Source organism: Microtus oregoni, unplaced genomic scaffold, assembly GCF_018167655.1.
Source record: "Microtus oregoni isolate MIOR12 unplaced genomic scaffold, Mior012 000022F_ref0000154, whole genome shotgun sequence".
NCBI lineage: Eukaryota > Metazoa > Chordata > Mammalia > Rodentia > Cricetidae > Microtus > Microtus oregoni.
In genome coordinates, this window is record NW_024543081.1 from 8,333,724 (window position 1) to 8,441,042 (window position 107,319).

At 50.2% G+C, this 107,319-nt stretch overlaps 1 protein-coding gene across 2 annotated transcripts; it reads right to left on the reverse strand.

The window, feature by feature from the left end:
* Positions 1-2,225: 2,225 nt before the first annotated feature.
* Fbln1 (fibulin 1) lies at positions 2,226-75,359 on the reverse strand. 2 transcript variants are annotated; one of them, XM_041672243.1, is made up of 17 exons: positions 75,040-75,304; positions 61,509-61,617; positions 59,079-59,214; positions 57,016-57,187; positions 55,060-55,116; positions 53,789-53,890; positions 53,097-53,234; positions 51,954-52,091; positions 47,577-47,720; positions 46,506-46,634; positions 45,657-45,782; positions 44,301-44,420; positions 42,787-42,918; positions 40,583-40,706; positions 25,912-26,054; positions 23,676-23,807; positions 2,226-2,858 (listed from the first exon to the last, which is right to left on the reverse strand). In XM_041672243.1, exons 1-17 carry the CDS (start codon positions 75,101-75,103, stop codon positions 2,719-2,721), a joined length of 2,106 nt encoding a protein of 701 aa, XP_041528177.1. In that variant the 5' UTR covers positions 75,104-75,304; the 3' UTR covers positions 2,226-2,718. The 2 variants fall into 2 exon arrangements, with proteins under 2 accessions (XP_041528177.1, XP_041528178.1); XM_041672244.1 differs by lacking the exons at positions 2,226-2,858; positions 23,676-23,807; positions 25,912-26,054 and adding an exon at positions 33,483-33,912 and having other exon boundaries at positions 75,040-75,359.
* Positions 75,360-107,319: the final 31,960 nt, after the last annotated feature.

Genomic DNA, 107,319 nt, shown 5'->3' on the forward strand with positions numbered 1-107,319 from the left:
TGTTCTTCTGCCCCAGGGACTGAGATTAACATCTTGGGTCATATGCTTATCTGCAAACCACTCAACATCAGGAGGCTTGGCTGGTCCCCCAATAGCAGCTCCCACACTAATGGCTACATACTGAGCGAAAGTGGGGTAGGGAGATAGCTGGGGGAAGAGTGCTTGCCATGAAAGCATAAGGAACTGGGTTCAAACCCCAGATGCTAGGTAAACATAAAGGAGGTGTTCGTAATCCTAACACTGGAGGGCACAGGCAGATCTCTGAGGTTTTCTGGCCAGCCAGTTGAGCCCACGTGGTGAGTCCCAGACAGGTGAGAGAGCCTGTCTCAAAAAACAAGGTGGGCGGTGCCTGAGGATCGAGACCCAAGTTTGTCCCTTGGCCTCAGGTACACATACACATTTGTGCACACACATATGTATACACACACAATCACACATACATACCAAGTGCTCAAAGAGACAGACAGACAGACAGAGAAATGGATGAAAGAAACAGAGACAAGTTCCCTTCTCTGAAAGAGCCAATGATTCAGTCCTCCCAGTCCACCATTCAACCACTGGGAAGAAAGGAGAGGGCTCCAAGGAATCTCCTTTGCTGAGCTTGGAAGGGCAGAGTTGGTCCTCAGACTACAGGTAACCTACAGGGACTCACACACCTCCTGTGTCTTGCCCTTCCTCCTTGAGATTCCATTTTGAGAGAAAGAAAGGAAGGAAGGAAGGAAGGAAGGAAGGAGAAAGTTTATTATTTAATCTATGAGTGTGTGTGTATGTTGTGGGATATTTGTATACTGTGTGGAGATTTATTGCTGAGATTGGTATAATAAAAAGCCGAACGGTCAATAGTTAGGCAAGAGATATAGGCAGGATTTCCAGGCAGAGAGAACTCTGGGAAGAAGAAAGGTGGGATTCCATTGAGGCATGGAGAGGAAACAGGATAGGAAAAAGGTAACACCACGTAGTAGAACACAGATTAATATAAATGGATTCATTTAAGTCACAAGAGCTAGTGGGACAAGCCTAAGCTAAGGTCAAGCTTTCATAATAATAATAATAATTCTCCGTGTCATTTTTTGTGAGCTGTTAGCACAAAGAAAAATCTGCCTCCATGCGTGTGTGTGTGTTTATACATACATATACAAATGCCTACAGAAGCTAGAAGAGAGTATCAAATCCCCTGGGGCTGGAGTTACAGGCAGTGTGAGCCACCTCATGTGGGTGCTGGCTACTGTACTCAGTTCTCCCGGTGCTCTTAACCGCTGAGCGCCAATCTCCCTTTCCCACTGAGACTCCAAATGTCCTTTGTGCATCCCGCCCCTGACATGATGCTCCCTGGACTGTCTAGTCCCACCAGGGTCAGGGTGGTCAGGCATGGTTTGGACAGAGCAGTGACCCCAGCAAAAGACCCCAGGAACACTGAGGGTTCCCAGAGGCTGGGTCCATGTTCCTGGGAGCTGCAATACCAAGTGCAGTTGCCCAGACCTTTTGCACTGACACCTCCAAGGAAGACAAACGCGGAGGTTGGCCAAGGTCTCAAGTGAGGGTCAGGGCCCAGGACAAGAAGCACTGAATGTGAGACAAGATCAGGAAGTACAAAGGAGGAGCCTGGTTCCAAAGCCCTTCCCAGCCCGTCACTGATGCTGAGAGGTGTTTATTCACCGGTACATTCATCTGGCCTGGATCTGGTCTCATGTGGAGCTTTGGCAGCAGGAAAGGCTTTGAAATGGCCTTGGGGGATATTTGCAGTCCTCTAGCTCTTGGAAGACCCCTGAGCTAGCAGAAGCCCCATCTGGGGAGTCTGTATCAGGCTGTCAGGAAGATCCAAAAGCTTATTTTCCCCCTGTGAGGAATGGTGGCTGCAGGGTACAAAATGCAGCCATCCCCATAGACACAATGGGACACATCAGCCACCCCCATAGATACATTGGGATACATTGGCCACCCCTCTGATACACTGGAACACACCAGCCAGCCCTGTGGATACACTGGTACACACTAGCCATGCCCATGGATATATGGGGCCATACCAACCATCCCACAGACACACTGGAACACACCAGCACCCCCATGGATGCACCAAGCCACACCAGCCACCCCCACAAACATGCGGGGACACACCAGCCACCCCGAAGGACACACCAGGCCACACACAAACCTTGCAGCTCACATCTTTACCAAAGAATCCTCCTTCTCTGAACAAAACTCCTAAGTGCCCCGAGGCATGCTGTCAACTGCTCCTGGGGAGAATTTATTGTATATTTATTTTATGAGACACTCTACAACAGACATCAACTTGAAACACACTGAGCCTGATTTCTTTTCTTTTTCTTTTTTTTAAAAAAAGTACCAAAATGTCAATCCTCATGCAGTCTCGGAGAGTACTGGCCACCTTTTAACTTTCAGATGGACTGATGCTTTCAGATTCTCCTTGGTCCTTCGCAAGGCCTAGCCCACAGGCAGGGAAAGGGAACAAGATTCAGCCTTTGCATTTAAAAAGCAAGGATTCAACCACACAGCCGAGCAACTGGACTTGATGCTTAAACACCACAGTACATCAGTTGGACTTACTGATGCGGCTCAGCTCAATGCATGCGGTCCTACAAACCCACATGAAACATTAAAGGGTGCCCGAGGGGTATAGACAGGCACCTGGGAGTCCCTGGCAGCGAGGACCTGGCCAGGGGGAGGGGTGCACCCCTGGCTGTGCTGCAAACCAGTCCTTCAGAACCAGTACTCAGAGACAAAGATGTGCACATTGACGACATTCCGGTGGGAGACCACGCCCCCTACCACGTAGTTCATCTCCAGCCTCAGGACGGCATAAAATGGGCCCACGATGGGCCGCACTTGGCGCACGACACCTAGAGAGAGAGCAGAAGGCATGGTGTTGGATGTCAGCAGGCACAGAGCAACATGAGTATCTGGGAAGGGGGTTCCCTAAGGAATTTCCAGACTAGAGGGGTAGCCAAGGCAGATGCTTAAATCGCCAGGGTAACCATCCCCTTCCATCTGGTTACTCCGGGTTATTTCCCATCACAGGGACAGGTGACAGTGAACTCACTACCTCCTTTCTGTCACACACAGCTTGGAACAGGAAGGAAGCAGTGAGTCTGGGCTTTGAGGATCAGCAGGTCTGGAGCAGGACCTGCTCGCTTGTCCTAGTGGAGCCTGGCTTTCCTGCTCTACCGCCATTTGTCTGACAGGGTTTCAAAGGCCCTAGAAAAGGCTTGGCATGGAGTCGAGGCCCAACATACCCTTCTCTCCTTACTGTGAGATCTTAAGAGGGACCACTGGGAAGAAAAGAAAAGTAGTAATTCACCCCTGGACACCTGAAGGTTAAAGTGGGGAGGGTCCTCCATCCGCTACTCCCGGAAGAGCAATTCCAAGTTCCTACACGACAGGTCCTTGGACTTCATGCCGCACATAGTCCAGATACCGCAGCATATCATCTGCCAACACTGGTTCTCCCTCCAGATTGATTTACACACACACACACACACACACACACACACACACACACACACAATTTAAAAGTTCCAAAGTGAACATAAAGTGTGTAGCATCACAATCATGGATGGAGAAATGGCCACCAGCTAATTTCAGGCCGGTCTCTGTAAATGAGACTGCTGTGGGCTTGAGCACTGGGCAAGAGGCAACCTGCCTCAAGCCATCCATGTCCGGTGGGCAGCAGAGGCCTGGGGAGAACTGAGGGTCATGATGACTTCTGTCACTATGGCTAGTTCCTGATTGGGACCCTCAAGTTTATGCCCAGAAGGAGACACTTGACACAGCACCCTCCCTTTGGCATTCAGGGCTTCTGCTGCAGTGGCCTCGGTGGAATTATAGACTTCTCCCTAAGCAAACCTGGCTTTAGCTTGGCAAGGGGGCAGCACAGACCTCCAGGCAGTCAGCACCCTGTTCTCATCCCCACCATGGCCATAGCATTGCACTCTTCCTCCTCTGAAGGCCTATACACAAATATGGCTCCTTTCAAAAGCTGACCGTTATCCTTTGCCTGCCAGTGGGCACCAATTGCCAGAGCACTCCTGTCCCCACTCCCTGGGCTGGGTCTGCCTGCCAGCTGGATGGGATCACAGTGGAGAGACTACAATATTCGCAACATGAATCCATGCATGATACTGTTCCTTTCCCTAGGTCCCAGGCCAACGGGATGTCTCCCAGCCACTGTGACTTTAGCCATCGGAGAGTAAGGAGCTAAGAAGCTGCTGCTCAAAGAATAGTGTGACAAGCAGATGAGCCTTGCTCAAAGAGTAACCTGATAGGCCTGTGAGCCGGTGACCCATTACAGGACATAAATATCCACAAGCTCAGATCAGACCCTGCTTTGTCACTATTAAGCAGTATTTAAATACATTTTTATAGGGACTAAAGAGATGGCTCAATGGTTAAGAGTGCGTACTGATCTTACAGAGGACCCAAGTTCAATTCCCAGCACCCACTCTGGGTGGCTCATGACAGCCTACAACTCCAGCTTCAGAGGAACCAAAGCTTCTTCTGAACTTCTGTACACATACCTACATGCAGACTTATTCATATACACAGTTTTTTTTAATTAAAAAGTATATATCTTACATATCTTACTGATATTTTATGTAATTTATATATCTTGTTAAAATATAATTTAGATGCAGATACATTGTTTATTGCCTATAAATATATATGAGATTTTACCATATAACATGAACACCATAAAATCTTATCTTTTTGTGGGAGTGGAGTTTACCCCAGGATGGCCTCAAACAAACTATGCAGTAGAGGATAACCCAAAACTCTTGATCCTCTGGACCCCATTTTTGGGGATTATAGGCATTTACCACCATGCCCAACTTAAATAAAATCTTTAATGATAAGGATCATGGTATAGTTACATGTTGGCAATAATATTTACACGTTGACCATGTCGTTAATCTACATGTTACATGCATGTCAATCTATCTTATTTGAGTGAGCGTTCCTGGATACTCATGTGACTCTTCACGGAGTCCACAATTCAGACACATAGTCACGTCTGGGCACGTGACTGGTGCCTGACATCAGACAACATAAGAATGTGGAGAGGGTGGGTCGGATGGCAAGGTGGGTAGAGTGCTTGCCATGCAAGCTTGATGACCTGAGTTTGATACCTGGAACCCCTGGTAAAAGGGGTGAACGGACTCCTGAAAGCTGTCTTCTGGGCATCCACATGTGTGTGGGCACACACATGCACTAAATAAAATACGATTTTTAAAAAGAATGTAGAGAATGCAACGGTGGTTGTGGAGGGTGGGTCTGGGCCAGAGAAGGTAAGAGAGGACTCACATACGGGGGCACAGGGATTGAGTGTGGCCAACCTGGATGAGAGGAGCTGCTTAACTGCTCTGAGCCTCAGTTTCCTTTTCTGTGAACAGAGATAAAACCAGCAATCTTCAAAGTCAGAAACCAACCGAACTGGGGACACGGGCCTACAATCTCAGTTACTTGGGAAGAGAAAGCAGGAGACTCCAATGTTCAAGGCCTCCTTGAGCTTCAGTGTGAGTTCAAGGCCAGCTTGGGAACTTAGGAAGATCCTGCCTCAGAATAAAATTTGCAGAAAATGTAGCTCGGTTTTAGAGTACTTCCCAGCAAGTGTGAAGGTTAGTCACCAGCACCACACACACACACACACACACACACTCACCAAAGCACATTCTGCCTCAGGGAAAGGCAGATTAGAGGCCTTCCCGGTGCCAGGTCTCATCATTGACATGAGTCACTTTCAGAGCCTGCAGTGGCTCAGGATCTTTGCATGTAACAAGAAAGATGACTAAGGGCAGCCAGAGATGCTGCCTGGGTTAAGAAAGAGCTTGTGTGGGTGCAGGCACAAGGAATGTGTCCCTTCCTGCTCGTCCAGAATCTTCTGTTTTCTGCACCTTTGACCTGAAGTCTGTGGCACCTCCAGCTAGCCACAGTCTCACTCAGACAAGAGCTATCTTTCCCACTAGACCCCTCAGAGGGCCCAGCCACACATTCCTGCACCACTGTTTTCAGAGAACACGTTTCCTCCATCTCACCAGTTCAGGTATGACCTTTGCCCTCTTGCTCTCACCTTGACTGAAACCAGGCCACAGAGTGCTTCATGAGAGATGACATAAATAACCCAGTTGGTCGCCAGTGCCTGGCACTCAACACATGCCAAATAAACGGCTGGTTCTTGTGCCAATTTTTTATTCATAGCTTCCTATCACCTGCCATTTTCTCACTCACCCATCATCCATCTATACTCTAATTATCCAGTAGTCAGGTGATCCATCCAGTGACCTACCCATCCATCCATCATCCATTCACCCATCATCCACCCATCCATCTATCCATCCATCCATCCATCTATCCACCCATCCACCCATCCATCTATCCATCCATACATCTATGCATCCATCCATCCACTCATCCATCTAACCATCCATCATCCATCCACCCATCATCTATCCATTTATCCACACATTCATCTATGCATCTATCCATCCACTCATCCATCTACCCATCCATCCATCATCCATCCACCCATCATCCATTCATTTATCCACACATTCATCTGTGCATCTATCCATTCATCCACCCATCCATCTACGCATCTATCCACCATCCACCTATCTATCCATCATCCATCCACCCATCATCCATCCATCCGCCCATCCATCTACGCATCCACCAGACTCCTATCCATCCATCCATCCTTCTATCCATCCACTCATCTATCCATCATCCACCTACCCATCCATCATCCATCCACCCATCATTTATCTATCCCACTGACCCACTCATCCATTGATCTAACCCATCTATCTCATTCGCTCTTCCAGTCCTTCCATCTACCCATCTACCCAATAGCAGTCAATCTATGCAGGGAGACTTGAGGAAGTTTCTACAGAGGTGCTGATATTTAAATTGGGTTGTGACAAGTAAGTAGGGGCCCAGAGAGCGGGAAGGACACATGTTCTCAACTGTCATGCTCCACCTTCCCAGTTCAGGGGACGTTCCAGCTAGCCTCCCATTCAGGGCAGTGATTGCACAGTGCTCATGCCTACTCTACCATCCCCAGGGCTTGGGCAGGTACCTGGCAGGAGTTCATCCATAATCACTGAGGGAGATGAAGGAGAGTGGGAGGAAAGGAAATCAGTTCTCGAGGCTACACTGTCTAAGAGTGCATCACTGTATGACCTCATGGGTAGAACTTCATTTGTTTGTTTGTTTTGGAGACAGGGTTTCTCTGTGTAACTCCTGGAACTCTCTAGACCAGGCTGGCCTTAAACTTAGAGATCCCCCCTGCCTCTGCCTCCCAAGGGATTGTGCTGGGATTAAGGTGTGTACCACCACCCAGCTAGCATTTCATTCTGTATGCTCTGCCTAAAATTCCTGTAAATACTTTTCGAGAGAAAATAGTCCCTCCTTTTGTGGGGCCCATGGGTTATTGTGGGATATGCCACAAACTGAGAGTCATGAGGCCCATCCTGGGAGTCAGAAACTGACTTGTAAATTCTGGAGGGAGCCTAGAGTTTCTTCCTCTTATTCTGCTGGGTTCAGTTCCTTTCTGTCCCACAGTTTTATTGAGTTCAGTTCCTTTCCTATCACCATCCCATGAGGTTCACTATCACTACCTTCTTCTGTGCTTCTTGTTTCTCATGATTCTAGTCTGTATTTGCCCACAGCATTTGTATCCATAGTATTAGCACTCTAAGAAGGAGCCAGGCTCTCCCAGTGAAATACTTCCCTGTAATGCACAGTGAGAGACCTTGGAGCCGCTAGCTCTAAATGGAATGTCTTTATCAACTCCCTCCCCTCAAGACTCAGGGATCTATGCAAAAGAGGAGGCACAAAGATTGTGAGTCAGAGGCGGTGGATGACTCCAAGGAAACGGCGTCCTGCAGACACAACAGCCCGACGCACACACGAATTCACAGAGACTGTGACAGTGCACACAAAACCTGTACAGAGGCAAACCAGAAAAACTCCCAGCACTGAGAGGGGGAGTGGCTGTGAAGTCCCAACCCTACTCAAGAACCTATTTGCAATGGATACCTGCTGGGAAAGGGAAAATCAGTTTTCTCCAACAGAAAATCAACTACATTCCAGGGCAGGCCTCACGCTCAGGAGTAGTTGGACAACACAAAACAGACTCGATGTTTGTTGTGATTTTTGTTGTTGTTGTTATAGTTTGACTTCTTTTTTGAAAGAACAAGAAGCTGGGTAGGTAGGGAGTTGTGGGGAGAGAATCTGGGAGGAGTTGGGGAACAGGACAATAGATGATCAAAATATATTGTACAAAAATGTTTTAAATGAAAAACCTAAACACAAATATTTGCCTGCAAGCATCTGGGAGCTATGGAAGGCTTTGGCAAAGGGCGTATTTATCTGACTGACCAGAGTAGCAGCAAGTGGCCCACTTCCATCTAGCCTGACACGTCCATCCCATTTGGTGGGGTATTCACCTCCTTTTCAAAGGTTCTGGAAAAAAATCAAAGAGGTGCTGGGTAGGTGGTTCACTTCATAAAGTGCTTGTCTTGCAATCAGGAGGACCTGGTTTAGGATCCCCAGCACCCATGTAAACAGCCAGGCGTGGCAACATACATCTGTAACCTAGTAAAGGCAAGATGGGGAGGGGGGCAGACAGGTGGATCCCTGGAGCTCGATGGCCAGCCAGTCTAGCTTACTGCACAGAGAACCAGGCCAAAGTTTTTCTCTCTCAAACAAAAGACACAAGGTGCCTAAAGACCAACATGAAAGACTGTCCTCTGATCTCCACATGTGTACTGTCATGCACACGCTTGTACATCATGCATGCATGCATCTGTATTCACATGTGTACCCTCACACACACGAACATGTACACACGCACGCGCATGCACACACACACACACACACACACACACACACACACACGGGGAAAGGGGTGTGTGGCACTGAGTTCAACAGCTTTAACCATCCAAATCCTCATCTTAGGCATTTCTGCTCCAGGTCCCAGGCGCTGCTGGTATTCCTCCTCAGTGTGTCTGCACCTCTTAGAGATATAATTAAGTCTGTCTTTTCCCATTGAAAAAAATGTAGCCCCCTGGGGCAGCTCACCTTCATGTCTCGACTCTGCTATGTAACCTGAAGCTGACGTTCTGGGATCCTTGCTCCTGAACACAAAGTACATAGGTCCAGTAGGGGAAGTCTGTCTCTTGGGGCTGGTAGTCCCAGAGCCGATCTGAGCTCCTTCCATGTAATCTATCCAGTTGCCTATCAACTGTTTGAAATGACATAAGCTCATCTGGGCTCTCTGGCTTTCCGACATTTTGTCCCAATATCTGGAGTCAAACCCTCTGCTTCCCGGGCTGGCTATGTGCTAGTCTGTTGCGTGACCTCATGCAAAGGCCTCACGTGGTCTAAGTTCAGCTTCTGACCTGAGAAGTGCTGTGACTCGAACTGACAGAGTGTAATGGAGTGGACAGGGCTGTCGGAGAATCTCAGCGAACAAGATGAGTTCAGACACCATGTGCAAGGCTATAGCGATGGAACAGACAGTGGCTTGACTGGGGAAAGGGACAGGTGACAGTTACATGTCATCACCATCCCCACGCAGAGCTTAAGAAACTATCCCGACCTGAAGCCATACTAGGGATAGGGTACGTTTTCCTCCTCAATGATCAGTCTCCTACTGCAGTGCAGAGCCCAGGCCAAAGGCAGCTGGTCTCAGCTAGTCCTGCATCCTGGGGCTTCTCTGTGCCTGATTTGCTCAGTCAACAGCTGTGGAACGCAGGAGCCACATAGTCAAGCACTAAGTATAACTTACAAAGTTGGAAATCCTTACGCACAAGCGGAAGTATTGGGAAACACTGACCAACAGTCTAAAGCACTGACATTTCAGTTGGGGACCACCTGGGAGGGAGAGGGCAACATCAAAGGGCTGGGCTCGCTGTCTGGCCTCAGTGGCCACCCCTCACCCCTCACCCACCCCATACGCGTGTCAGACACCTGAAAAGAAGCAGTCACCAGGTCTCAGCAAACCTCCCAGCATCAGGACCACAGACTGGGACAGGCAGCCTGAGCCAAAGCATGGAGGAAAAGGAAGGAAGGAGAGCTGTGGGCTTAGGTTGAGCACTCCCTCCTGGTACACCGGGACCAGAAGCAATGGGAACTTTGGGATGTTTGCAATACACATGTCCACACCTGAACATAAAGTTCATCTGGTTCATATTCACCTTCTACACACACTCAACCAGGCAATACCCTTCAGAATGCTGCAGGTGAAACCAAGTCTCGCGGTGTGGGGTATTCTTCCTATAGCTTTAGACACTCACCAAGTTTCAGGCTTTGAAGCATTTTGGATTTGGGGGATTAAAGAATCCTTGACTTGAAACTACACAACTAGGGTGCAGATGGGTTGGAAAAGAGGCCACAGGGCGGGGGCGGAAAGATCCCATGAGGCCATGCTGAATTTGGTTCCCACCACTGAGCTGTGAGGATGATCATGTATTCATGAGGAGGGAGGAGCCAAGGATGAAGATTTGAGAGTAAGATGTCCCAAATTCCAGCTAGCAGGGCCATGGATGCCAGTCCATGGTAGGACTGATCTCAAAGCTCAGCTGTTTGTCACCTCACTGTGTGACACAACACATGGACGCTTCCTGTGTGTACCACCTTGACCTGACTCAAAAAACACTCTAGCAAAGGGTTGGAGAGATGGCTCAGTAGTTAAGGACACTTGCTGCTCTTACGGGATTTGGTTCCTAGAACCCATATGGTGGCTCAAACCATCAAAACCTCCAGTACCTAACACCCTCTTTTGACCCTTGCAAATACCAGGTATGAACACATTGCACATATATATAAGTAGGCAAAACACTCAAACACATAAAATAAATTAAAAAAAAATCATTCAGCAAACTCGGCAGAAGTTTCTAGAATTCTAGAGCCATCACACCAGGAATTAAGGCTGCGTCTGAACTCCTCACACCCTGCCTTTCCTGCCTGCCCGAGAAACCCCATAATGGCCGGAAAGGAAGGAGGACAGGTGTCTAGGCTGCATATTTAAAATACCAACTGTCACTCAGCATGTTTCAGCAAAACTCATCAGCCGTATTTTGGGATTATTATAAATGTACCCTGCCCCGAGTCTCCAGTGAGCAAAAGCAGATGCATCAAGCAGACACCTGCAGGCAGCCAAGTGGAGGAGGACAGCTCAGGGTGCAGCTGCCCCGGGGAAAATGAGGAGAGATGTGAAGGGGTCCAGCTTGGGTCTACACCTCCCCGACCCATGTCTGGGACAGGGAACAAGCATTTTCTGCAGCACTGCCCCCCTCCCCAGGACAGTTCACACACCAAGCGCTGCTGACTGTGGCTGGGACCAGTACCATCATTTTCTGTGGTCTGTCGGGGGGCAGGGGAGGAACTAAAGCTCAGCATGGCAGAGTGAGTCACTGAAGATCACACAGCCAGGAAGAGGCAAACCGAGACTCCAGCCAGAACCTAGGCCGCTGCGCCTTCCCCCACACCATGTGGCTTCAACAAAAGAAAGGGAAGGAAGGTTTTGGCCACTTTCTAGAAAGATGTGCCGTCTGAAGCTCCTACTTTATATTTATATAAAAAAGTGTAATTGCGATAAGATGGGCAAGGCATTGTCTCCTCTTTTCCTGTGTCCCTGCCTTGACCCTAGTCTCTCCCACTGACCTATCTGCAATGCCCTTTAGCCTCAGACCCATACTCAACCACGCACAGACAGCCCCAAGTGCACAATCTGAACCCTAACCTACCCCTCCTAAACTTCCCTCCTTCCTCTCCGTGATGATCAGTCTTCACACTCGATGTCACTAATTTAGAATCACCTAGGGACTTGAGGAGCACATCTCTAGGTTCCCCAGAGGACTGACTGGGATGGGGTGGGGCCATCCATGGGAGAGGGACCCAGACAGTATAAAGGGAGAAAGGTCGCTGAGTACTGGCATTCCCTGCCCACCCCTGCTTCCTCGCAGCCATGATTTCAGCTAATCCACCATGCCTTCTCTGCCATGATGACCCATGCCCTTGAGAACTTTGGACTGAAAGGAACCCTCTCTTGTTTCTCTCAGGTGTTTTGTTAGAACGACAAGAAAATCCTATTCCCAAACCCTGCCCAGCCTCCCAGAGTGAGGGACTTGGAGCCGTGCTCAGCTGACACTGAGCGCCTTCGCCTGGGTCACTCATCACAAAGTTCTCTTATTACCAGAGATTTATCCTCCACACAGGACCGTGGACGAGGGCCCATCGTTTCCACCTGGGCTTGCATCCCCTTCATCCTCACCTTCTAGAAGGTAAGTCTGATAAGGTCCTCCAGGGTTCTGGACACCTGATGGGTGTGAGGGCCTGGTACCTCCTAGGAGGTAGGTGTGTGTGTGTGTGTGTGTGTTCAAAAACAGAGCGGAGGCAAAAGGTGCGCTGCACCAATCACCCCCTTGTCAGCGAGGAGAAAGTCACACAAACCCTCACCTGCTACAACTTGTTCCCGGACCCTCCCATCCCTGCTGTCACTTTCTGGCTGTGGCCCAACTTTCCAAAAAGCACTTCCAGGACCATGGATCCAGGAACTAGTGGTCCCTCCAGTGTGTCTGTCCTGACTCCATGGAAACTGACTTATGCAGGTCAGTAAGGCCTCAGTATTGCCAATGATTGTGAATCCTTGGTCCTCACCTAGCCTGGTTCTCAGCGGTACAGCCTAGCAGCCTTGCCTGGGTTCCAGGCTCTTCCCCTGCCACTGTTGCCAGCCATTCCTCATCTCTGAGACCTCTGGCTACCTTGGCTTGTATCCAGTCCGGGCCTTTCTTTGTTATTCCTCTTCCCATGCATGAGCTCACCCACTCTTTTGTTGTTGTTTGTAATTTTTTTGTTTTGTTTTTGAGACAGGGTTTCTCTGTGGAGCCCTGCCTATCCTGGAACTAGCAATGTAGACCAGGCTGGCCCCAGACACATAGAGATCCACCTGCCTTTTTCTTCTGTATGCTGGAATTAAAGGCATGCGCCACCACTGCCTGGAAAGCTCATCCACTCTTGAGGCCCTAACTAGTATAGCTCCTAGAATGATCCATCCCATGATCCCAGCCACATCTGTTTTTTTGTTTTTCCAACTCCACTTCCTTCTTCCCCTCTCCTTCTATCTGGGGGGTGTCTGACAAGCCCCTTAAACTCAAGGACTGAATGAAAGGTTTATAACCATACACTCCCCTGTCACCATGCCACCACTCTGGCTACGTATCTTACAGCTGTTCAGAGCCAAATACCCGGCATCAAACCCAAGTCCCCTTCTGGCCCGTCAGCAAATATGACCTGCCTTTCCAGTCATATCCCTATCTGTCCACACCCTATGCTTCCTACTGGACCCCCATGGTTAGATCCACCATCACCTTGACCTGGAGGATGGTGGCAGCCACCCCAGGAGGCACCTAGAGAAACCTCTCTACCAGTCAGCTTCCTGCATTGCTTAGTGGAAATCCATGGCAAGACCTCCCTGTGGCTTTAAGATCCCATCTCCACTCCTCCTCTGCTCTAGCTGCCGCTCAGCACAGCGAGCGCACCTCCCTCGGGGCTTTGTGCAGGCCCTTCCCTCAGTCCTCCTCCTACAGCTTGCCCGAAGCTCATTTCCTCTGGCCGTTGCCAGTGTCCCCAGTATCCAGATTTGGAGCGGTATATCCTCCCTGCCCCCATGCCACCGGAGTGCTGGTCACCACCGAACTGTGTATATCACACTGCTCGTTGCTTGCCACTGGGATAAAAAGTGCACAACGCAGGGGGCACATCTGTCCCTCCGTCTGCGTTGTTTCCAAATGTGTCCCAGAGAACGGCCTGAGGTGTGTCATAAAGACAAATAGTTTATTAAGACGAAAAGGAGGTGAATGCTGTGCTTGAAGTCCAAGAGAGGAGAGAGGATGTTTTGGGGTGTGGGCATGGCTGGCGTGAGCACAACAGGCTGGAGGTGCGGGGAGGGGGGGGCAGATCTGGGTGCATCCCGGCAGCCTGGAGCCTGGCTTCCCGCTAGGTGCTGCTTAACTTAACTCCGCAGTGATAAAGGCAGACAGACTGTCCCGCCTGTTCTGCTGTGAGGAGAGGAGCAGGAGGGAGCAGAGCTGGGCTGCAGATATCTCTCCAGCCAGGCAGCAGGGAGAGACAAAGTTGATGCCGCTGTTGGCAGGGAGGGAGCCACCCAGTGGGTCTCTGGTTCTACCGCGAGGAGGGGAGGAGGGGAGGCTGAGAACTCTTTGACCACAGCAGGCAAGTATACTCCTCGAAAGGATGCTTCCGCTGGGCGATGGTGGCGCACGCCTTTAATCCCAGCACTCGGGAGGCAGAGGCAGGCGGATCTCTGTGAGTTCGAGACCAGCCTGGTCTACAGAGCTAGTTCCAGGGTAGGCACCAAAGCCACAGAGAAACCCTGTCTCGAAAAAGCAAAAAAAAAAAAAAGAAAGGATGCTTCCTGCGCTCTGCAGTGCAGCCAGGCCAGGGTATGACAAGGCAATGGGGACTTGCTGTCTGGGAAGCAGCTGCAGGGCAGGAGGTCTGGTCAACAGCAGCCCTGAGTGCAGGACGGGTCAGGTGAGCAGAGCAGTATCTCACACCTCAGGGTTCCCAGGGCTCACATCTGACATTGACTGGAGACTATACAAGAGTTCTGTCTCTAAACTGTGCTCACAAAGCCCATCTGTGTCCCACCTGTTTCACTCACCTGTGGGCATCATGGGGTGTCCCCCTGGGATGCGTAAGAGGATCATATATAGCTCTTCTGCCACCTCTGGTCCTTTCTATGCTCTCAGATACTTGCTCAAGACCTGAGCCTTTCATCTTTTCAGAAGGACAGGCCTGCAGTTCACAGTCCCCGGGTCCTTAGGCACACGTCCACAGGGACCAAGTGAACACAAAGGATGAACTCTCCAGACATTATCCAGGCCAGTCTGCAGGTCTAATCTTAGTGATCACCATTGCCCAGGAGTGAGGAAGGTATCATGCTGGTCAGTCTCTCTTAGAAACCTGGACAGTTCCACCCACACAGTTTCAACTGCCTGGCTCTTGTGACTCGGTAACGGCATATGTGGTGCTTAGCTTGGGGGGGACATCCCATCACATCTGCTCCTCTTTTGGGGTGGTGGCTGCAAGGTCTGCTGGCCACCAGCTAGGTTAGGCTATGGGCCTAAGGTTGAGTCCCAGAGCTGTCCTGACAGGGAAGGCAACACTGTCACAACTGGGTGAACGTTCAGGCTGCAGCAGGATTCCAGGGGTCACCTGGAGCTCCCTGGACTAGGTCAGGGACTTGGGCTGTTGCTTATGGCCTTTTAGCATCATTTCAGTAGGCCCCCAGCAGAGGTCATGGCCCCATTGAGATCCCCCAATTCCCTCATGCCTGTGGGTTGGGGTGTGTGTGTGTCATGGGGGAGACCTTCGAGCTTCTGCATCTGTGATAGTGGAGACCTTGAGCTTCTGCGTTTGTGATGGTGGGGGTGGGCCATCTCCTATGGTGCTCTGAGAGTCCTTAGGCCGTCAGGAACATCTCATCTTTGCTCCATGGGGCCTCAACACAGGGAGCACAGAAAGTGTCTGTCCTTTCCTTACCCTTCTGTCTGGTCCCCTTTGCGAGATACACTCCCCCCCACCCCCCGCCCTACCTGCACCTCCTGCCAGCCTCGTGGCAGAGTCAAGCCCTGGCCCATCCCAGACTGAGGAGAAGGCTGGGCCTCTCACCCGAAAAGCAAGTTGGCTGCTGGCCAGGGTGTGGCCCCGGGTGACAGGGCTGTGCCTCCCGGAGAAGAGAAGGCGCCTAATCCTTGGGATTTGCCGTGAAAGCCAGGACAGGGTCAATCACTCGTCACTGGGCAGGGATGGCTGTGCTGTTGTTTTAGTTGGAGCTTCTGAATGTCGTTTGCAGTGCCCACTGATCCCAGGCCAAACCTGCCAAATTGGATTTCAGGGCAGGGTCAGTCTCTCATATTTAACCCCTTAGGAGGGAATGGTTTAAAGAGGCAGTTCAGATCCTGCTAGCTGGACCAGGGATGACAACTGGACGCTAAAGAGCCAAGGCAAGCAAGACTTTAAGTCTTGACTCGGATCTTCTGGCTAAGGCAAGAAGGGTGAACTAGGTCAGTGTCTTCATTCACAAGTCCCTATTCTGGGGCCACTGTGTGCAGCTGTACAGGTGTGTATCGTCTATAGATTAAGCTAGAAATGACATCCCTAGGGTTTTGTAAGCGCGCAACCCGTTTGACTGCCCATGGCTGTCTTGTCACATACTACTCTCACCCTCTTGAGATACGCAGCCAACTCCTGAAGAACAGGTACTTTCAGCTATGGCAACGCGATGGAAGCATGCTAGGGAAGCTGCCAGGCAGCATTCTGAAGGCAGGCGAGCGACTCGCATATGTAGCTGCTTCCCAGGGATCAGTGCAGGGCCTGGCACAGGGTAGGGTCACACCTGCCCTTTCGGCACGAGTGAGAGAATCCAAGACCGGCAGGACATGGGTGGCATGTCCTCCACTTTTCTTTAAGCCGGACCAGACTCACTGGCCCAGGCTATCGGACATGCCTGTTAAACAGTTCCCAGGCAGCGAAGTGAACTGGAGCGAACAGTCTTGCCCTGCCCCATGAAACCCTTGCGTATTGCCACCTAAGGGTGCTCTGAGATCTCAGCAGAGAGGTCCAAACTGCTTCTCCCAAGGGGCTTATTTGTCTTAACGGCCCATGCAGGCAGACTGCTCTAACCTTGTGTTTAAATATGCACACCACCTTGATCCTTATGGTCCCAATGGGCAGGAACTACTTGAAGAGAACGGAGACGAGAGGTCCAGAGAGGTTGTGTGATCAGCACGAAGCTACAAAACTAGAAGCAGAGATCACCAAATCAAGCCCAGAGTCGGGTTTCTCTGTAGCTTTGGAGCCTGTCCTGGAACTAGCTCTTGTACACCAGGCTGGTCTCGAACTCACAGAGATCTGCCTGCCTCTGCCTCCCAAGTACTGGGATTAAGGGTGTGCGTCACCACCGCCCGGCTCAGATTAGCTTCTTATCAGGGCCTCTTGGAATTGATTGCAAGTGACCCTAAAAAGGAGCCTCCTAGCCCTTGGTATTTTTCAAATAGTAATGGTTAGTTGATGAACCCTGTGCTCAATCCGCAGAAGTCTCACAGATGAGACTTTAAATCCTGGTTCAAAATGAAAAATATTTGTGACCTTTAAGAGGGGGAATAGGATCAGGGAACAGCGGCCGTCTATAATCTTAGCGCTTGGGAGGCTAAGGCCGAAGGACTGTCACAAGTTCCAGGCCAGCCTGGGCGTCAAAGCGAGCTTCTAGTTCAAAACAATAATAGCAATAAATAAAAAGATGGGGTGTGAGAGTGTTACATGAGGTGGGTGATGCGTGCATGCTCAGGTGATGTCGGGAACACGGAATACTTTTTGTGTTAAACATCAGCGTCTGTTCTGAACAGTGGCTGGACCATCTCTCACCAGCAGGGCTCAGATCCTTGGACACAGGTTCCAGTTCTGTGCTCCTCCTGAGCCTCAGTGTGGGCCATGTGGGTGGTTCTCCTCCTAGAGACATCTCCCAGAAGGCAGGCTACATGCACTGTGCAAAGAGGTCTCAGCAATGACCCTTGAGTCACACAGTGACGCCGTGGTGTTCACGTCTGCTTGTTCATGACCCTTGAGTCACACAGTGACTCCGTTGTGTTCACATCTGCTTGTTCATGACCCTTGAGTCACACAGTGACGCCGTGGTGTTCACGTCTGCTTGTTCTACACTTCCTACCATCTGCAGCCATGGACCTCAGCTCTGGCCCAGATAACTCTCTAACCTACTCTGTAAGTCAGTGAAAGGTGTGTCGGTGGCCCTGCCCCGCTGCTGCTCCCATGACATGCTATCTCCCCTCTGGGGTCTGGAAGGAATCACCTGCGCTGCCCTTTCCTGGGCTTAGCTGAGCTGCTTCCTGTGTCCCACCTGATCAGGAACCTGGCTCTGTTTTCAGCCCGGGTGGGTCCAGCATTTGCAGCCATGCTCAGATCCCACACTAGAGATCCTGAACTCGCAGCACCTGAACCATCACTGGATTTTTGCAGGCCTCGGTGTACCTGGCATGCGAAGGCCTCTCTCACAAGTCCCTTTCTGGGTCACCCTGAAGGGACTCTGTAATCAGAATATCTCTTTCCTAACCTAACACAGCAACAGTGCCCAAGGCGAGCCAGCCCGTCTTCCACTCCTTCTTGCATTCCAGCTTTCCCAACTGCGTGGGGCTTACCCAGCCACTCCTGCGCCTGGAGCTGAGGAGGCTACCCTTCTTCTAGGGGTACCGAGAAACTGTGACCCCAAAGCCATCTAGGGACTGAGGAGTTTGAGGGCAACAGAAAACAGGCCTACAGGCCTGACTGTCAGCTGGCCGTAAGTCGCAGACGGGCTCTTCTCATTCTTTCTCTGTTAATAGCTATGCCAGACTGAGTGGCCGTTGTCCTCAAGGCTGCATCTGCAACTCATGAAGAGGCTCAAGGCACAAGCTGGCTGACAGCAGCATCAGCACCAGGTAACTCCAGAAAAAACTTGGCAGAGTTCCCTAACCCTGTTCCTGCTCCTAAGGTGGCTACTACTAGGGGCAAGAGGCCTGGCTCTGATGTTACACTTCGATATAGCATGCCTTCTGCAAGCCAGTGCAGGGAACCAATCATAATTCAAACATCACAAAATCACGTGCATCCACACACTCAGCCCATTATCCCCCATAAACATCCACAGCTGCTCTCGGTCCTCTACACACACACACACACACACACACACACACACACACACACAGAGAGAGAGAGAGAGAGAGAGAGAGAGAGAGAGAGACAGAGAGAGAGACAGAGAGAGAGACAGAGACAGAGACCTTGGGACTTGCCCAGAAATGAGCATGAAGTATCGAGGTCACAGCAGTTTTTCCGCAGAGCTGTTTCCAGCTGGGAGGGTTCTGCTCAGCTTTCAAATAACCTCTCTGGATCACAAGTGACCTCAGTGTCCACCTGAGTTCCCCACCCTGGAAGGTCTGGCCTGCCGGTTCATGGGCAGATGGTGGCAGAAGGACGTGATGCTGACTGTCCACACGAGCCCTGGTATAGCACCTGCCAGAGCAGAGACACCTGCCTACCAGGCAGGTAGAGAATTGGAATGGGTGCTCCAGAACCTTGTCTCACTCCAGGTGAACCTCATCTCTTGGTCACAAGGATCTGAGAAGGTCTTATTCCTCAACATCAGCTTGGCTCCAGAATCCCATGACTATTTAATGGGACCGAGACCTAGCTGCTGCTGGCAGATACCAGTGGGATAGACACCACTGGGTACATACTAGCAAGAAATGGGCTTCGTGGTGGCCTCTTGAGAGTAGGATGGGACAACTGTGGGTCTGACAGGGTCCTCAAACACCTCCCAGCTACACCAGCCAGTTGTGGTACCTCTGTCTGTACCAGCACAGCTGTCATGCAGACAACTATAAGGAGATTTTCATAGTTTCTAAGGATACTGCAGAGGATGATGGGGTACAGGGTCAGGACGCCAAGAACAATTAGCCCCCCCCCCCCCAAATCATATCAGCTGAGTGTTCTCATCTCCTCTTGTCTTTGGTGAAGTCTTAGTAAAAATTTTGGCCAAGCCAACCCTCATTCTAGAGAGATTGTTTTTTTCCCACTTCTAGCAAAACAGAGGGGCAGGGTGGAGGGGAGGCCTGGGGCTCAGGTACCCACTAAATCCCAGAGGCCTGGGGGCTCAGGCTGGCAGTGAGTGTAGCTCACACTTGTGGCTAGGGTTCCCCATTAGTCATTGCTCAGTTTCTCGAAGCACCCTGCCTGCAGCCTGGGCTCTGCAGAGTGAAGTGTGAACCCGAAGCAGGAGAGGAAGGCTCCGTGGTGGCCTGAGCATGCCCCAGGCATTAAACAGAGCATTTCTCCACAGGCTGCAGAAGCATTCTTCATGTCTCACTGACAGCTGGAGAGAGAGGAATGCAAAGGGGCTTTGGAGAGGCATCAGCTCTGCCCTGGGCAGCATCTCTCTGATCCCCTAAGACCCAAAGACTACATTAGAGGAAGCCTGGCCCTTTTAGGTTTTTTTTTCCCTCCGCTCACTCAGGCACTTCACTGTCTTGTCACTTTCAAGGGCCTGAATACCACAGTCACAGGGGCTCAAGGGTTCATCTGCTGGTTATTTTTCTGGGACTTCTAAACTTGGAGAACTTTCTCTAGGCCAGCACTGTGCACCTATGCACTCCAGCTCTGGGGAAGCCTAGGCTCATGTGAGCCCTGGTCTCCATTGCCAGGTGACCCTCTCCGGCACTTGCCCCCGTCCCTGAGTAGGGATAATTTCCCTACATTCCAGGGACTGAATGTTAGCTTCTGGTGTGTTGCAGGCTCACTGACTGTGAGGCTCCTGCATATGTAAGAAGACTGTTTGGGCCTTGCCTCTCCAAGGAAGCCTTCCATAGGAAGTGCCCACACAGGCTGTGGTTTAAACAGGTAGGAATTCAGCAAGCCCAGTGAGCAGGCAGGTGCCCTTGCATGGTCATATACAGGCCCATGCCTCTTGTCAGGGACACAGGATCTTCCTGGGTCTGGAAGGGAGCAGCGGACAGCAGGCCTGCATAGCCTGGAACCATGCTCTTGTTGCTGGCCAAGCCTTAGGGTTACTGTTTAAGGCAGGGCCTGACGTGAGTCCTGCACTGTCCCACATAAATCAGAAGACACACCTGGCCCCGGGTTTGGCTGCTGCACAGTCTGACGAGGTCATCTGACTCCGTTCCCTCCATTGCCCAAGGGAGATCTTCCTGTCTTATTCCCAGTAGTCATGTTTGCAAGGACTGAACAAGAATGCGGGGGCGAGAGTGTGCAGCGGTGGCAAGAAGCCATGAGGGCTAAAGCCCTTCCCAGGGTTGCTACATGCCGGGCCAAGACTCAAGAGAAAATTCCATCCTCCAGCGGTCAGATCTGGAGCCACGTACAGGGTTGCTTCTGGGGGGACATCCCCAGGTACCCAGAGATGTTTCTGGGCAGAAAAGGGGAGAAAAATAAGGCTACAAGCAAGATCAGAGAAAATGTCCGGACTGAGAACCAAGTCCAGGGAAGGAGTCTGAGACCAGAGCACAAGCACAAACACAGTCTTGGTCCCCACTCAGTGTGACCTGCCCTAGGTTGGTGTCCTTCTCCATCTCAGAGGCGATGTGTGTAGCAGAAGGAACACCCTGCAAACTTGCTGAGAAGTGGAAAAGGCGGAGACACTTGGTAAGCAGGGAGATGAGCCCCAGGAATTTCCTAGGGCTGGGGGTCCACCCCCATGCCGCCCAAGTCTAGAATTCCAAAGATCAGTGCACCCATGACCAAGCACAGTGAAGGGAATGCTCATTCTCTGTGGCCTCTGATGCATTCCACTCCCAGGCCGCCCACAGTCTGAAGGTTACCTGTGGTCACCCATCATACACCTGGGGCTATTTCATGGCCAGCAGTGTCCCAGGGGCACTAAGTAAAGACTGGCACCCTCACCCCCCCCCCCCAGTGGCCCTTATTTCTCCTTTTGTGGAAGTGGTTGGAAAAAATGAGACCTCCTCGTTCTAACACAATCAGTTTTCTGACCTAGCAGATGGGAAGCCAAAAAGTAGACCCAGCCAGGGTTGTTCTGTCTGGGGTGCCACTGTAGCCCACCATGGGCACTGGTGGCGTCAGACGCACTTCTGCCCAGCTTCCCAGCTTTGACCACTCCAGGACAGATTTAGCTGAGAATAGAAGATATGAAAATGACGAGGGCCAGCTTGGTGCAGGCACACCGTCTCAGTCTATAGATGGGGCAGTGCTCATCTCTGGGGGAAAGGCAGGAAGGTGTGGTGTGTGTATGTATGTGTGTGTGTGTGTTGTGGTGTGTGTGCTGTGTGTGTGTGCTGTGGTGTGTGATATGTATGTGTGTGTTTGTGGTGTGTGTGCTGTGTGTGTGCGCTGGGTGTGTGTTGTGGTATGTGTGTGTGTGGTGTGTGTGTGTGCGGTGTTGTGTGTGTGTGTGGTGTGTGTGGTGTGTATGGTGTGTGTGGTGTGTGTGGTGTATGTGTGCGTGTGTGTACGTGTGTGTGTGCGCACACGAGGCTAGGGGCAGCATCTACCTCTATGAATAAGGGCCAGTCAGAGCCAATAACTCAAGCGTTCAGAAAGTAAAAGAGAGCAAATAGCCTGGCAGGTCCTGGGGTTGTGGTCACAGCAGCCTGGACTGTGTCACCCACAGGGCAGGCACTAGGGGGCTTCTGCAAGGCCAGTGCCAGGGTGCTCCCTGTCACCCACAGGACCAAGCTCTGACACCACCCCCTACTGCACCTCCCTCATCCATAGCTAAGGTGAGGCTTATGATGGCTGGTAGCCGGGCTGTGTGCCCTCTCCTCGGAATCTCAGTGAGGGCTGCTGAACCATTAATTGTAATTAACTAATTATCCTTGCTGCCAAACAGCGGAGGAGGCAGCCGGGGGTGGTGAGCCCCCAAATGACTCAGTCGTGTTTACAACATGCAAACCCATTTAAGAGCTTGTAAAGTTGCTATAAATGGCTCTTTGGCAACAGGAGAGTAACGATTCCCTTTCTCTAGCTGCCAGCTTAGCAACTGTCAGGGTTGGGGGATAGCAGGGATGGAGGTTCCGAGATCCAACAGCGCCACCTGGGGGCCAAGTCAGCAAAGGCTCTGCTCTGACCCAGACCTCACAGGCTCTGCAGTGTGAGTCTAGAAGACAAGGGAAACTGAGGCCCGGGGGAGAGCAGGGACTGCCGTGCAGTATTTTACTTTAAAATATTCAGAGTGTAAATCTAATTCAGAAATGGTAGATGTGACTGTTTTCACTCTCTACGAATAAAAACTACTTAAAATCAGATGAGCTACCGTGACAAAGGTCACAGGGCGGAGTGAGTCTAAAGGGCTTTCCAGGTGAGCAGGTTGTAGTTAAGGCGCACAGATAGCAACAGGAACCACAGCCTCCTCTACAGAGCGAGTGTGGCCTCCTGGTTTCCTTCACATCTCCCCTCCGGGAGTTCGCCGGCAACTGTCCCAGTGTCACTTCCTCGTCACCAAACCCAGGTGCCACCAACACAGATGGGTCCTTCAGAGACACTGGCCATGCTGGGAGCAAGAACAGCAGGCTCCACAACGAAAGGCTGGGCAGTGGCGGCCAGGGTTCCTACCCGATGACACAGGGGGAGGGGATGGCAAGTGGCTTGAAACTGCATGCTAAGTCAAGGTAGTCCCATGCTAGACTAGATTGAGGGGGCGGGGTCCTCTGAAGCCCAGTTTGCATGTCTTCTCACAGCACCATGGGAATAGCAGACAGACAGACAGACCAGCTCCCAATGACCAGGGCATGCTGACTGGCCCTGGCATACTCAAAAAATTAAAAAAAAAAACCTTTGAAATTCAATTCTGAGATGCAGGATCTACTTAATCTACCCATTTTGTAAGTGAGGAGACTGAGGCCGACAAGGTTTACAGTAGAGTCAGTGGCATGGCCAGGGTGGATTCCCAGAAGACTAGAGTAGGTGGGTGCTGGCTAGAACCTGAAGGCCAGGCAGAATTGGACTTGGGAAGGGGGTGCTGATGGGAGTAGAGAGGGTGCAGAAAGGGCGTCCCTGTCCAGACTGCATGGCCTCAGCCAGTGTTTTGGGCTCTGCGGAGGGGCACTCACCCACAGTCATGCTGTCCTCGTGGCGTTTGATAATATCAAAGGAGTCCCGCAGGTTCCCTTCTGTGATATCAAAGATGATGTCGGCCTGGTTGGCAGGGTACAGCGGTGTGACGGCCCTCAGAAAGATGATCTCTGCAGCAAGTGAGAGGGTGGCATGGGATGGTGGTAGTGCTGGTCCATCCCTTCCCTCCCACCCCTAACGTGATAGGTGACGTTACTGAAATCACCGACCCTCTGAGTGGGAGGCTAGAGAGTGCTGACCATCACACCGTAGCCTAGCTGTGTTCTATCAGTGGGGAAACTGATGCCTTGAGACAGAAAAAAAAAAGACATTTTGTTTTTATCTGCCCTAAGGTCATGGCGCCAGTCAGCAGTGTGGGCTCATCTGGGCAGTGGTGTCTGAGCCATGTTCCAGAGCCCCTCACCGTGAAGCAACCCAAGCTGCCTTAGCCTTGGAGCCACCGCTCAGATGCCAGCCTGGCTCAGGGTAATCTTGGGGAGGTTTCCCTGATGTCTGCCGAGGGTCCTGTTAGCGCTCCCCATTCCCTGAACCCACGACATTTTGGTTTTGGTTGCACTCTTGTGGGTAACCGACTCCTACGTCAGTACAGGGTAGAAGAGCACCATAAAAATGTTTTTTTTGTTTTTTTTAATATTAATTAATTAATTTGTTTATTTATTAAAGATTTCTGTTTCTTCCCCGCCACCGCCTCCCATTTCCCTCCCCCAATCAAGTCCCCCTTCCTTGTCAGCCCAAAGAGCAATCAGGGTTCCCTGCTCTGTGGGAAGTCCATGGACCACCCACCTCCATCCAGGTCTAGTAAGGTGAGCATCCAAACTGCCTAGGCTCCCACAAAGCCAGTACGTGCAGTAGGATCAAAAAACCCATTGCCATTGTTCATGAGTTCTCAGTAGTCCTCATTGTCCGCTATGTCCAGCGAGTCCGGTTTAAAAAAAAATGGCTGCTGGAGACTTGGGAAAGAAAGATGTGTGGAGATTTTTTTTTTAAAAAAAATAATTATTTAAATTTATTTTATGTGCATTGGTGTGATGGTGTCAGATCCCCTGGAACTGGAAGACTATTGTAAATGGCCACGTGGGTGCTGAGAATGAACCCAGGTCTTTGGGAAGACCAGCCAGTGCTTTTAACCACTGAGCCATCTCTCTAGCCCCGTGTATAGGTTTGTGGAAACCCCACTTTCCACAAGGCAGACATCAGCTGTGACGACTTCTCTGGAAGAATGAGCCAATGGAAAGGAAGTAGGGGCTGTGAATTTCCCCCCAGGACATCGCTGGCCTTGTTGGGTCTCCCACGTCTCCTGCACTACTGCTGCCTAGTGATCCTGTGTGACTCTATCAGTGCTGGCCCAGGGGTCACTCTAGATGACTCGGTCACACATTTTCCTGGAGAGGGAAGGCCTTTCTTAAGTTATGTTCTCAGAGTCTGGCACACAAGCTCACTGGAGGGCCGCTAACAGATTTAGTCAATGGTGAGTCAGGGAGGAAAACTCCATGCATAAGAAAGAAGAAGGTGACTGGGGACCAGAGAAGCCCACAGCTACACACACACCCCAGTGTGTGACAGGAAGAGTGGTCCACCTAGGAGCGTGCAGCCCAGGTCTGACTCAGGAACGTGAGGGCGGCTGCCATGACCGTGGAGAACCAGGAAGGACACAGTTGTCATTACTCCTGGGGTCATTGTTTCCAGTCCGGCTACTCTATCCATCTGCCCCGTTCTCCAGGAAGTTTTGACACACCAACCTCACCAATTAGGACCTCTCAGAGGTTCTCTGAGCCTTGGGGTGTAAAGCCTCAGCTTCGGGTCTACCCTCCTGCTCATCCTTCCAAACCCATCGGAGTGTCCTGGTCTTCAATGCCCACACTACCCCACTCACCTCCAGCCCTTGCCAGTTGAGATCTGCGGGCAAGTTCCTGCTTTTCTCCTCCCACTCTGGCCAGTCACCTCTAATCCTCTTCCCTCAGGAAGCTCTCCTCAACCCCCCAGTGCCCAGCCTCAAATCAACACTGAATGCTATTTACAGAACGAGTGTCACCCACTAGAAGGACTGCCTACGAGAGAGAGAAAGGCTGTGCAGCCGAGGAACCCTGGTGGGAAAGGCGTGCATCGCCACCCCCACCTCATCCTACAAGGAAGGGCTCCTGCAGGCCAGGACCTCTGCTCCATCAGAAGGAGGTTCTGAAGCAGGTCCCAGGACCTCCATCTTGGTCTACTCACCCTCGGGACGGCTGAACTCTCGGAAGGTGGGCAGCGAGATGACCGTGTGGGAGACGGTGTGCACAGGGTCTCGCATGCAGGCCTCATCGGTGGGGCGGCAGGACTTGATACAGCGGACAGTGTCTGTCTTCTCTTGGCGGAAACTGCAGGGAAACAGCCCAGGGAAGTTGATGGCAAAGCTAGGACCACAGCTCTCATGGGGATAAGGAGCCTGGGACAAGTAATGGGTGGCCCAGAGGCAGGGCCAGACTGTGGTGTACGGATTTATGCATGGTCCTTCGTATGAAATGCAGACATGATTTGGCCTAGCTGCTAACGTGCATGGCTTGGAATTTGCCAACAGCACCAAGTGGGCATCAGTCTACCACTGAAGAACATGTTCACTTCTCAGTATTGAGTGGCTAAGGGTACCAGGTGCCATGGACGCCAAAGTGAACAAGGGTGTCAGGGTCCTTCATCCTGAAAACCAACATCTGAGTAGCTAGCAGGGTTTGGGGTGGGGTATACAAACTGCAGATCTCATTGTCCATCACAGAAAATTTGAATCCATATCCCCAAGTGATGGGAAGGAAAAGGCTAGCATTTACTGTAATCCCCCGTGGAAGGCTCTGTGCTAGACTGTTCTTAAGGACTTCACCATGAAATAAAACACAAGGTTGGAGAGATGGCTCGTCGGTTAAGAGCACTGTTTGCTCTTTCAGACAATCCACAAGGCAGCTGGTCACAGTCATCTATAACACCAGACCCAAGGGATCCAACACCCTCTTCTATATGTAAAATTCAATTAAAACTTAGAAAAAAAGAAGGTGGCCAGTGTCGGGGAACAACACCCAAAGTTGTCTTCTGCCTCCACAAGACACATGTATACACATGTGTGCACAGACATACATATCCATGAAATAATGAAATAAAAACAGATATGAACACAATACAAACAAAGGTCAAGTTCAATGAGTTATTATTACAAACATTTTTATAAGTATCAGCTATACCAGGGGGTTGAGGCAGAAGGATTATAAGTTCAAGGCCAGTCTGACCTATAGAGTTTTGTTTTTCTCAAAAAAGCAAACAAACAAACAAACAAAAAAAAACTATTCACATAAAGAAACCATGGCCAACTGCCTGAGGCCACCTCATGTAAACCAGACTAATATCAACCCTCCTTTACCCTATAGCTACCCTAACCTGGGTGAACAGCAGGCCCCTGCTAGGTTTCATTACAGCTCCTTCCCACAGTGTATATTTCTAGCCAATCATGGACTTGTCCATGAGGAAGTTAAGGCTGTCCTTAAGTCCCTTTTGACTGACAGTTTTTGCCCCATCCTTTCATTTCCCACACGATCAGGGAAGGAATCTAGTGCACGGCAGCCACAAAGTCCCACAGTCAGGAGTCGGCTGGCTGCATCCTTCTGGTGTGGTTCAGAGTGCGTCTCTGTCCTCTGAAGCTTCCTCACACCAGCCGCTGCATTCTGCCCAGGCCCAGCCTCGCTGGTAAGATGGCACGGGTAGAGGGTCTCCCATCAGGGCATGAGGTTTCTGGTCTTTCTGGGATACCTACAGCTGTTGGTGCTCAGGGCCTACACCCACTGTCCTAGGTAGCTTTTGTCAACGTGTCACTAGCTAGGGTCACCTGGGAAGAAAGACTCTCAACTGAGAAAATGCCTCCATCATATTGGCAAGGTGGCAACTCCGTGGGGCATATTCTTGATTAATGATTGATGTGAGAGGCCCAGCTCACTGTGGGTTCTGTCACACTTAGGCAAGTGGTCCTGGATGATAATTGTTTTGGATTTGTGTGATGATGGTGCAGGAAGAGCTGGAGGGTTATTAGTATAAACCGAGGCATGCTGAAGTGAGCAAGCAAGTCACTGAAGGCTGTACACAGCCATTCCCCTCCAGGAAAAAGGTGCCCCACTTCTGATGGAGCAGAGTGTGGGGAAGACATACGTGGGAAATAACAGACACCTACTATAAGCCACCTAGCTCACGGGCCTCTGCTACGGAAACTAGTAAATGGACTCTGACCCTGATGCTTTTCGGTTGGTCGTCTACATGAGGAACTCACTTTCCTGGCAATTTAAAGTTGGTACACTCTGTAGCCACGTAACTGACCTCCTGGAGCCCCCTAGTCTGCTGCCTCTGAAGTCCCCTCTCTGACATGCCTCGACACAATCTGGAACCTTCCTCTTCAGCAGTGTCTGCGGTCTCCGTCAATTCTCTATTCTGTTTCCACAAGCTCTCCCTAGAGAGAGACCCGGCCACTAAGGAAAGCCTTGGCAGCTCAGTCCCTAGGCTCCAGCCTAATCCAGACCCATCGTGGGTTCCCACACACCTCGCCCACTGGGGTGGGGAGCAAGAGGCAGCCCTCAGGTACCCTGAGCTCTCAATTAACCTACCACTCTTTCCAGGGGTGTCCAGGGGCTATTCGGGATTCCACAGTATTTTCTCAGTCATTTCCCACAGATACCACCCCCACACAGAGGCCCTGACTTATATTTGGGGAATGTGTGGAGATGCCTTGTTACTTTGTTTCGTGGTGACTATTTTCCATGGATTTTTCATCTTCCTGCCCAGTCTTTCTGAGTGTTTTGGGGGTAGGATCCAGAGAACTTCAAAAACTCAGCCTGCATCTCTCAGACGGTCCATTCTGCACCTACTTCTGCATTTTTAAAATTTCCTCCCTTCTTAATTTATGTTTGTCTTGCCTGCATGTATGTATGTCCACTGCATGCAAGCTGTGGCTAAGGAGGTCACAAGGGGACGTCAGATTCTCAGGGACTAGAGTTACAGCTGTTTGTGAGCTGCCACACGGGTGCTCTGGAAGAGCGACCAGTGCTCTTAACCCTGAGCCATCTCTCCAGCCTCTACTGCGGTGCTCTGTCCCACTGTGCAGTGCCTCCTCCTCCTGCTGACACAGTATCTTGCTCTCACTCTTGGGAACTGTGGAATGGGGACAAACCTTCAGAGCCATCCAATTCCAGGAATGTTCCTTCTTCATCCTAGGTGGTACAGCTCAAGACAGACCCTAGACCAGGCTATAAGCCCCAGTGCTGGCCCAGGTAGACACCAGCAGTAGGGTTTGGGGCAATTTACCTAAACTGTGTGATTCTGTAACCTGCTCACCTAGTAGGGAAATGAATAGAGTTTGATTCCCACAGCTGCAGTGAGATTGAACAAGCAAATTATCTTAATTGGAAGTAGGGTCTCGGGAAAGCATTGGGCCCACTGTGAGTGCCATGCATCCTCACAATACTGACAAATTATCTTTTCTCCTTGGGTACTTGATTTACCACACTGACAAAGTGAGATAATCATAAGTCTTAGAGACATAGTTGCTTCTTCTATTAGTAACCATAGATATATTCAAATCCAAAGAGCCCTAATCTCCCACTTAAACCAAGAACCAAAGGAGTCTTTGACTACTTCCCACCGGAAGGCAATGCTCACAGCCCACCAGCTAGATACAAACATAGCTTCTTAAGCCACTTCATAGACCCTTCAGAGCATCTGCAAGGTGGCCCTGGATGCTCTGAGAGGAGGCAAGCAAAGCCAGGGGCAGAGTCTGTGTACAGGAAGCAGGAGGCAGAAGACCCAGAGACCCACTTTTGTTTTTCCTGCACCATCTGGTCTCTCAGCAGCAAGAGCTGGGAACAATGCTCTACACCCGAGAGAAGCTTTTCATAATTGGGGTGGGCTGGTGAGATGGCTCAATAAGAGTGCCTGCTGATCTTCCAGAGGACCTGAGCTCAGTAACCAGAACCCACGTTGGGAGGCTTAAAACCACATGTAACAACTCCACCTTCGGGGGAACCCAGTGATTTCTTCTGGCCTCTTGTGTACCCATACATCTCTCTCTCTCTCTCTCTCTCTCTCTCTCTCTCTCTCTCTCTCTCACACACACACACACACACACACACACACACACACACACATACACACACACACACACACATATGCACACACACTAAAGACTGTCTTAAAAATAAAGAGGTGGGGGCACCCCAAAGGAGCTCAAGCAGAGGTAGAGAGACTTGAAGACACTGTGGAGGGGACTGTGGCAAGCCATGGAAGGATGGAAGGTTGCTAGATAGCCTCTGAGATCCCTGTAACACCCACCCAGTCTTCAAAATCCTGTGCCCATGAGGACAAAAGTGCCCCTTTGCCTACATAATCGGCCATGATGACTGCCAGACTAAGACCTTCAGACCCTCCATTCCAACAAGAATAAGTTCCTTACAGACCTTTGCTGGTTTCACTGAAGACACATTTGAGCTAAACCTTGAAAATGCTATCCATCTATCAATCCACCTACACACCCACCCATCCTTTCAACCATCCATTCTTCTTTTATCCACCCACCCACCCATCCACCCACTCACCCATCCATCCAACCATCCACCCACCCACCCATCCATCCATCCATCCACCCACCCATTCACCCATTCTCCCACCCACCCATCCTATCAAGTTTCCCACCTATTTACTGAGTGGCTTCTTATGGCCAAAAAGCCCAAACTAACTACAAACACTACCCCTTCATTCAAAAGTCCCAACCTAGCAGGTGCAACAAAAAAAGTTGTCGACTTTAAGATACCAGGGTAAATGCTCTGAGGAAGGATGCCTGGGGCCTGGGGGTGTTAAGAAAGGCTTCATGGAGAAGATTACTTTTGAGCTAAGTATGTAAGAAGGAAGGCGGTTGGCAGAAAGAAGGCAAAGCTCAGGCTGAGGTCAGGAGCCAACATATTTAAGGAATGGAAATGAGGGGCAAGCTGCCCTATGGCCCAGGGCACAAGCAAAGGGCATGAGTCAAGGAGGGGGAGCTGCAGCTGAGAGGGTAGGGTAGGGCCGATCACACTGGAAACAGAAACCCTTCAAGGGTTTAGACTTCTTGATCTAGAAAAGAGATCCAAAGAGGGTTCCAAGGAGGAACTGGACAATAAAACTAGCTCTTCAGAGTCCTCTGATGTGGCTTGGTGCATACCTGGAAGACAGGCAGCTCGAAGGCAACCCAGGACCCACATATTAGAGCAAGGTCTGGGTGGTGGAGGGGGATGTACAGAGAGGACTGGATAGAAAGGTTCAGGTCAGGCACCGAGGCAGCTGCTGCCTCTGTACAAGGCAGAGGTCAGTGCACACTGTCTTCCCCTCCATCCGTGGGGAGCATACCCCAGCCCTTTACAAGTGACAGGGGGCCCTGAGGGTCCTTCAGAGTCCTTCACTCCTGCCCACTCTTCTTCAGGTCTGCACAGAGATAGCACCAGCAATCAGATCCACTGAAAGACTAAAAACCTAAGCCAGTGTGGTGGTTTTGAGCCATAAGCTCACAGGGAGGGGCACTATGAGGAACTGTGGCCTTGTTGGAGTAGGTGTGGTCTTGTGGGAGGAAGTGTGTCACTGGGGCGGGCTTTGAGGTTTCAGAAACTCAAGCCAGGCCCAGTGCCACTCTCTTCCTGCTGCCTGCCATTCAGATATAGAATTCTCAGCTACCTCTCAAGCATCATGCCTGTCTGCATGCCACCATGCTTCCCACCATGATAATAACAGACTAAACCTCTGAACTGTAAGCCAGATAAGCCAGCCCCAATTAAATTCCTTAGTAAAAGTTGCTGTGATCATGGTATCTCTTCACAGCAACAGACACCCTAAGTGAACCAGTATTGGCGGAATCACCATTTTCTCAATAGACACAGAGTAACTGGTGTGTACTGGGCACCTTGCCAGGAGATCAAGACAGTCACCGAATGAGACAGACCCAGTGCCTGCCTTTGTAGAATCTCTTAGATGGCGAGGAAGACAAATTCGGAGAACAGAAGCAAACATTTTAGGCTGTTATAAGCACCATAAGGATAATGTTGTAAGCAAGAAGGAGGGAACACAACCTGGGGTGTTAGGCAAAGCTCCTGTAACAGTGAGGATATGGTGTGCATGTCCCCCAAGGCTTCACGTGTTGACATTTAATCCGTATTGAGGTATTAGGAGAGTGGGCACTCTCTCCAACTACAACACCTAGAGACGGGGTCTGAGGAGGGTGGCTGGGATTACAGTCCTTACAGTGGAGCCCCATAAATTCTGGAGACGTCAAAAGACAAGACACAGATGTTGATACGTGCTTTATCTCTGCACGTGATACCCTGAGACCCAACAGGACTCTACCAGCACAAAGGGCCATCATCAAATGGAGTCTCTTGACCTTGGTGTTCCATAGCTAGAAGCCAAGTAAGAAGCTCAACAAACATCTTTTCTTCAGGAAGTTACCCAGCCTCCGGTAGTTTGTTATCATAATAAAAAAAAATAGACTAATGCAGCTGAAGAGGAAAGCCCACTTAAACTGAGGTTTACCCAGCTTTCAGGCTAAGGGTATAAAATTCCATTTTGAGCAAGGGGAGAGTAATCTGAGGTCAGGATGGATTGTCACCCTAAGACGAAGCTGTACCCACCCTTGAAAATCCCACAGAGGAGAGAGTGGCTAAGAGCACTGGCTGCTTTTTCAGAGGACCTAGGTTTAGTTCCGAGCACATCCATGGAGATTCACAATGTCTGCAACTCTAACTCCAGGGGATCTGGCATGCTCTTCTGACCTCCACCAGGCATGCATTCAACGCACGCACATCCATGTGGATAAAACACACACACATTTTTTTTAAAGAATAGAATAAAAGCCACAACTACATACAATGGATGCCATGAAGGATCTTAGGCAAATTCCTCGACATGCTCCAGTTTCTGAGCAGAGAATGAACTGTGGGGCATGTTGAGTGGATGCCAGGAGACCTACAGAGAGTGGCTTGGCTGGAACCAAGATGGAGAAGATACAGGCAGGAGGATCAGGACTCACAGTGGAGGTGCTGTGATGGGATAGAATAGGCAGAGCTGTGGGGCTGGGGCACATATATCACCTGTGAGATCGTGGGCAAATCGCACAGCCTCTCTGAGTATCCACAAAGACAACACAGACAGAAATATACACAAAATATCTGGTAGACACTTTCTGGTTCCCAGCCAGCATCACAACAGTGCTGGCCTTTCCCTCCTCTTGGCACAGCACTGGGGTTCAGGAAAAGCCAATGAGTTCATTTATAATTTACCCAGAAGCTTCATCCAAAATGTACCAACTGTGTTTACTGTTTTCCCAGACCAGAAGGTTAAATATACACCCAGCCTTGGTGATCCTAGAAAGAGACCCAGTGGCCTGAAGGCCTACTTCCTCAGGCTAGCTTAGCCCTTTCCTTTCTTGGGGGCTTGTTCTGTATCTAAAAGATGAAGGTATCTCTGGGGGTGAGGGCCCTTTCTCAGCCATCAGTGCTACCTGTTGGGGTAACACCACAGGGAGAGACAGTCCAGAGGTGTACTTGGCTCAGCCTCATTCCTCCCTTGCCTGGGACGTCTGGGAGTACAATGATGGGCTCTATTGCTGGGGTTCTCGGCTACCCAGACCTTTTGAAAGGTATTCCCCGGTCACCTGTTATGGAACCAATTCTGGAAGAGGCTCAGTTTACCCCAGGAGAGAAAAAGCACAGAGATCCCTGTCCACGTCCAATAAAACCAAGGCACGAGAGGCATGCTTTATGGGATGGCCACTGGGACTTTATTAGAACTTCAAGGGCAGGAAAGCGACAGCAGGGGGTGGCCAGAGCCCAAGCAAGCACTCAGAGCTCTGCAGACACAAAGATATAAAGCTTGGCCACAAAGGAGCTGACTGTGCCGTGGCGATAGAGATCCATCTTGACGGTCAGGAGCAAGTCCCTGGGCTTGGGGATGGGCTTGGTGAGGGCCACCACCCCACTGTGGTGGCTCACCTTCCGAGTGGTGAAAAAGCCCTCCTCATTGCCGGCGGTGATGGCCAGCTGCATGCTGTCCCCAGGGACAGCACTGGAAGGGCCCATGCGGAAAACCACTGCGGGCACTTGGATGTTGGTGGGGAAAGAGAGGTGGTAGTAGGTTATTCTCAGAGGCAGCCTGGGGCACTCCTGGTTCTCATGGCAAGGCAAGCGCTCACAGCGGCTGAAAGACAAGTGGACAGAGAGACAGGAAGAGGGTTAGCGCCACCTCAGCAAGCAGAGAAACAACAGAGTGTGGGCAAGCACGGCTCGCTGGGCGGGACCTCCTGCTACCCCTCTGGCCAACACAGCCAGCACAAAGAGCACCCTCACTCACCTGGGTGAGGTGCTGTAGACCTCCAGGCCATAGACTTGGGTACCAGCCTCTTCCAACACCCTCTGGGGGCACTGGTGGCTGAGGTCAAGCCATACCCAGCATGAGATGTGTCCCCTTCTCAAGGCAGAGAGCCACCTTGGGTGCACTCGGCAAGGGCCTCACCCAGACAGTGGCCAAGGGCATGAAGAACTCCTGGGCGGGTTGAGAGACTACCCAGAGAGCATTATGGCCATTGGCATTTATTGGACGTGGGGCTAATCCTCACACGTTCACTAGCACCATCACTACCAGTGTTTAAGACGGTGGCCTGAGCGCCATTTGCCAGATGAGGAAACAGGTTCAGAGAAAGCCACGGAGTGAGGGAAGAGGCCAAGTCTATGGTCAGGGGTGAGATCAGCTCCCTAGTCCTTGTCATTCAGCTTTAGACACCTGCTCCAGTTCATCCACAGAGACAGAGTGGGGCTCAGAATGGAGATGTGACAGCTGCTAATATCCTGTGACAAGACTGAACTTCCTGTGGAGGATGGAGATAGGTCCCAACTTCCTGAATGGTGGAGATGAAAAAGGTCTCACTTACTGTGGAGGATGGAGACAGATTCTAACTTCCTGTGTGGTGGACATGAAAAAGGTCTCACTTCCTGTGGCAGGATGGAGACAGGCCACACACTTCCTGTGACAGGCTCTAACTTCCTATGTGGTGGAGATGAAGGCAGGGTCTTACTTCCTGTGATAGGATGGAGACAGGTCCTAACTTCCTATGTGGTGGAGATGGAGGCATGTTCTCACTTCCTATGCGGTGGAGATGAAGGCAGGTTCTCACTTCCTATGTGGTGGAGATGAAGGCAGGGTCTCACTTCCTGTGACAGGCTCTAACTTCCTCTATGTGGTGTAGACAAAGAAAGGCCCTAATTTCTTGCATGGTAGAGATGACAACAGACTCCCCCTTCCTATAACAGAATGGAGACATGCACTAACGTCCTTGTAGGAGAGGTAAAGACAAAATGTGACAGGATGTAGGATGGAGACAGTCCTGACTCTGTGCCAGGAACTGACCTCTTGTGATAGGGTGAGGATCGTTTTCTTAGTCACTTTTAATTACAGACCCTAACTTCCTACAACAGGATGGAGACAGAGAGTATATTCCTGGGACAGGATGTTGGCAGGAAATGAACTGTGTTCTACGTCCTGAACACCAGGCCCAGCACCTTCTGAAGGCAGCATGACACAGCCTTAAAAAGAAGCAGAGACAAGATGTCACACCCCATAGGACTTGGCTAAGCCCTTCTCAGGAAGTTCTGCCATTTTGACTGGGTTTGGATTCTCCACTTGGGGGTATTTTCTCTCCTGGTCTTCCTAGGCCTCCATTTCTTAGCTTATACCACATCTGACAGTTCTTGTACACAGCCTTTCTGTTTGCATCTTATCAGATGCTTATCAGGGCTGTTAGGAAGCCTTTCATTTACTTGACTATTTACCAATCTGGCTCTAAGAAAGGAACAGTCCTACAAGTAAGATCCGCGGTTCTATAACAGGAGATGAGTGTGCACACTAAAGAGAGCAGATTCTGGGAGGGAGAGCCCGGAGCCATTGTAGCAGGGAATGAGGTAGGCATGGGCATTGAGGAAAGGATGTTGCCCCTAGAGATGTCAAGGATCAGGTAAATGGGGGTACTCCACATGACCAGGAGATCTATGGTGGGATGACTGAGAGCAGGGAGGGCAGTGGAGAATCAGGGAGGCTGCTGGGGTCCATGAGCTGTTCCTCTGGGGGTATCAATGGCAGTAAGCAGCAAATTTGAGTTTCAAAGTCAGCTTCTCTCCCTTCAGGCTACATACACGAACACACATGTATGACACAACACAGGGTGGGGGAGGGAAGGAGGGAGGGAGGAAAGTGGGGGAGGTGGGGGAATTATGCAAGTTTAAGTGCTTCAGGAATTGTCTGAATGGGTCTGGTCAGTAGGTGGTGCTACAGTCTCCTTCATGGAATTAGCTTTCCCGAAGACTAGGTCTTGAGTTGCGAAATAAGCACGGCAAATGTGAGGCCTGCATGATGTCCTGGTCCAGCTCCCACGACCATCACATCTCAGGGATTTGGATACTGTCATCCATCAGAAGAGAACCCAAGCTCTCCCTGGAAAGAGGGGGTATGGACTGGCTCTTTTTAGGCCACTCACTCCCCAGGTGGGGTAGTGGTTCCTTGGCTTTATCCCCTGTGCCAGCACAGGGCTCAGCTCCTACTACACTTTGTAAATGGTCACTGTACAGGTCGGCTTGGTCCTTGACTTTCTTTCCCTGCTCCAAATTTTATCAAAACATCCTAGAAGTCATAACCACCGTGTGTGGCAAGCTGCTGGTCGGATGAGGGCCAGCAATGAAATCTGGTAGCTGATCATTACTGAATTGATTACAGAGCAGGGTAAAGGGAAGCTGAACCTGGGACCTGCCCTGCACAGGGACCAGGCTCCTAGCATCCACAGACACATTCACTCCTGACATATGCCTTATAGTGCAATGTGTCCCGATTCTCCAGTCCAACACCTTTGATTGTAATACCTCAGGCGTTGTGATTTTGATTGTAATACCTCAGGCGTTGTGAAAATAATCAGAAGCCAGTACAGATGAGAGACAAAAGCCAAGAAGAAGGTTGCTGGGCCACCACTGTGATCACGTTGACATTTCCTTCACATGAGCCATTTGTCATTCCTGAGAGAGGCCTAGGACCTGGCCAAGTCCCTCTTGACCTCTGTGACCACAGCTTTTCCCTTACGCCACTTTCCTAAGTCACAGCACCCAAAGCTACCCAGCTTCATGACTGATTTTACAACCATCCTCCAGGGTGACTCCATGGATGGGGAAAACAATATATCCAGCCCTACTGAATGCTAGAGACAGCCTTGAACACAGAAGTAACAGGCACTCTGCGGTCAGGACCTTAGCTACCTGGGCATGTCCACGAGACTCATTTGTGGATCCCTAGCTTGCTGGGTTGGGCTCCTGAGTAGCCAGGGAGAAAAGGAATTCTGTATGAAATGAGAGAGGGTCTGAGGCCAGGAGAGCGAGTGAGTGGGGTGGCGGGGGGGGGGGGGGGGGGGAGACTGGAAAGTGGAGAAGAGTGATTCCCATATCTTACCCATAATGGTTCCAGAACAAGCTGCCCCTGTGGAGCATGAACCGCAGTAAGGCACCCACTGGTTCCTTTGTATATACACGCATGACATATTTGTGTCCACATGCATATGGATGCCTAAGGTTGCCATCTCGTGTCTTTTCTGATTGATCTCTGCCTTATATAGCAAGGTAGGGTGCCTCACTTGAACTCAGAGTGGGACAATTTGGCTATTTAACTATTCAGCCTGCCATGGGAACCCACCATCTCCACGGATGAGCTGCTATGCCTGCCTGGCATGGGTGCTAGGGATCCGAACTCCAGTCCTCAAACTTGTAGAGCAAGCGAGTCACCTGCTGAGCCATCTCCTCGTCCCAGCTCACCTTGTCTCTGCTTGAGACAGTGTCTCATGCAGCCACAGCTGATCCTGAACTCCTGATCTGCTTGCCTCTACCTCACCAATGCTGAGATTACAAGTGTTACGCTATGACATTCATTTTACGCAGCGTAGTGTCTCCTTTCTAAAGGTCAGGGAATTAAGAGGCCTGGGTTTCTAATGAGGAGAAACAAGGATTGTAGAATAGAAGCTTCTCATCTAACATGCGCCAGGAAGTGAGCCTTTTCTCATTAGCACCCCACCCCCAGCTAGGGTGAGCAGCAGGGTGAAAACCTTCCACTGGAGACTCAGGACCCGGCCCCACTTCCTCCGCTCAACACTGGTCTCATAATTGGTCCACGCCTCCTCAACAGGGTCCATCAAAGAAGAAAGCTGTAACCAGAGAGACTCCGGCACACCTGTCAGTCAGAAAGTCAGAACCATATGCCCTTCCTATGCCTTTTCCGGCTTTCCCATTCAAGAGTCAAGTGACCTTAGACACAGTCTTGTCACCCACTGACCAGCAGAACAAAACTGATGTCACTCAAAAAGAATATTGTCCTCTGATTTGTGCCTTGAGGAGAAGAACAACGGCTACCACCCTCACCCCCACAAGAGCTCAACGAGCAGACTGGGCCAGCACTGAGTCGGGTTTGCTACCTCTGATTATCAACACCTGACCAAGCAGGTAAGCTTGTACCACTTTACGTAGGTGGCCCAAGGTTGACCAAAGGCCACAGCACTGAGAAAGGCCAGGACCAGAAGCCCAGCCTTTCTACATTGCAGACCAAGTCCTTGCATCCCCACATGGCCTCCCAGATTTACACATCATAACCATTAAAGACCCAGCTTTCCTTTCCCCCAACAGTACTGCAGGAATAAGTGCATCCTGGAATGCCTGCTCCTGCCCGCTGGGCAGAACCCAGGGTGAGGTCTATGCAAAACAAGCAGAGGGGAGCTGTGCCCCAGAGTCATGCCCACGGGGAACCCTGCAGACCACCTCACCATTCCACCTAACAGCTTAGGACAGAAGCTCCAAGAAACCCAAGTCAGCGTGACTCCCAAACTGTGATCTTTCTAGAATATCTCAGCATCTCCATAAAGTCTCTGCTTGGAAGAGGAGCATTCCCAAGGGGGTTCACTTAGGACTCCCCAAATTCTCAGCACAGAGGACTTCACCTCCTCCAACCCTACTCTCCGGCACTTGCTGACACAAAGACAGAGGACAGAAAGTGTCACAGGAGGACAGTCATCTTCCCAGGGTTGGAGCATCACTCCCCACCTCTCTTGTCCCTGTGTCCACATCCAGCCTGTTTTTATGAAGAACAGTTTCCTCTTCCAGCCTCAGAAACAGCGGGATGCGGCAGCTGTGACCTGACACATCAACCCCACACTGGAAGGAAATGCATCACAGGAGTTCCAGGGATACCCCTATTTCAGTGTGTGCAGGTCCCCAATCTCCCCCACAGCCTACTCAGCTCTCACTGACCTTAATTCAAGTCTAGCCAACACATCCCCGTCCCCTGGCCAGGTCGGCCTCTCTCCACTCTCTCAGCATCCTGTGTACTCTCTGTTCACTATCTGGCGTGTGCTCCTAGAAGTTCGTCCAATGGGCGGAACATCCACGGCCCATCGTCTACCCAGGAGCCTGTAAATACTCAGCCCACCAGCACCTGGATTTTGCTCACCTTAGCAATCACTTCAGCGAGCAAGGTCAGTCTGCCTCCCCACGGACTCATCTGTCCTGCCCCCAGCACAGGAGTTAGAAGTTACCATTACAACCACAGCCTAGCTTCTGGAATCCTCAAACCCAGTCATTTGTAATGGGAAAGAGAAAACGGCCTCAAACCAAAGGTGCATAGCTTTCTCGGTGACTCAGGACAGTCCTGCCATTGCAGCCAGGCTATTGCACAACTCGTGACCTCCTAGAGATGTGACACATTTGCAAATCCACTTCTGGAGTAGCTTTTCCCTGACCCAGACACAGAAAAAAACAAGGCACTTGGTAGTGCTGAGACAGGGTCTCAACAGGCAGCCCAGGCTGTCCTCAAGCTGGTGATCCTAGTACTGGGACTGTAGGTCTGCATCAACACATCACAAAAGGTGGTAAGTCGGTAAGAAGATTAAAAACATGCTAGGGAAATACAGTAGGTCAGGGGAGTAGACAAGCAGCCCTAAGGTCAGAAAGAACTCAGGGTTTCCAGGGTAGAGCAAACTGGAAGCTGAACAGAATCTACAACAGAAAGGACTGTCCCCCCTTCCAATGTTGAACATTGGAGACCGAAGCATCAGCAAAAGGAAACACTGACCACTGAGCAGGAAGGGTGGCTGGCCAAGAGCCAAAGACAAGTACAAGGTCAAGAGACCACAATGGAAAACCTAGGCTGTCCAGCCATATGCTTGCTTTGAGCATCTCGGTGCTAGTGGTGAGGCCATCAGTCCACACTCCTGGAATAAGCTCCCAGAGTGGAGTTTTCCCCACAGCAGGTAAATAAAGTTCTCTGAATAGAACTGAGATGACGGTGGTTGCAGTGGGAACCATGGCCTGGGAGTCCTCAGAACTCCCTAAGGAAGGAGTTCCTGGACACCAGAGAGGACACCACGGTGACCGGAAATTACAGGGCACATAGTCAGTTTCAAGTATGGGACACAGGATACCCCATGATATTCCCACACATCACTCTGCTAGACGGAATGCAGATGCCTTAAAAAGTCACCTTGACCAAGAGAGTGACATTGTCACCTGCTCCTCCAAGTCAGCGTATTCTCACATATGCATGTTACAGATGAAGTGACCAAGGTCTATCTCAACGGTAGCATGCCCACAGTCCATGACTCAGCTGCAGCTCTCCCCATGGCCTCCCAAGGGTAGTCTCACTGGCCCTCAAGGACCTTGGAACCAAGAATCAGCAGATTCTTAAGGCCGAATAGGAGAACACTACGGTCACAGCTTATGGACCACGTGCCCATGCCCAGAGGTAGGCCTTTAGGAAGCTCAATACAGACAGACGACAGTGGGTCCCAGAGACTTACGTGTCTGCAGAGCGGCGATAGTTCTCGGGGCATTCAAAGGATAGACATCGGAAGCTGCCTTGGATGTTGAAGCAAGTCTCATTGATGGAGCAGTTGTGGATACCAGTCACACACTCGTCAATGTCTGTGGAGACCCAGAGACAGTGAGGTATAGGCTAAAGCCATGAAAGCCATGCCTACCCACGCAAACTGTGTATTAACATCCTGGCCCTCCATGGGAGCAGCATGTAGTGTCAGACCCTCTTCATGAAACACGGAGAATAACAAACGTACTAGCTTATTCACAAGTGTTTCAGTGGGCGTGGGCAGCAAGAGTAGATACCATGTGAAGGGTGTTGGAACACCAGCAGGGATGACAACGTGAGTGTTGTTACAGTCCTCACCTTAGAAAAGGTTCACGGAGAGTAAGGAACCTGGCCACAGTCACACGTTCTGTTCACAGCCAAGCTTTGAACCCACGCAAGTAGGCACCAGAATCTGGTGCTCCAACTACATATCACCTTCCCATGGCTCTCAAGGGAGGCTACCCTGACCTCATGTGTGACTAGCTCCATCTTGACAGTCAGGAAGAATCTGAGCCTATGGTCCCACAACACAGGTGAGGAAACAGGCCCTAAAAGAGAGCCATGCATCTTCCCTTGGGTCTCAGGGCAGTAACAAAAGTGGTTAGACAAGGGGACCAGGCCTGGAGATCCTGTTACAGGGCCTATAACCTCTAGAGGTTGGGGAGCCCCTTACTCAACATTCCAAGAGGATGGGGTTCAGGGTTATCACCAAACCTAGGAGGCAGCTGTTAAGAGGAGTCACATGTCTGACTGTCACTGGCAAGAGCAACCCTTGCCAATCTCAGAGACCACAGCTCAGGAATGTGGGTTTGTGGGAAGAAAACAAAAATCTTTTTATTTGGAGGGTCAGGGTGGGCATGTGCCACAGCATGTGTGTGGAGGTCGGAGAACAACTTGCAAGAATCTGTTTGCTCTTTCTACTGTGTGGGGCCCAGGGATTGAACTCGGAGTCATCAGGCTTGGCAACAAGAGTCTTATTCAATGAGCCATCTCGGCAGCCCAGGAATGTGTTTTTGCTGCTTCTGGGCAGGACTCCAAGCTGTGGTGAGGGACCTGGGCCAGGAGAGCAGAAAGCAGGACTATGGGGGTAAAAACAGTCCTGTCCGACCTCAGAGAAGTTGAGTGGGTCCCTTCCAGAGAACGTCACAAGCCCTGCCTCTGGATGGCCACCTTCTTTGGTGGTGGTATTCATGCGTGTGTGTGCACGTGTGTTAGGGGGTTATGTACACAAACATGTGCGTGTGAGTGCCCATGCACAAATGTGTAGAGCATCAGGAATCTTCCTCTGCCATTCTCCACCCCCCGCAACCTGGTACCCAGCACTTGGTCAGGTTGGCTGGTCAGCCAGCTCCAAGGAAGCATTTCTCTCTGCACCTACAGTGCTGGGGTCACAAGTACCCATCTTCATGTTCAGGACCTGGGACTCTCTAGAGTCTCTGAACTGCCAGCTCCTGGGGGACTTGTGAAGAAGGGGCCGGCCAGTTTTGCCTGTGATATGCTCCTCGGGCCGCTCCTGGTGTGAGCCAGAGGGCACACACACGATCATTTGCCCACAAGCTTGTCCTCACCATTGTCAGTAACCAAATGGGTGAACAGGGAAAGACGGGGAACCCAGCAAATTCTTAGAAAGGGAGGACGAATACGGAGAGACTCTACCAGCTCTCACCACCGAGCCCAAGCCGAAGCTGACCCTAGCCCCCTAGACACTCACAATCGCTAGTGTCCCCAGATACAGAGACCTCTGGCTTCTCATACCGGACCACAGCCAGCCCTTTGCAGGAGCAGAGGCACCCGGCACCTGCTCACTTCTGTAACCTAGGACCTGGCTCACTACCTGTCTGTCCAATGACTGGGTGGGAGAATACACAATTAGACTAGACTGAGGACAGGGTCCCTGTGTCACTCTGCCAAGTGCCAAGAAGGACAGAGTGAGAGAGTTCGGGTGTTCTTACCTGACAGGACCTTCACAGAGCCCAGACAGCCCTGAGGACAGCCTTGGTCTTGTGTGCGGGAAGCCGGGGCACCTCTCCCTACTCCCTGAAACCATTCTGCATCTGGGAAGCACATCTCTCTCCTCTGACACTGTGAAACTGGTCAGAAGCATGGATGACCCCAAGGCAGGCAGTCCGCCTCACTCACCTTGGCAGTTGCGACCATTAGGGGCTAGCCTGTAGCCAGATGAGGGGCAGCTGCACTGGAAGCTTCCGGGGACGTTGATGCAGCGGTAGGAGCAGATATGGCCCCCGGTGGGCAGGGCACACTCGTCAATATCTGTAACAGCACAGTCAGAGTGCTCCCTCAGGATCCAGCTGTGCTCCACAGCTGCAGCAGCAGCGAGGCCACGGGGTAGCTCAGCGTGGCCAGGCTGGGCTGGGAGGGCAACAGCATAGGACAAGCCAGGAAGAGGCCTTACCCTGGGGCTGACGATGGCCACAGAGATCATCATCACAGAAGGGAAAACTGAGGTCCAGGGAGGGGGTGGACTAGTCTAGGGATATATAGTCTAAGGCTATTATGGTGTGACATATACAGAGAAAAACAGAGGACAATTTGCTTTAAAAAAAAAAAAAGGCACCTAACCCAGCCATCCAATCAAATATACAAAATTCACCACACATCACATGAAAGTACAGGCTGAGTCTCCCCCATCTGAAATATTTGGGACCAGAAGTATCTCAGATATTCTGGGATATTACCACTTATATAAATATACCTTGGGGATGGGAGTTAAGTCTAAACCCCAAATCCATTTCTATATAGTATTTTCAGTGCACCTGAGCTTGGACTGTGACTCACGGTATGGAATTTTCCACTGTGGAGTCATACTGGGACTCCAAAGCTTCCGATCTTAGGTCTGGGGACATAGACGGGTGAAACAGCATTTGCTGAGCAAGGCCCTGGGTTGGATCCCATGCCGAGAGGGCAGAGAAGGGAAGAGCAGAGGAGGGGAGGGGAGGGGAGGGCAGAGGAGGGAAGAGGAAAGGAGAGGAGAAGAGGGGAGGGGAGGGGAGATGAGGGGAGGGGAGGACAGAAGAGAGGAGAGGAGAGGAGAGGAGAAGAGGGGAGGGGAGGGGAGATGAGGGGAGGGGAGAACAGAGGAGAGGAGAGGAGAAGAGAGGAGAGGAGAGGAGAGGAGAGGAGAGGAGAGGAGAGAGCACTTTGGATCTGGTCCTGGGAGTTCTCAGCTTGTTATAACAATGAAGTTTCCAGGTGATTGTGAACTGTCATCTGGTTGGGTTGTCCCAACAGTCTAGGAGGGAGTATTGCATTTGACAGAGAAGATGATGGCCAGGCCTGGTGAGGGTGGAGCTCAGAAGGCCAGAGCAGAGCTGCGTCTCAGGGGTCGGGTGGCCCTCAGGTCACTCCTCACCTTTTATCACATACTGCTGCCAAGTCCTGTGCCCTGTACTTGGGGTGCCAGCATACCGAGCGGTTACCACCTCGGCATGTGTATTTAAGGGCAACCCACAGACTGGTTTGCTTGCTTCCTAACCTCACTCTCAAAACAAGTAAAAGGTCTATCAGAGGAAAAGCAAGTATCCAGCCCTGCCTCCAAGGGAGCAAACAGGACTCTCACTGGGTAGAGAAATCCTGGCAGGCTCTCCACCATGGCAGGAGCAGGGTGCTCCCCACAGTACACAGGGTGCCCTCACCTTCGCAGGTGACCCCGTCCAAATCACTGAGCTGGTAGCCTCGGCGACAGTAACACTGGTAGGAGCCATAGACATTAGCACACTCCTGGCTGCAGGGGCTGGTAAGGCATTCATTCACATCTAAAAAAGAGAGGTTCCCATAAGTCACAGCTCAGACCCACACCTCAAGTCCCTGACACCCCTGCAGACGGAGGACACAGAGAACAGTGAGCAGAGTTGCAACAGGGAGGTGAAGTCTGAAGTTGAAGACTGAGGGGCCTCTACTCCAGCCCACTGTAGCTGAGAAGTCTGGAATTACTCCATCCCTGCTACCGACTGTGTGCGCCACACCATATCCTGGCAGGATGAATGACAGCCTCCAGGCTTGGCTCCCTTCAATCCTACCCCCCACAGGGCCTAGGCTCAGCATGATAGCATATCCAGAGTCCCATCATGACCACAGCCCCTTCTAGCTCTCAGTGAAAATCTTTCCTGCCCTCCCCACTTGGTGACAGAGGTGACATAGCCTGTGGGACAGTAGCCCTGGTACTCCTAAATCTGAGAACTTTGGGGCTACTTGCAACCCAACTATTGGTCATCAATTCCCTTCGCCTAGAACAAGCTCCAGGCCAGGTTTGGCCCACCATTTATTTTTGTAAATAAAGTTTTATTGGCACATAACTATGAACACCCTTGACCAGAACCTATGGCTACTTTTGTGTTCCCACAGCAAGGTGGAGTACTGTCTACAGACTAGGCAGAAAGGTTTAAAATAGTCACCACACAGCTGGAAGAGAAAAAAGCTTGCTGACCTCTGGCTTTGAGATTCCTTCTTACATTCATTTACTATGTTTCTGAGAGAGTAGAAGGGATAGGCCATTAGCCTCTTGCTCAGTGTTTCATATCTGTGACCCCAACATACCTGACCAGGTCATCTGCTCAATCTATGTCCAGTGCGGTTTTCCATCACATCATAAACATACTCCCTGACATAGGAACAATATCTTGCTACACCATGGTGCACATGCTTAATAACACATAGTACAGACAAGGCTGGCCAGGCCTGAGCACCGTGTCCTCAGTCTTACCAAAGCACGAGGCTCAGATGCCTAAACACATCCAGGAACAATAACCACACATGATACTACAAGACACTCTGTTATCTGTGCACGGCCAGACTCATGAACCCAAACCACTGGCCAAGCCCTGCCAGGGAGACTCGCCAAGTTTCATCATGGCTGCGACTGGCTTGGAGTCACATCCTTAGAGTGGGGATTCTAGCATCCTTCAAATGCCTGCCTACTAAACTCCAAAGGAATCTGTGAGTAGAGGAGGGGCGTGGCTAAGGCTGCTGGTCACCCGTTGACCAATCCTCACCTTCACAAGACCGGCCATCCACAGACAGCCGGAAGCCCGCAGAGCAGCTACAATGGTAAGAGCCTGGCGTGTTCTCGCACTTGTGGCCACACAGGCGCCCAGGATAGCGCTGGCATTCATTGATGTCTGAAACACAGGGGCAGTCAGCTCAGAGCGCGTCCACTGGAGCAGAGCCCTGTCCCACCCTTCTGCTGATGGCAGCGGTTCATGGTCCTCGGCTCCTGACTCCCTCCTTCAGGTCTCAGATGGAAGGGCTGAGGCCTCCCTTGGCTGTGTCTCTGTGTGCTCTGACAAATGTGGCACATCTGGACAGATGTCCTTCTGCCAGCCCTCTACCCACTGGAGAGTTTGCTGGGGTTTGCTGCAGGGGGGAGACAGGGCAGCTGTCGGCCTCCATTGAGTATCCTGGCTTGGTAACAGCAAGCAGTAGCTGGATAGGGTTTGACTCCACTCCTGGCCACCTTTCATTCTGTCTTAGGGAGCTGTGCATCCCAAGTCCTGGAGCCCTATAGGTCTGTAGCAAATCTGGGAAATCACTGTAATCTCGCTGGCTGCAGACCTGGGCTGGAGTCTTATAAACCCTTGGAGGCTGGGGTCAGACAGAACTCCTGTTCCATAAGGAAGCAGGCTGACACAGCTCGTGCCCTGATGATGGCCAGAGGCCAGGGTGGTAGCAGAGCTGCAGTTGGACAGTGGCTCCTAACTGTGGGCCTTCACCCTGTGACTGCCTACACTTGGGACCTCCTGAGATGAGGATGGGATGGACATGGTCACCGTAGGTGCCACAGACTGTCCCCTGTGTGGAGTCACCTGGCCAGGAGCCCTAGAGCCTGAAAGACATTCACATACCCACACAGGTCCTGCTGATGCCATCAAAATAGTATCCAGCGTTGCACTCACAGCGGAAACTGCCGGGGGAGTTCAAACAGTTGTGGCCCTTCCCACAGGGCTCCGCTGGCGGTGAGCACTCGTCCACATCTAGTGGAGGAGAAAGGAAGACACACTGAGAGTCTTTCACACTGACAGCAGCACCCTATTCTTCACAGAGCACCTACGATGGGACAGGCCTAATCTCCAGTGAGACAGGAAGTGCCCAGAGCTGTGAGGGAGGTCCTGAGATGGCTAAGGGTTGTGGGGAGGAAGATCCGTTTCCTGGCAGAGATGAGCCAGCAGGCAGGAAGTGGGAATAAATAAGACGCCACCCAGTACTCTTGTGTTCTCCAGGGGAGTGCTGTGGGACAATGGTTTGTATCCTGTCAATCATGTTTTAATAAAACCCTGATTGGCCAGTGGCCAGGCAGGAAGTAGAGGTGGGGCAACGAGAATTCTGGGAAGAGGGAAGTGCAGTCTGCAGTAGTGACCCAGCCACAGAAGAAGCAAGATATCACTACCTTGCCAAAAAAGGTACCAAGCCACGTGGCTAACACAGACAAGAATAATGGGCTAATATAAGATTAAGAAAGAGTTAATAAGAAGCCTGAGCTAATGGGCCAATCAGTTTATAACTAATGTAGACTTCTGTGTGATTCTTTGGGACTTAACGGCTACAGGACCAGGTGGGACAGAAAACCTTGGTCAACAGGGGAGTAGCAAGATTTGTGCCATCTAGGTTTGCTATGACGGGTTTAGGAGAACTGAGTGGTGAATGTCCATTCTTAGCCACCAAGAGGCTGTGATCAGGGAGCCTCAGAGCACTGGGCAGACTGAAGACAAGACTGGAAATGTCGGTATGCACTATGTAATAGTTTGGGCAAGACAGCAAAGGTCTAACCCTGGGGAGGGGCAATGGGATGAATGGACAGACAGAATGTCTTCACTTTGGAGACCAACTCTCTTCTAGAGAAGGGAAAGACTGTGCTGGAAACAGATAGGAAAGTGTGTGCACGTGCATGCATGTGTGTGCATGCGTTTGATACCAACCAACACAGCGGGTTCCCTCTTCGTTGAGATGATAGCCACGGCCACAGTTGGGCACATTCTTCTGACATGTGTATGAGCCCTCTGTATTGATGCATGTCTGCCCCACAGGGCATGGGGCACTGATACTTAAACACTCATTGATATCTACAGAGAGAAGAGACAAGGTACAGCAAGGTTAAACAGAAGTTATCCACAAACACAGCCACTGAACCTCCAAAAGAGCCTTTCCTTCTCTCACCAATGCCACAAACCATAGTCCCTGATCCCTCTGCCCTACACAAAGGTAAAGGCCAAAGGACAAGCAACCTCAGGTCCCTCCTTGCCCTCCCCCCTGCTTCCAACCATAATTTCTACATCCTTTGTGGCCCCTGCTGGCTTGCCTTTCCTGCATGCACCTGACCTACACAGGCAGCTAGGGCCCCCCTGAGCTCAATGCCTAGGAGACAGAGGTACACACCCCTCTGTACCAGTTCCAGACCACAGTGAGGCCCCAGGCTCCTCTGGTGGGTGGTCCCTGTCTGGTCCTTGGAAACCTTAGTGATACATCTACAAGTCCTAGACCAGCCACTCAGGGCCCACCTCCAGACAGGGCAGTAGCCGTGCCTCTGACCACTTTCTCCACGGAAGACTCCTTCCTGCGTCCCCCATCTGGGTTGACTCAGGCCACTCAAAACTCCCCGCATGGGGTCTCCTTCGATAGCTACAGTATGGGGACCATTGGCCATTCACCACAGAGAGACACACACAAACGTGTACCAGTAATTACTCAAGGAACAAACACTGGGATACACATCTGTTAACTCTTTATGATCAAGTCCACACAAAACCAAACCTCCTCTTAAAGCATGTCTAGAAGGATCTAGAACTCAGAAAGTCGGGATCTCCTGAGTTCACATCCCCAAAGCACACTGGGGTCAGGGACAGCAAGAAGGAGCAATGGCTCAAGATTCACAGCTGAAGTCAGAAAGCGGGTCTGCTCCATGACCACCAAGCACTACCCTCCTCAGGCTCCCTCTCATTCCTGGAATGGGCCTCCACACAGACAAAGCAGCACTGCAGAGTTTACAGGGACACTCACATCTTTTAGCACCCTGGACTGCAATCACCAGCCTGCAGTGGCAGAGCCGGCATTACTGCCTGTATGTTACACTGGGAACCCCAAACCTGGAGAGAGCAAGTAACTCCTCAGGCTCACAAGGGGCAGAGAGAGCAACACTGCCCAGGTCGGAAGTCCTGGCATCCATCTTCACAGTCACTTCCAGTCTCCTTATTCCCACTAGCCAAATCTGGCCCACTGCTCGTTGTTGTAAATAAAGCTTTATTGGCAGTCAGCCAGGCCTGCTGCCTTCCATGTGGTCTACAGATGCTTGTGCATCACCACCACAGAAACCAGATGGCTGGAAGGCTGATATCCATTATCTAGTCCTTTACACAAAGCTTGGCAGCTCCTGCCTATTGTCAGTGGTGAATGCAGTGGCCAGGAGTGAAGCCCTCAGCCCCGAGTGCTCCCTCTGGTGTGGCTTCCCAAACTGTCAGAGAAGACAGTCCCCTGGCCTGAGCTCCATGAAAGAACGACAATGGGTGAATGAAATAAAAAAAAAGTGGATCCACAGAGATATGAATAGATAGGAAGGCCAGATGAGGGTTTGGGGACATGCTGTGTGCTGTCCCTTGTGGGATTCCTGTGGTGTCAGCACAGGAACACGAGTTGTCTGTCATCCCCAGCTCACCTGGTCTGACAAAGCACTTCTAAGACCAGCTGGGACCCTCAATGGCCCAGGGATCTTTGAAGAAACTGACACCTGTGGACTAGCATGCAGAAAGCACTGCCCTCCCCCATCCCCCTCCCGCTTCACCAGGGAATGAAGGGGAAAAAAAGGAACATAAGGTAGAGAGTGAAGAAAAAGGGTAAGAAAGGCCCAAAAAGACTTCCTCGCTGTGCTGAAGGAGTCAACCTCAAAGATCTAAAGCTTTTTACATTTTGAATTGGGAAGGCCTCTGCTTTCTCAGCCCAGCCTTTTGTCTGCTGTGCTAGCCTGACCCGGCAGGCAGGGTTCAACTTTCCTTGCACGGGGATGGGAGTGGAATAGGGCTCTGGGAAGGCGGAGCCTGGGTCAGTGTTTCCCATTGGGGGGTGGGGGAGCTGCTTTGGGAAATCAAGAGAACACGGGGAGAAGTATGTGGACTGTGGGCTCTGAATACACACAGAGAAGAGATGACCCCCAGCTGTCTCCAGATGGCCTATATTTTTGGTTTTTTATATTCGTTTCCTTTTCTGAACCAGGGTCCCAACATGTAGCCCAAGGTGGACTTTAATCGCTACAGAGTCCAGCCTAGCCTCCGACTCCCCGCATTCCTCCTGCCTCAAAATCTGCACGTTCTGGGATGTCAGGCATGCACCACAGTGCGGGACTCTTCCCCTTGTTTCCATACGCTGTCTCCTGATAGCTATTTCTGTTGATGAAGTTATTATCTTAAACATGAATAAAAACGCTGACACAGAATGATTTCTAAACACGTGGTCGAGAGGGGAAAACCAAGTAGTCCAACAGTCCAGTGCTGTTTCCATGAGAAAACAAACGGGGAGCAATGTCCAGAAGAGCGGCCCCGCCGACTGGGAGGCTGGCCCGGCAAGCGGGGCATTAGTTTCTGCTCTTAGGTGTCCCTCATTTGGAACCAGGGATGTGTAGTTTTTACACTAGAAGAGGTAGTTTCTAGAAGAGTAAGCCCTTAACTTGGCTGTGACCAGTAAATATAAAGGGGGACCTCCCCCCATGCCAAGTTGGGGTGACGACAACTCTGTACTGAGCATCATGGTTCTCAATGTCACTGTGAACCTACACAGACGTGATGCAATAGTTTATGTCACCAGGATGTGATCTGGCCAACATCCTGGGTCCCTCCAGAGTTTAGATCTGATCGGGTTGGCGGGGTGGGGTGGGAGGGTGGGGGTTTACACAGAGGGATGGCCCACTGAGCACCTCTGCCCCTGCACTCTGTGGAGGGAAACCCGGGACAGGCTGAGACCTGCGAAGATTTTCTCAGAGAGGAAAGTAAGGCCAACTCTGCCATGAGTCAGGGTTTCCATCCTCAGCTGATGTGGCCTTCTCCAGAGCCCCCTCCCCGCCCCAGAAGGCTGCCAGTCTTGGCAGGATCCTCTTTTCTCCCTGCCCCAGGGGGTCACAGCCACCCTGCTTACTGCACGTGTGCAGAGTGATGACAGGCTGATTTCAGGAGGCTGGCAAGGGGCCAATTCACAGCCCAGCCAAGGTCCCCACAGCTCAGACATTCTACACCAACTAAGACCCAGGGTATGTGGGTGGGGCTTGGGTGAAGCTCCCATCCTGAAAGGTTCTACCTTGGGGTGGAAAGACAGGGACAGGGAAAGAAATAAACTTTTAATCCTGTTTCAAAGACAAGACCAGGGCAAGGTTATCTAAGAGTCAAGAGAAAAACAAGAAAGGAACTTGTATACCAGTATCTAGTCTTTTCCCCCTAAGAGCGGAGAAAGGAGGTTGGGTTGCAACCAGCAACTCCTGAAGTTTGGAGGAAGGAACTCTCTGACCTCGAAGGAAATGTTTAGAAGCTCCTGCCTACCAAGCAGATCTGGGCTGAATGCTAACAGACAGGCACTCCATAGCAGCACCAAGACAAAAAAAAAGGAGAGAGAGGTGGGTGCCCCTCCCACCGAGCAGCCTTTCTTTGACCTCTTTACTGTCCACATAATTTCCTCTCCTTTACATATTGGTCTACTCTGCTATCAACCTAGCCATCTCTGAGCCTCTTCACCTTCCAGGCTGAAACTGTCTCCACTGAACACAAGCTTCCCATCCCTGGGCCACTGGAGTCTCTACTCTGGCTCTATGAATTCAACCATTTTCTGTGAGTTTCCGAAGGCCTAAGCGGCTGCGGCAGAGAACAACCGTATACCAAATGCTGCTTCCCACGTACCCTCCCATTGCAAGCACCCACCTTAGTCCAAGCTTCTAGCCTAGCCCCCCACAGTTATTCCCTCTTACAGGGGAAACACTTGAGGCTTTGGTGGAGGAAGCAAATCTTAGGACACTAAGCTAAAACCTAAGGGTTTCCGACTATAAAACCAACATGCCATTCAAACTATGGGGATTAGACCCTTAGACCAGACATTAGATCAAACCCGGCCTGCCAGAAGTTTTAGACATAAAGTTTTATTGGTATACCCCACCAGTACCTGGGTATGTGCTCTGAGGCTTTTGAACTGTAACTGCCCAGCTGAGTCACCGTGACCCAGACGTGGCTCACAAATGCCAATGGCATTCGCTATCTGTCCCAGGCCCTGGTCTATGCTGACTGTCTCCTGCTGGGTGGACCATCCCCACTCGTGGCAGCATGTCTTACCAATGCAGTTGCCTAGAGCATCCTGTATAAAGCCGCTCTTGCACTGCAGCTTGGGTCTGCAACGGAAGGATCCCAGAGTATTCTGACAGATAAAATCGGGGGGGCAGTTATGAATACCACTCTCACACTCGTCAATATCTGGTGCATCATAAAAAAAGGAGATTGTTAGCAAGGGTCCCGCCAGAAGCGTCTCACAATACTTTAACATCACAAGAAAGTACTTTTAAAAATGCTCAGATTCCTCAGAGTATAACCCCAAAACATTTCAACAGTGAGGGTGTCACCAAAAGCCCTGCAGAGAGCCAAACTGTGCAAAAAAATTGCTAAAGACTTAAAAAAAAAAAACACTCCCCCTCCCTGACTTATGAGGCAAGCTTTTTGTTATTTAACAAATTAGCCAGGCATTCTCCTGGCAAGTACTAGCCCTCATTTAGAAGTGTATGTTTAGATTAGATCATACGGCAATTATCTCAGCGACAATAAACACAGACTCCGTAATTCTTTTCATCCTGAGATCTTCTTCACAATATTCCAAATATTAACAATAGTTGCATCGAGAGAGGACAAAGATGGATTGCCCTGCCTTGAAGTTCATGGCTGTCAAAGGTTCAAGTGTAATCTACGCAGCTGGCTCGGCTCCCGGGCTCTGCAATCCAGAGGCTCAGCCAGAGAGCAATGCAGGGTGGGGCAGCAGGATTGCTCAACCGCTTGGCTGCCAGGAGAAGGTGTCTGGTTCTTGGGTCACCCCACATAATTCAATGATTGACATTTTTACACAAGACCTGTGCTAGAGTCTTCATTGGAGCCTGGTCCGGTGCTGGCTTGGTTTTGTTTGTATGGAAAACGTTAAGGACCCTGGACTTGTTTGCCAAGGATCAGGCTCCGAGCTTTCTCAGTCAAATGTGCTGGCATCATTAACTCGGCAGCACCATAATAAGGTAAACCTGCTCATCACAGACCCGGCTCTTCCTTCATTTGCCCTGTGCCACCCTTGCGTACTTGCAAGGAGGTTGACCACCTCCTTCTTGCAGTAGCCGAGGCAGCCACATGGGGGCAGCACCACAGAGCCCATTGGGCCCTTCCCACTATGCCACACCCACAACTGGGGAAGGGGAGGTTTTTAGACTTGGATGGAAGCTGTACCTTTGCAGTTATTATCCTCTGTGAGCTCATAGCCAGTCCCACAGCTGCTGTCCCGCTGGCAGCGGAAAGAGCCCACTGTATTGATGCAGGATTCTCCCAGTCGGCAGTTATGGCTGCCTGTGATGCATTCATTGATATCTAAAGAGATTAAGGTGTGCAGAAGTAACCAGCAAAAACAACCAAGCCTTAAACTCGAGCAGAATAAAATGTTCCAGAAGCCATGGTGGATCTGGTTTCGGGAATTAAGGTTGCCCAATCAAACTGACTGAGTCTTGCTCTGGGCACATCTCTGGGCAGGGCTCTGGAGAGGGGCCATCACCAAATCAAGCCCTGTTAAGTTTCAGATCACTCTGAGTAAGGACCAGTCCCCGGGATCACAGCATCTTCAAGAATCCCACAGAAGAGGAAACATCATTCCATCTCCTAAACAGGGGGAGAGGCTAAAGGACTCACTCAAGGCCTCTCAGCAGATCCTGCATCCAGAACTCAGGTGAGGCCCAATGCAGCCCCATCCCCACACCGGTGTCTATATTCTTCTGGAAGACAGCTCAGTCCCAGAACCCCAACTCCAGGCAGCACTGGCAAGCAGGTCCCGGCTCTCCTCCAGGAATGGGGCCAAGGTTGTGCCACATAGGCCTGCTCAGGCCTCCAGCAGAGGCTCCCAAACACAGTGACCAGCCCTCAGATGTTACCTTCACAGGAGACACCATCCGACTGCAGCTGGTAACCCACAAAGCAAGAGCAGACCACCTCGTCCCCGGTGTCCCGGCATTGCTGCTTGCAGGGCCCACCACCTGCAACCAGAGCCCAAGGGAGCAAGTGAACACACAGAGGGACCTTCGGAGACCCTCTCAGGATGTGCTACTGATGCAGAAGATAGGTTCCTTGATGCCCCAACATGTGGTCCTTGGGACACTCCTAGGCCTAGGCTCTGCATACCTCTGGGATTACTGAAGACATCAGGGACCTGACAAGTTAGGTAACATGTGCTGCCTATATGGCTAGAGGGGACCTGGAGAGGCACAGTGCTCACTGACAGCAGGGGACTTGGAGGGAGCAGCTTCCACCTGGAGGCCTTGCCAGCGGTCCACTCCCACTAACACTGGCCCAGGCCTGAGTGCTGCCACAACTGTGGGGACAGCCTCTTGCTACCTGGCAATTCCCTTGAGACCCACGACCCACACTCCCTACAAAGCCAACATAGGGATTCTTGAGGTATAACCCCATCAGGACAGGCCTGTGCCTGCAGCTTCTTCTTTTGTCACTGCCCAGATAGCAGGGGAACACAGACTTTACCATGCAGGCTAGTGCATTCCCCTAAACGGCACACTCCCAGCTGTCACTCTCCCGGGAATCATCGGGAGTCACCCAGAGAGGTCGCCAGGCTTCCCAGAGCTCTTATTTCTCTCTCCCCCTCCCCTCCCTTCTGGCTTCAGAGCTGGCTGACACTGTACACTGACTCCTTCATTTTGTGATGAAGCCACCTCCGTAATTAACACCCAATCACAGGGGGAGCCCTTGGGTGAGGCTGAAAGAGATTTGCCAGGCGAGCTGTGCCAGGACCTTCCCAGAGGAAAATAGTTAAACCAGGAAAAACCAAGCCACAAGGCCATTCTGACGTAAGTGCAAAGGTCTCCTGAGAGACCACGACTCTAAAGGGACAACTGGGGCTCCGGAGACACAAGAGCAAGACACAGCTAACTCTCCCGGGGCGTCCCAGCCTTGGAGAAGCGACACCGTCACAGAGCCTGGGAGCTTGTGGGTGCCCAGAGAACTCACATCAGTCCTGCCTCCACGAGACACTCCCACAAAGGCCTCCTCTAAGCACTCAGGGACGGAGAAGACAGGGGGCCACGGGGCCACAAGAGCAGAAGGACTTTCCAGCTGAGTCTTGGCAGCAGTCAACGCTGTCCCCTGGACTTTTCTAATAACCAAAGGGCTCCCACAAGTCCCAAGGCCTCACCTCGACAGCGGTCATTCAGGTACGGGTCCTCTTGTTCCTCAACATCAGCAATCTTAGCTGGGGGTAGAGAGATGAGACAAGATCACACAAACAGCATCCGATCTCACCTGAGAAGACATACCTACTTCTCTTGTCGGTCTCGGGCAGGAGGCCCACTTGCACACTCCGCATTCCTTCATCTTTATTAAATGTGCTCTCACTTGAAGGGCCAGTTAAGCCTTTAAAAGATCTCCCAGCACATGGCCTGAATTGAGTGTCGGAGTCTGTGAGTATAAAGCTCAGGAGAAGTGAGAATGAGACAAAATTCCCAGCAAGCATGGCGGACAGATGCCTGCACCTTCCCGGAGCTTCTCCACGTGGCTCAGGAGCTCACAGTGTGACAGCTGATTGAAGAACCAGGAGGTCGGGGCTGGAGAGCTGGTTCAGTGGTTAAAAACACATGTTCTTGCAGAGGATCTGGGTTCAGTTCCCAGCACCCACAGTTGGCTCACACCACCAGCAACTCCAGTCTCGGGGCTCCAACTCCCTGCTCTAACCTCTCAGACTCATCTTCTGATCTCCAAACACAAATGGTATGCATACATATATGTGAGAAACATCCATACACATAAAAATAAACAAACAAACCAAGAAGTTCCTCCACCATAGAGCCATGCCCCTCAGAGCTTCCAGTACAACTGGCTGTAGGCAATGGGGAGAGGGAGAGCTCGTAACAGCAGCTTCAAGATCCCTGGGAACTGCTTCAGGGGTCCCACATTCCTCTGAGAGAGAGCCTGCTCTCTTAAACACGGAGGCACCCAGCCGCCGGCCCACACTGGCCCACACTGGTCCAGAGACTCAAAAGGCCAAGTTCACTCTCCACTGTTCACCATGTAACCTTAAACATCAAGATCCTTGTGAGAGAATCAGATTAGAAGGCAATCACCCACCCTGCCCAGGGCTGTGACCAGGGCAAGTCACTCAGGGGGCCCAACGCCTGCAGAGCATCCAGTACTCATCCAGTCTCCCAGCCATGATAGTTAACCTCATGGGACAACTTAATGGAATGTCATTATGAAGGTAAGGATGTCATCATAAAGGTAGTGTTTTTGAGATGAGTATTTAAGTCCATGAGCTTTGACTGAGATGCGCGGATGACCCTCCTGAACGTTAAGTGAATGCTAAGTGTTAACCAAGCCCTAAGAGATGGAGACCGCGGAAGAGAATAATTCTGATCAAGCCTCTGGACTTGAGCCGCCATCAGCTCTTCTCTGGGGCCCTGGCCCTGAGGTCTGCCCTCCATCCCTCCAACCCGGATCCTGCATCTCTCTCCACACAGCTGTCCTTTGGTACCCATGGGGTGTTGTGGAATATTTAACTATGTAAAGATGTGTTACACTTGCTCATGCTGCGGAATGTTGCTTTGTGTAAAAGGTGTGCTACCTTTGTTTACGCTGAGTTTGTTGAATTACGAAAAGATGTGTGGCTGTTTCATCTTGCCCGCCTAAGGCAACTGACTGGTCTAAAAAAAAAAAAAAGCTGACCAGCCAATAGCTAGGCAGAGAAAGGATAGGCCGGGCTGGCGGCAGATGTGTGTACAGCCGTTACAGGCACATGTGACAGTCACAGGTCGACATCTAGTGTCTTCCTCTATTGCTCTCACCTTATTGTTTGAGGCAGCGTCTCTCACTGAACCGAGGCGCGCAGATTTGGCTAGCCTGGCTGTCCAGTAAGCTCTAGGAATTCTCCTATCTGCTCTACACCCTGCACCTTGTCTTAAAGATGCATCGCCACTTTGCCTGGCTCACATGTGGGCGCTTGGGACCCAAACTCATGATCTTTTCTGTAATATTTTTCATCTGTGATTGGCAGAATCCAGACATGTGACAGCCACAGAAAGGATAAACCAACTGTGTCATAGACACACACACCTTGAAGAATGCTACCACACAGCTCCACACCAGAAGAAGAAGTTACCTGTGTCCTGCAGGTCCCCACCATCGCCACGGGGGAAGTCTGAACTCTCTTGGCCCTTCACGCAGCAGGCGCGGAATACCAGCCCACACTGGTAGCTTATCATGAGATTGGGCTCACACTGCTGGCCCCGGGCCTGGGCCGCCCTTCCCAGCATGCAACAGTGGCAGCATCTCTGTGAACAGAGATTCCAGACTGGTGACAGGAGGATGGACAAGTGGCCCTTGGGACTCCACAAGAGCCCCAGGGACACACCTGACACCCTTTTGTCCATGTTCTTTGGACAGCAAGAAAACATCTGATAGGGGAATTTATCTAAATGTCAGAAGTCCAAGCTCTTAGGTCTGATGGAAAGGAATCTAGAAAGTCTGGCACTCCACACCCCCGCCCCGCCCCGCTGCATGACTACATCCCTTTTCTGACTAGCAACCCCCAGGCCAGCCCACCCATCTCTAGAGCGGAGCAGACCAACGCCTGTCTGCAAGGTCTCTCTGCCAGAAGACTGGGTGCACACTGTCTCCTCTCAACCCCAAGGGCACAAGAGCCTCAAGGCCCCCAGCAAGGCCTGAGACTAGACCACTGTCTTGCACAGAGACCCCATATCCTGAAAGTCAGACCTATGTCCTAACCCAGGTCCTGCAGTACACAGGAAAAGCCCGTCAGTCCTCTATAGTCAAAGAACTTTTCAGAAAGCCCATAACAAGAAGCTTTGCTTCAGCATTGGTGGAGGCTGAGGGGTCTTCTCCATGTCATTCTAACTACTCTGTGGCCACAGAGAGTGGCTGTGATCTCACCCTCCTCTGGGGTGTGAGTGATCTTTTCCAGAAACACACTTCATTAATTTAGCCAGGTCATCGGTTCCCTCTCTTGCTAGACTGTTCTATTACCTCACAGCTCTCTTTCCCCAGGCATAGAGGTGGTCATTGTACACCCAAAGTCCTGGTTGACAGACCCCATAACCGGGCCACTCATTCTAGCCCTGCCTAGCTTCCCCATGTTGGTGCCCCTCCCCACCGCATGATAAAATGCATGATGGTTGTGGTTGGCCATGGCTGTCAAGGCAGAGCCCCGGACTCAGAAGCAGTCTCTTCCTGTCTGCAGACACTCCTACCCACGCTCCCAGAATCCAGACTACAGTCAGATTTCTGCTCCTTGATTCTGCTACATTCCTGACGGAGATAGGTAGTGTCCTAGAAAGCCACTGTCATCAACACTTCTGGAAGTCTCCTGGGGGCAGGGACCATTTCAAAATGGAGCTTTCCACCCCGCTGTTTTTTTTTCCTGGGCCCAACCATTAGTCTATTTGTGTTCAAGCCTGGAGATGCTGCCGTCACCTCCCAAGCACACATGCGACACTTCCACAGCCAGAGAAAGCTCAGTTATCTGGCATGGACCTGGGGCCCCAGGAGCATTTAGGAAAGGAGATCGTAGCCGGGCGGTGGTGGTGAACACCTTTAATCCCAGCACTCGGGAGGCAGAGGCAGGCGGATCTCTGTGAGTTCGAGGCCAGCCTGGTCTACAAGAGCTAGTTCCAGGACAGGCTCCAAAGCCACAGAGAAACTTTGTCTTGAAAAACCAAAACAAAGGAAAGATCGTGCTACTTATTCTGATTATGTGCCTCTGAGTCCTCGACAAGGCTGCTGAGAAGCCACTGGAGGGTGCGCTTCTCTAAACTCTGAAGTCCCATGCCGTTAGAGCCCCTAGTGTAGTTCTGGTGTGAGCCCAGAGCCTCAGTTCACTTGAGGTGCAGAGATGCATCTGGGCCTCCTAGGCAATAGGGGGGCGGCTACCCTGAACTGAGAAGGTTCTGAAGGTTCCAGAAAACCCCTGCTCTGTCTTGCCATTTATATAAAGGCTGGGACAGGGTAATCCTCAGGCTTTTCCTGTTTCCCCAGGGTAGAGCTGGGCCTTCACCACCTCACTCTTTCCTATCTGAAGTCTGGCTAGTAAGGTTTACCCGCTAAATGCGAAGGAAAGACACCTAAGTAATCTGCTGTTCACAAGGTAAGGTAAAAAGGGTGGACAGGGAGGAGGGGTGGCCTTGGGTAATCCTCAGCCTCACTCACCTTTACGAATATGGTCTCGAGGCTGTTGTTATTGTTGTGGAGGGTGGCGCAGCCATCGGGCTCACTGGCCAGGTTGATGCCCGTGGCACAGTGCAGCTCCTCCAGCTGGTTGTGACAACACTGTTCCTGGACCATCCTGCAGGCAGAGCAGAGGCTGGGCTGTGCCAGGACTCTCCAGTGGAGCCCAGCTCAGAACAGAAGCCCAAGGAGAGGGACAGTGTCCTGTGGAGTAGCCCCCATATCCCGGCTCCCACGGGAAGCACTTGGCAGGCATTTAGTCAGAAAGATCAAATGCTACATGGTGCCTGGGGTAGGAGTCCAGAGACCCTGCTCTTTGTAAAGTTGAGAGCCTTTGGCCAAGACTGGCTAAAGAATGTTCTCACCTATTTACAAAGCAACCTGCTGCAGGCCCCAGGCTACACCTTCCTTCCCTCCTCCCACCTATTTCAATTCTTCTCAACCTCAGCACCATTTTCCAGGCTCAGAGGAGAAGTTTTGGACAGACTTAAGATACAGTTTGTTGAAGGACCCAGAGGGAAAGACAGCAGCAACCAGGATGTCCCCAGCCCCAGCCTCCTGCCACCCAAAGGCTTGGCTACGAAAAGTTCTTCAGAAAACAGGGACTTGAGGAGAACCTGAACCTACCAGGGTCTATTCCTCAGACACAAACACATTTTGTGACATCTCAGAGGCCAGAAAGCCTGCCCTGCAGGCAACAGGGAAGGAAGGGTGTCACGCGTGGCTCTCGTCCAGACCAAAGTAATCAAAAGCCAGTGCCAGGAAGGGCAGAACCGGCCACCTAATCTGTGCTGTCTGCAAGATAGGATAGGGCCTCCCGGCCTCCATCTGTGCCAGCCAGGTTGCCTGTGCCCATGGACAGCAGCCTGGCCAGTCCTTCCTCTTCCCGGAGCTTGGAAGCCTGATCAAGCTTCCCGTGTCACTCCAGAGCCACCCTCCAGGTTTGGGATGGATGTGTCTACACTGTGCCATTAATTTCATACAGGCTTCATCGGATTTGCAGACCAGAGGTACTGCACTAAGTGTCCCTGCCACTAGAGAGAAAGCAATCAGTGCTGAGAGTGGTGGTTTGGACGAAATGGCCCCTAGGGGCTCATATATTCAAACACTTGTGTCCCAGTTGGTGGAACTATTTGGGAAGGATGAGGTGGCATGACGTTGTGACAGAATGTGACGATGTATCACTGGCGGGTTTCAAAGGACCTGCCCCATTCCCAGTGCATGCTCTCTCCGCCTCCTACTTGTCTGTGTAAAATGTGAGCTCTCAGCTGTTGCTGCCACCATTTCTTTGCTCCGTCATCACAGATCCTAACAGCCTGGAACTGTAAACCCAAATAACAGCTTTCTTTTAAGCTCTTCTAAGTTTCTTTCTTTCTTTCTTTTTTTTTAAGATTTATTTATTTATCATGTATACAACATTCCTTCCCTGTATGCTTGCATGCCAGAAGAGGGCACCAGATCTCATTACAGATGGCTGTGAGCCACCATGCGGCTGCTGGGAATTGGACTCAGGACCTCTGGAAGAGCAGTCAGTGCTCTTAACCTCTGAGCCATCTCTCCAGCCCATCTTCTAAGTTTCTTATAAGCTGCCTCAGTCATTCTGTCTTGTCACGGCAACAGAAAAGTAGCTAAGACACTAGTAAAGACGAGCAAGGAGATATGGGAAGACCTGTCCCCAACAGGAAGGAAGGATAGCTATTTGGAAAACAACATGGTGATTCCTAAAGAGTTGAGAACTGTCTTAGGATCCAGCTACCCCACACAAGAAAATTTGGAGCAGGGCCGTTGTGGTGGTTTGAGAGAAAATGACCCCCAAAGGGAGTGGTGCTATTAGGAGGTGTGGCTTTGCTGGAGTGGGTGTGGCCTTGTTGGAGGAAGTGTGTAGAGGCGAGCTTTGAGGTCTCATATATTCTTAAGTCGTGCCCAGTGTCTCAGACCACTTCCTGCTGCCTGTGAGACAATATGTAAGAATTCTCAGCTCCTTCTCCAGCACCATGTCTGCCTGCTTTCCCCCATGACGATTATGGACAAAACCTCTGAACTCTTAGGTGAATTAACCTGAGTTAATCTAGAGAGAGCAGACAAGATATGAGCAGAGGAGTTATGTGGATAAACCGTTCTGGTTCTCGGGGTCTGGGAAAGGGCTCACGAGTCACATGGTCTCACCTGACACTCTACTACAGGACTTCCTTTTACTCAGGAAAGTGACTTCATCCAGGGTTAGCCGCAGCAGACCGGGCTGCACACCTGGATCATCTTACTTTGTAGGGAGAGCAACAGATGCTCCAGTGAGCACAGGGCAGCCCAGGACGGGCCAAGCTCTGTATGCAGGGCTCAGAGAACAGAGGAAGGAGCAGCAGAGGGAGGGAGGCAGGTCCCACCATCCACACCCTGGACATGTGACGCACGTACCTGCACTCCTTGGATTCTGAGGTGTACGGCGGCGAGCAGTCCCTGTGCTGGTTAGCCATTTGATTCCCGTCTGTGCAGCAATCCTCCAAGGAGACTTGCTCTGTGTGCACTGTGTAGGGAAGAGAACCAGCCAGTGGGTGACCTGCTTGGTACCCTCGACCCCAGCCACACCCCCAGGATGTCTGCCTCTGTACCCTCCACCCCAGCCATGTCACTAGGATGTCTGCCTCTGTACCCTCCACTCCAGCCATGTTGCTGGGAAATCTGCCTCCTGCAGCTCCAACTACAACATCAGGCCAAGTCTGGAAGGGCAGTAAGTACACACAGCATACTCTTAATCACTTTATAAGCCAATCCTGAGAATGCCAACTACGGAAGCATCCACACATACACACACTTATACACTCACTTGCAACACACATATAAAGACATATATGCAAACACACACATAAACATACACATATACACACACTCACAAACACACACGAGAGAGAGAGAGAGAGAGAGAGAGAGAGAGAGAGAGAGAGATATCACACTCACTATCAGCCTTCCAACACCCCTTCAGTTTAGCAGAGTTTCTCAGCCCAATAGCTGCAGTGCTTCAAGTTCAATATTTTTCTAAGGTGAGCCCTGGCGGTGGGCCCAGAAGGAGGATTACTCTTGAATGAGACTGGGGCTTCCTAAGCCTCAGAGAGGGAAGAGGAGGAACTTCCAGAAACATTCAGCCTAGTATGGTGAGGACACAGTTGAGCTGAACCATCCCACATGGCCAGGAAGAGGCCCTCACTTTGAGCCACAAATACGCCCTCCTACCGTGATAATGTGGGGCTTTTCCTGTTTCCTAAGGATGTCTGGAGAACACTGAACTGTGTTCTACAGCGAAAGATGTGTCCATCCCTTCCTTACAATTGCCAGATTCCCCTGAGCCCCAGAGGGTGTTCCTGGGTTGGGTAAGGAAGGGATGGTTTGTCCTACAGTGAGGTCTGCCAACCTGCAGTGAGCCAGTGACTCAGCCCACTCCCATTCTGCTGTCCTCGCTCCACAGACATCAAACCCTCCAGAGTCACAGGCCTTGCAGAACAAGAGTGTCAGAGTGAGGGCCACATTGTGATGCCAGTCCTAACATGCTCCAGTCATCCGCTCACCCATTCAACAAGGTAGAAGATGAAGACCCACATCAAGGCTGTTCCTGAACTGACAGACACCCCAGGTTGTACCCTGACTGACAGACACCCCAGGTTGTACCCTGACACCCGAGGTTGTCTTCTGATTGCAAAAGCATGCCACGGCATGTGAGTGCCCACATTCACACACATGAATGAATACACACACACACACACACACACACACACACTCAATCTACAAGCAAGGAAGCATTCACAGAAAGCAGGGCCCTAAGTGTTCCAAAGAGGCAGCTGTGGTTCACCCCCTAGATAAGTGTTGTGGTATGACCCCGTACCCTCTCCCATGCAGTCCCAACACTCACACACACCTGCACAATCTTGCCAGATGTGACTACACTCCTATCCTCAGCCTTTCTCCTCTAAGCTCTTCTCAGTACCCAACCCCTCCCTCACACTGCCAGTCACCTTCCTACTGCCCGCTGGCCCACTTAGCTAGTCTTAGGGTCCTGGGTTCCTATCTCGTGCCCAGGGCACATCTCGCTGTTTCTAACGTTCCACTGATCTAATACACTCTCCCAACCAGTCATCCTGACAGTGAGTCTGCCCCTTGTGCCCTTATCCTTCGCCAAAAACTGTGACACGGAAGCAAAGAGTTGAGATAATGAGCTAGGAGGCTGAGGCAGGAAGATTTCTGCAAATCTGGGTTCAAGGCTAGTCCAGGATATACAGCAACCTCCCCTCAAAGGGAAGAAAATGAGTGTAAGATTGGGACACAGTTTTGGAGCCAAACGGACTTGGGGTTTAGTACAGGAACTTTCTCTTGGTCACCCTGACCAGGCCACTTTACCCCTCTGACTTATGGCTCATTTGTGTTAAAACAGAGCTCATGAGACCTCTGCGGTCTCTGAGAAGGCAGAGCGAGTTGATGATGTTCTGAACAGTGGTATGTCAACTTGTTAGATGATTATTAGAAGGATGCCTGCTGTCTACGCGAGAGGGGAGCCTCTGCTGGTGGTGGGTGTAGAATTCCCTTAGCGCTACCGCATTCTGAATGGGTGGGTGGGAACCATGAGTCCTGTGATGTGTTTTGAAATGCTGCCTGTTAGGGGATCTTGGACACTCTGAACCTTGTGCTCAGCAAGACAATCAGGCGTTAAAACTTCAGGCAGTCTGGAAACTTGGAAGGTCCCTGGAATGTGGCTCACCTGTTCTCAAGTTAAATGTCCCAGACCTGACACCGGCAGAGCAGGACTGTCTGAAGGCTCAGGGGAAGAGGGCTCTCCTGAAGCTGCATGGGCTTGAGGTGTCCTGTAAGCCAGAGAGCTGTGCCCGCATACCCCTCAGAGACCAGGAAGAGTCAGGCAGGGACCAAGGCCAGGCTAGATGGTAGCCAGAGCGGGAGAGAGGAGTATCTGCTGCAAGAAACAAGCCTGGGTCCATGGCCTTTGCAAACAATGTTCCACTTAGTTCCCACATCTTGCCCCTCAAGCTCTGAGCGTCACGCTGCCATCTCAAGTCCAGCACATGAGAAGCTGCAACCACTTCCTGCCCTGTTTGCCCCACCCACCCACTCAGGGATATGTAACTTCTAACTTTTCTCTCTCTCAGGAAGGTGTACCCAAACCCAGCAGAACACCTGGGTAGAACATGAGGATTTAATCTCATTCTAAGCCACAATTACTTGCTCTGGCTACGGCCTGGGGAGGAATGCAGCCAGGCTAGGGACAGTAGCGTTTACTAAGAACACACAGCAGATCACTACCCAAGAAGCACTCTATAAACCCAGCCCCATAGTTAAATGAATAGTGAGGCCACGGGATTGCCAAGCATGACCTATGTTACCCAGAGTTGCACTGTCTGGCCCGAGCTCACGGGCTCCTTGATCGAGGTGGAGCTGTCTGTCTAAGGATGTACCAGGCCAGCAGGAAAGGAGCCCACGAGGACCCATGCTAGTCTAGAAGGGTTTGCAGAAGCTCAGGGAGCTAAATGAGAGCAGTGGAGGAGACCGGCATGGGCACACCTGGGTCTGAGCTACTGCCCTGACTTCCCCTCCTGGGCACACCTCTGCAGCAGCTGAGCCTCCAGGTCCTTTTGCACCAGCACCCCTCCAGTTCCTCATCTGGGTCTGGTGCCATCACCCTGCAGCTGTGGAAAGTCCATCTGGGTGGGTTCTTCCTACTTCTGCCCCCCATCTCATAGTCACTAGTCTCTCTCAGATAACCTCAGTGCTCTGCCACCAAATGGTCACAGCAAGGAAGGTCTTCAAACAGAGCTAGGAACTGAAGCTGAACTGGGTTAAGTCACCATGAACAAAAACAATGCTAACGTATCCCCAACCCAGCTGGAGCTACACTTCACTGACCCAAAGCAGCATGGGGCCAGCTCTGCCCAGGTTCCAGCAGACACCAAGACCCTACCTGCACCTGCCCCCTGGCCCATACTCCCCCCACCCTCCCCACACCAAACTGGACCATCTTCATGGGCAGAGATGCATCTTCCTCCCCTTGCTGTGCCCACAGCATCTGTATTGGTCATCACACCCACAGAGGCTCATGAAGCATTAACTGCCAAAGAACAAGGAACTGAAAGGCATGACCAACCTTCAAATACAGAGTGGCTGTTTGGGCAGGATGCCCTGCCTTTCTAAAGGAACTTCATCCTGGTTCCTCTCAGGGTGGAGGGAGAGACCAGACAGAGGGAAGGTTCCTAGGCTGGGGCTGGCCACAGCCAAAGTAAGACTGGCTAGAAGTTCAGCAAGTGCCAGAGAGCATGGAATCGCCACCTCTGAGCCTTGGAGATGGGTCTGACTTTCCTGGGGGGTTCAGCACCAGCCATTCCCTATCCATTAAAGGAACTCTGAGAGGTAAGGAAGAGGAGAGGTTGGTGAAATGAGACATCCTGGGGAATATCCTGGTGTCACAGCTCAAGATGCCAGCCAGCAAAGGCATCCTCTGTAGCAGGCTGGTCTTCAAATAAGATGTGTGTGTCCCGTGCAAGATAGGTTCTGTAGAGCAGAGCCAGGCTGGCTGAAGCACATGGACACAGACACACACACACGCATGCACACACACACACACACACACACACACCCTCCCCTCACATGAACATGGGGACACACACACTTTTCTTCCCTCACAAGGACACGGGGACACACACACACCCAAGCACGAATACACGCATGCACACACACACACAAACACACCCTCCCCTCACATGAACATGGGGACACACACACTCTTCTTCCCTCACAAGGACACGGGGACACACACACACACACGCACGCATACACGCATGCACACACACACACTCACACCCCTCCAACATACGTCCAACATTCTCTCATCCTAGTTAGATTACTGCATTTACATTCATTCCTTTTTAGATAAACTAGCTATATCCTCCTTACGAAAATCAAATAAAATCAGGGAGTTAGGTTTGGTGCTCAAGCAAGGGCACACAGGAAGTTCCCTGAAAGAGAAATTCATAGACAAGGCCAGCAGACGATTCGGTGTAAAGGTGACTGCGGCCAAACCTGAAGACCCGAGTTCGATCCCCGAGACTCTCATGGTAGAAGGAAAGAGCAGACTCTTGCAAGATGTTCTCGGACCTTTTCACATGCGCCATTGCACAGGTCACCCATACACATACACGCTTTTTTAAATGTTAAAAAAAAAAACCCTTATAGACGGTAAGTAGGTGTTTGCCAGGGGCTGGGAGTGGGGGCAGACGGAGTAAAATTATGATTTAACAGGTATGGGATTTCTGTCTGGGAAGATGAGAACATTCTAGAGATAAACGTTAGTGACATGTGCACAGCAATGACAATTCTCTTTGGGGATCTGTGGAGTTAAGATCCCCAAATCAGGAGTTAACACCTGATAGTTAAGAGGGTGAATATTTAATGTGATACACATTTTACCACAATGAAAACATTCATTTAAAAACAAATTAATGTTTAGGGGCTGGAAAGTGGCTCAGCAGTTAAGAGCCCTTACTGCTTTCACAGAGTCAGACCCAGCACCTACATGGCAGCTCACAATGGTCTGTAACTCCAACCCAAAGGGTTCTGATGTCCTCTCTGGCCTGCTTGGGCTCTACATGCGTGTGATGCACATACACACTCGGGCAAAACACTCATACACATAAATATTAACAAATCAATCCTTAAAAGAATAATTGTTTTCACCAGGCATGGTGGTGGCACACACCCTTAATCCCAGTATTCAGGAAGCAGAGGCAGGTAGATCTCTATGGGTTCCAGGCCAGCCAGGGGTACATTGTGAGAATGTCTCAAAACAAACAAACAAATAGGTTTAGGTAGGCATAGTGGTACATTCCTATAAACCCCAGCTACTGCTTGGGAAGCTGAGGAAGCTAGATCCAACTACATTGGGCAAGAGCATCTAGTTCCTGGTCAATCTGAATGAACTGGATTGGTTCAAAGACCCCTAATTGATGACCATGTAAAATCCACTTGCTTTCCCATCACACATTGCTGTTGTCAATTCCTGCAAGACAGCCTGGTGACTCGATTTCCCAAGCCAACTTTTTCTTTCTACCCACAGGGTGGTTCAGATGGGGGGCTTCACTGCACCCTGGCTTCCAGCAGGGCAGTGAGGAGAGGCCTGACCACCACACCTGCTCAGCTGTGGGAGATCAAGTTACTATGTCATTATCTGAACACTAGCATCCTGTGCCTCACTGTCCCAGCACAAAATCTAGGGACTCCCCAAGGCCCACAGAGGTACCGACCCTTCCTCCACCATGAGGCTCACTCACATCACACCCAGAGCAACTTCTCAGTGTTTACCAGCGAGTCAGAGAGCAAGACATCCCACCCAAGTCCACACTTCCCAGGTACCCAGAGCACACCACAGCATCTGGCCCACAGCTGGCCAGACACAGGCCCACTGACAACACCTTCAGAGAGGCGAAGGGACCTGAACCTGCACGCAAACCTCTAGCACCACCGAGTAGCATTTCTGCTGCCTCAGAAGAGTGACTTGGAGCCTATAAGAATTTCGGCATTTGGGGAGGGAGATAGAAGGCACAGCTCCCACTGATGCCTGCAGGATTCCGGGACCTCAGCTCAGGCCGGAACTTCAAGACTAGCCAGAATTGGGGGTTAATCAGTATTTTTAAAAACAAGCCTTGTATGAGGATTAAGAGAAAGAGAGCTGTTTACATATAAAGATAAGACACACCTAAGCACATGGGGATGGGCGTCTCAAAGGAGAGTCTCAGAATGGAAAACAGAGCCAAGCGAGGGTGTGGGCTCCCTGAGGGACGTGAGCTAGCTGATTTCTAAGAGTCACACATATCATCTTTGTGGCTTTTGAAGCTACTTTCTTCAAAGGCTTGCTAGGAATCCTAAATGATTACCCGAGGGGCCTGACAGGATCACAACTGTTATATGAGATAACTGTTATATAAGAGTCTAGCCCACTGGGGTGTGGGAAAACAGACAGGACAGCTACACTGTAAACCACCTTATGTTGCTTGAGATTCCCAGGCCCAGCCTGGGGGAAGGAATGAGACCCTACCCAACTCCATGTTGCCCAGGCCTTAAGCCTGGCTCATCTTACTTGAAGATATAAGTATCTGCAATGAAAGGAGTGTCAACTGCATCTTCTCAGCTGACAGGAGGCTTCAGCCAGACTCCAGGGCGAGGGTCTCCTCTCCTTCCTACGTCCCCGCAAGATCTAGCTGCTACTCTGCTTCCAGACCATCACTGCTGCTTCTGTGAGGCAGCCTCCAGCAGCAGCTCCGAAGTCTATCCATCAGTTCGCCCACACTCCCTGGGCTTCAATGTCCCTTCACCGAGCAGGGCCCTCCAGCCATTCCTGCCTTCTCTCATGACACGCTTGTCTGTCTTTTCTGAGGAGAAACACCACCCATTGACTAGTTTTAACCTCTATCTCTGCCATCTGTGTGACAAGCCCATATGTAGCTAACAGTTTAAACCAAGAATAGACCCTCTTGCTAAATACGGCTGACCTTCAGCCAAACGGTCCAAAGGCAAGCAACACGGCGACTTGCAGGTGTCATCCATCCTCCATGCTGGAGAGATGGCTCAGCAGTTATGAGCACTGGCTGTTCTTGCAGAGGACCGGGGTTTGAAGCCCAGCACCCAGATGACTAAGAACAATCCGTAACCATCCAGGAGATGGGGACCAGCTTGGGCAACACAGCGAGATGCCATCTAAACGTAAGGTAACAGTACACAGCCTCAGACAAGCTGCCATAGCTCCCTAGCCTCTGGAGCCTCAGTTCCTCAACCTATCGTGCATGCATGGGCAGGTGACGGAGGTAATCCTGGGGAAAGGACCACAGGATTAAAACAGAATCCTCAAAACCAAACAAACAGGACAGCTGTTCTCATAGGAACTGCGTATTCCTCACTACTTGATCCAAATCCTTGTAGAAAATGGCGCTGACCCACAAAACTGCTGTGGCAAGTGGGCACAAGGGTTTGGCTCCTAGGCATCAGGCTTTCTTCCAGGAGTTAACACTCCCAAGGGGCTGGGAGATGGTTTAGTCAGTGAAGGGCTTTTCATGCAAGGATGTGGACCTGAACTGGAGCCCCAGAACTCACACAAAAGGCTGAACACATGCCATGCATTTGTAATCCTGGTATTGGGGAGTAAGTGTCTTAGTGAGGGTTTCTGTTGCTGTGACAAAACACCTTCAATCTCAGCACTCGGGAGGGAGGCAGTGGCAGGTGGACCTCTGAGTTCAAGGCCAGCCTGGTCTACAGAGTAAGTTACAGGACAGCCAGGACCATACAGAAAAACCCTGTTCTAAAAAAAAACAAACCAATAATAATAATAATAATAATAATAATAAGAAGAAGAAGAAGAAGAAGAAGAAGAAGAAGGCCGGAGAGAGCACTGGCTGCACTTCCAGAGGACTGGTGTTCAATTCCCAGCACCCACATGGCAGCTCGCACCTATCTGTAACTCCAGTTTCATCAATTTTGAACCAACTACATACACGCAAGACACCAATGAACGTAAAATTAAAATAAATTAAAAAAGAAACCCAAACGAGCAGACTATGCATGCCCCGGAAATGTCACAGACAGCACAAGGGTCTAAGGTAGAGGAGCAGCCAAGAGGCAGCAGAAGGGAGGGGGCATGAGCAGTGCACAGCTGGGAAGCTGAATTATCCTCCCCCTGAAGCTCCCTGGAGCAGGTCCAGCCCAGGCAGCCACCTTGTGTGCCAAGGCTAGCACGCACTCCGCCATCCTTGCCTCTGGCCCCTCCACAGTATCCTAGCCAGCCCCGGGGGTCCCTTGAGCTTCCAGGACCTATTCCCCCCTTGGTTTCCTTCACCTCTCTGGCCACCTGTCATGTGTCCTCACACCTGGCCTTTAGAAGTTGCAGCCGGGTGGTCCTGGGCCAATGCACTCCTGCCAATAGCTCTCCCTTCAGGGACTCCTAACCACCCTTGACTCGCTCGAACATGCAGGCTCAGAGCAGCTCTGTTTCCTGCCTTGTAGAGTCTCTTTGTTCTCTTAAGTTCCCAGCACTTAGCACAAGTGATAATACTTGAACTTAACACCTGGAGGGCGGGGGGGGGGGGGGGGGGGGGGGGAATGACAGGCTGTGTTTCACTCTGTACTTTGTCCCAATGCAACTTTGCAACAGCCCCTACTTAACGTCTGTGAGTAAAGAAAAATAATCTCCCGAGACCCTAGCAACTCTACATGGACTCTGAAGGGATTCAGGAAGAAAAGGAGAAGTTGACTGGATCTACCTCAACCTAGCTCAACTTCTAAAGTTCCACTATATAAATCCACCATAAAATCCCAGAGGAAGTCCCACCCCCTCACTGAAGCTGGAATTCAGGAAATGGAGAATTAACAGGAGAAAGGGGAGACCACTGAGCATCCTTGTCAGGACTGAAATGGTAGGCCGGATAGGCCGGGCTAGCTGGGATCCCTAGTCTCTGGGCACCTCTACGTCCCCTGTACGACAGGAACGATGTCAGTCTCCTCCGTGAGGAGGTATTTGATGTGCACCAAGGCCCTACAAGTGAAGTGGGGCCCAGGGCTAGTGTGAAGAATCCCACTGTCCACGGAGAATAGTGTTGCACGGCCACTGTCAGTCAGACTCTAGGCAGTACTGACTCCTAGTAATGGAATTCTCCCAAGAGAATTTTAAGCCAAAAAGGAAAAGGCAAGGCATGTGGCCAAACTCAGTCTATCTTAATTCCAGTAGGTGACAAGACAAGGAAAAAGAGGCCCAGGAACAATACAGGGCCACCCGCCTCATAGAACTGTCAAGATTAAGTCACCTAACGGCCACGGGAACCATAGTAGCTACAGTGAAAGAGGCTGGCTCAGAAATACAGGCTTGGATCACCTACCCTCTGGGGCCACTCTCGGAACGGAGACAAGCTGCCTCCTGCTTCCTGCTGGGGTTGGAGCCCCTGTATCTAAGTCCTGGACACATACAGACCACTGGAGTATGCCAAGCACCTGCTCCATCCCTGACCCAGCCTTGGAAGGAAGTGAGGCTTGGCCAGCCTATGAAACAGCCCTGCTTGCCCTGAGTGGGGCAGATGCCTTACCCGCACACTGGGAAAGATTCCTCTCCTCCCACCCTATTTTGTTACATGGCCACAGCTGAGATCATTTCAAAGAAACTGGACGCACACCAGGTACGTCAAAGCAGCTATTAATCAAATTGTTATGATCTGACACAAAAGTCAAACATGTTGTGGGATAAAATGTACTGGGGGGCAGGTACAGCCAGAAAGATGACTTAGAGGTTCAAAGCACTGGCTGCTCTTGCCCAGGATCTTAGGTCCCAGCCCCATATGGCAGTTCATAATCGTTCAAATGTAACACCAGTTCCAGAGGATTTGATGCCCTCGTCTGGACTCCTCAGTGCAAGCACTGCACGCACATGGTGTACATGCATGCAGGCAAAACACTCATACACATAAAATGTAAAAATAAATAAACCTAAAAGAATAAGTGCATTGGTAGCCTCTCATGTGCCCTTTGAGAACTATTTCCCCAAAGTGTTATCAGCAGAGCTGCCTATCCACAGTGTCCTTTGCTTAGGTTGCTGTGCCTTCAAGGAGTTACAAGCAGGGGGCTTCCCCAGGCACAAGGGTAGGGCAGAGCCTTTGTAAGTTCCAGGGTATCTCATTGTGGTGAAATGAATGAGAAGGGCCCCCACAGGCTCATATATTTGAATACTTGGCCCTCAGTTGGTGGACTGGTTTGGGGAGGATTAGGGGTGTGACCTTGTTGGAGGCGTGTCACTAGGGGTGAGCTTTGAAGTTTTCAAAGCCCACATCATTCTCATCATTCCCACTTAGCCTTCTCTCTCTTTCTCTCTCTCTCTCTCTCTCTCTCTCTCTCTCTCTCTCTCTCACACACACACACACACACACACACAAACACACACACGTTTGTGGATTAGATGCAAGTTCTCACTGGTGCTAGGCATGCTCCCCACCATGACTACCAACTCTAACCCTCCAGAACCATGATCCCCAAATTAAATGCTTTCTTTTATAATTTTCCCTGATTATGGAGTTTAGTTTGTCACGGCACTTGAAAAGTAACTAAGATACTCATGGTTTCTTTTTCCAGCAGGACTTTGCTCAGACCCTTCCTTCTGCCTGGAAATATACACTTTCCTCCCAGCCCAACCCACACCTTCCCGTGAATGGTGAGGCGGATTCTCTTCCACAGTTGCACGATGCCTCCTCCAGAAAGTCTCCCCTGACTCTGCCTGTAGGGCTTGGCTCATCTATCTGGATCTCCTGGAAGCTCTGAACCACATGAAGGGAAAGGGCTGAGTTTGTCTCATCCCCTGCCACATCTGGGAAACCTCAGTGTCTGGCGCTGAGCTGTCCCTAGGCAGCTATTTAGCGAATGCCTCTGCGGACCTTCACCACCAGGGATAGCTGTGAGGGCTGTAGTCTGGGGCTTTATTGGGCCTCCTTCAAGAAGGGTTTGAAGTTCAATATCAGCAGAACTTTTGAATCTTGAACATGAAAGACACAACGGCAATTCTGATGCTACTTAGTCCCGGGTTCTCTTCCTTAACCCCTCCGGCAACCTCACAAGCAGGAGTTTGTTATCTCGGTTCACAAACAGGGAACCACCCAGCCATCCTGCTGGATTCTTCTGTAGATAGGAAAACTGGTTTCCAAAGCAATAGGTACCCAAGTATCCCGATGAGTGTGCTAAGTAGCTGGGTTCCTGAGTCCTCCTGCCCTCCACAGCACAATGAGGGGGTGGGGGTGAGCATGCAACTCAGAGTTAAGAAGCCTAAGGCAGTGTTGGAGGTCTTGATGCTGCTCCAGGGTCCCCCATCCCCCAGTCTCATCTTCCTTCTTCCGGCCTCCAGTCTCCACCTCCTGACTGGGAAACTTCCAGGAGCTCAGCTCACGGCCACATGTTTCTGCCAAGTGCTCTCTGCCTTTGTTCTCCCTCCCAACAGGACTTTCTTTTAATCAGTCGGAAACTGCAGGCTGGAGCCAGAGGCCAAGAAAGCCTTGGAGAAAACACAAGGGTTTTCTCCCAACACCTCCCCCTCCCCACACCCTCAGCTGGCCCAGAGCAGCCAAGCCCAACAGGACAGATCAGTCACAGGACAGCCATGCAGCAAAGACGAGGGACCGCTGCATATAGGTGACCACATAGCCCATTGGTGGCAAAATGAATGGCAGCGGATTAGCAACAGGGTACACTGTCTGTCTGTCTGTGTGTCTGTCTGTCTTCTCCAAGGTCTTTATTAGATAGCAGCTTTCTTGCCAACCCCACAGCTCTCTGGGGCCTGACCTTACAGGGCTACAGGAAGCTGCAGGAAGAAGCCAAGCAGTTCTAACCCTTTCCCAAGACCACACCAAACCGACCTGACCAAACTCAAGGCAGTGCCCCCAACAAGAAACAAAATGGGTCTGGAGATGTTCTGTTCTGGCTGGCTTCAGGTCGAAGCTTTTCTATGAAGGATGAATGATGCTCGCAGCACTGAGAGACTCCAGGTTAGCAAGCGCAGATGCTCACACACCACCGTGAGCACCCACTGGCAGGTAAAAACACTCCCCCAACAGTAGGCAGGAAAGAACTGCCACGGAGGCCTTGGGCCCCACATCTCTCCACCTGTTTCCTTATCTGTGCAGTATGTGGGTATCAGAGGTCCCTCCCACTTCCAACAATGTGTCCCCCCCCCCCACCCCTGTAAATCAAAATCCTCTCTGGTTTTCACTCTCCCTGGCATTGACTCAAATGCCTTCTCTGGCCCACACCCACCTCACCATCTCTGGTCCAAGCACACAGCCTCCTCCAAGAAGCCCCCCCATAAGCTCTGAGGGGCTGCAAAGCTCTTGGCATGAAGAGTGGGCTAAGAGCCTACCTACCCTGTCTCCTACCCTGAGAAGGGACCCAAGATGTGCCAAGGCTGCAGCCAGTGCCCAGAACTCCAGGATGCAGAACCAGTCAACCCCTTCTCCCTTGCCTGTGCCTCTCCCTGAAACTGCAGCCAGCAGTTATCTACAACCCCTGACCTCTTGACCAGGAGCGTAGCTATCAGAGAATTCAAAAGAAGCTAAACTAACCAGCAGATAAAGAATTAGAGATTGCAAAGGTGGTTTGGAGCTGGGCCCCTGCAGAAACAAAGACTCAGGAGAGCCAGGCTTGCCTGGTGGCCCCGCAGTCACAGAGGTTAAAGGTACAGATCAGAAGCCGCACAGCTTTTCCGATGTAAAGGTGAAGTGCCTGCCCCCAGGGCCTGGAGGATTACTGACTGAGAAAAGCACAGCCAGGCGGACTCTAGGCCACTCTAAGGTTCTGGATTGGGGGAAGCGGTTCTGGGCCACCAAACTGCTAGAGGGCACTCCTGTGGCCCAGCCGGGAGGAGGTGGTCAAAACCTTCCGCTTGGTCCTCTATTTTCTCTTTTCTTTCCTCCCCCATCCCTGAACTTTCTGCTCCTGCCTTCCTGTATGTTTGCTCAGGAGCAGGATGGGGGCAACATCCCCCATCCGAGGGTAGGGGCTGGAGGCGGTGGGAGAGACGCACAAAAGCTGCTTCCAGGGCAGAGTGCTTCCCACCCCCATGGCCCTGCGGGCGGTCTTCTAGCTGTCTCCACAAGCAGAGAATGTGGCTGCGAGAGCCGGCTGATGGATCTGTTTGAAAGATGAAGGAATTGAAAACAAGTCCCCCTTGTTTTAGAGGAGAGAATTAGGGCCAAGCCGGAAATGCGGTTGGGGAGAGGAGGTTGCGGGCCTGGATTCCACGCAGCTCTGGGGGCCATGCGGTGACTGCTGGGCGCAGCGAGGCGCAGAGCACGCGCTTCGGAGAAACGACAGCTGCAAACATCCAGGGAGCGCGGGGCCCGGATGGGGACCTGGAGGGGGGGAGCTGGGCCCGGGGCGCCCCTACCTCGGGCCGCCAGCAGCGAGAAGCTGCTGAGCAGCAGCAGCGGCAGCGGGACGGGGCGCTCCATGGGGTCGGCGAGTTCAGGCGGCGGACAAAAGGCGCGGAGGGCAGCGGCTGCACGCTCTGGCCGGGCCTGAGCAGTCAACGCGAGGCTCCTGCGCGCCGCGTTCAATTATCCCGCCCGAAGGAGGCGCGGCGGGGGCGGGGCCCGCGGGGACCCTCCCTCCGGCACTGCGCGACGGGGGGCGCACCGCCACCCAGGCTCTCCTGCAAGGACGCACGCGGGGTGCCTCGCTGTGAGACGTGCCCCGCCACCCACCTAGGCGCGGCGCCCCATGCTTGATCCACATCCCATCTGCCCCTCAAAGGAGGCTTGCCGAGCACACAGACCCTGCGGGGCTCAGCATTAAGTATCCCAAGCCCCTCAGGAATTCCCCTTTGCCAGCTCCCGCACCCTTCAAGGGCTCCTTTCTAACCGCGCGAAACCCGGGCAATCGGCAAGTATGGGGTTGGCACCAGCGGCTAGGATCGGCCCGGCATGCCAGGACTGTCAATCAGGTCAAACAGACTCCCAAAACCAGGGGTCCCCACAGCCGGGAAAGTCTCCTGGAAAAGTTTGACCTGACAGGTCAGGAGGGCAAGCAACCATAGGCCCGACCAGCAGAAGCCAGTTTGTGTAGAATGCATGGCGGCCATCAGTCAGTTTAGAGGACTCACAGATAGATTATCAGTCAGTTTAGAGGACTCACAGATAGATTTATTTAAAAATAAAATAAAAAAAAAAAGAATCTGTGAAGATGGCTCAGTGGGTAAGGGCATTTGCTGTGAAGACATAAGGACCTGAGTTCAAATTTCCAGCACTCACTTAAAATAAATAAAAACAATGCCAAAAAATTATACTTTTAACCTGGTGTGGGGCACTCAAGAGGCAGAGGCAGGTAAATCTCTGAGCCTGGCCTACAATCAAGTTCCAAGACAACCAAGGCTATATAGACAAACCCTATCTCAGAAAAACCAGTAAACAAATAGCTTAAAAACAAACCCAGTGCAGGTAAATTCGGAAGCCCTTAGGACACCATTTAGCTGATTGTGTGGGACCGGTGATTCAACCCTGGGATTAGGCTTTGCTGGAATAAACGTGCCTGTCTGCACACAGAGACGTGAGCTAGATAGTGTTGGTAGTGTCCTGTGAGAGCCACCCAACATCAGCCACAGTGAATAAGTATGTGGAGTTGGTCACACTCTAGGACATTCAACTCTGATGGTGCAGAGTGGAACCAGCCACAGAAGAACTTTTGCTATGTAGTTCTGGGGGGGGGGGGAGACAGAGTAGGTCAGAAGGAAGGACACTGGTGCTCCTGGGGTGGGCAATGTCTGGAGGCAGCAGCTTAGGACTGGTTTAATTAACATAGGCAATGCATGTAAACTTACCAGGCCGTTCAATTATGAAATATGTCCTTCTGTTTGATTTTGGAAGGGGGGTGCCATGCTATGTTGCCCAGGCTAGCCTTGGCTTCCTGGGTTCCAGTGACCTCCATCCTCAGCCTCCTAAGTAGCTTACGTCTATCTATATGTGTGCACCACTGTGTCCAGCTATCTCTGCATGAGACCTCATCTCAAAAGATGTCTAATGCTGGAGGTTTGCAGAGAGACCAGGAAAGGGCCCGATGATTGACCCTTGGTTCAGGAGGCCTCCCAGAAATGAGGCAGGCTCAAGTATGGCTCAGTTGGTAGAATGCTTGCCTAACATACACAAAGCCCTGGGTTTGATCCCCAAAAGTGAACATAAAACAGATATCCTGGTACACACCTGTAATCCCAGCAGTTAGGGGAAGATCAGAAGTTCAAGGTCACCCCACCCCCCCAGCTACATAGTGAGGTCAAGGATAGTGTTGGATGTGTGAGATCACCTCATAACAAGAAAGAAACGGAGAGAGGGAGGAAAGGAACAGCCTCTGCGAAGGCTCAGAAGCTTTGGCGTGGGAGAAGATGGTGGAGTGGTTTTCTTCATGTGGTTTAGGAGACCTGAGCTTGTGCAGGTCCCTAGAAGGAGGGGCCCTGAGCTGTGAGCAGGTTGGAGACTCCTTAGTACTGTGTTATTAATTTGGTTATTGTTGCAGAGTTTGGAGGACAAGAGAAGGTGGCTGAGGGGAGGCAGGAGACCTGGGTCTGTGCTCAGCCCTCACCAGGCTCTGCCATTCGCTCTCATCCTCATCTTGTCTCATTTTTTAGGGTGTTTGCCCCAAGCCCATCCACACAGCTTTTCCAGATCGTCCTGTCACATGCCTAGTGTCTGGGAAAGCCAGTCAGCTGATGTCAGGGAAACAGGTGCCAGTCTGAAACCCCAAGATGAGCTAGAGGTGGTAACCAAGAATGATGGGAATGCATGGCTCTGTGTTAGAGCACCCAAGTCCAGTGCAGGATAGACCACTTCCGGGCTCTGGGAGCCTCTGTGAATCACTCATCCACTTGGTGCATTGTGTCCTCTGTTGTGGAATATTCCTTTACACTGTAAGAAGGGTTTAATATAAAACTAAACAGCCAATAGCCAAGCAGGGTTTGGGAGGACAGAGAGGATGCTGGGAAGAAGAAGGCGGAGATGCCAGGAGATGCAGAGCAAGCAGGATGGGCAATATGGAGATGAGGTAATAAAGCCATTAGGCAGAACGTAAAGGTTAATTTAAGTTATAAGAGCTAGTTAGAAATAAGCCTAAGCTATCGGCCAAGCTTTCATAATTAATAATAAGTCTCCATGCCAAATCTGAGGAACCTATGGTCCCAGTGAAAAATCTGCCTGCAGTCCTCATCTGTTAAATGAGGTGATAGGGCTTGAATCAGTTGAGAGGGTAAAGAATACAAAACCCTATGACAGGGTCCCCGCCTAGAACTCTGTGGTTCACTTACTGTCAGTCATGGACAGTGGCAGCAGCAAAGGCCCCCACTGCACGGCAGCACAGTGTCAATCCCCACCTCCTCCCCACTGTCCAACTCTCCTGCTCCAGCCTGGCCCCAGACTCAGTATCTCTGTTCACAAAATGATCTGAATCAGACTAGTTTCAGGAAAACCGCAATCCCCAAATCCTGTGTGACTTCGGGTTCCTTATTCCATTCTAGGTAGACCCCAGTTCTCAGATGTCCTAGGAAAGCCTGAAGGCCTGAGCTTTATACAGATGTTGACGGGGGCTGTCTATCCAAAGACCAGTCATTCCCACACAGTCTCCACAAAATGCAAAGCATCAGTTGCCCTGTATCCACAGCGAGCGCACACACGTGATCCCACCACTTTGGAGGCAAAGGCAGAAAGATGTGAATAGGAGGACAGCCTGGAAGACATAGTGAGGCTCTACCTCAAACAAAAGAAAGTTGGGATGGCAGGAGGAGGACAAGAGAAAAAGAGAAGGAAGAAATGGAGTACGAAGAGGAGAAGAAAAAGAAGAGAAGTGACATAGGACGAGCAAGGGGAAGTAGAATAGGAAGAGGAAGAAGAGAAGGAGGAGGAAGCTGTCAGATCAGCATGGAGTCACTCCTGTCAGACCCCAATAACAAGAATCAACAGGAGGGCATGAATGAGGGAGGGGCTCACACATGACTGCCCAGTAACAGGAGCCATCCATCCCAGGAGGTGCTGCCAAAACCTCAGCCTGGCACAAAGGCCACCCTAGCCTTGCCTAGAAAAACTTCTGCGAGGATGTCTATAACAATACCCTGTGCAGTGCCGCCCTGACACCACCCTTGGGACTGATATCTGTGGCCAAAGATCACTATTGCAGAGTACTTTATATAATCTCCCTCACTTCCTGTTAAAAATGTACCCTTGTCTCCAAATCCTTGATAGTTCACCCCGGCAGTCCCGGCCCCATCACACTGCCACCCCTCAGTATACGCTGTCACTGGAAAGTGCACTCTGTCATTTAAATTAGCATTTCAAGTTCCATGTTCTCTGATTATATGCAGGCATGCAGTCAGTCAGGCCTCGACCTCGGCCCACTGGAGTGTGGGAGACTCAGGGAGCAGCTTTGTCCTACAGCTGACGACTCTCTCATCTCAGACTGGAGACTGGCGTCCCTGGGATGGGACTCAATGTCCTCTCACGCCTGGTTCCAGTTACTCTTGGCATCTGGGTGTGTCTGTTTCCTACCAAACAGCAGTGCAGAAATGTGTTCCCGTCTGGGGGAGGCTCTTGGTTGTACACCTAGTGAACACACTCTGTGAGCGCCGTGGGTACAGCTAATGGCTGCTCTCCTGTCGTGGGAAGTTCAGATTCTGCCTGGTTAGAACTCTGGCAGGGTGAGATCTGTGCTCTAGGCTGGGCCATCTCTGTAGTTCCTGGCATGAGTGCCCTGGAAAGCCAGAGAGGGAGGAATTCACATTCAGTCAAAAGGACCCAGAAGTGGAGTCTCTGCCTCCCAGTCAGTGTGAGCTAGCGTTTTATCATGCAGGGTATTTTCACCAGCAAAAACAAACAAACAAACAAAAGCCTAATTTCCGTGTTCAGAAAGAACCAATCATTTCTCATGGGCTATGGGCCATTTGTATCCCTCTGTGGGACTTACTTCCTTTTATTCAGTTGTTACAATGGAAGAGTTAGTTGTAACAGCAAAAAAATCTAGAAAAATGCAATGTCCATCAATAGCCTTTGTGGTATGCATAGTTAGATTGGACTAGCAATTATGCCAGAAACCTAGTGAGATATAATTATTGTATCTCAACTTGGCCCTGAATTTCTTGGCAACTGAAAGTAAAAAAGATTAAATTGTGAGGGTTTCTTTGGCTCTTGTTTTCAGTCCAAAGAAGGACCCCATGTTATTGGGAGACACAACAACAAAACTTCACAAGTCGCATGTTGGGTTGTACTTTGCAAATAAAAAAATAAAAATAAAGAATTAAGAAAATGAGGCTGAGCCAGCCAGTAGTGGCAAATGCCTTTAATCCCAGTGCGCAGGAGGCAGAGGCAGATAGATCTCTGAGTTCAAGGCCAGCCTGATCTACTACAAGTTCCAAAAGAGCCAGGGCTACACAGAGGGGGGAAAATTAAGGAAAATAAAATTAGGCTGCTCTTCAGAGAAGTTCCATGTGGAGAGCGAGAGCAGAGACCTCTGACCCTGGGTCCTAGACAAGATGACACACACCCATACCATCACGCAACCCACTCCTAGCAGGAAGTCATTCGTTATGGCCTGTGTGACAGTCCAGCTTCATCTCATCGCCAGAGCCAGATTAACAGATGGTTTTCCTGATAGCAAACAGCTTTTCATCTGCTTGAGAGATCATAGCTGGCGCTGGTAGGCTGTCCCGAACTCTCCCTCCCTCAAGATGAATGGCTTCAAGCTGCCAGGCTGTGGAGCACGGCTGCCTGGAATTTCTGTATATGAAATCGTGCCTGCCCCCCTCATGGTTTTCTGACCTCGGTGCACCCCTCACATCTCAGCCTCACATCCCTCACACCTCCTTCACGGCCCCATGGCCTTTGCACGGCTCCCGGAACACCTAAGCCCTGCCCTTGCTTTCTGCCTCTCCAGAAGCAGGCGGAGGCCCTTCCCAGGCAGGGAACCTCCCAGGCAGGGAGCCTCGGGTGCAATTTGACTATTGGCTTCCAACTGCTTTCTAAGCCCTCTTCAAGGGAGTTTCAAAGGCTTCATGGGCTTACATTTAAGCAGCTGGCTTCTTGCTTCGTGCCTCAGTCAAGATGCACCTCTGAGAGGCCTTCCTGTTTCCCATGCTGGGCCTGGATGTCCCCTACCCTGACCCAACTCCTCCTGAGCCCCAAGCCTCCAATCCCCTCATGTTCCTTTATTTCTCCCTAAGTGGGTTGACTTTTGTGTCCATTAGCCCATGGGTTCCTGGAGAGCAGGGATGGCCTGCCTCTTCTGCTGTGCTCAGAAGTCCTTGTGGAGGCTTGAATACCCCAGTGCTGCCACAAGTTAAGGAAAACTCAGACTTCAATGGGAGCCCTGGGTGACACTATACCTACTTCTAGGACCAGTGTTCTACTCTGCCCTTTACATGAGGCATTGAGAGACCCCAGTCCCCAGGATTGTTGCTGGGCCACTGCTACCTTGCAGACTGGGAGGAGGCCTGGGCACATGCTACCTCACGGCTTTTTTAGTCTCTCCTTCTTTAGGGACCTTTTCTTCTTGGGGTGGTCATTGGCAGTCATGACCAGGGTGAGAAATTCAGAGAATGGGGTGACCTTATGTGGGCTGCAGAAAGCAATGAATGACACCATATATGCAAAACATGGATGGTACCAGCAGATGCTCCTGCCACAGAGCCCACCCTGGCACCTGTGCCTCCGCACATCGCAGCCTCATCCAAGGCTCCCCCAAGGGCCACATTCCTTATTATGGTGAGAAGGCCTGGAGTCTGGGATGGGAGGGCAGAGTCCTGGAGTGACGGCTCTCAATGGGCTTCTGGGTAACACAAACATGCTGGTTGTTTTTGTATGCTTCTCCACATCCAACGACAACCCTAAACCACTGGGCAGACCCCAGGGTCCGAGGAAGCATGAAGTAATCAGAGAAAGCTTCTTGGAGGAGGTGACCCAACACTGGCCCTGACACCAACAGGAAGGAAACAAGTTCAGGGGGCAGAGGAACAGGCCTCAGAGAGGAGAACACAGCCCGGACTAGTGAGGAGCAGGCTGTATTCAGGCAGGTGTGGGAGTGTTGGGGATAAATAGTGGGTGAGGGCTTCAGCATGGGACAGTGACCAGAGTCAGGGGGCTCCACAGAAAGGATGACTGTGAGTGATGGAACCAGCATTAGGATTTTGTTGTGGGATGTCCTTCTGTATATGCGTTGCTTTTATTGGTTGATAAGTAAAGCTGTTTCAGCCAATGGATTAGCAGAGTAAGGCCAGGCAGGAAATACGAACAGAGATATAGAGAGTAGGCAGAGTCAAGGAGATACCATGTAGCTGCCAAAGGAGGCAAAAGCCATATAACTGCCCAAGAAGCAAGAAGTAACAAACCTTGAGCCTCGTGATAAAATATAAAATAATAGAAATGGGTTAATTTAAGATATAAGAGCTAGTTAGAAATATGCTCAAGACATTGGCCAAATGGTATTGTAATAAATATAATTTTTGTGTGATTATTTGGGTCTAGGTTGCCAGGAAATGAATGAGCAGTCTCCAGTTACAGGATTTGGTAATGGTGTTTGCACGCCTAGCTCCCTGCCTAGCCCATCTTACACATCTATCTGAGGATTCCATGTGTCCAGTCCCAGCACAGGCCAGGCCTTTGATCCCACTTCACTTAAAACAGCTGGCTAGGAGGAGGGTGCCTCCCGGATCTCACAGGGAGGGAGGCAGCATTCCCAAAGGGGCTGCTAGTTCCACAAATTGGGGTTCACATGCACACCTGGCAGGGCTGGACCTGTGCTCTCATCTCCCATAGAGCTCACCCGGCACAGTGCCATTGTTCAGGGTGGAGGACGGGGATGTGTCTCCCTAAATTCACATGCTTATATCCTAGCCCTAGGAGCTCAGGTGGTTGTGTAGGAGACAAGGCCATAAAGGTGACTGCATGAAGGGGGTCCCCTTGGGTTCAGACTGAGGTCTTTACAAGAAGAGGCATGGAAGGACTGGGGAGCACTCAGTTGGTGAAGCGCTTGCCATGTAAACATGAGAATCTGAGTTCAGATCCCAGGACTCACATAAAAAGCCAGGCACAGCCTCAGGTGTCTGTAATCCCGGCTCTGAGGAGGGAGAGCCATGTGGAGTTCTGGAGCTGACCAGTTGTCCAGGACTCACTTCGTCATCAGCGAGGACCAGAGAGTCAAAGTGGCAAAAGGGAAGTGGTTTATTTTATGAACTTGCAAAGTCAGACATCAACCTAGAACAGCAGGTGTGCCAAGAACACAGAAAACGGTTCCTCTGCCCCGCTGTGTGGCCCCTCCTCTCTCCTTCATGCCTCCTAGGTTTTAGCTTTCCTTTTGTCACTTACGTTTATCTTTTTTCTCAACACAAACCATGTGAAGGTTCATCTCTATGTATATTTTAAAAAATTATCAGATAGGTAGGTTCTTGTCTGAACTCTCCAGGACTGGCAGTTTTCCTGAGGGATTTTGTCCTGTCCTGGTGATTGACAGGCCCATTTGAATTGACTTTTTGCTTTGTTTTGGGGTTTTGTTTTTGTTTTTCAAGACAGGATATCTCTGTGAGGCCCTGGCTGTCCTGAAACTCACTCTGCAGACCAAACTGGTCTCAAACACACAGAGATCTGCCTGGCCCCACGACCCGAGAGCTGGGATTAAAGGCATACACCACCACATTGGGCTTGAATTGACATATATTTTCTGTTTATCAGAAACTCTTCAACTGTAGAGTTCAGTTAATGGTCTGGGCAGGCCAGGATGTCACTTATCCTTTCGTGGTTAGAGATATGACTTGAGCCTTATTCTCCCAATCTTTATTTTGCTGTTCATAACAATGCAAGGGCCCCAGTCCTCCAAGTCTGATAATATCTAACTAGCTACTGGATAGCTAGAGTGTCTAAAGTGTACTCTCTAGCAAAACTTCCACTATAGAAAGCTCTGAACTTATTAATCCTGAGTCCGCAACTTGGAAACCTTTGCCCTAAATACCCTCACTTCCTTGCCTGCCCCCCTGGGCCTGGTAAACATCATTCATTCTATTCATAAGTGTTCAGTAATTTTTTAAATGACCTTCAAGATACAAGATATTGCCAGGCAGTGGTGGTGTACGCCTTTAATCCCAGCACTCGGGAGGCAGAGGCAGGCAGATCTCTGTGAGTTCAAGACCAGCCTGGTCTACAAGAGCTAGTTCCAGGACAGGCTCCAAAACCACAGAGAAACCCTGTCTCGAAAAACCAAAAAAAGATACAAGATATTTTTCTTTCTGAAGGTGTTTTATTTCACTGAGTGTAATGTCCTCCAGGTTCATCTGTGTGTGGGAGAACTTCATCACCATCACCACAATCACCATCATCACCATCATCGCCATTATCGCCATCATCACCATCTTCACCATCAAAATAGGCACCACTATCACCGTCATCACAATCACCATCACCACCACCATCATCACAATCATCATCACTATCATCACCATCACCATCACCACCACTGCCATCCTCACATTGGCACTAGGGGTTGGGCATGCTAAGCATATATTCAATTGTGGCTCTGAACTCACACCTCCATCCTTACTATTTTAGTACTAAGAATTTATAATCCATTGCCATTCTGAGTGGAATATTTTTCCATGTTTTTTTTTAATTTGTCATTGCTGATATAAATCAAAGTTGTATGATTTTACATGTTTATTGTGGGCAACTACAGGAGCTTTATGTACAAACATTTATCACCATGAGACTTATAGAAACATAATCACAAAAAGAAATACAAGGAAATAAGGAAATATGTCATACAGGGACGGTCACATAAATACAACATCCCCCACTTGAAATATGGTAAAGCTCTTCACATTTATAAACAGGAAATCTGCTGAAATAAACTTATCTAAATAGAATAAAAACCAAGAAGAAGTTAAGATTGTGTGTGTACACTGCCTTTGCTAAAATAAGTATGAATATTGAGACTGAGGAGATGACTCAGGGAGTTAAGTGCTTGCCAGGCAAACAGGAGGACCCAAAGCATCCCCATAAAAGCTAGGTGCAGTGTGGCCTCCTGCAAGCCTTGCACTGGGAGGGCAGGGCAGGAGGATCCCTGGGGCCTGCTAGAGGGCCAGTTCAGCCAACTGATGAGCTCCAGGCTCATCGAGAAAGACCTGGTCTCAGGAGACAAAATGGAGAGTAATGAAGGAAGGCACCAACATTAGTCTTGATTCCACAAGAATGCGCACACGCACGCACACACACAAGCACATGTGCACACATACACACACACATGGGTGGGGGGAGACTGAGCCTGGAAGGAAATACAGCCAAGTTAGGAAGGTAGCACTGATCTGTCTTGCTTCCCTGAGTATTTTTCCCTGGAACATGTTCTACTTATTAGCATCAGCCAGGATGGGCTTCCATTGTCTGCAGAAAGAAAAAGAAATTTAAAGCAGGTCAGAGAGTTTGCAGAAACTGTTTTTCACCAACTTAAAAACCTCTCTCTCTCTCTCTCTCTCTCTCTCTCTCTCTCAGAAAACTAGCCGTTCCTTCTTTGCTCTTAATGGCTCTTTATTTACAATACACTTTTAACCAGAACCACATTGGAGAAAACAAAGCTTTCTTGGAGAAATGGAAACAAAAATCTCCCACAATGCCTCCCTCTTGACATAACTGGAGCTGCAGCGAGCTCATTCTGGTATTTTTGATGTGGCTTCCATAGTTCATCACGGGGTACGCGGTTCTGAACTTGAACTCTTCCCTGGACTCTCCAGTGTCGCCTTGGAGCTCCCTGGCTACTCCCACTTGAGGCATCAACCCGCCAAGTGGAGCAGCATCCCTCCTCCTCATCCTCAGTGCCCTCTCCCCTGCTGTCCTGAGAAATACTGCAAGGAGTCTTATCTGTTCATAAGCCTCCCCATATTTGGAGTTATTTCTTTAGGACTGATTCCCAGAAGTCGGATGAACAGGTCAAAGGACACATACTGTTCCGATGCTCACCTTTCTCTGTTGGCCCAGCCACCTGCTGTTTGCTGGAAGGACACATGGTTCCAATTAAAGGCCTGGAGTTTTCTCATAGATTCCAGCTGCAGAAATGGAGGAACCCCTGAGGCGCTCACAATGTTCAGATCAGCTGAACTGTCAGTGGGGGGCAGGGGATTCTGCTAGAGTATTCTCTGAAGAAACTCCATGACCTTTTGTATTATTGTCCTATGTTTCGGAAGACTCTGTGATAGCTATGGCTCTAAACGTGTACACTTGGCAGAGCAAGGGGCAGGGCCAAAGCCCTTGTCCCTGGACCTGGGCTTGAAGCACCCTCACCAAACCTCACGACTAACTACAGAATTAACTGGTCTTTCCATCTCTCATTGCTTCATTGCCCCCAACCTATGGATGAGAAAACAGACAGTCAAAAAAGGTGAAAAGACTGGGCTGGGAGCATAATCTTATTAAGTCATCAAGTCAGTACTGATTCGAATCCCTCCACTCCAGGTCTGCTTCCAGATCCACTCACACTGGACTGGATTCACTCATTAGACAAACACGAACACACACGCGCGCGCGCACACACACACACACACACACACACACACACACACACACACCAGCTCTGTGCTGGGCCCTGAAAAGCAGGGGGAGATGGAACTAGGCAGAATTGTGGGGATCCTGAGAAGTGAACCCTGTTAGACAAACACACACACACACACACCAGCTCTGTGCTGGGCCCTGAAAAGCAGGGGGAGATGGAGCTAGGCAGAATTGTGGGGATCCTGAGAAGTTCACCCTGCAGGAAGTGAGGGTTCCTCAGAGGACCCTGAACAAAGTTTGCCTTGTGATGGTCCGAAAGATGACGCAGCAGTTAAGACACATGCTGTGCAAGCCTGACAACTTGAACTTGGTCCCTGGAACCCGTGACAGAAGGACAGAACTGAAAGTTGTCTTCTGGGCTTCACGCACATGCCATGGTAGGCCTGCACCACACTTCGGTACACACATCATACACATACCGTAATGAAAATAAAAAAAAAAAAAGGTTCTCTCCTGGCCTCCTGGGTAGGATCCTGAAGGCCAAGGGTCAGGGATGAGCGGCTAGAGACAGTGTTGGAGGCCATGGCCACTTTCTCTTGGCTGTCATGTGTTACCGTGGTTTAGAGCAAGCTTTGCTCTGGCAGGTCTGCACTTGGATGCAACCTCTTCTTCCCACTGGCTGAGTAACTGTGCAAGCCACTTGCTTTCCCTGAGATACTGTGGCTTCTTCATTAAAAAACACAATGGCATCATCTGCCTGTTAGCATTGGGAGGGTTCCAGAAGACAGCGTGTGTGAAGTTTTTAACCAGGCTCTTGGGACCGGATTGCGAAGAGCTGGCTGTGATGATGGTGGAGGAGGTGATGGGTGAAGAGCTCGGAAGTCTTCCCGAAGATCCTGAACCTTGGAAGCAAAGGATATGAAAAGGTCCACGGGGCAGAGGGAGATGAGGGAGGCACCTGAGGCAGAAAGATAGCAACATCTTGGAGAGACGCCTCGGCATCTTGGCTTTCTTAAAATACTATTGTTTTATTTTATGTGCATGGGTATTATCCCTGCATGTATGTCTGTGCACTACAGGCATTTCTGGTGGCCTCAGAAACCAGAAGAGGGTACAGGATTTTATTGTGAGTCACCGGGTGTACGCTGGGAACTGAATCTGGATCCTAATCCAGGGCAGTGCCCTTAACCCCTGAGCCATTTCTCCAGCCACCACCGCCCCCATACATCTAATTTGTTGAGACAGGGTCTCTCATTGAGCCTGGAGGTGGCTGATTAGGCTAGGCGACTGATCAGCAAGCCCCAGGGGCTGGTTTCCTTCCTCACTTCCCTGGGCTGATGTTATAGACACACACCACTGTGACCAGCTTGTGCATGGGAGTAGGACTGGGGTCCTCCTGCAGCACGCACTTTACCAGCTGGGCTATCTCATTCCCTGTACCATAGGTTTTAGCTGTTATCCATGTATGCCTCTACGAGCCCTGATGGGGGAGGGAGACAGGCTCCTCACAGTCTGTTGGCACACAATCAACTCACTGTTCTCTTTAAACCTCTTACCCTCCCGCAAGCATCACACAGTGATGCCTGTGCCTGCACTCTGCATCTGGGCATGTGCGCCACCCAGGGCATCATGGAGGCCCTCCTCTAGACCTCACAGCTTAGACAGCAGGCTTGGGCTTCTTCCTTACTTCCTCCAGGCTTGACTTTGCCTTGTTTGTCTTTGAAGCTTGGCAGGGCAGGTGGGTGTGGCCATGGAAGCACTGCAGGCATCCCGAGGTCTCACCAAGGGATCCAGCCCAGCTGGAGCGCTGTCCTGGGGACTGAGATGTTTCTAGATGTGGCCTTACATCCTCCCTTCCTGTCATGGCACTCGGGACAGTTGGACAAGAGGAAAGGGATCTTGCTATGTCCCTGCTGATTTCTCCTGGTCTAAAGGACTAGGTCCAGGACCACAGACTGCCGTACCTAGCCAGCCCTTAGGACCCTTCTGTCTGCTCCTTTCTCTTTCACCTTCAGCCTCTTTGCACATAGAGTGAACAGCTCGTTCATTCATCTGTATACCACACCAAACGTTTACTGAGCACTTATTGTGTGCCAGGAGCTGGGCCCTGCCCCAGGCAGGGTCTCACTATATATCCCTGGCTAATCTCAATCTCATAACCCTCCTTCCTCAGCTCCCTAGGTGCTGGGATGACAGGCAACAACCATTGAGTCTGGCTCCAAGAATTATCCCAGGCACAGAAGTAAACATCAGTAAACATTGGCCTCCATGAAAGGGCACTATGAAGGTCAGAAATTCACTGAGGGGGCTGGAGAGATGGTTCAGTGGTTAAGCATGTGCGCTACCTTACAAAGGACCTGAGTTTGGTCCCCAGAATCCAGATCTGGTGGCTCACAGTCATCCGTAACTCCAGCCCTGGTACCTACACATAGAAAGAAAGAAAGAAAGAAAGAAAGAAAGAAAGAAAGAAAGAAAGGCGAGATACACTTACAATTACAACCTGAGTCCCAGGGACTCATTGTCTCTTTGTGACCACCCCCCTCCCACAAATGCTGGGTTGTAGACATGTCCTCCCATACTTGGCTTTCATTAAGTGCTGGAAATCTAGATTTAAGTTCTGAGGGTTGAACCACCTCCCTAGTCCTCCCCTAGTCTTCTTTCTCGGGGCCAAGGATGGGGCTTCTCCCAGCTTCTTACAGAGGAAGAAGAAAGTATTGAATGCTTGAGAAATCACAAGGAGAAGGCACTGAGAGTCCAGGAGGGGACTGGGGTGACCAGCTTGTTTGCCATGGAGGCACATCTGTGGCGTTCAGCCTCTGTGGAGCAGAGAGAGCTGAGCAGCAATGAACCTTCAAGGGCAGAGGAGACGGAGATCCACCAAGTTCTCGGTGAAGAGACTATGAGGAGCCAGTCAGTGGCAGTTCACGCCTTTAAACAAGCACTCGGAAGGCAGAAGAAGGTGGGTCTGAGTGGGAGGCCAGCCTGGTCTACAGAGTGAGTTCTAGGGCAGCCAGAACTGCACACTAAGACCCTGTCTCAAAAAGGGGACAGTTTTATATTTAGCTTCTGTCTTTGGATCCTAAACATTTTTAGGAGAGGAGGAAGAGCCATGCATGGAGAGAAAGACATTGTCCAGAACCTCTTTGCTTTGATATATAACGTCCAGGATTCCATTAAAAAATATTAGGCATGGAAAGAGCTAGAGAAATCTGGCACACAATGAAGGGAAGAGGCCAGCTAGAGGTGGAGAATCTGAAGGATACAGATGTGGACTTTAGCGGATGAGGCAATCTATGCAAAGTAACAAGAGTGAGGCTTCGCAATGGGAAATCCAAGTTGGAATCTTTGAAGAAAAAAACGCTAAAATAACATTCTACGACTCAAAAATTAAGGGCTTCGTGGATGAGACTACTAATAGGTTGGGTATAACAGAACACAGGAAACAGGAAGTCAGAGAAAGCAAGAAATACTTAATGGGGGTGGGGGAAGAGGGAGAGAAGGAGGCTGACAACTCCAGCCTCCTCACGCTGGAGGTGGGATCGCTGGCAAGACAAGCCATATCAGTTCTAAGTTTGGCGAAGAGACCCTGCCTCAATGAGTTAGGCAGAAGAGTCATGGAGGAAGACTCCCGGCATGCACGTCGGGCTTCCACATACGTGTGCACACACAGGCTGTGAAGAAAACGGGACTGATTGCAGAGAGATCAGTCCACATCAAAAGGATGCAAAAGGGACAAGGAAACTCAGAGAATGGGATACAGGTGACCTCAGCTGGGGGCCACGTAGGCCTCCAGAAAGAATACATATGACTGTGGTCCTTAGAAGAAAGAAAGATGCCGGGCGGTGGTGGCGCACGCCTTTAATCCCAGCACTCGGGAGGCAGAGGCAGGCGGATCTCTGTGAGTTCGAGACCAGCCTGGTCTACAAGAGCTAGTTCCAGGACAGGCTCCAAAACCACAGAGAAACCCTGTCTCGAAAAACCAAAAAAAAAAAAAGAAAGAAAGAAAGAAATATGCAACAGACAGCTGCCACCAGTGGTCCTCTCTGCACTCTATGGCTGAATAGATTCTTTCTTCAGAGGAATACAGAGAGGGCACAAGCCCTATTCAGGAACTCTGCACCAATGGAGAAGTCTCTCCCTCCAGTCTAAGCAGCTGCTTTAATTTCAAGGCAATGTCTCAACCAAGTTTCTAAATTCTATTTTGGAGGGAGGAAGGAAGGGGAAAAAAAATAGGCTAAGGATGAAACTAAGTTGGCAGAGAGTTTGCCTGGCATGCACAAAGCCCTGGGTTCAGTTCCTAAGCCCCTAGCACGGCATAAAACCAGGCTGTGGTGGCAGAAGTTTGCAATCCTAGCACTCAGAAGGAGGGGGTAAAAGGGACCAGAAGTTTAAGGCTGTCTTTGGCTACATCCTGAGTTCAAGACCAGTTGAATTTAAGTCACTGTCTCAAAGAAAGAGAGAGGGGAGGAGAGAAAGGAAGGAAAGAAGGAAGGACAGAGGAAGAGAGGCGAGGAAGAGAGGGAGGGTGGAGATAGATAGATAGATAGATAGATAGATAGATAGATGATTGATAGACAGACAGATAGTCCCTTTGTCATGAGGTGTGACTTCTGCTTCCAGGAACTGCCCATGTAACATATCTCTTAGAAAAAGACATGTTCAAATAATCCACCTCTACTGGACCCTGAGCTAGGAACTAAAATGAAGGAATGAACAAAACCAAGGGCCTGTTCCGGGAAGAAAAATCCCTCACTCAAAGCATTTGAAAGCCGACAATTGGGTAAATTGCTTTTGAGCCAATATTCTGGAAAATGCTGTCTCTTTCTTTCTGCCCAACCCCCGCCCCACCCCTGCAATGGATTAGTTAAAAATACGTGTCTCAAGCACTTTCCAAAACCACCCTGCATCCCAGCACATGTTCACTGTTGGCACAAAAGCACGTTGGAACCACGAGTGCACAAAATGCATGAAGCAAATTGGAAGTCTGCACCACCTCAGAGTCTCAAGGCTAATCCCAAATGCCAGTTTTCAAGGTAAATTTGGGCAAACTGAAGTCACAATAGAGATTTAGGACAAGCATACAAAACCCAAACCCAAATTGAAAAACAGAAAAGAAAATTATCTATATGCTAAAGATATCATCATCATCACCCTGCCAGGACTGAACCCTGCAATCAAAACAGAGACATTCCCCAGAGAGCATGTGTGTGTTTTATGGCAAGCTTCATTTGTGCCTAATCTCCCTCTACACAGCAAAATCCCTTTAATAAAACACCCCTGACACACACTCAGATTCTAGAAAGAGACCATCTGTTGACGATTCTGAGGTCTTATGACTTCATTCTGAAATCAAAATATACTGTTCAAAGCTTCATGGAAAATGAAACAGACCATAAAGAGATGAGGTCTACTTTAGTGGAACAAGAAAGAATTGAGTCATAGTGACACAGAATTCAGAATACATAAGTCCTCGCATGGGACTTCAAACACTGAAGTCACTTGCAAGACTTTGATGAGGGCTTTACTGCCTGTGTGCCTCCACACTTCACAAACAGAGGGGTACTTGCTAGCACTCCACACTCCTGGGTCATGTGTTTAGCAAAGCAGCAGGTCCCCCACGAGCAGGGTCTCGTGTAGCCCAGGCTGACCTCAAACTTCTGAGCCTCCTGTTTCCATCTCCCGAGTGCTAAGACTGTAGGCATATACCACCAAGCCTGATTTTAGGCCACACATGGGGTTTGAACCAGGAGTTTGTGTGTGCCAGGCAAGCCTCTACCACTGAGCTACAACCCAGACTCTGTTTTTGCTTTTGGAGACAAGATCTTGTTTTATAAGCCTGGTAGGGCTAGAACTCACGGTGTAGACCAGGCTGGTTTCAGACTCTCCCAGTGATCTGCTTGCCTCTGCCCCTGATTGCTGGGGTTACAGATGTGTACTTCCATGCCCATCCACCTTTGCTGGCTTTAATTTTGTCACTCAAAATGGAAATATTTCCAGATGACATTTCCTTGCATTGTCTTCAAAAGCAGAGTATGGGAACCAGACTGCTAGAAATGGTTCAGAGAGAGGTACTGTCTCACAAAATAAGGCGGAGAGGGAGGACATCAGGCATGGGCCCATACCCTCATGAGCAGATATACGCATACATAATTAGTTTTAATTTCTAAAAGCTATTGGAGCTGGGAGTATTAGCTGGTCCTGACAGCATATGTCTGCAACCCCAGAACTAGGAGGGATGACGTAGCTGGGTCCAAGGTTAGCCTAGGCTACACAGTAAGTTCCAGGATAGCCTGGGTGAGATGCTGTCTCAATCAAACAATGGTGGAATGTGTTGGAGAAATGGGTCGCTTTTGCTCACTGCACAGGCTGTCAATCACAGGAATGAGTCTCACAAGAAAGACTGTTTATTCAGGAGGCAGCCATCTCTGGAGATAGGAAAGCAAGACTCAAATTCACCATCCCCCCCCCCCCCCCCCCAAGAATTCAGTTAAGCGGCTTTTGTGTGGGAAGGGAAAGTTGTCTGTGGTCTGCACACATGTAACCAACTTCATCCGTTGTCACTTGTGACACATAAAATGTATGTCATCTATACTCTGGTGGTTGTGGGTGTGAGGCTGGGGTGGAATGCAGGCCCTTGTGCGTGCTAGGCTAACACTCTGCTGCTGAGCTGTACTTCCAATTCTAAGACTGGTGGTCAAGAGATGGTAGGTGTTTGAAAAAGGGCCTCACTAGTTTTCTCTGAGCTTGTAAGGTTTAAGTAATTCTACCACCTACCCTCCCAAGCAACTGAGAGCACAGGGGTGTGCCACCGCTCGCTATGCGTGCCACTGCTTGCTATACCCTCTACCACTTGCCACTGCTAACTGGTGAGTTTTACAGTCAATTGACTTTAAAGCAAGTAGCTCCACACAGGTAGAAGCGGATAGTCTGCAGAGTTTAGACCAGCTTGTCTCTGTTTCAGCTTTATAGTGTCCTCTATCACCTTCTTCTTGTCCTAGCCCAGTGTGGAGCCAGGGACAGCAGAGCAAAGGGCTGCAGCAGGAACTACAGAGCCTTCGAGAAGTTTGAATATATGCCTGCAACTTGAGCCATAAACCCCATTTACGTACTTATTTGCGGCCTGGAAACCAGCCAGATTTGTAGCACTTGCCTCCGCATTCCACATACACTATGCAGCTATTGCCTTAGGAAGGGAGTGAAAGCAAGAAGACTCAATGACAAATAAGTGAATTACGTCAGACATTCCAGGAGGAAAAAAGATCAAGTTCGTTTTACACTAACTCTTTCTGAATGCAGAGGAAAGGGAATCCTTACTAATTCATTCTATAAAGGCAGTGTTAACCTTTTAACTGAAACTAAACAAGAAAAGAAAATTGTGCTGGGCGATGATGGCGCATGCCTTTAATACCAGCACTTGGGAGGCAGAGGCAGGTGGATTTCTGTGAGTCCAAGGCCAGCCTGGTCTACAAGAGCTAGTTCCAGGACAGGCTCCAAAGCCACAGAGAAACCCTGCCTCAAAAAACTAAGAAGAAGAAGGAGGAGGAAAAGGAGGAGGAGGAGGAGGAGGAGGAGGAGGAGGAGGAGGAGGAGAAGGAGAAGGAGAAGAAGAAGAGGAGGAGGAGGAGGAGGAGGAGGAGGAGGAGGAGGAGGAGGAGGAGAAAAACAGGCTCTGCTACACTCCTACTTCCATGATGGTCTACCCAGGTCCACAGGAAAGCTAAAATAAGGCAATTTATTTGCAACTATAAGTTAGCATTTGGTGCTGTGGGGACACGGTGCACCTTTTAGGAAGTAATGCCTAGTAAGAGGAAGTTAAGTCTCTGAGAGAATGTTCTCGAAGGTGATACTGTGCCATGTCCCTCAAAGCTGGATCCTGAAAACCTGAGGATGAGTGACAGGAGATGAAGAAAGACAGGCATGAGTAACATAAATCTGGGATCACTGTGTGAGCTTGAATGGAGACACATCAGTGTTGTGGGATATTTGTAGACTATGTGGAAAAAAAAGAAAGAAAATTACAATTCACTATCTCTCATGAATACAGACACAGAAATCTGCAATGCCGAACATGGAACCAAATCCAGCAGTATATAAAAAGAACGCTACATGATGACAAAGTAGGACCCGTTATCAGACTCCCAGATCAGCTTAACATTTGGAAATCAATCGGTGTGATTCACCACGTTGACACGAATCATGCAACCATGTCAATATCTATAGAAAAAGCACTTGTTATAATCCAACACCCATCCTAGACAAAATGTCTCTGCAAGTTGGGAAGGAGAGGAAATTTCACCTTGGGAAAGGTGGGCCTCATCCTTGACCTTGAACACGTCCCACTGGTGCTGAAGGACAGTTGGCACCCTTCCAGTTTGGAGCCATGAAGAATAAGGGCATCGAGACTTCGGAGGTGGCTCAGCGGGTAAAGCATTTGTCATGCGAGAGTGAATCCACATAAAGCCAGGGATGGTAACTTATGTCTATGTTCCCAGGGCACCCATGGAGAGATGGGAGGCAGAGACTAGAAACTCCTGGGCCAGTTAGAAAGATCCTGGCCTAAAGAAGGCAGAAAGCTAGGAAGGACCCCCAGGTTGTTTTCTGACCACACACACACCTGCCCTTATACTAGCGGTGAAAAGATGGTGTATTTCTGCCTCTGTTGGGTGATAGTGTAGTCGCTTCTTCTATTTCCTTACTGGTATTCCATCTCGTTCTTGAGAGAGGGTTACCTGCAGAGTGACCTGTTTCTTTTCTTTTTGGTTTTTGTGTATCAGCCCTAACTGTCCTGGAACTAGCTCTTGTATACCAGGCTGGCATTGAACTCATAGAGTTCCGCCTGCCTCTGCCTCCCATCCCAGGTGCTGGGATTAAAGGTATGTGTTGCTAACACCTGGCCCCTATTTCTTTTTTTTTTGTGGTTTGTTTTTTTTTAATTAATTAATTAATTAATTAATTTATTAAAGATTTCTGTCTCTTCCCCGCCACCGCCTCCCATTTCCCTCCTCCTCTCCCAATCAAGTCCCCCTCCCTCATCAGCCCAAAGAGCAATCAGGGTTCCCTACCCTGTGGGAAGTCCAAGGACCACCCAATTTCTTTTTCAGTTGTAAAATACTTCACAGTCCCGCTTTTTGGTACAAACACATTTAGAATTGCTGTCTTGGTGGGCTGGCCCCTCACCCTCATACATTGTTCTTCCTTGTCTCTGGAAATTCTGCTTCTGCTCCAAATCCTGCTTTGCTTGATATTCATACAGCAACATGCTTTCTTCTGGATAATGTTTGCACAAGAGAGCTTCCATCAGTAAACTGTCAACCTGCCTCTACAATTGCAAGCCTCTTACAAGCGACATGTAGTTAGGTCCAGTATTTTCGTTCACTCTACCAATCTGTGTCTAGTTGGGTGATTAAATGTAATTTCTCTATGAGACTTTCATGGCTGATGTAATTATTGACACACCAGAACTTGTGTCTGCCACGTCATCTTTTGTTTGTTTATTTTTTGAGACAGGGTTTCTCTGTGTAATAGTCCTGGCTGTCCTGGAACTCACTCTATAGACCAGGCTGGCCTCAAACTTACTAAGAACCTCGTGCCTCTGCCTCCCAAGTGCTGGGATTTAAGACATGCCCCACCAACATCTGGCTTTTTGTTGTTATTTTCATCTTTTTGTTCTATTTGTTCTGTTTCTTGTTTCTTTTTCTTTTATCCTATAAAGTGACCTGACTTTTTTAGAATTTCATTTTAATCTCTCTATCATAAATTTGTGCTTGTTTGTTTTTCTTTTCTTGCTTTGTAGTCTAAGTAAACTTTGAATTTTCTACCCTCTTGCATTAGCCTCCTAGGTAGCTGGGGTTACAGGCACCATTGGGCCATTTTATAATCACCTTAAGTATTTACTTCACATCTATGTAGAGTAGTATCAATATCTGAAAATAAAATTATTGGGGCTGTGGTTAAGAGCACTGTCTGCTCTTCCAGAGGATCTGAGTTCAGTTCCCAGCACCCTCATGTCAGCTCATGACCATCTGTAACTCCAGATTCAGGAGATCTGACTCTTCTTCTGGCCTCCACAGGCTCCAAGCCTGAATGTTACACAGACATGCAATGCAGGAAACAACCACAGCTGTAAAATTTAAGAAGTTTTTTTTAAAAGTTCTATTGTTTGTCTAACTTCTTGATATTCTGAGATTTCTTGTTTTATCATTTCTTTTCTTTTTCTTTCTTTCCTCCCTTCTTTCTTCTTCCTCTTCCTCTCCTCCTCCTTCTTCTCGTTTGAGAAAATGTCTCATTATGTGGCCTTGACTGGCCTAGAACTTACTCTGTAGACCAGGTTGGCCTCAAACTCACAGAGATTTGCCTGTTTTTGCCTCCCAAGTGCTGGAATTACAGGTGTGAGTCACCACAACAGGTTCCTTTCCTTTTTTTCTTTTTTTTATATTTATTTACTTTATTTTGTGTGTGCGCGCATGCTGAGTGTACCTCTGTGTACCATGTACATAAAGAAGCCCAAGAAGGTAAGAAAAGCTGTTGAATTCCCTGGAACTGAGTTACAGATGGTGGTTAGCCACCATTTGGGGCCTGGGAGTTGAACCAGGGTCCTCTGGAAAGAGCAGGCAGTGTTCTTACCCACAGAACCATCTCTCCAGCACCTTACTTTCTTTTCGAAAAGAGCTTATTGTTTACCCATTCATGTCTCAGTAACCATGTTATTTTATTTTTTATTTGTAGTTGTGTGTAAGCATGTGGGAATGTGTGTGTGAGAGAGAGTGTGTATGTGTGAGTGTGCGTGTGAGTGTGTGTATGTCTATGTGTGAGAAAGAGTGTGTTATGTATGTGTGTTTGTGTGTGTGAATGTGTATGAGTGTGTGCATGCACATACAGAAGGGTCCAGAAGTGTCAGATTACTTGGAGCTGGAGGTTCCTGCTTATCATGAGCTGTCAGACACGGGTGCCCAGAATGGAATCCTGGTCCTGCAAGAGCAATGAGTGCTCTTAACCACTGACCCATCCTTCCCACTCTCTGTCCTTTTGTTCTTTTTTTTTTTTTTTTTTTGGTTTTTCGAGACAGGGTTTCTCTGTGGCTTTGGAGCCTGTCCTGGAACTAGCTCTGTAGACCAGGCTGGTCTCGAACTCACAGAGATCCGCCTGCCTCTGACTCCTGAGTGCTGGGATTAAAGTGTCCTTTTGTTCTTAACACACATTTTCACTGGGATACGTGCTGACTTTTTTTCTGTCTTGTAGAATGTCGAGAGCCTGCCTTCTGACCCTGCAGCCAGTATGAGGACTCTGCAGTAACTATTACCTCCCCACAGGAAGCTGCATGCTCCTTTCAAGTTTGAGGCAGTTTAGGCAGTTTGACGTGGTGCTGTCTTGGTGCATCGGTTTGGAGGTTAACTAAGCACAGAAGTTTGTGAATCCCTTTAATTTGGGAAGTTTTGAATTATTTCGTCTCTATCCCCTTTCTTCCTACAGAGTCCCATTAACAATTCTCCCCAGCGTTCTGCTAGGATTTTCTGCTGGTCTTTCTTCTATTGTTCTTACTGGGTATTTTCTCTTTTTTTCTATATTTCTGTTTATGTGCATTGCTTTCTTTTATGATTTTTTTTTTGTTGAGCCTCTATTTTTCTTTTTCCTTTCTTCCAGACATAATTGCCTACTGAAACATTTTTATCATTGCGGCCTCGAGATCTTGGCCTGATAATCTAACATGCCTGCCACCCCACAGTTGTATCTATTTCTTGTCGTTTTTCACTCTGCTTGCGATATTTCTGGCGGTTGGTATGAGGATGAGTGATTTTTCCATTGAAACCTGAACAGTCTCATATTTCATCTGAGAACTCTGGATCTTATTTAAGTGTCCTGCTGCAGCTGGCTTTTCCTCGTGCAGCTCTGGCAGGGGGAGGGGCTACAGCCCCATTACCACAGTGGAGGGTGAAGGCCAGCTTTCCTACTCAGCCTTCCTTGATAACCTGAGGTGGGAGAAGTCTGCTCCTTGTCACTCTGAGCGTGAGTGACAGTTCTAGCTCTCCGCCAGCTTCCACCAATACATTCCTGGAGCCATGGGGGTGGTGGAGGGGTAGCTCTGTCACCAGGGGACATGCTGAGAGTCTTCACTCCAAGTAGGAATGAGAAAGTGCCTTGCTATCCTAGGTGAAAGACGTCTGCACTGACACCATGGCAAGGAACCTGGTCCTCCTGGCAGGAATGACGGTCTTGCTCTCTGCCCTGCAATGCCAATTGGCAGGGTGTTTGGACAGACACTTCACAGGGCTTGGCGCGTGTGCAGTACTCACTCCCCACTGTTGTACGCAGTGGAAGAACACCACTTCTTCTGCCTTGGTAGGCTGCAGGGTCCCAGGTCTGTTGGGCCGAGTTTAATCTGTATCTGTTAGTGGTTCTAGACTAGGGTTAATGTCACCCTCCTGGACTCCTTAGATCCAGATGTCCCTCATTGGCCCCCACCTGTCTGTCAGTCTCTCTGTGTCCAGGGTTTTTGGTTGCATTTGGTGGGTGAAATGGGAAGAGTACATCCGTCTCTTTGCCCAGAAACAGAAGTCTCTCTGTTGTTTTTCACAACTTTCTGTGAATTTTTAATTTTTTTTAAATACAAAATTAAAAAGAAGAATGTAGGCATGGCTCATTGGATAAAGTGTTTGCCACACAACATAAGGACTGGAGTTCAAATCCCCTGAGCCTATGCAAAAACTAGGTGAACATGGTGGTCACCTGCAATCCCGGGGTGTGGGAGGCAGGGAAATTGGTGAGCTTGTGGTTCAGTGAGAGACTCTGCCTTAACAAATAAGGTGGAAAACAATCAAAGAAGACAACTTCAGACTTCTTCATGGACATGCATGTGCACCTGCATTGGTGTAAATGCACACCCACATATAAGTATATCCATATACATACAAACATGTATACATACATGCACACGAACAAAGTTAAAAATAACTCCTAAAATCAGGACCTAATTTATAGAAACATCAAACTATAAGAAAGATATTTACAGCTAGGTGGTGGTAAAAGACACCTTTAATCTCAGCACTCAGGAGGCAGAGGTAGATGAATCTTTGTGAGTTCCAGGCCAGCCTGGTCTATGGAGTTAGTTCTAGGACAGCCAAGGCTACACAAAGAAACCTGTCTCGAAAAAACCAAAACAAAAAGCAAAACATGGGAAGAAAGAAAGAAGGAAGGAAGGAAAGATGAATGGATGGACAGAAGGAAGGAAAAGAGAGAGAGAAATTGATATTTACTCTAAGAGAAGAAAGTTATTTATGCATCCAAGTCAGCCTATAGCAAACGCCAAGGGTGGCGTAGTCACAGGTATAGCCCAACAGTTTGGAGGTCCTGCCACCGGGAGCTGACCCATCCGGGCAGCAGGATACCCACAACACAGGCAGAAGAAGAGAGAAGAGGGGCTGGATAGACAGGCCTGGGAGGGTGGCTGGGGGTCCTCGCACTCTGAGACCTAGTGAACCAATGAGGCCCAACAAGGTGAGCCTTAGAACCGAAGGGTCTGCAGGGACCCCTGCGTGGCTTTATCTACTACAAGAGGCAAGGCCACAAGCACAGCTGCAGTGGGTGTGTGAGAAGCTGGCCTGGGAAGGTCCATCTGGCTGTGGACATCCAGACTGAGGGTGGGGGCCCAGTTGGCCAGCCAGACTCCTGGCTGGAGAATATTGGGAGCATCTGGAAGGCATCAGGTCCCTCCAACCAATGGATGCCGAGAGACCAAACAAGGCTGCAGTAAGTACGGGCTGGGTGGATGTCCCCGCCTCCTCCTAACCTTCCAAGTAGAATATTCACTTGGATGTGCCATTTAACTTCAGAGCTTCCTGTGGGATACATGAGCATCTTAAGATCAAAAGACATATTGATTTGCCCTTTCCAGACAGCAGGCTGATTTCAGGAGCATAGGAAACCATACCTGTCAGGTGGATACAATATTTTGTATTTTAACTTTTGTTCTCTTTCTAAGCCACGGTCCTGGGGTGATGAAACTCAGCTGCTGCTCTTAACTGTGCTGCATCTTGTAGGAAACAGAGAACTGAATGAGAACCAGGTATGAGGAGGCCCCCAGAGCGATGACAATGACATGTGTACGTATGGCATCATACTGAGAAACTGGATCCACAGAGGCCACTCCTTAAAGCGGTGTTTCTTAACTTTAATGCTGTGACCCTTTAGTACAGTTTAATACAGTCATGTTGTGGTGACCCTCTCCTGCCCAACCGTAAAATTAAGAACCACAGAGTTAAAGTAATTCCTTGACTGGGGCCTTCTAGGACTCCACCTATCCCTGGGTCTTCTGAGTCACTGGCCACAGCTTCTGTCTGCATTTTCTTCCTCGTGGGTCCTGGTCTTGTGTCCTCCTCTGTCCCTTTTTCAGTGTTGATATCGTTGTTCCTTGGTCTCTGTCACTCTTTAGACAGAATTCACATCCCCAACCAAGATGTCCTCCAAATTCAGATATGCACCCCATCATTGACTCTTGGATGCTCATCTGTTTCTCAGAACTTAGCCTATTTTAAACCTTTATGTACTATAATGGCTGAACTGGGACCCCTGCTCCCACATCCATACACTAATGCCCTAAACCCCAGGATCTCAGCATCTGACATATTTGGAGTCAGTAAGGCACTAAGGATGAATGAGATCATTGTGACATGTCCTAATTCAATATGATGCTGTCCTTGCGAGGAGATAGGAATATAGACCTGCACAAAGGGATAACCACACAAGAACACAGGGAGAAGATGGATGTCTATAAATAGCCCAGGAGAAAGGACTCAGAAGAAACCAGCCTGGAGACATCTTGACTTTTCTGTTTTCTAGAAATACAAGATGCCTTGTCCTACATCGCTTGGTCCTGGAAACTTGACTAGGCATTGAGCAATGAAGGAAGGACAGACACACAGACACTCATAAATAAAAACCGGAATTGGGTGGGTTTGCTTGCTCTGGTGGAGGCACCAACTACAGCCCAGAAGCTCAGCCCATTTATTTTATATATCTCAACTAGGAGGCAGATTTGTTGCATACAACTAAACAAGGGGCAGGTTTAGCTGCACTATGTAGGAGGTCCCTGGAGGAGAATAGCCTCAGGCTCCAAAGGCCGACTGACTACCCAGCAGGCAGAGCTGCTGGCTAAGAATGTTTCAGGACCTGTAAAACCAGCACACAGCACATGGACACAAGCGATTATCCTTTATGACTTTTCAGAGGCCTGGACACAGATCCTCCCAGACTGAGATTACACATAGCCAGGGCACTACGGTTCAAAATAGCACATGCGTGATAATGAGAAACTGACCATGGAATCCAGGCAGCATCTCTTCTTACCAGAGCCACACAAGGCAGAGTGAGAGGTACTTGGGGGGTAATTAGAAAAACACAGAAGAAGAGGCCAGCAAAAAGATGTACCCTTTAAAGACAACACCAGTCCCCTACTTCTTCTGGTCAGGCCCCACCTTCTCTAGTCTCTGCTAGCCTATTATAGTCTGATCAATTATTAATCCCTTGATGGATTAACGATTGTTGAAGTTAGAACCATGGTGATAAACCACCCTATCAATGCTTGAATCCATTATCTGAACATTAAGCCTTAAAAACCACCCCAGCACCCCAGCTTTCCTCTCAGGTCCTACTGTCAACCATGGGAAGTGGACAAAAGACGGTCAAAGGTGTCCCATGGAAGGCACATGTAGCAGGCATGGGAGAATTTTGAAGTGGGAAGAAAGAAGCCAATGTTGGGGCTGAGCCTTGAAACACTGATGCTCCAATACAGACTGAGGGAGGAAGAAGAGGAGTTTGCCATGTACCCTGAAGGGAAGGGCCATGCAGGTTCTTGCAAAGGCTCTTGGGTATAGTTGGTTCTCGAGGGGCAAAGGCTAGACTAGCAGGCAGGATCATCACTGACAGGGCTTAAAGTCATTGTCCACACCTCTGAGGTTAGACTTGGCAGGGGTGGGTATGGGTGTGTAGGGGGTGTGGGTAGGGGTGGGGTAGAGGTAGGGGTGGGAGTGTGGCAGGGGTGTCAGTAGGGATGGAGTCGGCTGGGGGTGGGTCCAGTATGGTTTGGGAGAGTGATGAAGTCAGGTTTGCTTCCTGGAAGAATCTGGCCCCAAGGTTCTCAAACATCTACACAAAAGACCGCTTCACAAAAGGGGCTAGGGACATAGCTCAGTTGGTAGAATGCTTGTCTATCACACTTGAAACACTGAATGTGAGCTCCAGCATTACAAAAACCGGGTGTGGAGGTGCACACCTATAATCCCGACACTCAGGAAGTGGGGCAGGAGGATCAGAAACTCAAGGTAATCCTCAACTACATAGCAGTTGAATGCTGAGGTCAGCCTGGGCTACAAGAAACCCCCGTGCAAACCAAGCAAACAAAACATGGCGGCCTTAGCTCCTTTCTCTGTTAGGTGGAGGCAATAATCCCATGCACATGTGGCCTGTGTCACTGCTGAATGTCACAGTTGTTCTCAGATTTCTGGGCCAGCAGGGAATGGCCATTTCAGGAGAATGCAGCCCTTACTGTTATGACTGGCCTTCCCAGAAGGAGGTCAGAAACCACGCAGCAACAAAGCTGCTGGCTGCTCTCAGAAGTCAGGCCTAAGCCCAAACAGCAGCACGGATGATGGTCTGTGAGCTGACCAGACCAGGTGTCTGAGCCAAGGGCCACGCCCACCGCAGAGCTAATCTTTGAGGGAGGCAGGTTTAGGGGAGCGTCTCTGTTTCACATCTATAGTGCTAGGTCCCCAGGAACAGTAGAGGGGGACCTAGAGGTGAAGAGCAGACTCAGAGAGGAGCCGGGGTTGAGGAGCCACTGTGCTAAAGGCCGGGCTCCCATCACCCCCTTCCAGGTCAGAGCCCTTCCTCAGACTGCACTTCCAGATTCCTGTGGACTTCCATGTGCAAACAAAATCTGAACCCTTAGAAGTCGGTGTCCCTAGCTTGCCTCTTCCAGCACCGAGTGCCATATAAGGAGAGAGGAGGGGGACACTAGCCCACTGGAGCAGGTGGCTCTGGTGGGCTTTGCCCTTCTCCCCAATTCCCTCTGCCTTGCTAAAAACTGTTAGATTGCATTCCTAAGATAGTCCCCAAGGTCTAGTCCCTTATTTGGTCACTTCCTCCTCCTGAGGCCTACCTACTACCAAGGTCCAGCTATCAAAGTATTAAAGCCCAGCAATCAAAAGCCCCCTTGGTTCACATAATTAGCATGTCCAATTAAAGTTAAGCTCCTCATCCTAACACGGGATTTTCCGTTTTACCTTTATAAACTGCCATTTGCTATGTTCCACGTCTGTCCCCTCTCCATGAGGCAGTTCTTTATCCCTCTGGGACAAATACCCCTTTTTCCATTGTCCCCTCCTCCTTCTCTCTCATCCCCTACCTCCTTTACCACTGCACTCTAGCCCATTCTAACACAGATCTCCCCTTTCCTCCTCTTAAAAACTACACCAGCAAGGCCATGTGCTTTCTGAGTCAGAAAGCAGCCAGTTTAACTTTTGATCCCCACTTAATAAAGGATCTCTCTGTGAAAACAGGTGTTTGGGTGTGGTTTGTGCCTAACTGGGGTCCAGGAGGGAGTCATTGTTGTGCAGGGGTCTCCTTCCAGAGAGGCTTAGTGTCATGTTGTATAGCAATTTCCTCTGAGATAAACTATTCCATCTTGGAGGGAAGTTCACAGAGACATAGGATGTTCTCAAAGGAAAACATTTTACTCTTGGGGAAGCTGGTTAAGGCACAGTATGTTAAAGGGGAAGGAAACTGTCCTTCCAAGAAGGAAGCTCCTTAAGATACAAGATGTTCTAGGGGGAGGTAGAACTCCATCCTGTCAATAGGCTCCTTAAGCCCAGGAAGTAAACAACCCAGAAGTTTCAGGAAGTCGCTGAAACTGACCACTAGATATCTCCACCCTGTGTTATGTGGGAGCTCTCATATGTCCTGAGCTGCCTGGAGTAGACCAGCCAAGATGCCTGGAAGGAGCGGTGACTGTCTGAGCTATCTAGAAGAGACTGAGACCAGCTGGACTACGTGGAAGGGACACTGTCCAATATGTGGAGCCTCCTGCAGGTTGTGCAGTGAGTTCCAAGTTTCCAGCTTCTCCGAGCTGTCACCCATGCTGGGGAGGGCTTTTTTTGTTAAATGTAGCTTCCTTTGAGTCGTTTCTGCTCCCGTAAGTAACCTCTCATCCATATGCCTGTACATAACGCAAATAAAACCCAATGATTCCCCTCTTCTGGCATGGAGGTGTATATGCAGGAGGAGCACTGTATGCATAATAAATAAAAAAACCCTCAATGATTCACCAAGATGGTGTTATTTGCACCTTGGTCTGACCTCGGGTCCCTATCTAGGGTAAGTAAATGTTTGTTCTCTTCTCTTCAGGAAGAATGTCACACCACACCAATCAGTCCCAGGACAGTCAAGAAAAGCCTGGCATCCCACTCCCGGAGGCTATGGGGATGGGGAGCAGTGGTCGCACCTCACTAGTATGCCTTCTTGTCTCTCACCTGGTGTAATGGTGACACTCATGGTTCCCACAGCTCACGGTGCAGGGGATGGGGACAAGAGCCTGAAGTGAACAACCCTGTCTATAGCACAGAGCAGGCCCTGGCACAGGGCAGGTGCCTCATAAACACCAGCAGGGAGACATGAGGGTGAGGGGAGCACAAGCCAATACTTTCCACTGACGCCCGAATTCCGTTTGAAGGTTGTAATTTGGCCAAGGGTTTGTTTTAATTAGCGAGCTACAGGGCGAATGAATGCGGGGGACTCGAATGCTTGATGATTTCTCCAGGTGGCAGGAAAAAATATTAAATGATAAAAACAGTCTGAGAAGCATTCTTGGGAGCAGGGCCTTTTAGCATAGCCTAAATATAGCAAAGGGTATTTTTGTAGATGGCAACATGGTGCCCAAGACTTAGAAGAAAACAGCATCTCTTCCCAAGTTTCCATCCGGCTTTCTCGTCAGTCAAGGTGACCAGCATCAACTGGAAGCATCCAGCTGCCTGAGGGTCGGTCCCACAACCTGGCTCTGGGCACTGCCTGGTGCAGAGGGGCAAGAGTGAACAGTACTGCAACCCTGCCAGACTGTAAGACCTGGCTCAGCCACACCTCTGAGCCTTTTGCAAATCTGCATTTTGAAGAGGAAGCAAAGCTCCGAGGAGGCAGAATTCAGTCAAAGAGCTTCAAAAACGAACTCAAGGGCCCGAGTCCCACAAACCCCTAATTGATACCAGGTTAGCGAGCCGCAGCAGGGGCTCAGCCATGTGGTGTCTGACAAAAGCCTTCCTCCCCCAGCGGCTTCTTCTCTGAGTTTTTGACATAAGCCATAACAAACACCATACAGAACCAATTACTCGGTGCCCCACGGAAGAGGCGGTGCTGTGGCTAGGGTGGCTGGCAGTGGACCCCCCTTCTTGGATGTCTCCTCTGTGCAGAGGCCACCCCACTGCCAGTTCTGTGACCCTGCTGTGTCCAGAGCCAGGCCCGCCAGCCCCAAGAAAACCACAGAGTGATTGATGGTGAATCTGGAAACGTGGGATGTGTGGTGACTTTCCCTCAGAGAGATGGGTTAAATTGAATGGATAAAGGCCACCCAAGGGCTTTTAATGTCACAATCCAAAAGAGGGGCTCGCACTAGGGAGGGAGAGTTTGGTGGGGTGAGGTGTTGTTGGGTGGGTGATTAAGGAGAGCACCCATGTGCTCTGTGGGCAAGCTTTTGCTGAGTACTTTGTTCAAAGCTTTGTGCCATGTGGTTCCCTTAGAACTTGCGTCCCAGTTGTTCATGGCCTTACGTAGAGAGAGTCAGAGAAGGTGGCAGATGAAGGGCTGGAGCTTGCTCGGCAACAGGGTGGCCTAAGATTGCCAAGCGTGCTTTCAGGAGTGAGACTTCTGAGTTCCAGTCCTCACTGCCCTTGTGACTTGGTTGCTAAGGCCTCAGAGTTCTCATCTGAAGGTAGGAACCATATGAGGGGGACACTCTCAAGTTACGTTCAGCAGAACATGGAGGAGCCCAAGCAAAAGACGCGGGATGGAGAAGGGCTCTAAAGAAGGCGCTGTGCAGCTAAGAGAACCCCACACTGAGCTTGTCACTTTTGGCATGTCGGGGCAGCCTGGCTGGGAAGGATGTTTGCAGGCAAAGGGCTGCTTCTCTCCCCTGACATGTTTACCTCATGGCTGCCTTCTAAAAGCAAAGCAAACAAACGCACTCAAATCTGTGATTAATCAGAAGCCCCAGAGGCGGCAGCAGGCAGGCCTACCTACACCAAGAAGATGCTGGCCTGGGCTCAAGGAGCTAATTCCAGGTTAGGGATGGTGGGCCTATGTGGGCCTCCACATAGAGTCTCCGCGGCAAAGCCCTTGTAGATGGCAGGAGCCTGTGGAAAGGAAGTCAGGGAGAACTTGAAACCTTCAGTCTTTTCTCTAAAGAGTCAGCTGTTGTCATCCTCTAATGCCTTGCTGGGCCCCAGGGACTGACCAAACCTTTGGTCTGCCTTCAGCATCTTCTCTGGTACCCTTTGCCCCCTCTTAGGACCCTCCTTTGCCAACTTTCCTCTCAGTCATTCCTGACTCTGCAGCCCAGAGCCCTCAATGGCAGGGTGCGTCTTTATTTGCAGGGTGTGTGTGAAGGAGACTAATAGAATATATCTATTCACCCCAGATAGGACTCCAGCAGACAAAAGAAACAATTACACCCAAACCAATTTTGTTTCTTAGAGTTAAGTTACAGGAGCATGGGGGAGGGGTGTGGGTCACCAAAAAGCGTAATCCCAGCAGAGGCGACCCCAGCACAGGGAGCTATTCATGAAAGCTATAACACTAGAACCAATCTTCCCCCTCCTTTATATTCTAGTATATTAGGATGGAGTGCAACCAAGGATGCTGGGGGGGGGCAGCTGGAATCTAAAGCAAGCCCCCTCTCCCTTCCCCACTTCTTCTATGAAGAAGTGTCAATAGACTAGATTCTGTGAGGGCCATACACTGGTTATCACGGTTATTTTGCTTTCAAGACAGCTGTGGTGTGTCACACCCGGGAACAGAGGTCCACTAGGTAGGACTTCATCAGAGCTATCCCCTTGCCCCAGGCCCTGCTGTGTACAGTACTAAGTCCCTCCACCTGCCCACAGATCCCACTGCGCTGGACCTGGTGAACGAGCAGGAAGGAT

Coding starts and splice junctions, on each gene's coding strand:
- Fbln1 (XM_041672243.1), bottom strand. CDS start 75,103: ATGGAGCGCCCCGTCCCGCTGCCGCTGCTGCTGCTCAGCAGCTTCTCG. Junction 44,421..45,656: donor GGATGGCCGGTCTTGTGAAG/GTGAGGATTGGT, acceptor TCTCTTTTTTAG/ATGTGAATGAATGCCTTACC. Junction 26,055..40,582: donor TATCGCCGCTCTGCAGACAC/GTAAGTCTCTGG, acceptor GTTTCCCTGCAG/TTTCCGCCAAGAGAAGACAG.